The sequence below is a fragment of the Phoenix dactylifera genome, chromosome 1, assembly GCF_051530095.1.
Source record: "Phoenix dactylifera cultivar Ajwa chromosome 1, Ajwa_hap1_PhDact_Kaust_v1.1, whole genome shotgun sequence".
NCBI lineage: Eukaryota > Viridiplantae > Streptophyta > Magnoliopsida > Arecales > Arecaceae > Phoenix > Phoenix dactylifera.
In genome coordinates, this window is record NC_143190.1 from 50952475 (window position 1) to 51096653 (window position 144179).

Here is a 144179-nt window from a genome sequence, read left to right on the forward strand (position 1 = left end):
CTGGATGGTGAAGGCAAAGAAAAGTGGCCACATCTCCGAGCACAAGCCATTAGTAAAAGGAAGGAAAGAAAAGGGAGAGGACGATGTGAGAGGTTGGAGCTTGAAGAGTACCTATCAGTGTAGAGAAAATTCGTTTGGTCTAAAATGACTTCCCTAGCTGGGTTTGTAAGGTCATATTGAACATCTAGGTAACCTCATTTGAAACTTTCAAAAAAAAAAAAAAGTAATACAAGCTATCCTGACTTGGTTACATGAAGCAACTTTATTTAAATGTGAATAAGCTTATTTGAATGCTGAAAGAATAGATAGAAGTTGTATCTTTTGCATGAAGGAACGATTCCTCTTCTTTTGCTCAAATCCATCATTGGATCGCGCAATAGTCGCTTCGAAATTTATACTGGTAGATAAATAAGAAAGTTCAGATTGCTTTGACATCCGTCCATGGTGTGATATATCATCTTTCGCGCGAAAAATATGACCCGAACTGCAAGAAAAAAATTACTTGTACAAACTAATTATACTTCTATAACTTAGATAGTTTTAGCTATATCCTCTTCTAATTATTTTCTCTCTCTTTCTAAAAAAATACTGTAGATATATAACATAATTTTTATTTATTTATTTATCTATTTATTTACTTTTTAAAGAAAGAATAAGGTAAAATCTCAAGCCTTAATTCATTAACCAAGCATATACAAGTTAAGCAAAGAGTACCACGGACTAAATCAAGAGCTCTAACTACTACTAGCAGCAGGCTTGTAAGGAGTGTATTTCCTGTCAGCATGTTCCACTATCCTAAGTTGCGTTGAGGGGCAAGAAGATCAGTGTTAAAATTGAAGGAAGAGCACAAATACAAGTTGTACCATATACATACATACATACATATATATATATATATATATCGACCTCAAGTGGCACTTAACGGTACAGGCAAGTGGCCGGAGTTGTGGGCCCCTGAAGTGGGAAAAGGGCGAGTGGGTTTGGTCGCGTCAGATATCTAACCTGTTTAGAAGTCGAAGTTCTAATGTGATGGCATTACCTCACTTGCATGTAATATATGTATATTAATATGCCCGGAGCTTTCAGCTAGTGGTTCAACGAATGCCTTAGGAGACGTCAAATTGGAGTCACATGGGACATGACAAAAAGCAAATTAAGTAGCCATTTCTCTTGAAATTGCTCTTGAGAAAGATCCAAGTCTGCTCATTTGCATGTGATATACTGAATATTAGTAGATTAAACATCTATAATCTAACTGTAAATTGCATTCACATACTCAAAATTATTTTAATATAAAAATAATTAAATTCTTACAAAGATTATTTATAAGTTTCTTATATGGTAATTTTGATATGAAATTATTCACCTTAGTTAGTTAGCGAAACTAGACGCCCTTGCCTGTCTTGAATTCACAGGCATCCCTACTTGGGGAGAGCTTTCCCTTTGGATTCCAATAGCTTAATTAGAATCTTTTTGTTGAAATCTACTCTCTTAGAAAGTATTCTGAACTATTTTTTGAATACAATAATAGGAGTTAAGCGATTTATATAGTTTAAGAATCCTGATGTAGATAAGCTTTATGGTTTTCTATGATGGATAAAATGTCTGCATATTTGGAACTTTTAGAAGGTAAGACTCTTGTTATATTTGTAATCATGGAAATTTGGAAGATTTCTTTTCCTCTTTGGCTCTAGAATTGTTTGAATCTTTTTTGTTGAAAATTTCCAAGAAAGTAATCTAATTAGATTTTTTTGAATTAAAAAATTTGAGAAACAAGGTTGCAATATATGGGTCAATCTCAAGCCCAAAATTAAGTAGGCCTGGCCCGGTCCGGTGAGGTCCGCCCAAAGGAAACAATTGTGAGCCCATTTCAATATCCATAGCCGATGGGTTCGCCCCGTCCAACTCCCAAAGGCCTTTCCCAACTCCTTCTCAATGAATGGGTTGGCAGGTAGACAGTTAAATCACGCACACCGGCTGTTCGGTAAAATTCCCTAACCGATAGTCATGCTTTGGTAAACCACCATTCCAACCAAACCCTTCCAGTTGTAAGCCTGATTCCCATTTCTCTTATGATGGAAGGTTTAATACAATCTTATCTTGCAATGATGATTAAGCATGTGAATGCACAAGTTATATTAAGCTCTATTGAGACTACTGTCTGGCTTGTTCAAGTGCTCCGAGGTTTCTGCTCAATGACAGTCTCTGATGAACAGATAGCTGGTATTTCTTGAAAGTTGTTTCATATTCTTAAACTGAAATGGAAGATAAATTTTCTATCAGAGATGTATGTTAGTTCCTCTGCAGGGAATGATTTAGCATACCTTAGCCCTATTCAAGCTTGACTTGCTATGTAAATTAAAATGGAGGTAGAAGGATTACATTTTTCTTACTACTATGCATGATGCTTGTCCCCAAGTCCTTAAAGAAAAAGAAAACTACTAGACTGTCAGTGGTGCATTGCTTACTTTTGAAGCATCACATATCTAAAAAAAAAAAGCCAATAGTACGGCAGATTGGATGGCATTTTATGTAGCCAACCATGCTGAGACTATTATGGGATTCTACAGCTGATCGGCCGCTTCAATTTTTGAATATTTTGTTTTCTGATTGCACATATGTATCTATACTAGAATAGTGTAATTTTTTTCTGACTTACAGAAAAAAAAAGAAAAAGAAATCAAATAGGAAAAATGACGCTTCTTGAGAAAATCCAGAAACAAACATTGTGTTGCATATTAGTTGCTTGAACTCGTCTTTGGATGTTTAAGGAGGCCGTTGTTTATCTGCGAAAAGATAGTTTGTGTTGGCCTGTGTTGGTTTAAGAGACTTCTAAAATTTGTTGTGGAATGAGTTTTATTGGTTTCATACCTAGCATAAAGCATGATCCTGAGTGAAACTATTCTTGCGATCAAAGGGGGAAATGGGTGTAAAGGCCCACATGTTGGGTGGGCCGGCCTCTGAGCAAAGGCAGCCTATCACAAGAAAAATAGGGAGAGAAGACTCCCGATCGTCTCTCCCTCCCCTGTTTTGAATCTCTTTCCCCTCCTTTCGAATCCACCGGAAGGAGAGATTTAGGGTGATCAAACCCTACCATATTTGGGTTAATGCCACAAAAGACCTCCTTCCTCTCTTACTAGGGCATCAACCGAGAGCCCTTCCACACACACACAAAAAAAAAAGGGGAAAAGAGGGAAGATTGGAGTTCTAAGCTTGCCGCGGGAAGGATTAGAGCATTCGTTGTCGATCCGGTCGAGAGGATCTCGCCGGAGGCAAGGTGAGTCATCCCTTCTTTTTCTTCAGTCTCCAAGTCCTTGTTTCTCTTGAATCCGGCCGGCGAGCCATTGGATTTGGAGACCAAGGAGCCCCCGGTTGCTTGTTCCTCCTTCCGTTCGGTAGCTCATCGCCGGGGGTGGCGTGTGGCCTACCGCCGCCGATCGGCGCATGGCCGGCACCACATTGGGGCCGTCGACCGCTGGGTCGTCGGCCACATGTGGCTACTGCCACCGCCCACAGGGATGAAATAGAAAGGAGAAAGGGAGAGAGGGAGGAATAGCCACTCGGTTCTCTCCTCTTTCTTTGCCCTTCTCTTCTCTCTCTAGTTTATCTCTCTAGTTGGGGTTCTCTCTCTAAACTTAGATTCGAAGAGATCATTGTTTTGAGGGTCCTGGGTTGTCATATATCTTGGGTAAATTTTTAATATTGACTTGGTGCTGTAGGGGAACAATCTGTTGGACGAGAGGACGTTGAGCAGGATTTTGCGCATTCCGGTTCATAGATCGCCGTAAGAGCGGGTGATTCGTCTGTCTGAGTTTTCAACAAAGGGTAAGAATCCTTGTACGCCAATCCTGCATGATATAAATATTTTTATACTTGTATATATATGATATGCTATGATCCAAATTAATATGCTATGAACCAAATAAATCAAAATAGTTTATATTAAATTATATTTTGATTGTGTTGGCTTGTGATTGATATTATGATGTATGTATGTGCATAACCTACACCTGCATAATTGGATTTATGGATGTGGTGCTATAGACTAACCTTGTTATTATTGGTTGCCCCATCACGGGCTGGAAACGTGACCGGATTAGTCTATAGCTGTAAATAAAAAAGGATTGGTGTGTGTGGATGTGAAATTGATTAAATGAACTTTGACTTTGGGCCGTCTCGTTATTATTGGTTTGCCCGTCACAGGCTCTAAATGTGACAATGTTGGTTTGCCTGTCACAGGCTCTAAGTGTGACACTAATAGTTTGCGCGTCACAGGCTCTAAGTGTGACAATGTTGGTTTGCCCGTCACAGGCTCTAAGTGTGACACTATTGGTTTGCCCGTCATAGGCTCTAAGTGTGACACTGTTGGTTTGCCCCATCACGGGCTGAAAACGTGACCGGAATTTGGCCCAAAGTCGGAAAGATAATTGATTCGGATCAAATTAATATAGAATGGAAAGAAATAAAAAAGCATTGAACACAGTAATGAATATTTATGAGCTATCATATGCTATATCATTCTTATGTGACTGGACTTTTATTGATGTTTGACGTACATACTTATATTGATTATTTGAGACTTTTGATAGCCGGTTTATGATTTCATGAAATGTGCATCGATTTGTCGTGGTTTTCAAATTTATATTACTATTGTGTTGGTATGGATGTGTAGGGGTTCTTACCGGGCTGTAAAGCTCACCCTCCTTTTTCTTTCTTCTTTCAGAGTTGCAGGATGCATACATGGATGGGTTGCGCACAGAGCACGAGTTTCAGAGTGATGACCCAAAAATTGATTTAAAGATTGATTTTGATGATCACAAAATTTTGAAGTATAAATGCTAATGTTTGTGTTGCAAGAAGAAAGATAATTTGTTTTGCAAGGAACATAGCAAGTTGGAAAAATACAAGAAGACCTCAAAAGCTCTCAAGAAGAGTTGGAAGAAAGCCACACTTCATTGGCCCAAGTTCAAGTTTAAAGTATTCAAGTTAGAGGAGCAAATTCTAAAGAAAAATTCAAAAGAATAGTCCTCGAGTCGACTTCTGGAAAATTTGAGTCGACTCCGATACATGCCGAGTCGACTTCCGACGTTTCCGAGACGACTCAAAAGAGTAACAGAAGAAAGACAGAACAATGAATTTTAGACCCTGCAACCGAGCCGACTCCAGAGGACCATGAGTCGACTCCGAAGTCAGGCGAGTCGACTCCTAATTGTGCAAGAGTCGACTCTCAGAGGAAAGCAGATTGAGAGACAGAAGATCAAAGAATAACACTGTGAACGAGTCGACCCCAAGTCAGCCGAGTCGACTCCAAGAAAGTGCGAGTCAACTTCGAGACAGTTTTACTTGAAAGACAGAGGATCAGTTTTCGGGCTCTGAGAGCCGAGTCGACTCCAAGATGATTCGAGTGGACTCGAGAGAGCATAGAAAAATTTAATCTCTGGAATCCTGAGAACAAGTCGTCCTCAACAGTGCCAAGTCATCTCCAGACAACAGCCGAGTCGACTCCAGATCTGGCCCGAGTCGACTCCAGGTCGTGAAAGCATTTTAATTCAAATTTTGAACAGTTGGCGAGTCGTCTCCAGTAAAGCATGAGTCGACTCCAGCAACAGCCGAGTCGACTCCAGATCGAGCGAGTCGACTCCGACCCCAACGTATATATTGTCAGGAGGTACAGACTATGCACAACGGCTCTATTTTTGTCTCTAACGGCTAGATTTTTGTTTCCATGCCATCTAAAGCTATAAAATCAAGAGGAGAGCTAGGGGAGAAGGTATGGAAGTGGGAGAGAATACTTAGGAAAGAGATTTCAAGAGAAATCTCCCAAAAGCACAAAAGGTCCATTTAAAGCAAAAGAGAGAGAAGAAGAGCATCCGAGTGCATCCCAAAGCTTCCTCTCCAACTGTGTGCTGCCTCAGTGATCCTCTACCTCGTGCCAAATCAGAAGAGGGTCAAGTAAATAAGAAGCCGAGTTCCTTCATCTTCAAAACTTGTTTGAGGGCTTCTCTTTACTCTACTTGTTTACATTGCTATATTTGCTTGTTTAAGAAGCTTGTATTTGTTTCAAATTCTTAGTCTAATATCTTGTAACTTGATTCAATCAAGGGATTGAATCAAGGGGTTAAGGTTTGTTGGTGAGCCAAGTATAAAACTAACGTTGTAAGGTTGTGGTTGGTGAGCCTTTGGAAAAACCAACTGGGTTGATTGTGAATCCGGAAAACAATCGTTGTAAGGTTGTGATTGGTGAGCCTTTGGGAAAACCAACTGGGTTAGATTGTGAGCCCGTGAAAACAATCGGTTGGTTCTAGTCGGTGAGCCTGTGAAAACTGACCGAGTTCGTTGTGATCTCGCAAAACAACAAGTTGGGTTGTGAGCTTGTAAAACAACCGGCTGTAATCTGAGGGATTATAGTGAAATTCCCAAGAGGTCTTGGGGAGTGGATGTAGGTGCTGGGATGCGCCGAACCACTATACATCTTTATGTTTGTGATGCCGTATTTCGTGCGTTTCATGCTTTACATACATACTTGATTGTGTAATATCTCTAGCTTTATTTCCTAATTGATTATAAGAGATTGTTTAGAACTTGCTTAGCTTTTACTCTATTCTTACCATTCACATAGATTAAATTGATCATACAACTATAACTTAATCTAGGATCAATTGTGCCCTAAAACCATATCATAATTGCTCTAGCTTAATTTATCACTGCATTCAATTTAAAGTAAAAATTAGGAAACACAATTTTTAGAAAACCCAATTCACCCCCCCTCTTGGGTTGTCACCTTGGGCAACAAGTGGTATCAGAGCAGGTGCTCTAAGATTAATTATTGATCTCACGATCAAGAGCCAAAGATCATGACAACTCAAATAGATAGTTTTCTAGGAAAAGGACAATTAATTGATACACCTTCACTATTTAATGGCATAAACTATACACATTGGAAAGCACGCATGCGCATTTTCATACAATCACTTGATTATAATTTATGGAGCATTATAGTCAATGGAACACACACAAACACTAATCATAATGAGAAAATGGCTCAACAAAATTCAAAAGCCATGAACCTATTATATTGTACATTAGATAGGAATGAGTTTAATTGCATATCTTCTTGCATGACTGCTAAAGATATATGGAATATGCTTGAAATCAAATATGAATGCACTAACAAATCTGAAACATCATGTGTAGAAGAAGAGCAGTATCATATTGCAAATCCATGCTTCATGGCACATGAGGTACATGCTGAAACTGAAAGCAATTTTACATTTGATGAACTTCACGATGCCTTTTCTGATTTGTATTTAGAATATAAGAAACTTATTTCTAAGAACAAGAACTTGAAGAATGAAAATCAAATCCTAATAGATGAAAAACTGAAATTAACTAATAAAACTAAAATCTTAATTAAAGAAAATAAAGAACTAAATCAAAGAAATCAACTTCTCACTGAAAGCCATGATAAACTTAAGAAAAACAATGAATTACTTTCAGAAGATAACAGAAGATTAACTAAAGAAGTTGACAAATTAAAACCTGTTGTTGAAAGATTTACCTTCAGCTCTGAAAAATTGATCCTAATGATAAATAATCAAAGAGCTGAATTTGATAAAGTTGGATTAGGATATCAACCTTGGTACACCCAAAAATCTTTCAAGAATATGTTTGTTAAAACAGGTTCTAATTATTCTAAAACAGATTCTTATAATACTGATAAACAGGAACAAAAACTAAGTAAAATATCTTCTATTGTTCCTAAATCTATACATTATAAATTTGATGAACCTAAAAGGCAAAAACAGAAAACTGAAAGTTTATCTACTACTTATGTTAGATCTATGTTTGTTAAATTCAACAAGAGGATACAGAAATACATTCCTTGTAATCCTAAAATCTGCAAATTTATGGACAAAATAGCTATTAAGAAAATATGGGTTCCAAAAGGAACAATTATAGCTAACCTACAAGGATCCAAAAGAGCTTGGGTTCCTAAGTTGAAAATATGATTATTTTTCAGCAAGTATGTCTAGCTATCCAAGGTTCTAATGAAAGATGTTATCTAAACAATGGGTGCTCTAGACACGTGTTAAAGAATTGAATTTAAAATGTAATTAAGAAGAGTGATTAAAATGAAAGAAATAATGAAATAAGTAATTTTTGCATCCTCTCGTATTGAAATTATTTTATTAGTTGATTAAAACATAACTTGCAAGTATTAATCATTTTTGTGATATAAGTGATATTTTTGGTATGAAAAGAAAATATATCCAAATCAATCCATCTTTCTATGTTATACTTTACTTATTGTTGGATAAGTTGCTAAATGATTAATCAATTTATTAAGAATAACTCTATGAATTCTCTATATGCTTGATTGAGAGTTTTTATCCATGGTATTATTTTTATTGATCATAAACATAAGAATGTGTACTTGGTATATCTTTGAATATATGCATTATAAATACTAAGATCAAAGAATTCTTTTTGGCATATAAAATTAACTTATGCTAGTATGGACCTAATTTCAAAAGACCTTGTCATTGGTTTACTTAGATTATCTTCTGCAAGGTCAAAGTTTGCTATGCATGTTAACTAAGGAAACAAACAAGAATCAATTTCTAAATCTAAAGATGTTGTTTCCATCACTAAATTTTCAAAAGCTTACATTGGATTTGTTCTTGGCAAATAAAATTGAAGTATCTTCTGTATTTGCTAAATCTTATAAAAGTGTTTCAAATGAAAAAGGTTTCCAAACTATGAAGATAGAGTATCATGGCACAGTGTTGAAAACCAAAATTCTGATAAAGTTTATACAGAAAATAATATTGAATACAATTATTTCAGCACCCAGGACACCATAAGTAAAATAGGGTTAATAGAATTCTTGAAGAAATGAAAAAGACAATGGTGTATGATAGTCATCTACTTAAATGATTTTTGTTAAAAGCTATTATCACTGCTTGTCATACATATGGTTTCTATTAGATCTATTTTTGATGAAAACTCCTTTTGATCTTCTGAAAAATAGAAAATGAACTATTGCATATCTTTCATATTTTTCAGTCGTACATATTATGCTTGATATGTTCTTATGAAATAATGCCAAATCTGATAAAGATACTTCTGTCTTTGGATATCATTCATCAAGCAATGCATATAGAATATTCAATGAAAAGATCCTAGTTGTAGAAATATCAATTTATTTTTTATGAGACTAATGATCTTTCATCAAGTCACTAAAATTAGATTATATATGTATATGGTTAATCTCTTTGCTTACATATAACAATCTGAAACTAAAATACTTAAGAATGAACAAGATTATAATTGGTCAAGTTAAACTAAATCATTTTTTTAAAAGGAGATAGAATTTGAAATCTTGCCGATGAAATATAAAAACTTGTTAATAATTAGAACCAAATTGAGTTCTTCAGAAATGCACTTAATGAAGAAAAATTGGTGACTACTAAAAGATTCAATCAAGAAAAGATGAATTAGATCTTAATAAAATTCTTGCATGATTAAAAGTAAAGATCACCATTATCATTTGTTTGCTTTATGAGCTTTATATTCTGTCAAATGAATGTGTAGAATGCACTCCTATGTGGTTATTTCATTAAAAAAAGGAGATCTATGTAAAATAACCACCTTATTTGAAAACACTCATTACAAATATGATAAAGCAATATGTGATTTGGAACAAGCACCAAAAGCATGATATAAAAGCTTGAGTAACTTTTTGATAGAAAGTAATAGTAATAAATCTATGCATCAAATTTGTGATTTGCTCAAAGTATACATTGATGACATCACTTTTGGTTCTACTAATGAAGATTTTTACGAAGATTTTACTAAGCTCATGCAAGGTGAGTTTGAAATATGTATGATGAATGAATTAACATTTTCTCTCGAACTCCAAATTAAGACAAACAAGAAAGAGGATCTTTATTGACCAAAGTTAGTCCACAAAAAAACTCCTATAGAAGATTGGCATGAAGAAGGTATGTCTATGACCCCATCTTGTAGAATTTGAAAAGGATGAGCAAGGTAGATCTATTGTTTTAAAGCTGTATTGAAGCATGATAGAATAATTATTTTATCATACAGTTAGTAGACCAGATTGTATGCTCATTATGTGCCCTTGTACAAGACTTCAATCTAACTCTAATGAATCATATTTTATTGATAACAAATGAATCATAATCTAAATTTTGATAAAAACAACTGTTTAAGATAATCTGATTAAAACTTAGCTAGCATGACTTATTGATAATTATCTTAAGCAAATAGAATCTAAGCTAAATTGATTCTGAAAACAAGAAATTGATTTGACCTTGATGAATCTTCCTATTGCCTCACATGCTTGTCCTTGAACCATCTTGGTTAATGAAAGTATCTCTTTAGTTCAAGTGACATGTGCTTGCTTATATTTAGGCAATCTCTTGAGTAAAGTGACTCAACATTCAATTATTGTCATATCTTATGTTAAGTCATCTAGTTAAAAAAATATATTGTATGAATGTTTTGTATCTTGAAGAAACTAATGACTTTTCTTCAAGAAAAAAAAAGATTTTGTTAATAATGCACGATCCTTAAGCAAGAAAATGAGAGATTTCAACTTGAAAGATACCTCCACATAAGATACAATAAACATTCACATGCAAACAAAAAAGGGAACTTTCTTCAGCCAAAAGTTTACACATAAGAAATCTAGTAGGTATTTGACTTGAAGAATGCAGAATGAATCGGTAGTTTTAGATACCTCTCTCATAAATTAGCTGAGAAAAGTCAATAATTTAAATCTTATTATGGCATGATTATAGTCTTTAATTATTAATTTCTTGATATCATGTCTATATATGTATTGATTGACTTATGCTTTTAGAAAGTGTTTCATGGTTTGCCCAAACTAAAATATATCTTTGCCTATATCATAACCATGAAATACACAAGTTTATGCTTAAAATTTTAATTTAAAATAACTTGTGAGAAGCCATAAATCCTTAAGCATAATGAAAATGTTGTTTGCATGATATACATCTATATGATACATAAGATTATTTCTTTATTCTGCTCTTTCATGTAAATTACTTGAGAATAACAAAAAGAGAGAGAGATAAAGAAAAGAAAATGAACATTATTCAAGAGAAGTAAAATCTAAGTAAAGGCAAATACTCCAATCTTAAGGAAAAGCAAAACAAGCATGATATATTCGGCACATTTGTGAGACTTGTGTGAGCATTCTTTTGGAAGGAATAAAATCCGTAATTAATTATACTTAAACAAGGAGAGTTTGAAGTGAACATTGTAACCTTTCTATATTGCTCATTATAGGGATGGTGCTAATGGGAAGGCTAGTGGTAGTACCCGGCACTATTTGACCCAACTATTCGGTGTAGGATATATTAGAGACGGCACAAGAGGAAGGCTAGTGGTAGTACCTCGTGCCCCTTTCAACTCCATCGGATAGGGAGCAAATAGAGTATAGAGCATAAGAAAGTAAAAACGAAAAACAATATCAAAATATTCGTTAATTGGTTAAGAAAAGAAATTCAAAAAAAAAAGAGTAAATGAATGACAAAGTAAATGAAAGTATATAAGAAGAATCAAGTCAAGTTTTAATCACTTGGAAACACACCTTAAGGATGAAATCAGTGGAACCTTATACTTAAATAGGGGGAGCTTATTTGAAAAGAATTGATTTTGATCCTTGACATGCTTATTCTTAATATTTTAATGCATGACTTAACACATAATATATTTTGCATGTGGCATGATGTTTTGAATTATGGGTTCTCAATATTTTGTAATGCTCCATGCTTGGATAATTTGATTGAATGTTTGAAACACTACATAAAATTATTTTATGGTATTATTGAAAAAAATTTTCAGATTTGTTGTTCACAATCTTCTTTGAAATCTGAAAGTTGAATAAATTTGTAAAAAGGAGAAGAGAAGGATATCTCTATTTAGGCAAAATGAATTGATTTTGTTTTATCTTTCAACTTGCCTAACTTTGGTATATAATGTTCTAATTCGTACCAAAACTCAACATTAAATACAAATATTCTGAATATGCACTTATATATTTGAAATATATGTTTTCAATCGTAATGATTTAAGATGAGCTACAATGTGGAAGATATATATCTCAAATTATAATTTTGAAAGCCTCTATTGAAAATCTTTATAAAATTCAGAATCTGATTTTGTATAAAAGCTTAAACTCAATATGATTTCTAGATCAAAACTACAGTTTAAGAAAAATAGAATAATTCTGATGTCTTGATTGTTTGCCCCGATACGCATCTGAAACATATCATTTCTTATCTTTAAAGTGTACAAATATTGGTCTAAATGATGTGTCTTTCGATGATCTTGATTGCAAACAAATATTTTTAAATATATGATTTTATTTTGATATTGAAAAGATTTATTGTGCTTCATGTATACATTGCTAAAAAACTATGATTAAGAAATTGAGTTCTATAAATATATATACTTCAATGATCATCTATATGTTTTTCTCTCCTACATTCTTAAAGACTTCCATCAAAATATATATATAATTTTAAAAAGAGTGAATGATCTTAAAGCTAGAAATATTTCAACTCACTCAAATAATTCTTAAAAGACAAAACATGTAAATGCTTTTGAAAAAAATTGAGCTTCAAATGAATCATTTTCTGATTAATATTTCTATACATTTTCTCAAAGATTAAGAAAAAGCATAACTTGTTCTTGGAAGATAAAAAAGAGTGATTGCTATAAATTTTGAAAAATTCTAGATCACTCTACATTCTTGATATTATAGAATGATTAAAAAAAAAGGGTGCATCTTTTGAGGGGGAGCTTTAGATATTCAATCTAAATACAAAAGGTTACATCCATTTGATGAATATCTTGAATGTTTTATGGATTGATTTTGATGAACCTCCTTATATTGCATGACTTGCTTTATTATATAATAAGCTTATACCTTGAGATGAGTTCTATAAAGGTTGTCTTATCTCAAACCTTGAGCTTTATGAACATATCCTGAAACTTATAGAAAATTTACTTTCGAGATTGAAAATCTTATTGAACATTATCTTCTAATTCTAAACTCTTAAGTGGAATGCTCAATTAAGGGGGAGAAAGAAAATCTCAGGAAAAGAGATCATATGGAACTTAATCGCATAAATCCATAACTAAAGAAGAGAGAAAGAATACTAAATGAAAAGTGATCCTAATACTCTCTAATATATATCATCTGAAATTAAAATATGAAAATCTTTATGATACACCTTGAGGCTTGTTATTTGGTTAATATATCTTATGCATCAATCATGAACCAAATTGCAATTCAAATAGTTGATCTTAAGATCCTCTAATTTTATAAAAAAAAAGGGGGAGAATAATATTGAATTTCATTGAGTATTTCTTAGAAAATCTATTTTGGAATTCACTAATGAGTTCTTATTGGAATAATGTTGAATTTCATTGAGTATCTCTTAGAAAATCTATTTTGGAATTCACTAATGAGTTCTTATTGGCTTGCTCTTTAGAACTTCAATTTTGTGCCAATTCATTATTATATGTATCAAAATGTTCTTATTTTTAAAGGAATAAAAGAACTTTGAAATCATACTTAATATATTGCTATTATACTCCAAAAAAAAAAATTTGATTAAATTGCTCTCATGTTGCTAAAATACTTAATATATTGGGCAAAATTATTAGATTTCCATTCGTGCTTTCTTTGAATATCATTCTTGATACTCCTTGAATTAATTTTCACCTGCACTTGATTTGAAAACTATCTTTGGAATCACATTCGATGTGCTCTCATCATAATTTGCTCTGAAATCATCTTAATTGGCTCTGATCTATGCTAATTAATCTTATTCTGACATTATTGCCTTGAGTTATATGATTCATATTCTTGCAATAATTTGACATGCATTAACTGAAAATCAGAGTACTATAAGGAAAAGAAATATTTGAGTATCATTATCTTTGTGCTTAATGTTTCATTATCTTGCAACCTTTTTGATGTTGCAAAAAGGGGGAGAAATATCTGAGTATATGCTCATAATGCTTTATGCGTTGATTATGTTAAGTTGATTAAATCTAAAGCATTATCATGAAGTATATTTTAAAGATATATATTTTCTACTTCATGCAACTTAGCTATGCATTACTTCTAGAACACAATATATTTTATATTGCATATACTCCAAGTTTTGTCATCATCAAAAAGGGGGAGACTGATGACCCAAAGATTGATTTAAAGATTGATTTTGATGATTACAAAACCTTGAAGTATAAATACTAATGTTTGTGTTGCAAGAAGAAAGATAATTTGTTTTGCAAGGAACATAGCAAGTTGGAAAACACAAGAAGGCCTCAAAAGCTCTCAAGAAGAGTTGGAAGAAAGCCACACTTTATTGGCCCAAGTTTCAAGTTTAAAGTATTCAAGTTGGAGGAGCAAATTCTAAAGAAAAATTCAAAAGAATAGTCCTCGAGTCGACTCCTGGAAAATTCAAGTCGACTCCGATACATGCCGAGTCGACTCCCGACGTTTCCGAGTCGACTCAAAAGAGTAACAGAAGAAAGACAGAACAATGAATTTTAGACCCTGCAACCGAGCCGACTCCAGAGGACCACGAGTCGACTCCGAAGTCAGGCGAGTCGACTCCTAATTGTGCAAGAGTCGACTCTCAGAGGAAAGCAGATTGAGAGACAGAAGATCAAAGAATAACACTGTGAACGAGTCGACCCCAAGTCAGCCGAGTCGACTCCAAGAAAGTGTGAGTCAACTCCGAGACAGTTCTACTTGAAAGACAGAGGATCAGTTTTCGGGCTCTGAGAGCCGAGTCGACTCCAAGATGATCCGAGTGGACTCGAGAGAACAAAGAAAAATTTGATCTCTGGAATTCTGAGAACAAGTTGTCCTCAACAGTGCCAAGTCATCTCCAGACAACAGCCGAGTCGACTCCAGATCTGGCCCGAGTCGACTCCAAGTCGTGAAAGCACTTTAATTCAAATTTTGAACAGTTGGCGAGTCGTCTCCAGTAAAGCATGAGTCGACTCCGGCAACAGCCGAGTCGACTCCAGATCGAGCGAGTCGACTCCGACCCCAACGGATATATTGTCAGGAGGTACAGACTGTGCACAACGGCTCTATTTTTGTCTCTAACGGCTAGATTTTTGTTTCCACGCCATCTAAAGCTATAAAATCAAGAGGAGAGCTAGGGGAGAAGGTATGGAAGTGGGAGAGATACTTAGAAAAGAGATTTCAAGAGAAATCTCCCAAAAGCACAAAAGGTCCATTCAAAGCAAAAGAGAGAGAAGAAGAGCATCCGAGTGAATCCCAAAGCTTCCTCTCCAACTGTGTACTGCCTCAGTGATCCTCTACCTCGTGCCAAATCAGAAGAGGGTCAAGTAAAGAAGAAGCCAAGTTCCTTCATCTTCAAAACTTGTTTGAGGGCTTCTCTTTACTCTACTTGTTTACATTGCTATATTTGCTTGTTTAAGAAGCTTGTATTTGTTTCAAATTGTTAGTCTAATATCTTGTAACTTGATTCAATCAAGGGATTGAATCAAGGGGTTAAGGTTTGTTGGTGAGCCAAGTATAAAACCAACATTGTAAGGTTGTGGTTGGTGAGTCTTTGGGAACACCAACTGGGTTGATTGTGAACCCGAAAAACAATCATTGTAAGGTTGTGGTTGGTGAGACTTTGGGAAAACCAACTGGGTTGGATTGTGAACCCGTGAAAACAATCGGTTGGTTCTAGTCGGTGAGCCTGTGAAAACCGACCGAGTTCGTTGTGATCTCGCAAAACAACAAGTTGGGTTGTGAGCTTGTAAAACAACCGGCTGTAATCTGAGGGATTATAGTGAAATTCCCAAGAGGTCTTGGGAAGTGGATGTAGGTGCTGGGGTGCGCCGAACCACTATACATCTTTGTGTTTGTGATGCCGTATTTCGTGCGTTTCATGCTTTACATACATACTTGATTGTGTAATATCTCTAGCTTTATTTCCTAATTGATTATAAGAGATTGTTTAGAACTTGCTTAGCTTTTGCTCTATTCTTACCATTCACATAGATTAAATTGATCATACAACTATAACTTAATCTAGGATCAATTGCGCCCTAAAGCCATATCATAATTGCTCTAGCTTAATTTATCACTGCATTCAATTTAAAGTAAAAATTAGGAAACACAATTTTTAGAAAACCCAATTCACCCCCCCCCCTCTTGGGTTGTCACCTTGGGCAACACAGAGTTATTAGATAGCTAGTTAGTTTATCTTTCTTTGATGATGATGAGCATTTGAACCAATTTGATTATCTGGACATGTTGGATTTGTCTATTTGAATTAATTAATTAATTATGGATTTATTAGATTTTTGTTCATCTTAAGCCTTGCATGATCTTTACGTCACTGCTCTAGGGCTCCTGCGGCCGGTCACGTACTGGACCCGGGTGCTGGGTTCGAAGTGTGACAGAGTGGTATCAGAGCTTAAGGTTTAAGTATCGTAGGGATTAGGTTCGAGTGAGTGTGAGTGGGGGAAAAATATCTAATGATTTATTTAAGTACACTCTAGATATATTTCTGTTTGCAATCTTAAGATATTAAAAGTAACTTGTGTAGGTTGATATGGCACGAGGGAGTGGGCATGGGCATAATAGGAGGCCGACTCGCTTTGCCGATGGCTCCGCTACTTGGACGCCCTTCGAACAACAAGAAGGTGGTCCACCGTCGCCGGCTAGGAGTACGCACCAGCAGGAACACCACGTCAACCCAGTTGGTAGTGCTCCAGAGATGGAAACCCCGGAAACTCCAGGGATAGGAACTCGGGTGAGCCTGTAATTCAGCCTAATGAACTACTAAGTGCTTCTTAGATGATGCAAGCAATGAAGCAACAACAAGCTGCTTCCCGATCAGACATGATGAGAATGATGAAGATGCAACAACGCTTCATGGAACAACAACAACACTTTATGCAGCAGTACTTGCAGCAGCAACAACTACAACACCAGCAACAAGTGTCTCCTCAGCATCTATAGGGGGCTGTAATTTGGCAGGAACATCATGTTAGTTTGGCTAAATTCAAAAAGTTTGCACCTTCAACTTTTAAAGGCACTTTTGATCCTTTAGAGGCCAAGACTTGGCTGAACGAAATGGAAAAAGTTTTCAATGCCCTAAGGTACCCAGATGGGGATAGAGTCACTTTTGCTACGTTTATGCTGCTGGGGGAAGCGGATATTTGGTGGAATGTGAAAAGAGGAAAATTGGGACAAAATGCTACATCTTTGACTTGGGAAGAATTTAAGGAGATCTTTCGTGACAGGTATGTTCCCCGAAGCGTGAGATGACAGAAATTTTGATAATTTACCCGGTTAGAGCAGGGGAACATGACGGTCACTGAGTATACTGCAAAGTTTGAGGAACTGGCTAGATATGCTCCAGGACAGGTGGAGAATGTAGGTGAGCGAGCTGAGAAGTTTAAAAGCGGACTTAAAGCCCGAATCAGATGGCATGTATCCACTTTTGAGCTCCATTCTTACAAGGATGTGGTTAATAAAGCTTTAGTGGTTGAAAGGGGCTTGAATGACACTCAAGAAGAGAGGGAAAAGATTATGAAAAAGAGGAACAGACAAGTTGGTTTTCAAAATGAGCAGGACAGAAATACCGAATCAAGGCCTAAGAAACAAACTACTGCGAGTGATAAAACTCAACACAAGGGTGCTATAAGATGCTATAGATGTGGCGGCCCCCATTATTGAAAGGATTGCAACTGGTTCGAAGGGAACTGCTTTTCGTGTGGCCAACAGGGCCACAGGGCGGACATCTGCCCTAATAATAGTGGGCAACAGACTCGACAGACACCTCAGCCTATTTCGAAAGCTCCAGAAAATTGAGTAACTCAAGATGGACAACCACAAGGAGGGCAGCAGAGGCCTAGAACTCAAAGGTGAGTCTATGCTCTTACACAACAGGATGCTAATGCCTCTAACACTGTGGTGACAGGTACGATTAAGGTCTCATCCATCAATGCTAATGTTTTGATTGATCCTAGAGCTACACATTCTTTCGTATCATCGATTTTGTTAGAAGAAATAATACAATGATTTCTATGCCATTAGAGATTGAACTTTGTGTTTCCATCTCTAGTGGAGATGTAATTCTAGTTAGCTCTATCTGCAAAGTTTGTATCTTGAATATTAGAGGCAGGAAGATGAAAATAGATTTACTGGTCCTAGAAAAATGAAGGATTTTGACTTGATCCGTGGGATGGACTGGTTGGTAGCATACCATGCCACCATTGACTGCTTCAAGAAAATAGTAAAATTTCAAATTTCTGACCAGCCAGAGTTTAGTTTTAGTGGTAACAGGATGTTACCTCCGCCAAAAGTAATCTCAGCCATATAGGTTAAGCGACTCCTTCGAAAAGGTGGTGAAGGATTCTTAGTCGTGATAATGGGCACTTAGCTGGAAGAACTCAAGTTAGAAGACATTCCTATTGTGAGGAAATTCCCTGATGTCTTTCCAGAGGATTTGCCAGGATTACCTCCAGATAGAGAGGTTGAATTCTCCATTGATTTGATTCTTGGCACTGGACCAATTTCTAAGGCCCCATACCGGATGGCTCCAGCCGAATTAAAGTGCTAAAGGAACAACTACAAGAGTTGTTGGACAAGGGTTTCGTCGGGCCTAGTGTCTCTCCTTGGGGTGCTCCTGTACTATTTGTGAAAAAGAAAGATGGCAGTTTTCGACTTTGCATAGATTATCGAGAAATAAATGGAGTAACAGTGCGGAACAAATGCCCTTTACCAAGAATTGATGATTTGTTCGATCAGTTGCAAGGGGCACAAGTCTTTTCAAAGCTTGATCTACGCTCCGGATATCATCAGTTGAAAATAAAGGCTGAAGACATACCGAAGACAGCATTCAGAACTAGATACGGACACTATGAGTTTTTGGTTATGCCCTTCGGGCTAACAAATGCACCGGTAGCCTTTATGGATCTGATGAACCGGGTGTTCAAACCCTACCTGGATCAATTTGTGGTAGTATTTATTGATGACATTCTAGTCTATTCAAAAAGCCCACAAGAGTATGAGAAACATTTGAGGATAGTATTGCAAACTCTTAGAGAAAACAAGCTTTATGGTAAGTTGCAGAAAGGTGAGTTCTGGTTAAACAGTATCACCTTTTTCGGGCACGTAATCTCCAAGGATGGCATCTTTGTCGATCTAAAGAAAGTGGAGGCAGTAGTTGATTGGAGTATACATACTAATGTGTCCGAGGTGCGCAGCTTTTTGGGAATGGCGGGATACTATCGGAGATTCATTGAGGGATTCTCTCGTATTGCCATGCCTCTATCTCGCCTAACCCAAAAGCAAGTAAAATTTGAATGGAAGGAGGATTGTGAGCAGAGTTTTCAGGAGTTGAAAAGACGATTGGTGATAGCTCTGATATCGGCCATTCCATCTGGAACAGGAGGCTTCATCATCTATAGTGATGCATCACGCAGGGGCCTTGGTTGTGTTCTTATGCAGAATGAGAAAGTGATAGCCTATGCTTCCAGACAGCTAAAATCATATGAGCTGAATTATCCTACTCATGATTTGGAGTTAGCAGCCGTGATCTTTGCTTTAAAAATATGGAGACACTATTTTGTTGTGGCTGATGCTCTAAGCAAGAATTTTTCAAGTAAATTAGTGGCTCTGATCACTACATAAAGAAATATTTTGTTGGACTTGAAGAAATGTGAAATTGAAGTACGACTGCATGATCCTCAAGTACGACTTGCTAATCTTATGGTGCAACCTACACTGATTGAGAGGATTAAGTCATCTTAAAAAGAGGATTCAGATTACAGAGGGTAAGGGGAACAATAGAGTCTGGTGTTCAAGGCGAATTTCATGTGCATGAGGATGGTTCCTTAAAATTCGGTAGCAAATTGTGTGTCCCTAAAGCTCCAGAATTAAGAAATGAAATTTTAGAGGAGGCTTATAGCTCGGCTTATACGATGCATCCAGGAGGCACTAAGATGTATCAGAATTTAAGGAAACATTTTTGGTGGAGTGGTATGAAAAAGGATATTGCTCAATTTGTAGCTTGATGTCTAGTATGTCAGCAGGTAAAAGCAGAACATCAAAGACCTGCGGGACCATTACAGTCTCTACTTATTCCTTAATGGAAGTGGGAGCATATCACCATAGACTTTGTGACTGGCTTGCCAAAAATCCTACGAGGTAATGATACCGTGTGGGTAATTGTTGACCGGCTAACTAAATCAGCACACTTTTTGCCTTTTAGAGTCGGTTTTTCCTCAAAGAGATTAGCAGGTTTATATATAGAGCAGATTGTGAAGTTGCATGGGGTCCCAGTTACCATTGTGTCAGATAGAGACAGTAGATTTGTATCACAGTTTTGGAAGAGTCTTCATAAGGCTCTTGAAACTAAATTTAACTTCAACACAGCTTTCCACCCCCAAATCGATGGATAGTCAGAAAGAACCATCCAAATTTTGGAAGACATGTTGAGAGCCTGTGTCATGAATCTAGGAGGAGCATGGGATGGCCACTTATCACTAATAGAGTTTGTTTACAATAATAGCTATCAAGCAAGTATACAAATGGCTCCTTTTGAGGCGTTTTATGGCCGAAAATGCCGATCTCCTATTTGTTGGGATGACGTGGGCAAGAGAAATTTGTTAGGTCTAGAGATAGTACAACAGACTATTAATAAGGTGCAAGTAATCAGAGAACAACTTCGTACAACTCAGAGTCGCCAAAAGAGTTATGCTGATAATAGAAGGAGAGGACTGGAATTTCAAATTGGAGACCATGTTTTCTTGAGAGTGTCACCCACAAAGGTGTGATGAGATTTGGGGTTCATGGTAAATTGAGCCTTAGGTATGTTGGTCCATTTGAGATTTTGGACAAAGTTGGGGAGGTGGCATATCGACTAGCTTTACCACCGGCTTTATCCAGTGTACACAATATTTTTTATGTGTCAATGTTGAAGAAATACGTTCCAGATTCGAGTCATGTGGTAGCATATGAGCCATTACATCTTCAAGAGGATTTGACCTATGAGGAGTTTCCGATACGAATTGTGGATAGAAAAGATCAGGTACTATGACATCAAACCATTTCTTTTGTGAAGGTACAATGGAATAATCATACGGAAAGAGAGGCTACTTGCGAGCTCGAAGAAGAGATGAAAGTCAAGTTTCCGCAGCTATTTGAAACCTCAGGTATGTCAATTTCGAGGACGAAATTTTCTTTTAGGAGGGGAGAATGTAAAGGCCCACATGTTGGGTGGGCCGGCCTCTGAGCAAGAGCGGCCCAACACAAGAAAAAGGGGGAGAGAAGACTCCCGATCGTCTCTCCCTTCCCTGTTTTGAATCTCTTTCCCCTCCTTCCGAATCCACCGGAAGGAGAGATTTAGGGTGATCAAATCCTACCATATTTGGTCAATGCCACAAAAGACCTCCTCCTTCTCTTCCTAGGGCATCAACTGAGAGCCCTTCCACACACACAAAAAAAAGGGGAAAAGAGAGGAGATTGGAGTTCTAAGCTTGCCGCGGGAAGGATCGGAGCATTCGCCATCGATCAGGTCGGGAGGATCTCGCCAGAGGCAAGGTGAGTCATCCCTTCTTTTTCTTCGGTCTCCAAGTCCTTGTTCCTCTTGAATTCGGCCGGCGAGCCGTTGGATTTGGAGACCAAGGAGCCCCCTGTTGCTTGTTCCTCCTCCCATTCGGCGGCTCATCACCGGGGGGCACGTGGCCTGCCACCGCCGGGCGGCGCATGGCCGGCACCACGTTGGGGTCGTCGACTGCTGGGGTCGTCGACCACATGTGGCTACTGCCACCGCCCACAGGGATGAAATAGAAATGAGAAAGGGCGAGAGGGAGGAAGAGCCACTCAGTTCTCTCCTCTTTCTTTGCCCTTATATTCTCTCTCTCTCTAGTTGGGGTTCTCTCTCTAAACTTAGATTCGAGTTGATCATTGTTTTGAGGGTCCTGAGTTGTCATATATCTTGGGTAAATTTTTAATATTGATTTGGTGCTGTAGGGGAACAATCTGTTGGATGAGAGGACGTTGAGCAGGATTTTGCACATCCCGGTTCATAGATCACCGTGAGAGCGGGTGATTCGTCTATCTGAGTTTTCAACAAAGGGTAAGAATCCTTATACGCCAATCCTGCATGATATAAAAATTTTTATACTTGTATATGTATGATATGCTGTGATCCAAATTAATATGCTATGATTGAGACAAATCAAAATAGTTTATATTAAATTATATTTTGATTGTGTTGGTTTGTGATTGATATTATGATGTATGCATGTGCATAACCTACACCTGCATAATTGGATTTATGGATGTGGTGCTATAGACTAACCTTGTTATTATTGGTTGCCCTGTCACGGGCTGGAAACGTGACCGGATTAGTCTATAGTTGTAAATAAAAAAGGATTGATGTATGTGGATGTGAAATTGATTAAATGAACTTTGACTTTGGGTCGTCTCGTTATTATTGATTTGCCCATCACAGACTCTAAGTATGACAATGTTGGTTTGCCCATCACAGGCTCTAAGTTTGACACTATTGGTTTGCCCGTCACAGGCTCTAAGTGTGACATTATTGGTTTGCCCCATCACAGGCTGGAAACGTGACCAGAATTTGGCCCAAAGTCGGAAAGATAATTGATCCGGATCAAGTTAATATAGAATGAAGAAAAAAAAAGCATTGAACACAGTAATGAATATTTATGAGCTATCGTATACGATATCATTCTTGTGTGACTGGACTTTTATTGATGTTTGACGTACATACTTATATTGATTATTTGAGTCTTTTGATAGCTAGTTTATGATTTCATAAAATGTGCATCGATTTGTCGTGATTTTCAAATTCATATTACTATTGTGTTGGTATAGATGTGTAGGGGTTCTTACTAGGCTGTAAAGCTCACTCCTCTTCTTCTTTCTCCTTTCAGAGTTGCAGGATGCATTCTTAGATGGTTGGGCGCAGAGCGCGAGTTTCAGAGTTATTAGCTAGCTAGTTAGTTTATCTTTCTTTGATGATGATGAGCATTTAAAGATTTTGTAATTGAACCAATTTGATTATCTGGACATGTTGGATTTGCCTATTTGAATTAATAATTAATTATGGATTTATTAGATTTTGTTCATCTTAAGCCTTGCATGATCTTTAGGGCACTACTCTAGGGCTCGTGCGGCCGGTCGCATACTGGACCCGGGTGCTAGGTTCGGGCGTGACAAAGGGAGGTGAAACTATTGCTAGAACATGCATGTTTGTATAGTGTATGCATCTTTGATCAAAGATGGGTTTCCAAAGTGGTTGGTAAAAGTCTTGGAGCTGAATTATGAACTGAAAGGTCTTCTCTGATAGTTGGCCTAAAAACAGAAGCTACATGTTGAACTGGCATTGAGAAACTATTACCAAAATACATTTAGCTTTAATTAAAGTAGAAAGAGGAGAGATAACAACATCAACATAACAATTGTCCTTGAAGACCTGACAGCTATTGTCCTTCATGAAAGTTATCTTCAGAGGTTCAGATCTTTTTCTCCAAATCATGGGTAGCTTTGCCTTTCAAAAACAATGATGTTGTGAATATCATTTTTTTAAATGAAAAGGTTACACAGTTGTCTCGCATTGTTCAATTGGTTAATAAACATTATTCCTTCTAGTCTGTCTTTATTCAGTGCTGGCATTTCTAACATACCTTTCTTTGTTATTTAATTTCAAGAGTTTTTGACAGCTTGTTCTTTTGCTTTTGGTCTCAGAGAAATGCTACACCTGACTCGTCTATTAAAATTATGAGTGCAATTAATTTGAGGGGAATCCATTACGAAACATTGCCATCATTCATCAGTTCTGAAATGCCAATATGAGGATTCTTCAAATAGTAGGTTGACCTGCAGAATTTCTGCTTTTTTTTCAGAAAAATTGCTAAGACCCTTGAGCAAGGAGATCAACCAGTGTTGTTTGCTTTTTGAACAATTTAAAGATTGCAATACCGCCTACTCATGTCAGTTGATGACATTAATCATATGGGCAATTGTCTTGCATGTCTCTTTTACGAGAAATGGATTTGTTTCCATTTGTTGCCCTGTTGTGGCTCACAAGCATGACCTGAATCAGTGTCGATCAAGAATTGCTGTTGCATGTGGGATCATTCTTGGTCGGAGCATGCTGATTGTTACATTCAGACATGAATTTGAAAACGAAGTAGAGAGGAGTCTGGAGACTTTTTAGGTCTTATAGAATTGAGGAAGTGCTTGCATTTCAGAAGCTATATCTTAGGAAAAAAAAAGGTTACAGGAAATAGGAATATGCATGACATATTGAGCACTACAGGGTACTTTTATTTTCACAGTTGTGCAGGGAAGGTAATACTCACAAACTAATTTTTGGGATTAGTAAACAAATAAATCAAATGACTATATAGAGGCTTGCTTCAGTGAAAAGCCAGTAGAATTGCTAGAACTATAGTCATTGAAATTGGTGTGTTTTATTAAATTTTATGAAGTATATATTTCCTTGGAAGGATAGAAAACAGAGGTGATAGCCTTTAATATGCTATATGTAAATCTCTACTTGTGCGCTTACTATGACGTACGTGGACCTATTCTGACACACATCGAAGCAGGAATAGCCCAATGTACCTAGAGGCCTAAGACTGTTTTGCCTTTGAGGTCTTTTCTATCCTGCAATGGGCCGGTCTAATATGAACTCACCGAAAGATTTTTTTTTCTTTCCATTTTGTCCTGCGGTGGGTCTTCTTTAGGCCGAGGCCTTAAGCGACCGTCTCAGTCGCCTAAAGGTTTGGGCTGGCCCTACATCGAAGGCATAATTATGATGGAACAGAGAAAAGCGGAGGATACGTAGGCCTAAGACATTTTTAATTATCTAAAGGTTCAAAAATGGAATCATTTAAATATTTAATGATTATTTATCGTTAAAGAGAAGAAATAATTGAGAGAGCTTTATAAGTAGTGCCACATCCGAAGGAAAACGCGTAAAACGAGACTTTTTCGCAAGCGCCTGAACGCCCACCAGTAATCAGCTCAGCATCAGTTCCTTGTAGATGCTGTTGTAGGTGGCAACAGCTCTTAGATCCACTCCCCTATCAGAAGGTGCCTCGTATTAGTTAGACAATATTCAGGCTTACTTTAAGAAACACTAGATGACTTTCTCGTTACCATTTGCCAAAACAGAGTTTTTGTTTCATAAGCATTCCAAGGCAAAGATGGTTGAGTCTGCCATGGTGAAAGCCAATGTCTTGCATGGGATAGCAACACAATGATTGTGCCCCCTAAATGTGTCTCCATCAAGGTAAAGTAACATTAAGTAAGAAATCTAACCTATAAAGCAATATAATTTATAATTAAAGCTTCATGCTTCTGATGGCCTTTATGGGTGCTCAACACATCGATAATTGGATCATCAAGGAGATCACCTGCCAATTGCTGTTCTACATGGACAGCAAGGTTCCATGCTTCTAAGACAAGTCTTAGGCAATTCTGGAGCTCTTATTCAACGTAATGAGCAAGCATTTGCTCTCAACACGTAGTAGTTGGAAGTATATTGAATGTACGGCCAGTAACACCAACACCTCCCATGCTTCCACTTAGGCCCTTTAATTAAGTATAAGCATGCTAATTTATGTGTCATTAGACATTAGACGTGCACACATGGACATGAGTATATTATAAGTATTTTGCAACTTTTGATGGTTATTCCCATGAATCCATCCTGAGCTGTGGCCAAGCTGCCATAGATTATAAAGTTGGCTTTCTTGCCGAATCTGAAATCGAGCAGCTAAGCCCTTTTCTCATCGATTAAATGGTTTCTCATGGCCAACATGATCATTCTAGACTAATGAATGTCTTATTTGTGGGTCCTCTTCATCAATTCAGCTGTCCATGAGCCCAAACCTTAATTTCAGGTGAGGCCCAAGTCCAACATGGCTATAATGTGTATTGATCGGCCTCATCGTTGCTGTCTGGTGTTCGGGTCCACCACCTGATGTCCTCCACGTGTAACAACGAGGCGTCACCAGGAACGCGTGGTTCGAGGCTCTGGTTACTCGAACCGACGACAAGAGAATAACTTGCCTTCCCTTGTGATCCTCCTATCGGTCAGCGAAAACTTGGCTAGAAGCAAAAGCTATACCATTTCCATCCAACCACGCTGCAGGCATTCCTGCTGTCTTTCCACTCCACCCTTTTGACACGTCACAAATAGTTGTCTCATTTCTTTGGGCCGGTCACTCTAACCCACCAGGCTCGTATGAGTTCTCTCACGCTTTGAAGGGAAAAAAGACATGTGAACAGAATATTATTCTTTGTGCTAAAGAAGTGATAAAGAGCGGAGATTAAACCCACGCCTAGAAAGTAGATTCTCATATCAAATATTCCTGCTTTCTCTGGATTGCAGGGAATTCATGAGCTGGTTTGGTGCAATTATACATGATTGTCACACCAGAAAGTGTTTTGAGAATATTTTTACTCAATTATGTTTGAACCATCCAAATTTGTTGCTGATTCGAGATCTCATGTCTAATGTTGGAACTTTAGTTCTGTTTGGGTAGGTTAAAGGGTAGTTAGGGTGCATTAGAATGGTATAAGCCCAAATCGAGATGTACGTAAAGTTTGTAAGAGTTGCATTTGTATAATTGGACAAGAACTCATCTCGATTTAGACATAAATACATAATGTTGACAGTAGATTTAGATAACCCATATTCAAATCAGTTATGCTTGTGTCCAGTGACAGTGGAACTAATTCAAGCCCAGCCTAAACATGATCTTTACATAACCTGCTTTATGAGCAAATGAAGAAAATCTAACCGCTTTTGAAAAAAAAAAAGGAATGAAGTCAAGCTATCTTAAGCATTGTTCGACTTAAATTACTTTATTTATTAGAAATAGAGCCTTATAAGCCACAATAATGGCTGCAAATGGTGTTGGTACCGAGATTTCAAATGACAGACTTACCTGACTAGTTTCATTAATATTGTTATCAGTCGGAAAGCAAACCTGTTTCACTATACATCATATCTAGAACAAAGATAACATTGACTGTTAATCTAGCTCATATATACCATCTAACTTGATCTATTTCAGCCACCAAAGTTAGCTACATTAGCAGTTATTGAAATGATAATAATAGATGGGCTATTCTTTTCTTTTTTTCTTTTTTTTTTTTTATACAAGATAGGAGGATTAGATGGGCAATTCAATAAGGTGATTTCACATGGTATATTGAGCATCACTCAGCGATACAAGTTGGACTTAACATTGAAACTCTGAAACTAATTAGTCAACATATAAGCTAAGGGGCCATGTCTGCTCAGTCAAACAAAAATTCTGTGTCACATAATAGATAAGCTTGTTACCATACACTGGGGTTTAGTTATTTTGTGTAACTAATCCCAGTACCCGCTGCTTTCACGATTTTGTGTACTATTTTTCAACATTTTTTGGTTGTTTAATTATTAAATATTTTATTGTTTGATTCTAACGAAGGTATCTATACTCAAATGATTTAATTCATCCATTTTATAAAAAATAAAACCTAAAATATGCGTACTCTATTTAAAAAAACACGCCCCCAAACTACTCACTCTAAGCCGCCAAGGCGGTAGCTCAGTTGGAACGGAGCTCTGCTTCTAACCAAGCGGTTCCAGGTTCGAAACGCGCGGGCGTCGATTAAATGTGGAGACCGAATGCTCCTAGCCTGGACGCGGGGTCTAGAAGTGCTACTGGTCGACTGGTAGCCTTGGTGGTGCCAGGTGTGACGTACTCACACGTGGTGCTCGAGCCAGAGCTCAGTGGGGTAACTGAGCCGGGGCCACGGGTGGGGAGGGTATGAGTAATATATGGCCGGGGTCTGGTGCGTTGGGCCTATACCAAACGATCATTCTGCCCGAATCGAACATAGTCCTGGCGGGGGCGGGGCCCAGTTGGGGCTGCTACGTGGGGGTGGACTTGTCCTTCCCCCCCTACCTCCTTTTTATTAGCAAAAAAAAAAAAGAAAAAAGAAAAAAGAAAAAAGAAAAAAAAAAACTACTCACTCTAATAGTATCAAAGTTTTAACTTATTTCAATCCATTATAAATTAAATTAAATTATCTATTTAATAAAATAATTAAATTTGGGTGAAAATTTTTGATTCATTTAATAAACTGATTAAATTAGAGTTGACATAAATTTTTGACCAATCATGATCCATATCTTGCCTGACGCAAGCTGAATGCCGGATTATACGACCACTGCTTTCCGTTTCCGACCCAATCCGAGGGATTAAACCATCCCTCCCCCGCCTGCTTGTTCCTTAAGCAAGCCAGCGACGAGATAGGACAGCTCTTCTTCGCCCCTCGGCCAGCACGCCAACGAAAACGCGTGTAGACGAAGCTTCCAAAGTCCCCGCCCTCCGTCTCCTTTATATAGTCCCCGCCACCCGTCCCTCTCTCCCCGTCCCTCTCCGTTTCAAACCTGAACCTTCTCCCCTCTCCCTGTCTATTCTCTAATCTCTTTCTTTTAATCAAAGCATCTTTATGTAAGTTTGGCCCATCATCGTCATCAGCTCTTCTTCTTTGGAAATGGCAGCGAAGTGCTGGAGGTTCAAGAGGCTGAACAAGGACTACCGCTGGCCGTGGAAGCTCCGCTTGTCCACCTCCTGGCGGTGGAAGCGCGTCACCATTCGCTTCTCATTCTTCGACGATGTCGTCTTCCACGTCCTCTACTTCCTGGAGGCCATCGTTCTCGTCGCCGCCTTTGGCTGCTTCTTCCTCTGCTGCGGCTGCCACTTTTAATCCTTCCATTATCTCTCTTTGTACAACCATATCTCAACATTCATTTCTTAATATGTATATGAAAAAAAAGAAAAAGATTTTGCCTTCTCTTCCTTTTAAAAAGGAAAAGCGATGGCTTCATGTGATTGGATTCAGGCTTTTAGATTTGGGTCTGTTTGTGTGCTGTGGTGGGACTTGTATTGTATGGATTGATGGATAGAGACAGGGTTACCCGACGCCGACCCGGCGCGATGTTGGATCGGAACTGGGGTGACGGGCGCCGCCATGGCCGGACGGCTACGCCCTTAGCGTCTACGCCCGCACCCGTTCGAAGGCCGCGCGCCCATCTCCCGATTCGGCGCCCGGGTCGCCTTCTCCCCGTCCGACGCCTCCCGGTCCAGCGACGTCGTCTTGACCATGGTCGGCCACCCCTCCGACGTCCGCTCCGCTATCCTCGACCCCGCCTCTAGCGTCCTTTCCACCCTCCCCGCCGGGCGGCGTCCTTGTCGACACCATCAGCAGCGACCCGGCGCTGGCCCGGGAGATCGCGTTGGCCGCTCGATCTAAAGGTTGCTGGGCCGCCGACGCGCCGTCTCCGGTGGGGACGTCGGAGCCCGGGCGGGGAGGTGGGCCTGAATTGGCGTCACTTTCTGGGCTTAATCTCGGGTGATAAGGCCCTAGTGGACCGGACTCCCTTCCATCGGATGATTTGGGAGCTGTTTGCGATCGTTTTATAGGATCGCACGGGGAGGCGGGCAGGGCAGCAAGATAGGCAACGAGATCGCCGTGGAAGGGAGCCTTCGTGGACTCAGCGAAGCGTTGGTGCTCGCCGAGGAGGCGGCGGGCTGGCGAAGAGAAATTTCTTGGAGGCGGTGAGGGGGCGGGGCGGCGGAGTCTTTACACCTGGGGAGTACATGGTGAAGGATTTGGGGATGAGGTTGGGAGGAGGTCGAGGGGAGAAAGATGGGAAGAAGGTGGTGCTGCCGGGGGCGGCGCGGTGCCGGCAGTTGTATCTGCGGACTTGATACTGCCATTGGAGGATAAAGTTTGCACTGGAAAGTTGAATGGAGTATTTGTGATCATGTTCGTGTTTCTTAATCTTATTGTGGTAAGTAACACGAGATCTAATTGAATATCTTGATGCTTCTATCTTGCTCGTTGATTGGTGTGATCAAGTGTTTTGGTGATTTGGGTAGTGCACTTAATATTGCTTTCCCCCGTCAAAAGAGAAAAGGTAATGTATTCTGACCCCCTTGTTTTTTTTTCTTTTTCTGAGAACCATGTTCTCTTCCTGTAGTGTACGTGTTCATTTCCTCAATGGTGGATGGGCTTTCCCTTCCCTTTCTCGAAATAAGAATGTAATGTTGTGATTATGTCTGTGTGCTGCTTATTGTTGTGTGGTTAGAACTTTTCACATGAGAGGAATATCTTAAATGTTTCATTCTTTGCTGTAGATATTTTGGAAGAAAAGTTTAGTGTTTTAGTTTAGAAATCTCCCATTGCTAGAATTTTGCTGTTGGAGCTTAAAGGTGTTTGCTTTTAATCCTTTAGTGGGTATTTTGTGGTACTGAATGAGCTAGAAGTCTCACCTTTTCTGCCACTTTGAATTGTAAGACTGTATGAATTATACAGTATAATGTGGTCGGGGACGATGGTATTCTGGCCTTTGAATGGTGCTGTTTGATTCCCAGAAGTAGAGACTGCTAGATATGTGCTCTTAATTCTCACTTCCTGTGTCCCATCTATCATGAACGGCGTGAATCATTTATTTGATTCCTCTGATCTCTGCTAGCACTTGTCTTCTAAATTATTCACTTTGTCAGGTATGAAATAAATTTAGAGTACAAGATTGGGTCCATTTCTTTGAATATCATGTTAACATAGAGAAATTCCAGGAAGGAGGACAGTTTTGGGAACTCGATCAGTCTTTTTTTTTCTGGTACATCGGCAACTCACACACACCATATGTGAGTGAAGCTCATAAAGTCAGAAAGAAGCAAAAAATACAAGAAAGACGGTACAGAGTCGTGCCCCTTTCAGATGACATTACCAGAGTGGTGGGCCACAAAAAAAGCCACCCAATCTGCAGCACCGTTGGCTTCCTTATACACAGCAGAGGCCCGGAAGACAGTGCATTCACCTAAAAGACGATGAATGTCGTAGAGCAGCCGTATCCCTCCGACAGGCCATCTAGAATTTTGAATCCCCTCGATCACTGTGGTGGCATCCCCATCAAGAATAATGTAGCCCACACCCAGCACTCGTCTCGCATAGGAGATGCCCTCCGAAGCAACTCTAACCACGGCCCCGGCAACAACCTAGTCAAAGATGTGGTGGCCCCCTGTCGCCACTAATTTAGCCTGTGGATCTCTGATGACAAATCTGGCGCCGCAACATCCACCCATCGTGACACTGTCGTTGAAAATCATCTTGAGAAAACCAGAAGATGAGAGCAATCCTAGACGCTACATAAGCAGAGTGAGAGCCTCAGAGTACATAGAGAAATGATGTTTAACTTAATTTTTTTTACTTCTATATAATCAGCAACATCACCATTAGGACAATAAAGAATATTATACAAGGTGCTTATTTTGGTAATATCAAGCTCAATTGGCTTTACCGCCTTTTCGAAGATTAGAAAAAATTACATGACATCTCTTCAACTTTGGGCTATTTATATTTAGACTCCAAAAATTTAAAAAAATTTAATTAAGCTTTGAAATTTCATTTTCCTTGCAATGTGGCTCGACCGTCTATTTGGGTCTTGACACAATGACAATGTTAATGAAGTGATAAAGAAGAAAAATACTCTTGATTCAAAGAGATCGGATCATGGCTTTCATGCAATCCTCTGCCAGCCATCTACTTGTATATATCTCAAAGCACTATATCCTTTATTACTCATTTACCTGCACAGATCTCAAAGTGCTACGTCCTCTATCATCCATCCACTTGCACAGATCTTAAGGCGCTCTACCTTTTATCATCTATCCACTTACATACATCTCAATGCACTCTATCCTATATCATTCATCTATCTACACAGATCTTAAAGCACTCCATCCTCTATCATTCGTCCAACTGCATGGACCTCATCTATCATCCATCTGCCTACACAGATCTCAAAACGCTCTATCTACTATCATTCATCCATATGCATGGATTTCAAAGCACTCTATCTTCTATCATTCTTTCATTTTCTCCACAGATCTCAAAGTGGTTCATTCTTTGTCATCCATCTATCAGCACGGTTCTCAAACAATTATATCCTCTATCATCCATCCATCCCTATAGATCTCAAAGCACTCCATCCTCTGTCATCTATTCTCTTGCACAGATCTCAAAACACTTGATCCTCTATCATCCATCTATCTACACAAATTTTAAAGTACTTCATCCATCTATTTGCACAAATCTCAAAATGCTCTATCTTCTATCATCTATCTACCTGCATGGATCTCAAAGTGCTTCATTCTTTATCATCCATCTTTTTGCAAAGATCTTAAAATGCTCCATTCTTTACTATCCATCCGCTTGCATAGATCTCAAAGCACTCTATCCTCTATCATTCATATGCTTGCATAAATCTCAAAGTGCTCAATCCTTTATCATTCATCTGGTTCTACAGATCTCAAAGCACTCTATTTTTTATCATTCATCCGTATGCACCAATCGTAAAACACATCATTCGCTATCATTCATCTAGCTGCATAAATCTCAAAGCACCTCATCTTTCGTTATTTAGCCACTTGCATAGATCTCAAAGCACTCCATCTTTTATCATTTATTACTTGCACAGATCTCAAAGCACATTGTCCTTGCGACTCTCCTGCCCATTTTCTTTGATTCATGCCAAAAGAAGAGCCCCTTGCCAAGTTAGTGGAAAATGCAGTTCTTAATTTATAAAAGTTTAGTTATTAGGTAATTTTCATGGGATAACATTTTGTAGCGGGGATAGATAACTGGGTCATATTGCAACAAATTTAAAGTTTTGGTAGCTAATTGATACCCTTTTTAATTTTTGAAGTCTAAGTGTAAATGGTTCAACCATGAAGAGATGCCTCTGTAATTTTTATTGAAGATTATGATCCAAAAAAGCCCTTGGCATATGGTTAATTTTGGATCTCCAGAAGCAATTTATATGTGTTCAAGAAAATAGAGAAGTAAACAACAATGAACAAAATGTGCATACTGGTCAGATTTTATCCAGCTTCAATGATGAGTACGCAGATAAGGTTTATAAGTTCCAGTAGTCGCTGCTTGTATTTTATTAGAAGCAGAATCGCAAATCCAAGCACCGATTGGCCCAAACGCAATTTTTTTTTACTGCAGAAATCAAGCTGACGATGAACTGTAAATAGCGGAAACGGTGCAAAGGCCCACCATAGGAGAACAAGAAATGTTAAAAAGCAGAGTTAAGGTGAAAAGGCACCGAGGAGAGAAAGAAAAGGGATAAGAGTGAATAATAAAAAGAAGGGGAAGAGACTCATGAGTAGAAGATGGCTAGTGCCCAACCCCTCAATTTGGACAAGTCTCTATATATATACACATACGAATAAATAAATAAAACTGTGAAGCACAGAGAGAAGACTCCTGAAAGGGGAAGAGATTTAGCTGGCCTCGCCGACAACAAGGATGCTGACCGGGAGACCTCGAGAGGCCTTGGTTGAGCGGTTTTCTCTACCTTTTGCATCATCGGCCGATTTCGTCGGCCATAGAGAGGAGAAGGCTTTCTTGGCCACCAGCTCCTTCCAACGAACACCCTCGTTGTCAAGTCTATCTCCAGCAAGGCGGGGCTTGAAGCCTCGACTTCTCCAGAAAGCCCAACCACTGCCGGCTATGCAGCTAGGGTCCCAAACCCACTTTGTCAATCTCCGAGTGCATGGCCTCTTGTCAATCTTCTTTAGAAGCATCTGTGTTCAACAAAGCTATTTGATCATCATCTCAAACTTTGGAATAATCTCGCAACATTGGCGCCGCATGTTGAGAGACGTTGATCTATTCTTTTAGAAAAAAGCTGACTCACATCAGGATACAAAGCTCATATAATTGCACACTAAAGATACAAATATCATTCAAATCACTTATGAGATTGTTCAGCTTGTTGAATAGTTTAACAAGTCTACTTACGGGCCTACAAAATCTTATGTAAAAAATTTTTATTCCTCTTTTGTGCTTTTCTTTTTTGCAAATTCTTTATAAATAATTTCTGTAAACTTTCTTTTTCTAATAAAGACCGGATGGCTTTACCTTCCTCTTAATCAAAAAAAAAAAAAAAAAAAAAAAAAAAAAAAAAAAAAAAGAGCTGATTTCGTGACTTAAATACGGAATGACTTCCCCCGACCAGCAACCATGTTAAGAATGGCAAAAAATTCTATATAACTTCTTCTGCATCAACCAGCCGCCGTCGTCGTCTTCTACATAAGTTACAGGACATTGCAGGTCCTAACGCATCCAACAAGGAATGGGCACGGTGCAACCTGTCACCTTCTTACCAACATAAAAGCATGCATATATTAAATAAAACATAAAACTCCACATATATTCTAACATCACATAAAAGGGTTACCAGCAGAAAACATCCTCATCATTTTCCCAAAAAAAAAAGAGGAAAAAAATAAAAAAGATAAACATCATCATCAAGTTTCGCATGGAAGTCAGAAAAACAAATGCAAGGCTGAGGATAGCATGATGTGCAAGACATGACTAATTTCAGGCAGTCTCAGTAATTAGGAAACTAACTTTTAGGCTGTAGCTTCTCGCATGCTGTCCTACATCTCTCTGGGCCATGAGAGCGTCCTGTGCATGCAAGTGATGCTCTGCCATCTATGCTTTCCCCATGCAGACCACTCCTCAACAATGATCTTCCATAGCATTCCCCTGCCCATGCACCGCCGAGCAGCTCCGAGCGAGATTTAATTTTCTGCATCAAGATTACCATGCCCATAAACTAAGCCAGTGCCATGTCGAGCCGCTGCAGGTGAAACAAGGCTTTCCACATGAAGAGTAGTATATCCAGCAGCAGCAGAATCATGCATTATCATGCGAAAGCTTTCGCTCCCGGGATCGTAATAATCAAACCTACCACGTCCATCTGTCAACAAAATGTTCCCATCACGGATGGTCAGGGGTTTCACGACACGAACATAATCCCATGAACGGTTCTCCATTGCCTGCAAATTGATGCTGTATTGCTTTATCCACCTCCGCTGACTATAGTCCATGAGAATCCATATGTCCATTTGGGAAGTTAAAGTGTTCTTATCAGAGACACATAAATATCCTGCTAACTCCCCAACAACTGATACCGTTCTCCCAACCCTTGATGATTCAGTAATCGAGTGGCTGCCCTCTGGATGCATTATCACATCAAAAGTTTCATGTCTTATATCAAATGAAACAGCAACTTCTGGGCCATCATGCCTATCACACTTTGCTGTCCAATGTATGGCTTCATTTACTACAACAGGTGGCCTAACAGTGTCTTGTAAGGGGGCATTGCTGATTCTTCTCCATGACTCTGAGCCTAGAGTAAGGACCTCACTTGCCACAGTTCGATCCAGACAATGAACAAACCGAACCACTTTATATTCACCTGTGGAGATATCAAAACCTAACCCACCACTGACTGGTAATTTGTGAACGTTACAGCCTATGGTGCCTTCAGGAAGCATCATAACCTCCCCGGTGCCAGGGTTTACCATAACAGCACTCCTGAGCCCCAGAACACAGATCAAACCATTGCAGGAATTTGTCATGACATAGCATGGAAGCCGTTTTGGACCTATACAATATAACTTCTCAGAAAGCGGCCTACCTTCCTCGAACTGATTCAAGGAGAACTCGATGTTGCATCGCCAGTTCAGAATAAGGACACTCGGCCTATTCTTGTTAGGTCCATTTTTAAACTGCTGGAGAGCAAAACTAGACTCGCAGGTTAAAGAATTCCAAAGCTTGGAAGCAGATCTGAATCTCGCAACAGATTTTGTAGGAAGTCTTGAAAGTATTTCAGCCATAACATTTGGTGGTATCTTCTTGACTTTCTTGTTTGCTAACTCTTGCTGCCCACAGTCTCTCCGAATCCTAATTTTGTTGTTCTCTGGGAAATGCATCGCTGTCCTCCGTTCTCCCCTCGATTCTGAACTCCAAGGCATTTTTTGAGAACCTGCAATGGAGATCATGAAACAAATTACAGTTACCGATAGCAAATTTAAATAGACAATAGAATGAATTGGCCCTCGCCTATTTTTTTCTTCTAAACATTATAGAATATGAATTTCCTGCTGCACATGCCCAGATATGAAATACATATTATGGTATAAAGTTAAAAGGCATTCCAGGTAATTATACTGTCATAAATGGCTGCTAGATTCTTTTTTATCCTTTTGATTCATCGTGAAGCATGTAAGCATTCTTACCAAGAGAATCAGATCAACACCGTTATATAGATATCCACAAGTACTATGAAGTCCTGGCTTTGACAATGCAATCGAAAGAGAGAATAAATCAGTGTACAATATACTGCCGTCTTTAAGGTCAACCACCTATCCGATATGTTATCATGTTGATAATATAAAAGGCAAAAGTAAATGCTCCATTCCTGCTAAGTCCAGAAACAAGCAATGACTTCCGCTGACAGTTCCTATCCAGACCCGCTCACTTATGCGCCTCTCTCTCTGATCAAAGATCAGAAGTTGGATAGTGCAAACGTTGTGTGCATTGCAGTTATCTTCGAAACAAAGGTTTTGTTCTAGAAGAAGAACATTTAATCAAAGCATTAGAAGTCTCATATAAATAAGATCTGAGATGTTGCTCCTTAATCAAGACTGTGTTTGAAGACCATAAGGGGCAGAACCCCAACCACAGCAACATATGGGTCATATGACTCCAAATCCGATGCTTAATTATGCTACAGGTATGCCTGAAAAAAGAAAAAAAAAAGACTCTACATGGAAGTTCTTAAGAAACCTATGTTTCAGAAATAATATTCAAGCCAGCAAATTGTGCATTTCTAAGCATCCATGTGGGTAATTATACCACCAAGGAGGTCTCCCTCCCTTTCTCTCAGAAAAAAAAATTATATATATGGAATGTAATATGCATGAAACCTCATGCTTTGAATTTAGTGGTGTTCTTCTTCCTCAAAAATCTGAGGTAAACTCTCCGGTCCGAAAGCAATGTTGGAAACCGTTCAATTTCAAATCAAAACTATTGGGATTGTTAGAAACCTTTCAACTTCAAATCTATTGGAACTTGGTGGGCTTTAATTAATGGGTGTTAAAGGGTCACCCATTCCCTAGCTTTAACTAATGGGTGTTTTGGAAAACGAAGGGTCATATGTTTTGGAAAACGAAGGGTCATCCACTTGTTTGTATTTAATTTTATGAAATGTTGTGTGACTCTTCATATGGTCCTTGTACCCTATATAAAGGGGGTTTGTATCTTTGTTTTCAGCAAGAGAAATATTTTGAAAAAAGAATACTAGTTCCCATTCTCTTCTCCACTTCGAAATAGTGTGATTTTGTTGAGTGCTTCCTTCTTCTTTTATTATCAATTGGTATCAGAGCCATGATGAATTCCTTCCAACCGCAAGTTCCTAAGTTATCAAAGGATAACTATGGTTCATGGTGTATCCAAATGAAAGCTTTGTTTGGATCTCAAGACTTTGGGAAACCATTAACAATGGTTTTGTGGAACCCACTAATGAGCAAGAGGCTGCATATACAGCAGATGATATGAAGGCTATTAGGGAGCAGAGGAAGAAGGATAAAAAAGCTTTGTTTATACTCTATCAAGGGTTGGACGAAGCTACCTTCGAAAAGGTTGCCGAAGCAACAACAAGCAAAGAAGCATGGGAGATTCTAGTTTCCATCTTCAAAGGAGATGATCGAGTGAAGCGGATTCGCCTCCAAGCATTACGAGGCGAGTTTGAAGCTCTTCACATGAAGGATGGCGAATCGGTGTCCGATTATTTTTCACGATTGCTAATAATTGTGAATGGCTTGAAGAGAAATGGTGAGAAGCTTGATGACATTCGTGTCGTCGAAAAGGTACTCCGATCCCTTTCCTCTAACTTTGAGCATGTAGTTGTAGCTATCGAAGAGTCTAAGAACTTGGAGATACTTACAATTGAAGAATTATTGAGTTCACTACAAGTTCATGAGCAAAGGATGCAGAAGAAATCCAATCCAGCTGTATTGGAACAAGCATTAGAGTCAAAACTGACTCTAAATGATCCAAGAAAATCTACCTCCAACCGTGGTCAAGGCAGAGGCCGAGGGCGTGGTACTCCTCCACAATCAAGCCAAAATGAGCAGGGCAACCAAAGTTTTAGAGGTCGAGGACGAGGACGAGGCCGTAACCGTGGTAGAGGAAGATCCTATGGATATGGAGCCAATAGGAATGTCCAATGTTATAATTGCAATAATTTTGGACACTACGCCTCCGATTGTCGGTTCAAAGTTGATGAACAAGCCAATGTTGCAGAGGCATCACATGATGTAGGTAATGAATCTATCCTACTTCTTGCACATGATGATACACATACTTCATATGAAAATTGGTATCTTGATTCTGGGGCAAGTAATCATATGTGTGGCAAGAAAGAATTGTTTGTAGAACTCACTAAAGATGTCCACGGAAAGGTGAACTTGGGAGATTCCTCCAAACTATCAGTTGAAGGCAAAGGAAAAATAAAAATCTATCAGAAGGATGGTAAGAATGGGTATATTTCTGATGTGTATTATATACCTAATATGAAAAGCAATATTCTTAGCATTGGACAGCTTGTAGAAAAGGGATATAATATACAAATGAGAGACAACTCTCTCATTTTGAAAGATACAAGTGGAAGAATCATCGCAAATATTCCGATGACCCAGAATCGTATGTTCCCACTTCATCTCAACACAAAGTCGGAGAAATGCTTCTATGGACTCAAAGAAAGTGAGTCATGGAAGTGGCATCATCGTCTTGGGCATCTTCATTTTAGCGGTTTAAAACTGCTATCTTCATCAAGCATGGTGCATGGGTTACCAATGATCGAGCCGCCAAGTAACACTTGTGATGTATGTATACTTGGCAAACAAGCACGGCTTCCTTTTCCCAGCGGCAAATCATGGGAGCAACGGCACCACTTCAATTGATCCACACTGATATATGTGGACCTATTGAACCTGAGTCGCTAGGAGGTAATAGATACTTTATTACTTTTATTGACGACTTCAGCAGAAAATTATGGGTTTATTTTCTTAAAGAAAAGTCAGCTGCTTTTGATGTATTCAAAAACTATAAAGCCCATGTAGAAAAAGAAAGTGGTTACAAAATTGTAACTCTCCGTTCTGATCGAGGTGGAGAATACACCTCAAAAGTATTTAATGAGTATTGCAGGAAAGAAGGCATAAAGCATCAATATACAGTGGCATACACCCCGCAGCAAAATGGGATCGCTGAAAGAAAGAATCGCACGATTCTTAATATGACAATAACTATGCTCAAGGAGAGAGGATTGCCAAAGCAATTCTGGGTGGAAGCTGTGGCGTGCTCAACATATGTGCTGAACCGATGTCCTACCAAAAGTGTGAAGCACATGACACCTCAAGAGGCGTGGAGCGGCTACAAACCAACTGTTGCACACCTAAGAATTTTTGGGTGTATTGCATATTCTCAAGGTTCCAAGCCCAACAGAAAAAAGCTGGATGATCGTGGTGAGAAATGCATCTTTCTTGGCTATAGTGAAGAATCGAAAGCATACAAGCTCTATAATCCACTAACAAAGAAATTAGTGGTTAGTAGAGATGTTATCTTTGATGAAGATAAAGCATGGAGCTGGAATGATGAAGAGAAAGCCAAAGAGCAGCAAGTGTTTGAAGAACTTGAAGAAACTCCAACACAAGTTCCACCAAGTATACCACCATCTCCTCAACATGACACACCCTCTCCTAGAAGAAACTCACCATCTTCAACAGAAAGCAGTAGCAACTTCCATACACCAGAGTCCCATCAAAATGAGAAGTCTCGCGGAGATTTATAATCAAAGAGAAGAAGATGAAGAGGCCAACCTCTTTTGTTTATATGCTGATCATGAACCTCTCACTTTCCAAGAAGCTGTAGAAGAAGAATGTTGGCGATCAGCAATGGAGGAGGAGATTCATGCTATTCAGAAGAATGACACTTGGGAGTTGACAACACTTCCAATAAATCAAAAAGCTATTGGTGTCAAGTGGGTATACAAGATCAAACGTACTGCTGAGGGAGAAGTTTCTCGTTACAAGGCGAGACTAGTAGCTAAAGGCTACAAGCAGAAGTACGGCATCGACTACGAAGAGGTTTTTGCACCAGTTGCAAGACTTGACACGGTGAGATTATTGATTGCACTTGCTGCTCATCATAATTTAAAAATATATCAACTTGATGTCAAATCAGCTTTTCTATATGGTATTCTTGAAGAAGAAGTATATGTTCACCAGCCAGAAGGCTTTATAATTGAAGGAGAAGAAAGCAAGGTATACCGCCTGAAAAAGGCATTATATGGTTTAAAGCAGGCACCAAGAGCTTGGAATGCTCGTATTGATAGCTATCTTCATCTGAATGGCTTCACCAAATGTCCATATGAGCATGCTGTCTACATGAAGAAAAATCATCAAGGTGAATTTTTGATTATTTGCCTATATGTTGATGATCTGTTATACACAGGAACTAGCAGTGAAATGCTTATGGAATTCAAACTATCAATGTTCAAAGAGTTCGAGATGACAGACAACGGACTTATGTCCTATTTCCTTGGGATTGAAGTAAAGCAACAGCAAGATGGGATATTTATATCTCAAACAAAGTACATGAAGGAAATTTTAGAGAAATTCAAGATGAGTAATTGCAATTCTGTAAACACTCCAGTACCTACAGGTATGAAACTATCAAGAGAAGGAAATGGAGATTTTGTGGACTCAACTCTTTTCAAAAGTCTGGTTGGAAGCCTGAGGTACTTAACAATCACAAGGCCTGATATTATGTATGGCGTCGGACTTGTGAGTCGATACATGGAGACACCAAAGGAGTCACATTGGCTAGCTGCGAAAAGAATACTAAGGTATATCAAAGGCTCACTTAATCTTGGTCTTTTTTATACTTATGGTGAAAATGCAAAATTAGTAGGATATTCAGATAGTGATTGGGGAGGGGACCAAGATGAGAGAAAAAGCACTACTGGCTATGTGTTCTATCTTGGTACAACTGCATTTTCTTGGACCTCCAAGAAACAAAAAATTGTGGCTCTATCTTCTTGTGAGGCAGAGTATATAGCAGCTTCATCTACTGTTTGTGAAGCAATATGGGTACGAAATATTTTGAAGGAGCTGGATCATTTACAAGAGGAGCCAACTGTGATATTTGTGGACAACAAGTCAGCTATCCAGCTTGCAAAAAACCCAGTCCATCATGGAAGGAGCAAACACATTGATACTCGGTTTCATTTTCTACGAGATCATGTGAAACAGAAGACTATAGAGCTCCAGCATTGCAATACTACTGAACAAGTAGCAGATATATTTACTAAGCCACTATCAGAAGAAACATTCATGAAGCTAAGAGACTTGCTGGGCATGAAGCAGTTTTGATTTGAGGGGGCGATTGTTGGAAACCGTTCAATTTCAAATCAAAACTATTGGGATTGTTGGAAACCTTTCAACTTCAAATCTATTGGAACTTGGTGGGCTTTAATTAATGGGTGTTAAAGGGTCACCCATTCCCTAGCTTTAACTAATGGGTGTTTTGGAAAACGAAGGGTCATATGTTTTGGAAAACGAAGGGTCATCCACTTGTTTGTATTTAATTTTATGAAATGTTGTGTGACTCTTCATATGGTCCTTGTACCCTATATAAAGGGGGTTTGTATCTTTGTTTTCAGCAAGAGAAATTTTTTTGAAAAAAGAATACTAGTTCCCATTCTCTTCTCCACTTCGAAATAGTGTGATTTTGTTGAGTGCTTCCTTCTTCTTTTATTATCAAGCAACTAATGGTAAACTGCATTTATTTGACATTTACTACTGGATATTATTGTATCCAATATACTCAAAACAAGACGCACAATATTAATTCCATTGGAAACTCAAAGAGGTCTGCGCCTCTGTTACATGGTTCAGCGTTCTTCGCACCCTCTACATTAATCTTCAGCAAAAACTTACTAACATTGCTAATTGTTTCATTTATAGAAAAAATTATTTATGGAAACTCTTGTCACAAAATATTTGCTTGTAGGAACAAAAATAAGACAAAGAGGTGTATGCAGACTCGGAACAAGATCGCACAAACAAAAAAAGTTATTTATCTAATATTAATAAAATATATAGTCGAGGCTGGAAGGCACACACCCACAACGAGTTTGGAGTGATTTTAAGAGAGAGGAGCTCGGCTGTTTTAGAGATTGAAAGAAAACTCCGTTGAAATGATAAGACCAAGTGCATGAGAGCGTATATACTTGGAATTTTACCAAATCTAATAAAATAATCAAATGTTCGAATCAGTGTTTATGTGAAGAAAGAAATATAATAAAGATTTTTTTTGGTGGAAAAATTGCCCCTTTTTAAGGTCTTGCTATAGGAATTAGTTACTGTGGGCCGTGTTATTATAGAAAGTAGTCAATGCCGGATATATAGAGAAGCCAATAGATGGAAAAATTTTAACAAATAAATAGAAAACTACATAGGAAAAAAAAAAAGGCAAAATAACAAACACCTTGGAGACCGGACTGAGCCTGAGTTGGAATCAGCGAAACGAGGGAGAAGGGTGGAAATGGACACGTGTGGGGGTCGGTATGGAGGGAAGGACGAGGGAGGAGATGCTAGGTGGGCTGAGGAAGCATGGACGAAGCCACGGCGATGCCTGGACCGTTAATACAGTGTGGTATTTGTGGTATTGCACTCCTCTTTGTTCCCGCCCACACACACACACCCACACCCACCCACCAGAGAGAGTTGTGTGGACAAAGAGGTGGTTTTATCAAATAAATACGAGAGCATCTAAAATTTTAAATGAAGCTGTATAAAACCTATTGCTAGAGTCTCAACTCGAAAAATTTGATTGTTGGATTGATCTAATTGATTTGGTTTTATATCTTAAAAAAAATTCTAAAAGAAATATACCATCAACAAAGTCTAGTTTATTAGTAATAGTATAATTGATGGTATCAGTTAGCTGGCTAGGCTTAGGAACTAGTTATATTAGAGCTAACATGAGTCCAATTCGAAAAATTGGAAGGATTGTCGGCAGGATAGCCCGAGTTCAATTCTAAGAAATTACGGATCCATCTTGACTTAATCTGATGACTTGAAAAATTGGTAAAATAGCAATTCAAACTTGACCAACCAGAGAATCGAACAATTAATCTAATGAACAATCCAATTTGATGAATTCTAAATCAAATTATGGCCATAGAATAGCTCGAGGGAAGGGTATTGGTCGTTTAACAAAAAAAAAAAAAAAAGGATTTTTGCTGAGGGGTACTCTCGGTAGCTACAAGAGGATGGATCTTGCAAAGTGGGGTTTTCAAAGAAAGAAGTGCCTAAGGCATCAAATGGAGCAAGAAAGTTGTATAAGGGATTTGGACCCTTTTGAAACTGCGGGAATGTTGTCAAGATCTAAGGTTTAGGCTTAGAAAGAAGAGATGATGTATGCGGAAGATTTAGGATTTGTTGTTGAGAGGTGAGGCTACCTAAAAACATGACCTAAAAATTCGAGCAAGAAGGAAATTACATATTCAACTATTACACACACACACACAGAGAGAGAGAGAGTACATACCTGGTGGGTCACGTTCTGGTGGCCAATGGCTACCGATGGTTGCTACAAACAAAAGAAGAGGGATCAATACGCTAGCCACTAGGATTTGCAAGTTGGGAGACAGTAGACTATAGCCTCCTTACATCTTCTATATATATTAGTGTTGAGTATATGCGATGCACATGGCCAGCCAAAAAAGAAGAAAAAGAAAGAAATGCATATACCTTATTGGAAAAAAAAGGGAGGGGGATAGAGTGAGAAGACAAAAATAAAAGACTCTAAACCATCTCTGTTTTATACATAAAGTGGAGATGGCCAATCCTCCAATCATGACCATCCATATTAGCATGATGATAGCGATTAGATAAGCACTATGCTATATATAGGCAGAATGTGAGGAGGCCCATCCAATTATAATTATCCCACCTATGAGGAATGGCTATGATTGCAAAACTAGCCCTCTTTAGTTCATACACAAACCAAAGGAGGATTCGGACTCAAAGTGAAAAGGGAGTCAAATAGGCTTGCTATGGAGTTACCTTTGTGCATACCAAGCGTGTACCTCGAATAAGTGGCAAATTGAATTTTACGTTGCATTCATAGTGAGTAGTAGGTTCATTTAGGTCTTTATTACCCATTTTGCCCTAGTAGTATAGCAAATACCTAGTCTACATAGACACCAGGGTTCCTGCACAGGGTAGTCAAAAGAAACAACTTATCAATCAATATAAAAGAAAAAGTTAAAATAAAAAGCAAAAGTTAGAAAATACAAATAACTCAATAGATATTTTAATATTTTACATCAACACGTTTTAAATGAATAAGAGAAAGCATGTGAGATAGGGGAACTTATTTTAAGAAATTACTAAAATTGATCATTATAATGAATACTTTTTGATAAGATTTGATTAAAACTCTAATGGCAAACTTGGAAGAAAATTGATATACTAGAAGGCATAATTCACTCTATTTGATGTTGTATTGATGATAAAATGTTTTATCAGGATAGCTTATACTACTCAAAGAAGTATTGCTTAACAACATTAAGCAATCAACAAGGTAGAATATAAATTCCCACACTAATGTTGATTGCGTAGGATGCTTCAAAATTTAAACATGTTCATGGAACCAAAGTATGTTGGAAATTATATCCTAAATATCAATCGTCAGCATGTTGATGATTGAATTTTATAAATGAATTGACAAATTAATAAAGTGTTATTTGGCATTATTCATTATTTTACATCTTCAAATGAACTCTTATATATGATAAAGTCTGTAGGATTCTTTTATGATAAAAGAGGATTTATCTGTGAGTTCTTAAACCAGTTCACGATTAAATGATATGCTGTTAATAGGACAACAGCATTATCGAGTTTAGGTCGTTGTGTGACATATACGTTGGTTGTTCTCTTAACTAAGGAGTGTGGAGACACTAATATGTCACACAGGTGAAGTGTAGGAGTATATTTTACTGAACGTGATCAATTCCGAAATGTTCTGCTATCAAGAGATATTCTAAGTGGATATGGGTATATGTGTCCCTTAGACCTGAGATCACTACGGTGATTAGCAAGCAACTCACTGTACTTTGGTACCGGACTAACTGAATTTCTAATTCAGAGATGGAAGGTCACTGGGTGCAGTTATGTACTTGCGAAGTCGGTGTGTGAGTCAAGATGAAATTGACCCCTCCTAGTGACAGAAGATAATGCCCTTATGTTCCATTTAACAAAATGTTGGCCAGGGTAATCCTTGTGAGGAGTCACAAGATTTGTAAAAATTGAATCACAGAGTGGATGTACTATTACAGAGTTGACAGAACTCTGATGTCATCCTGGCATTAGGAGTCATAGGGATAAATTATATGGTAACCATATTTCAGAATTTCAGAATATTGCTTCGCAATAATTCGGCCTATCCGGACGCCGGGTACCATTGCTAGATGGTCACATCGATTAGTATAGAAAATCGTTCCTGTGGTACCATCTTAGGTTCGAACCTATGGGGTCACATGCATAGAAGTTTTCTAGGTTGATCATAAAGGCTGATGGACGATTAAGAATCATCCAGGGGTAATTTGGTCAATTTGATTGACAAATTATCCTAAGTAAAATATTGCTATAAAATAATTATTGAATTATTGGAGGATTAATAAGCAATTAGATTGTTAATTTACTCAATTTGATTGAGTAATAGAGCTTGGGTTGAGCCAAATTGAATTAGATTCAATTTGAGCTACATTAGAGTTTGACCTAATTAGATTGGGTTTAAACCAAGAAGATTGGGCTTGACCTAATTAATGGAACTTGATCCGATTGGATTGGGAATGATCCAAGGTCCTCATCTGATGAAGATTCTGAATTCAAATATTTGAAATTTGAATTCGAGATCAATTCCTGAAAATTAGAAACCCGGGTTTGGAAATCAGATGACACATGTCACCCTCACATCAATGGCGCCATAGATGGGATTTTTTCCTTTTAGTTGATGGCGCATGATGACATATGGCAAGGATCCATGGTGTGGCACCATGAAGAGAATTTATCTTGATTTGATTAGGATTTTAATTCCTTCATTTGATGGCATCGAGTGACATGTGGCAAGATCCTAGCAGGGGACGCAAAATTAGGGGGCATGCGGCTGTTTTCTTTTAGAAGAAATGAATCCCTATTCCTTAGGGATTCAAATGCAGCATTCAATGGCCACACCTCCTCTTTTATTCCACCGCACATGGTCCCTATTTGATGGGGATTTCAATTGCCATTTGATAGCAATTAATTGGTGCAAAGAAGGAAGGAAGGTGTGGGTTTTTGGCAAAAAGAGGCCCTCCATGCCATCTCCTTCATGTGTGTGCAAATTTCTGGATAGCCTAAGTTCTGAAAAAAGGAGAGAACATGTCAAGATCACAAGTTCTCTTTGATCTCCTTCATCTCCTCCTCCGTCACCTTCAAAGAAACGATCAAGGATTGACTGTTTCAAGATTTCAGCACATCCTCGCGGGCTAGCAATCCTGGGGACGTCGATCATCCAAGAGTTTCACGTGGATCACCCGTAGAGGCCAGATGGTTGTGTGGCTACGAAGCTTGAGCATTATATTCATTTGTCTTTGTGATTAATAAAGGTATAAATCTAGAGATATAGTTTTGTGCTAAGTTTTTTTTTTTTTATCGTGTTCAATCCCTCGAGGGTTCATACCTCTTTTGTGGCTACTCACGGAGTGATCTCCAGATCTCATTCAATGAGCATTCGGAGATAGATTGGATCCAAAAATTAGTCGAGTTTAGAACTTTACTAATGCTCTTATTTTCAGATCTAATGATAATCATGCATAGTTGGTTTTATGCATAATCGTTTAAACGGTCTTGGTATTTATTTATGATCTATTCTGCATGCTAGAATTAAAATGTTTAATTCTATCTTTCTGCTATGATTTAAATATTAAGAACTACGTATGGCTTGATCTCCCTTTCGAAGGGGTACGTAGGCAACTCGATCAGGTGCAGCCACGGTTTTTAAGAAATATTTTTAATTTTCAGCATGCAGCCCGTTGTAAATAAGCCATCAAAGTATGCATAGCAATTAGGAATAAAAGTATCAATGAGATGGAATGCTCTGATTCTGCTCTTTCAAGCAAGAAATGTATATGTCTAACAGTTGAAATGTGAAACATTCATTACTAGGTATCAAGAACTGCATGATTCACAACTTTGGATCCTTATCTTATAAATCAATGTCTTGTTATATAACTTTCATAACCTGATAAAAGGATTTTATCCGAAAAAGTATGTATTTTTTCTGAGTCAAAACTTGTGCTTTATCAATGGGGCCACATAGTACAAGTGGGTAGTAATATAAGATAAAATAAGAAGAGCGCGTATTCTATCTAAACAGAGACAACTGGCTACTACTTGTACTATGATTTTTAAATAACAAGAGATCGTGTAAAAATCAAAGTTTTGTCAATAATTTGGATCATCCTCATTTTGTTGATGAGGTGGAACATAACCTCCAAATACATGCCTAAAGCGCATGCCCGCAGGGCCGGCTCAATTCTTAGGCGACTTAGGTGGTCGCCTAAGGCCCATCATAGGAAAGGCTTCAAAGACAAAATGGAAAGAAAAAAAGGCTCCTCTATAAGTTCGTCTTAGGCGGGCCCATTACAGAGAATGCCTCAAAGACAAACGGCCTTAGGCCCTGTTTGGGGGAGCTGTTGGCAGTAGAGCTTTTGGAAGTAGAGCTATTGGAGGTAGAGCTTTTATAAAAAGCTATTTGCTGTTTGGTAACTACATTTATAAAGTGCTATGGCACTTTAATATGTGTTTGGTAAACAAACTGAGAAAATACTTTTGTATGACAAAATGACCATAAAGAACATTACATAGTATTATACAACATAGCATAATAAAATATAATATGTATTCATACATAAATATATGATATAGTATAATATTATCGTAATGTAATATAATATTATTATAATATAGTACTATAACATTGTATACTATAGGATAATAATTTAATATAATATTAAATTATTTAACATAACATATCAATGTATTATGATATAATGTAATATAATATTATATTTATAGTATAACACAATAATAAAGATATAAAATATTATAATTATGAGCATAAATTAATTTTCCATAATATAACATAATATTAAATTATTTAACATAATATATTAATATATTATGATATAATGTAATATAATATTATATTTACAGTATAATACAATAATAAAAGTATAAAATATTATAATTATTAGCGTAAATTAATTTTTCATAATATAATATAATATTAAATTATTTAACATAACATATTAATGTATTATGATATAATATAATATTATATTTATAGTATAATATAATAATAAAGATATAAAATATTTTAATATTAGCATAAATTAATTTTTACTCTTCTGATGACCATTTATCTCTCTAACAAATTTTCTAGCTAGGTGATAAAATTGGTTAAACAATTACTAATATATATTTTTTATTTAATTATTTATTTTATCTCTTTTAATTTTTTTATTTCTTTTTCTTTTTTTCTTTTATTTTTCTTTTCTTCTTTTTCTTTTTCTTTCCTTCTCTTCTTTCTTCTTCCTCCTTCCCGAAGCTTCTCCCCTCTCCCTTCTTCCCCCCTTGCTTCACTTCTCCCGCACGGTCATGGAAAGGGCGATCAAGCTCCTGGCGGCGCGACGACAAGAGGATGGACGGCAAAGCCAGAGGGAGAAGCTTCGAGGGAGAGGGAGAGGTGGTCGGGGGAGGGAGAAGAGGCAGAGGGCGTCAGGGGTGGTGGCGGGAGGAGAGGGAGCAGCAGAGGAGGATGGAGAAGAGGAAGAGGGTGACGGAGGCGGCGACAGGGGAGAGGGAGCGGCAGAGGAGGAGGGCGTCGGGGGCAACAGTAGGAGAGAAGGAACGACAAAGGAGGAGGGAGAAAAGACGCAGGGCATCGAGGGCGGCGGCGAGGGAGAGGGGGCGGCGGCGGGGGAGACGGAGCGACAAAGGAGGAGGGAGAAGAGGGGGAGGGCGTCGTGGGCGGCGGCGGGGGAGAGGGAGAGGAGGGGGATGGGTGGGAGAGGAAAAGGAGGGAGATGGGCGGAAGAGGAAGAGGCAGCAGATGGCCACTTTGGGAAAAAAATAGTTTTTAAATAAGGGTATTTTTGGTAAAAAAACAGCTTCCCGACAAAGCTGAAAACAGTATTGTTGGAAAGATCCAAAATGGAGCTTTTTCCAAAAAGCTATTTTCAGCTTTCTGAAAAAACTGAAACAACTTTTCGAAATTTTTACCAAACATTATTTTTCGTCCAAAAATATTTTTGGAGGGCCAAAAAATACTTTTCAGCGCTCCAAAAGCTCCCCAAATAGGATCTTATGCTTTCAAATACATTAGGCCACCCCTGCATGTTAGAATACCAAAACTGCAAATCCAGCGTCTACACCTGTATCCAGCCACGGACTTGTTATCTCCCAAAAAAGAAAAAAGAAAAAAAAAAGAAAAAGAGTATTACCAAACACTAATAATTTTTAAGCTCGCGAATGGTAATGACACCGTAGCCTTCGGTGGCATGACCGATAAGGCAGTCTCACAGGGACCCACACAAGGGCCTTTTTTCATCAAGCAGCTGTTGTTTGGGTTTAAAACCGTAGATCCACCGTAGATCCGCCGACCGTTTAGGCCATCTCTCCCCCGCTCCACCACTTGTTCACTCGGATTCCCTCCTCCTCGTCCTCCTCCTCTTGCCGCTGCCCAATCACCCACCTTCCTCCCTCTCTCCGCTTCTCTCCAACTAGAATCCAAACACACCGCCATCCTGAGATACCCTAATCGGAGCACCACGGCTCGGCGTTGCAACGAGATTCGGAAAATTTCCATTTTTAGCTTCGAATCGAACCCTTTTCGCCGTCAGAGTTCAAGAATAGTTAAAAGGGAGTCTTTTTTTTCAATCTCTATATGCCCCTATTCTTTTCTCTGGGTTGGAAGAGAAGCAAATGCTGTGGGGCGGAGCCAAGGGCGGGCTGGGTGACGGGAGATGTCTGCCGCAGACAATCGTGGCCGCCGGCGCCGTTCTTGCTGTCGTTGATGGGGGCATTGCAATCGTGGCCTTCTTGCAGGTTGATCCCTTTATGGTTGATTCTTGTTTCTTGAAATCGTTTTCTTGATTTATTTGTGATGCAGAACAAGAACGCATAGAATTCTTTTCTTCTTATTCTTCCTTTTTTTTACTGATTTTCTTGTTCTGTGGGGAACAGCAGTCATCATGAAATGAATGCCATTATAGTGATTATCTTGTTAAGTTTCTGAAGCACAGAACAATTAAATTAGTAATCACCAAGGAAAATAGTTCTTCTGCTCTAGTTTATTTTTGAACTCCTAAGTTGCAGTCTATCAACCTGTTATGTGTGATCGAAGAAAGGAAAAAAAGAAAAAGAAAAGAAAAGGAAAAGAGAAGGAGAAAAGAGCGTCAAGTAATCTATACACGAGAAAGAGGTAGCGGAGAAGCTTTTTTTTCACAAGCATGTTCAATAATAAAGACTCATATTAGGAGACGTAACCTTTTTGCAGTTTGTAACAACCCCAGTATTTGCCATCAGAGCTATCACTTGAGTTCAACTTCCCTATTGATTTTCACAATCGTGTCTGTTATAGCATTCAACGACCTTATGGATAAGATCATCAATGGTTTCCTGTTATGGTACAATCTAGGTTTGTCTGTTGCCTCTTCTATTTCAGTTGATATTCCACAGATGTTTAAATAGGAAAGTGTTTGGATCGTGGCTATATGATGTAAGAAGACTCTGGGTATACTCCTTGCAATACCCACCCATGCCATCACAGTTTCATGGATTTCCATAGGATTTCTTTCAGTTCTTCCTATTTTTCTTCCATAACTAGTATAGCAGTTTAAGCAGGCATTTGGATTCCTTGCTCTAATTCATATCTAAAAAGTTGTTTACAGTAATTTGCAGTTTTCATTTGATTTTTTTTTTGTTTTTTGTAGCATTCCTATAGGTTTGCATATTTAACTCTTAGGAGGAACAGTGTTAGAAGGTAGGCTTCATAAACCCAATTCCTTCTCTACTTCACAATGGCTATTGAAATCATGTGGCATCTGTATTATATGCAAGTTCCTTCTAGGGGTTTAGGTGGGGGGAGGCAGTTTTTCTATTGGTATGTTGATTGTAGTCTCATGAGGGTGAAGTTGATCTTCATAGGCTAGTGAAGTTTCATCTTGTTACAACCATATTTACAATCTACAAAATTAAAGATGCTTGTGATTATGATGGATATGGTTTTGACAAGAACCAGTGCTTGGGAGGTTTGTAGAGCTGAAATAAGATAAAGTCAGTGTTGCCGGTTTATATTATCAATTGGATGCTTACACAGTATTATACCATTTGAGCTTGTCCTTGGTTATGTGTTTTATGTGATCCCAGTATGTTCAATGATCAGCCTCTTTTGTTTTAAATGAATTTTAGTGCATTAAAAATAAGTTGCTGAAACCTGAGGCAGTTGTTTAAGTGATGTGAAATATGTAATATGTAGGTCTAATGCATCTTTTCTTACTTTTATAAAATTCTGATGCGAAGACTCAATGCAAAATGTGTAAAGTATTGAGTGTGAAGGCTCAATAAAAATTATCTACCATGTCTGTCTCACTACATTTGAAAAATGATTTTTGGTGTCAGATTACATTGATGTGCTTGCTTATTGTGACTAGGTTATACTAATGTAGTTACTTTTAATGATAGTTATTGAGAATTCACTTACAGAATCAAGAACTTGGCTGGACTCGCCAAAAGGTAAGACATTGTCCTGAGGCGTGTCTTATAGAGCTTTGTTGTTTCAATTCTGTGTTTTTTGATATTTAAATGGAGCAATCATCATAGTTTGCTGTATTAGTAGAATCTTGTTGGCTTCACGGGGGCACAAGATTGAATCTTTTCGGCTTACAAATTAGTATATATTCTCATTCAGGCATTTCATCGAACATATCACAGGCATAAATAAACAAGCACAGAGAGACAAGGATTTACGTGGTTCGGCAACATGTGCCTACATCCACGGGGACGAGGAGCAATCCACTATATCAACCGTCTCAATTGGGTACAAACGAGGCTACACAAGTGCCCAAAATATGGGCTGCCGAATGATCACAAGAAAAGGCAACAAAATACCGAATATAAGGCAAAATACACCGATCGGACCAACCTTTCTGTAACCACAATGTAGATCAAGAGAGTAGTATATGAACCAAGCTTTCTACGACTTCAATGGCAGATCAAGAGAATATCTTACCTTTTTCTTCCACTGTGAACAACAAGAGTAGGGACACACAGAATCGAGAAGCCAAACAGAGGAATCTCGGCACAAGGAAAGGGAGTCTCCAGCGAGCGGAAAGCGGATGCCTGTTGTGGCCGGGACACCGAGAACACAAGGAAGAACAAGAGAGAACCAAAGCGGCGATCGGGGATTCCTCTCTCTCAAAACCTTTGAAAAGAGTTTAGCTGCCTTATATATGAGAAATAGTCTTGCAAAAAGGTCCCTTTCAAAATAGAGATTTGGAGCAAAGTCCAAAATAATCAACAATCCTCCTCCTTGCGACAAATCATGTACCTAGTATCAGATATGGATTGATAAAAGAAAAACCTCTTCCTCACCACAAGCCTCGAAGGGCATTAACAAGTGCTCACACCAATCAAGTTCAGGAAAGTCCTGAACTTAACTGCTGTGATTGGTTTAGTGAGCATATCAGCCGGATTATGAGCATTGTAAATTTTCTGAAGCCGGACATCACCATTCTCCACCAAGTCTCTGATGAAGTGATACCTGACATTCACATGCTTAGTGCATTCGTGATACATATGATCTCTGGCAAGATGCAAAGCACTTTGATTGTCGCAATGAATATCCAAACAGTTCTGCTCGAGATCCAAATCTTGTACCAACCCTCTTAGCCAAATAGCTTCCTTTGTTGCCTCTATCAACGCCATATACTCTGTTTCTGTAGTAGACAAAGCAACTGTAGGCTGCAAAGTAGCCTTCCAACTGACTGCACAACCAGAGAGAGTAAATACATATCCGGTTAATGACCTTCTTCTGTCCAAGTCACTAGCATAATCTGAATCAAAAAATTCTGTAACAGTGCAACTACTCTGTGTGAAGAATACCAATCCCAAATTTGAAGTACCTTTCGGATATCTGAGTATCCATTTCACAGCTAACCAATGAGCCTTTCTAGGCTTATCCATGTATCTGCTCACTACGCTTACTGCCTGCGAAATATCAGGTCGAGTGCAGACCATCACATACATGATGCTGCCTACTGCACTTGCATATAGCACTCTGGACATATATCTTTCCTCATCTTCAGTCTGAGGATAGAGTCTGGCAGATAATTTGAAATGACTGGCAAAGGAAGTAGTGACTGGCTTAACTATAGACATACCAAATCTATCCAAGAGTTTCTTAATATATCCATGCTGAGTAAGAAAAAGTCTACCCAACTGCCTGTCACGAATGATCTCCATCCCAAGTATCTTCTTTGCCGGTCCAAGATCCTTCATCTTAAATGCAGTACTGAGCTCAGCTTTCAGATTTTGGATGACTGATATATCTTTGGCTGCTATCATCATATCATCCACATACAGCAATAAATAACAAAAGGATCCATCTGAAAACCGTTGGTGATATACGCAACTGTCATATGAAGATCTGTTGAATCCATGGTCGACCATAAACCTATCAAATTTATGGTACCACTGTCTTGGAGACTGCTTGAGACCATATAACATGATCTCTTGAGCAAACATACATGATCTTCTTTGTCTGGAACCTCAAAATCAGGTGGCTGTTGCATATAAATCTGCTCCTTTAAATCATCGTGATGAAAAGCGGTTTTAACATCTAGCTGTTCCAGCTCTAAATCCTGAGAAACAACTAAAGCAAGCAACACACGGATAGAAGAGTGTTTGACTACAGGAGAAAATACCTCCTTGTAGTCAATTCCCTCCCGTTGACTGTAGCCCTTAGCCACCAACCTGGCCTTATATCTATAATCCTGAGGACTGGCTCCCTCTTTCTTCTTGAAGATCCATTTGCAGCCAATTGCCTTCTTGCCCTCTGGTAATCTGATTAATTTTCAAGTCTGTTCTTCTCTAAAGACTGTAGTTCTTCAACCATAGCCATGGTCCACTGTTCAGCCTGTGAACTACTAATAGCCTCTTGATATGTGGTCGGTGTTAGATTTATGCCCTAGAAGCCAATCTGACTGACACATTATTAATTCTGGAACATAGTTTTGTACTTGACTTTATTATTATTGATTAATAAATTGGCATCTTTTTCAGTATGTGTCTATGAATCGTCCAAGAAATTAATAAGATGATGATGCATATTCTCAAGAGTTGAGAATTTGAGCCATGTATCATTGGTGATTAATTTCTAAATGCTCCTGATCAATGGATCATCACGAGGACGGTGATCGATCCGATAAGATCAGTGCACAGATCGCTTTCCTTATGGATGGACGAGTCTCAAGTCCACAGTGTAGGGACACTGAAGTGATAGTGCAGGTGCTTATTAGAGAACAAGGGTACTGAGCGTGACCAAGATAAAAAGTTACTTGGATGTCTATCTACTCGTCAGTGACTTGATGTTGCAGTAGTGTGACTAGTCCTTTGACCTGCGGTGCTTTGGCTATTCACAGTGAGGTTGTTGTAGTTTGACTGCACGTATACATGGTCTCTAGCCATATGGGTCCTTGTGGTATAAATTGGCTGCAGTAGGTTCACTATACGAGTAGGATATGCACCTACAAGAAAATCTATCGACCTTGGTAGATAAGGAGTGATCCTATGTGATTTATAAGACTGAGTTCGTAAGACCTCGGCCGGAGCAGTATGTACAGTGGTGAAAGAGTTTTCCACTCTCGAACTTAAGTCGAATAAATCTAGACATATGACAGACGATGGGGTTTGACGAGTTATCAATGACCTCCATTCTGTAGGGATCCATGATAGAAAGACTGTATCATACGATAACTGCACCTAGAGGTTCATTATTCTATTCTGCTGGGTTGCCACTATATGCTGTTAGGTGTCACTGGTGGATGGTGAGACTCACAGGGACTATCTTGATGATCGATGATCTCTGGTGAGATGAGTTGGAATTGTTCCAACCCATTGAAAGAAGTTTTTAATGATATTGTGATAGAGGTCGCAATATATCTCACTACCAGACAGAATAGAACCTATAGGAGTATAGGGTCACACATATTAGAGGTATTGACCGATCCGATGGTTGAATTGTGATTTGGAATCATAAATAATTTATAATTAGCAATTTAATTGATAATTGATGTAACCCACTAAGAGTTCGTGAGTAGAAGAAGGAATAATTGCAATTGGATTGCAATCTAAATTGAATCAGTTGGATTTAATCAATTGGACTTGATTATATTAAATATGAGTCCTACTTGGAGTAGGATTTTTAGAATCCTAATTAGATTAGAACTCCAAAATAAATTAAAGTCCTACTTAGAGTAGGATTCCCAGAATCCTAATTAGATTAGGACTCCAAAATAAATTAAAGTCCTACTTGGAGTAGGATTTCTAAAGTCCTAATTAGATTATGACTGAAATTAAATAAGTCCTAATTGGATTATGATTTCTTAAGTTCTAATTAATTTTAATCTAATAGATTAAGATGACTCCTAATTGGATTAGGATTGAAGAGTTCAATTGAGTCATGGTTCAATTGAATCCTAATTAATTTGGAGGACCCACCTTGCAATTGGCCCCCCCACTTAATTTGATGAAGTGGGGGCGTGAGATTAGAGAGAATAAGAGGGAGGGGCGTACGCCCCTCCTTGGGTTTTATGTGAGGAAAAGAAGTAGGGGCGTAGGGGCGTACGCCCTTCCTCTCTCCTTATGGATAAGTTTGGAGCTCCTATTTTTTAGGAGCTCCATACGCCAATTAAAAGGAGGATAAGGAGGCAGCCGTAAATTATATTATATCTCTCTCTTGGAGCCGTGATAGGCCTTCTCCTCCTCTCTTTGAGCCGCAAGCAACCAAAGGGAAAATAAGGGTGGCGTGGGCTCTCATCCTCTCATCCTTCTTCCACCAAAATAAAAGGCAGCAAGTGTGTGCTTCCTTTGATCCTTCTTTCTCCTCTTCTTTTTCCTCCTCTCAAGGCAATCAAGAGTTGATTCAAAGGAGAGGAATTCAGCCATCAAAAGAGATTTCTGCAAGGGAGCTAGCACCCCAGGGAGATTCAAAGGCTTTGATCGGTCCTCTGCCTCATGTGGATACCCGTAGAGGCCGGACGTGTGTGCGGCTTCAAGCGAACCTTCAACAAATCCACGATCATCAGATTTGCAGCGATCATCTACCAGCACAAGGTGAAGATCTGATCTTCCTAATCATGTAAAAAGATTTTAATCCTAATCTATCTACGAATGACGGTTTTAAAATACATTCATGCGATGAACGGGATCTCGCACATGCCTTTCCGCTGCGTTCTGATATTTCTGCGGCATGCGAGGGATCCCAACAACCTGGCCTTATATCTAAAATCCTGAGGATTGGCTCCCTCTTTCTTCTTGAAGATCCATTTGCAGCCAATTGCCTTCTTGCCCTCTGGTAATCTGATTAATTTCCAAATCTGATTATTCTCTACTGTAGTTCTTCAACCATAGCCATGGTCCACTGTTCAGCCTATGAACTACTAATAGCCTCCTGATATGTGGTCGGCTCATTACCAATAGTGTCTGCAATGCTCAGAGCATAATAAACTAACCCAGCACAAGCTGAATCCTCAAAGCCATACCTTTGAGGTGTTCTGATATGACGTCTGGGTCTACGAGTGGCAATACTATCAATCTGATCCTGACTTTGCATGGTAATCTCCTGAGTCTGTATCTCTGCATCTGTCTGCTGTTGCTGCTCATTCAGAATATAAGTATCTTTATTTGCCTGCTGCTATTGTGATCTAACAGTTTGATCGATATTCATAACAGTCATGCATCTGATCTTGACCCTGATCTCTCTGAGAAGAACTAGGCTGTAGCTGCCTTTAAGGAGTGGCTATCTTATGAAATATCACATCCCTACTGACTAGAAATCCTTGGGATCCAGGCTCTGTGCACCATAGTCTGTAGCCCTTCACCCGATATGCGTATCCAAGAAATATGCACTTCTTAGCCCTGGGGTCCAACTTTCCATCTCTTACATGTGCATAAGCTGGACACCCGAAGACTCTGAGTACTGAATAGTCTGCAGGTCTTCCTGTCCACATCTCTTTCGGAGTTTTCATGCCCAATGCTGATGCTGGAGATCGGTTTATAATGTAGCAGGCTGTGTGTGGGGCCTATGCCCAAAAATCTCTACTTAATCCAGAACTGGATAGCATAGATCTGACTCTCTCTATTAGTGTGCGGTTCATGCGTTCTGCCACACCATTTTGTTGAGGTGTACCCACTGTGGTTCTATGTTTGACAATGCCCTCTAATTTGCAAAAGTCATCAAACTTAGTAGAACAAAATTCTAATCCATTGTCAGTTCGGAAGGTTTTTACCTTCCTATCATTATGCCTCTCGACCATAGCCTTCCATTTCTTGAATGTATCAAACACATCACTTTTATTTCTGATAGTGTATATCCAGACTTTGCGGGAGTAGTCATCAATAAAAATGAGTAAATATCTAGATCCACCCTTGGATGTAATTGGGGCAGGCTCCCATAGATTAGAATGAATATAATCTAATATACCAGCTATCTTGTGCACGCCTGTAAAGAAGCTGACCCTGTGTTGTTTTCCAAACACACAATGCTCACAGAATCCAAGTGCACCAATCTTCTGACCACTTAGCAAACCACGTCTGCTCAGCTCCTGTAAACCTTTGTCTGAGATGTGACACAATCTCTGGTGCCACAAGTGTGTTAACTGCTCAATAGAAGATGAAGCCTGTCCAACTACTGTACTACCATCTAAATAGTAAAGGATGCCACATAGTTTCCCTTTCAATAAAGTTAATACTTCTTTATTGATAGTTATTTATCCTCTACTCCATCTGCCCTCGAAACCTGCACTATCGAAAGTATGTACTGAGAGAAGGTTTCTCTTTAGTTGAGGAACATATCTGACATCGTTCAAAATCACCACAGTGTTTGCATTAGATTTAATTTGAACTGTACCAACATCTTTCACTTTGCAAATGCCATCATCTCCAAGAAGAACGGTGCCCCCCTCACATGGTCTAAAAGAAGAAGACCATTCCCTATGGGGTGTCATGTGGAAAGATGCTCCAGAGTCCACAATCCAAGTATCAGCATGACTAACACTGCAAGCAGCTGTAAATACTGCATCATTTTCATTACTGTTGTGACCTCCTGATGAAACTGCAACTGTTGCCAAATCTGTGACGGTTCCTTTATCCTTTTATTCCCTCTCTTTCTTAGACTGTAGGAGTCTATATTCTGATTTTCAGTGGCCTGGCTTCTTGCAATAGTGACAAATACCTGGTCTTTTAGGCTTAGACTTTGATCTGGTTTTGGACTTGCTTCTACCTTGTCCACCTTTCTTCTATTCATCTCTACCTCTAATTATAAGTCCTTGAGCTGGAGTTTGAACCTGATGCTGTAGCTGTACTTTCAATCTAAGCTCATTGGATAACAAAGTAGCTTCTACTTCTTCAAGACTTATTGTCTCTTTTCTATAGAGCATGGTAGTAATAATATGCTCAAAGGACTTAGGCAGGGAATAGATCAGGATCAAAACCTTGTCTTCTTCATCTACTTCAACACCAATATTTGCTAAATCAAGCAGGAGCTTATTATACTTATCCAAGTGATCTTTGAGTGAAGTCCCTTCTGCTATACAAAAGGTGTGCAACTTTCCCCTCAAATACAGTCTATTAGTAAGGAATTTTGCCATATATAGACTTTCCAATTTTTCGAATACTCCTTTAACTGTATCAAGATCCACGACATTGCGTAGGACTTTATCACTCAAGCCCGAAAATAGAGTCCCTAGTGCTCTCTCATTAATCTCTTCTTTGACAGCGTCATTATCTCCTGGGATTGCATCCATACCCTTGAGGACTTTTGCTACACCTTCTTTGACCCACAAATATTTCATCCTTACCTTCTATAGTGAGAAAAATCGACCGATAGACATGCTTAACTTTAAGTAGTGCTAGGATTACTTTCCTTCTTACAGTAGTCTTGCTAGTAGATAGCTGTTGTAGGAGTAGCACTAGGATAAGTCGGGGTAAGGACTTCGTAAACCTTACGACTCTTCCTTCATAGTATAACATCACTTTTTTTAGACTGTGCCATTCTTTCAACTGTTAGAATAACTTGAAGGAAGAACTCTGAACTTCAAAGCCTAGGGGGCCTAGTAGAGCGAGTGAGTTCCATGCCTACCAAAGAGGCTCTCCCAAGAAAGGCAGAAAGCGTCCGATCTCTTTCTTTCCAACAGAATTTCAAGATAAAGCTAAATAAGGCTCGTTTTTTTAAATCCCCTGTGCCATCAAATACAACCACTTCATGCCTTATGGTAGTGGAATGAGAAACAGATGCCGAATCGTTAGCCATAGAGGAACTTTGTTGCCCGTCAGTAGCCATAGCTCTGATACCAGTTGTTAGCTTCACGGGGGCACAAGATTGAATCTTTTCGGCTTACAAATTAGTATATATTCTCATTCAGGCTTTCATCGAACATATCACAGGCATAAATAAACAAGCACAGAGAGACAAGAATTTACATGGTTCGGCAACATGTGCCTACATCCACGGGGAGGAGGAGCAATCCACTATATCAACTGTCCCAATAGGGTACAAATGAGGCTACACAAGTGCCCAAAATATGGGCTGCCAAATGATCACAAGAAAAGGCAACAAAATAGAATATAAGGCAAAATACACCGATCGGACCAACCTTTCTGCAGCCACAATGGTAGATCAAGAGAGTAGTATATGAACCAACCTTTCTATGGCTTCAATGGCAGATCAAGAGAATATCTTACCTTTTCCTTCCACTGTGAATAGCAAGAGCAGGGACACACGGAACCGAGAAACCAAACAGAGGAATCTTGGCACAAGGAAAGGGAGTCTCCAGCGAGCGGAAAGCAAGCGCCTGTTGTGGCCGGGACACCGAGAACACAAGGAAGAACGAGAGAGAACCAGGGCGGCGATCGGGGATCCCTCTCTCTCTCTCAAAACCCTTGAAAAGAGTTTAGCTGCCTTATATATGAGAAATAGTCTTGCAAAAAGGTCCCTTTCAAAAAAGGGATTTGGAGCAAAGTCCAAAATAATCAACAAATTTGATATATAAAAATAGGTGATGTTGACATGCTTAATCATTTTCACTACCTGTCTAAATAATCATTCCTTCTTCTAATGGGTTGAACTAAATAGGTACATTTTAAATTTTTTGATTGTTAAGTGGTCTGCACAAATGTAAAGCAGTAACTTAGGCAGTTCATGGTATTTAAGCACTACTTTCTTTAGTATCAGCTTATATGTTTGAGGCTTTGAGCAGTTCCTAAATCTCTAATCTCAATAATTCATCTTTTCTCCTTATAATTTCAATAAAATTTAAAGGGTATAAATCACAAGAGAGGATATTTGGCTATTTTAATCAGTGCTTAATGTTTTTCTAGTGTAACAGTTATAGTTCTGAACTCTGGAAATCCTAAACATTAAAGTTAGTCCTTTTGGTGTTTTTTTTGGTTAATGTTGTGCTATCTTTACTCACTTTGTGTGGGATCATGATTGAGAGATATTTGTCAAATCCATGACCAGATGATGCTTCATTTTAGTATTTTCATAATAGTAAGATCTGAAATTGCAAGCAATCATGGACACTTAATATGATGTGACAATAAAATATTGACCAATCAAACTTTTGATGCTTTCCTGGATGTACATACCATGTTTCAGCAACAAACTACTTGATAACAAAAAAGCATATTGAAGGATGTGTCCAAGGTGTGCTAAACCGGTATTGGAGGGGTTACTAACTGCTGACCGGTTCGGCACGGTACATACCGCATTGTGCCGTTCCAGGGTGTACCGACATAGAGAGAGCCAGGGGGGAGGGAGGAGAGAGGAAAAGAGAGAGAGGGAGGAAGAGGGGGAGGAAGGGAGGGAGAGGGAGAAGGTAGAGAAGCAGCAGGATGGGGAGGGGGGAAGAGAGTGAGAGAGGAGGGGAAGAGAGAGAAGCCAAGGCCTCCGGATTCACCTGAGAATTCACGAGGGCTTCACGACGACGAGGAGGCATCCGACGATGAGGGCCGAGGTTTTGCTTCATGATTGGCATTTGGATTGGGAGAGCATCCATATCCTGCAAGAGAAAGGGGCTGAGGCATCATGACAGGGACGAGGATTGAGCGAGAGTGAGAGAGAGAGGGGGGAGCTTACCTTTAGTGTTGCGAGGCGGGAGAACGAGGGAGTGGTGCAAGAGAGCCCTTGAAGGCTCTCGAAGCTCTCGAGGAGACGAGTTCTTTTTTATTATACTTTTTATAACCCGAACTATTGAAATAGCCCGAACCGTCCTAGGTCAGCATTAATCCGGCTTGGTATGGACCAAATCACCTAGTTCGCATCGGTTTGGCAGTCCTTGAGATGACATTATGAAAGCAAAAATATGTACCTATAAAAACCAATTAGCTGATATACTATAAGTCTCATTTACTACAATCAAGAACATTTACTCTTGTTGATATTTCTTCCTTTTTAAGAATTTTTGTATGATGGCAGTATTGGCTTTTGTACATTCGCCATTTTATGTTGAATATGCCATTGTTTTCTTTATGCGTTCTGCTGCACTAGTGAATTCATTCACTTAAGCTTTAATGGAAACTGCTTGATTCTGTTGCAGATTTTCCACCTCATGATTGGGTCGTCCAACTTAGGTGAGATCATGGTCTGCCGTACCGGTCGATACGGGTCGGTACCGGCCGGTACATACCGGTACCGGCCGGTACATACCGGTACCGGATCCTACTGGTGCGATACAGCTACATATTTTGGTACCGAACCGTACCGGCCGGTGCCGGCGCGTACCGATCCGGTACCGGCCGGTGCCGGCGCGTACCGATCCGGTACCGGCCCGTGCCGGCGCGTACCGATCCGGTAACGGCCCGTGCCGACCGATACCGACGCGTACCGGCCCGTGCCGACCTGGTACCGACCCATACTGACCAGTCCGTACCGGCTCCAAATTTTTTTTGGCTTTAGCTCCATCGGTACCGTACCGGTTCGGCTCGGTTTGGTTCGGTACCGTACCGGTACCGATGCCCACCGGTACGTCGGTACAATCGGTACCGCGTACCTTGGGTGAGACACTATTACGATGTATAGAATGCTATTTTTCTGATGTCCCAGAATCTTAGTTCTATATGTATTATCTGCATGCTAAATTATGATGCCATTCTTTAAACAATATACTCCAAATTTGATTGTTCAGAAGTTCTTAACATGGTCACACATTTTATTTTTTATATGAACTCATCCCTAGTATGTGTCGCCGACGTGGCAACAGCTCAGTTCTTTTTTTTTTTTCACTTCATGTCTGTAGCCTTGTGTGCAATAGCAAGTTTTTACAATATCTGATGACTTTTAGCATGTCAACTGAATTTGTTTTTGGTCTAATTGTTGTTAAATTGTAGCCGTTGTATTCTTGGTCAATCTAACAGATGATGATGCATCTTGTTGTTTAAGAGTTTCGGATATTCTTTCTGCATGAAGCTATATAAGACAGTATCATAAGTTGCTGAAACCTTGAATATACTCATTTCATAGCTTTCAAAAAACCAATCTCCTCATAAAGCTGTACGTAGACAGCCTATACATTTCTCGTAGCTGCATTCTAGAAGCTAGTAAAATATGATGTGTTGCATCTTGACAATTGTCAGCAGATTGTATCGCCCACCAAGAGTGTGTGGGAGGTGTAGACACTAATGTTTGGAAAACAAATCATTTTAAACAGTATAAGGTTTGTACTGTAATTTATGAGGATTATTAGAATTGCTTCTGCGACGTATATAAATATGTTAATTCTCTTAATATTATGTATTTTAAGGTTTAATAATATCTTTGATATTTTTCTCCATTGAAATTTCTACTGCTCTTGTAAACTTATTTTTTTTTAAAAAATCACTGTAGTAGTTAATTAACAATCTCATAATAAATACTACTATGATATTGACAGCTGAAAGTTGTGAATCTCCATAGTTATATATAGTTTGTTTTCCCTTTCTGCAGTTCACATGAACATTTTGCTTTTCTTGACTTAACATATGCCTTTTGCTATTACACTTAATCAACTCTGGAGCACCGAACGTCTTTGGTGAATAATCCTTACTTCCATGATATATGCCAAGTAGTTCTAGTACAAAGTTTAAATAATATAACAATCAACTTCTAAGATTATAACTATAAAGTAAGTTTTTAATATTGATGGCTGATGAAACTATGATTCATTGAGAGAGTTTCAATAGGCTGCAGCATGATCTTAGGCCCACCAAAAGGTGCATGTCAGTCAGCATGTGCATTTGGATGTGCCTCAAGTTGCAATTATTTATAAATGAAAACTTTAGGATTGGTACTAACTACTAACTTAAGGATCTAGTCCAGGTAGTTGAGCAGTATTTTTTTTTTGTTGGCTAATAGTTGGGTTACAAGCAATGCAGGCTAGCGATTCTTAGCAAATGAAATTGATGCCTTTGTTTTTTCTTTTCTTTTCTTTTTGTGATAATGCTCTCTCAACCTTATGTATACATCATGGTTCCTAATTAACTATGTTGGAATTATTTATCATCCCTATTTGGAAACATGAACATTTGTTGGGAGTTTAAGAAGGCATTAAATCTGTTCCATCATGCCACCGGGAAATGGGACATGTTTCATTGATGGGAAAGGAGGCAGGGAAGAATGAATAGGGGAAGGGCTAAGAGTGTAAAGGTTTAAAGAAGAAGAAGCAACTTAATGATTTTTCATTTGACGGAATCTGATTCTACTTTGGACTTAGTAATTTCTTAATTACTTACCATGGGAACATATTAATAATCTGATGTCAACAACAACTGAACCAAAACATTAGAAACTAATGAGCTGGCTCAGGCTTCTCTTGTCTTGCAAATAAATAATGATCTGACCATCATGACTATTATATATAGATCTATATGCATAAGCATTAGTTTATATACAGTGCTATTGCATTGACCAGCCTGTGGACTGCCCATCTGACATGTCTCTTTGTGGATCCTTTTCAACTATCCTTGCAACTTGTAATGACCTCATTATGCTTTTAAATTGATAGTGAATACAACCTTTATTTTCTTTAGAACTGAAGATTGTTTTGCATGAAGTACACCTTTGCTATCTTGCCATTGTTTGCTTTGTGCCAGAATTTTTTGAAAGTCCATTCAATAGTACCAGCTGATAACTTCCAGGCTACTTGGAATTCTTTAATCTAGTTATAGTGTGTCAGTGATACTTACCTTTATAACACCATATGTTCTAATAGCATCTTCTAATTCTGTAACAGGTTACTTGGCATATTTCATATTTACTCTTGTTGCTACTTGTGGGGGTTGGCTCTACTGGTCCGATGGTTGTGGATTTATCTTGATGGGTATACCATCTTAGCGCTTTAGTGATTGCTGTTTGGGCATACTCTGCAAACTTGCTTTACCATCTTCCGACTTATGCATTTGAGAAGATATCAAAAGTCTAATTAGTAATTTCAACACTTTGTAGCTTGTCCTGAAATTTTGTTTCTAGCTGCATTTCTTCTGCTTTTGTCATTTTGGTAAGTTCTTACCTCGATCCTTTTTGTAGTAATTTAGTTGATGTTATTATATATATTTAGTTGCATGAATGGATTGAAGTGCAAGTAAGGTGTTGGTACATTGTGCCCCTTGGTACCATACTGTACTGCAGGCTGGTAATATATCTCAGTTTTTCTGTGCCAGCACCAGCAGATGTGCCATGTTGATATGGTATCAATATCGTACCAAGTTACCAACTAAGCTACCAGTATAAGTGCTGGTACCAAGACCTTAAAACTTAGTTGTAAGTCCACATGTTTTACTTTTTCTGATCCATTTTCTTGAATTTTCTGTCAATAACATTAGTTTCCATTGTACTGTATTTGTGCATTACATTTTATTATCTTTGTAATAACATAGTCCTACTGAAGACTCAACGTTGTAGCCTAGGATAATGATAGAGACTTCTTGTCTCAGGAAGCTCATGTGTATCCATGCATATAAATTATCAAACCATAATAAATGAGGAAAATAAAACTATCTAATATGTAGTCTACGTTCTTATTTCAATTATGTAAATATGAGGGTGGGAGAGAACTTCTAATGTGCGCAGGGTTGTTTTGGTGGTTTGTGACAAGGGGTGCATATGCTCACTATCATCCACACTTCTGCCTATGGTATTTTAGATGAGTAACAAAGGAAAAAGATAAATGAGAACATAAAATAAGGAAGAGGGGGAAGAAAAGAAAGAAAAATAATGTCGGGAAGGAAAGATACAGTTTTAAGAGGGATGAGGAGGACCACCACATTTATTCACATTAGAAAGAGCGGGCATCCATCGAAGCATCATCTTGAAAAGAAACAGTGTTTTAAAATGGACAGGAGTGATCGGTTCTTATCTCCCCATTGATGTCTATTATAAGATAGGATGCTAACATAGACAAGGAGTAACTAGAACATCTGCTACCACTAAATCAGAGCTGAAAGCAATATAAAGAATGGAAGGATAAGAAAGAAAATAATGGAAAAGACCTACTATTCATAGAATCCACTTCCAATATTTATCGAGACACCTCCACAACTTGTGAAAAAAATCACTTCCCTTACATACTTATGCAGAAAATTAACGCTTATTTTTTTTTGAGAAATTTGATATGGACCATTCATGAAATACGTAGCACTATTCAAGAGAACTTAATCAACGATTTATGAGCCTGATTTCCATTTTCATTATTTGTAGACTCATTTGTATCATTGATGGAAGTTGTCTCCATTATTTATGAATCTAGAATCCATCAGACCTAGTGGATCTAACAATATCCTTTCATCTACAATGAATATCTACTTCCATTAGTCTTATTTGGAAATCCTCTCTTTAAATTTCCTGCCATCCATTTCTCTGTCTCCATAGAAAAGAGTGATCGCTTGCTGCCAATTTCAGTTTTCATATCCATTTACTTTTAGGGATAAAGGGCATATGAAAACAAAGAAAGGAGAATCAGATTGAGTTATAAAAGTAGGAAAGAGGGAAAAAGGTAGGGAAAGAAGGGAAGAGTGTCAGGAAGTTTTGTTACTTGCCTTTGGATACCATCCTACTATTAAAGCCAAAAATGAAGAGTAAGAATAGTTGGATTTTTCAGGCCCCACCCAAATCTTACAAACCTAATAATCAAGATCTAAGAGAAGCTAATTCCTTGATCTGGATAGACTTAGAATTTCAAATATGAAAACTTAATGTGACTAGGTTCCTTTAAATCCTACCTAATCCTTAGAAATTGGAGATAAGGGCATGACCACATGACTGCTTGTATTCCTCTAGGTCCACAAGAACATTACAGCCCAGAGATGAAAGCCTCTGAGTGCTTGTATTCTCTCAAACTCAACTGATCTCTCAGAAAAGTAGAGATAAAGACCATGCACTGATGGGATTCCTGCTAACAACCTAAACATTAGAAGCTAAGGAGAAAAATATCAAAGTTTAGATAGATTCCTTGTGGTAGGAGACATTCTTGTAGACCTAACAGTATGATTTCAGGCTTTCTTCTCCAACAAAACCTTAAAACAAAGATTAGATGTATAAGGTTCCAACTTCCAATCTAAATCTGATAGATAAAAGCTTAAGACTAAAGGATGATAATGTTTGCACGTCATCACAATCTGACTAATTAAGATCTGTGAAGGCATATGAAAGGTTCGTCCTAAGTCCATCTTGATTTTTAGCCTTGAAAGACCATTAATTGCTCCAGGAAAGAAAATTTTCACTAAAAGAAAGCAGACGGCCAGTCCTGAAAATTTTGATTTGATCCCTTGATCGTTCCTTGTAATCTTAATCAGCATTAATTTCTGGAACCCTCTTGATCATCCCTAATTAGTATCGTTAATGCAATCATCTCTAGAACCTTTATTGACATTGGTGAAGTCACAAAATCCTAATCTCTTGAAAATTAGCTCCTCATCTTGCTCCTTTAGCTTGTCTTCTACTGAATATATGCACTAGAACTCCTTTTAACAAGTAATAAATGACTGGCGAACCCTAATTCACATGTCCATGTATCGAGTTTCCCATTTGGTTTGCATGTTCAGAAACTTTTAGTTAACCTTGTGCTAGTTGGTTTGAGATTCATAAATCCTTTATAAAAGCTGGAAACAAATTCTAACAGGTGAGAAATGAAACAAAAGAACTCTTTTGACATAAGCTTTGAGTCCCAAATCCATTTTACACCTTGTTAGCAGTCATGTAATTGATCGATGGAAATAACATATTACATGGAGACTTGATTATAGATGCCACCCTACCAATGTTTTACCTTGACCCATTGTTGCCTGGATTGCAAATTTATCTATATACCCTTTTGTTATTGAAAGACAAATGGAAAGACTTGTCTCGCATATTCAAGAATTGAGTCCATGTTTAAATTGTAATCTTTCATCATTTCAACTTAACCTCCATCCTCTCTTTCTTCTTTTCCACTATATTGCTAAATTTGTGTCCTGATAAATAGTTGAGTAATATGAGGATTATAACTCTTGGAATCTCATGCCCTTTTGATTGATGAGAGATTCAATAGTATTAGAATAATGATATGACAGGGTAAATGTAACTAGATAATCTTAATAATTTATGGAAAAGGATGCATGCCCATCCTTTCATTGTATCCAAACTATAGGAGTTGCAAGGTACCCATTATTACCAACATGGCAGTGATCACCTAACCCTTTTAACAAATGTGAATTTTGTTGGCGCTAGATGCAGTTCATATCAATTTGAACATTATCTACTATCAAACCATATCATATTGCCAACTCGCACATTATCAGTGACAGAAATTATCTGCAATAACATAGGCAATGGTGTTGCCTGACTTAGCAGCAGCTAAGCTTCTTGTTTTGTTCACAGATTGTGAAGCAGCAGAAATCAAGCTTCCCCGCTGTATGCCTGTATTTATTTCATGAACGAGGCATTAATTTTTTTCTTACCATCAACAGAATTGCTGCCCAAGACTTTGTAAACTTATGAAGAATGCTCTCCGCTATATGCTTCTTAGAGATATGCTTTTGCAGGGTTGACCTGTGCCATCAGGCAAATGATGAAGATGAAGAAGATGATGAAAGTAGTTATAATGAAGCTTTGTTGGAAAAGTCAGAGACTAAGTCAAGTTCATTACACACAGATGGTCATAGGAGATGTTGCTCTTTCCGGACTATGCATATTGGAAACCAACAAAAGTTTGTGATCTTGGTAATCATAAAATACTTAGAGTAACCATATTTCTTACGGTTTTGAGATTAATTTTCATATATTCACTATATCAAATTTAGGTTGAGTGTAATTTTATAAACAACTTATATTATGGCAACAATACTGAAGCTTCTTTAGCTTTCTGTCATATATACAAGTCCAAATAAATTTTGACTTCTGTTTTTGTAGGTGATTGTGCTGACTTTTGTTTTTATGATTGCATATGCTCTCCTAATTTGGATTGGTGGAGCCAAAAATACTACTGATTCTTCACTTGTGGCCAGGGTATGTACTTGGCTTTTTTCCAGTTGGTTACGATGTAAAATTTTTTGATTACTGGGCACTTTGTACTTGCTCTCATTTTGACACATCTTTGCTTATTTCCCTGTTAATTAAGTTGCATGAGTGGCATGTATTCCTCTGTAGTGACAAATGGTTTGAACTAAGTAGAACATCTGGCAGCTTATCTCTAAGCAAAAATTGTAAATTAGTTGTCCTAAACATCCATCTGAAGAAAGCTTTCTTTAGTAAGGCTAATGGTCATGCTTACTTTATTCATTTACTTTCAACTGAACATCTTCTAATGAAATAATAGTGAATACCTTGTTGATGCTTCCATCTAGTTGAATGCAATCTCTCTTACCATTTTTGAACTTGTGGAAATCAGCACTTAAAAGTGGGTTGGCTGGTAAAAGAGTACTTCCTTAGAACAAAGAGAAAGATATCTTCACCATGTTGAGTAAGGGGGATGAAGTTAGTTTATTAGAAGAAATCATTTTTGACAGATGTTAAGTGCAAACTTTTCATAAAATAAGAGTCTGAAATAGTGATGCATTTTTGAGAAGCAGAACTCATAGCTCCTTTTTTCCCCTTTTCTAATAGTCTGTTAAATACAGACTGCTAGGATAGGGACCAAGTACTGTTCTTAGTCCCTCTGCACTATAAAATTTTGACTCCTAAAAGTTATTAAAATTTTCAAGTCTTATGTTATTTATTCTCTCCTATGCTAAAGCATCACCTCTACATATACCTTTGTATCTCAAGATTTCATGTTACCATCCCCCTCTATGCATGGTGCTTATCTTTAAACATTCAAAGAACTTCTTCAACTAATTTTGAGTTATTTATCATTAATACAAGTAACCTGGTGATACCTCATCCTATCTAATACCTTTCTATGCACATTTACCTGTGATCTACAATTTGATCTCTGAGTTATGTTGAGGGCTCAGATTCATGTATGTTGATTTTTCTCTCAAAATAAGCAACTTATTTACCCATAAATTGAAGTCCTTCAACTTTGCTTTAATAGTGGGACATCATGGAAAACAATATGTAATATGATTCTGTCAACTAGAGCTGCTCAATTAGCAAAAAAAAAAACAAATTTCTTTCGCTCTGGCTTTATAATTGATAATATGTCAGCATGCACAATGGACAATTCTTTTCACTGTAATTGAATTATATATTAACATTTCACTGATTTCTAGCTCAATTGTAAAATGGAATCTACTTGGCTATTATTTACTGGTCTCGCACCAATAAGAATTTCAAATATAAGAATAAAATATAGAATTACATAAATCTCTCTGTGAGATGTATTAGATTCACCTAAAAGACTCCTGTCTCATTTATCTTTAAGTGTTCATCCTAGCTAGCTTATGATAGGAAAGCTTGGCCTAGGTGATTAAATCATAAATTTTATAAGCAAGTGAGAAGTGAATTATAATATTTGTTTGATCCTCATTGTGTTTCGTATTGAAGGATAATGATCACTAGCAACTAATTCCTTTCTGGCTAGCATTTTGTCCATTCCAAGATTAACTAACAGAGGACTTTAAACTATCCTATTGAAAACAGAACTATCGCAAAGCATGACATGTATGATGCACAAGTATATTAATATGAAGCTATACCTTTTAATCTAGCTAGATTTTGATTAAAAGTCCATTACCACTAAAAGCATCTTACACAAGTGATTAGCCAATCGAATCTTCTCCACTTTAATCTGGCATGAATAAATGTGCTCCTGCAATCTGAAATGTATTATATATAGATGACGTGTGATAAGAATCTAATGAAGATTAATGGTGGCTGGTTATAATGATTTGTTTCCTTTGCTTTGCTATGGAATGTTCTTCTGTCTTTACCATATACCAAATTTTCCACACAAAAGTGTACATCTAAAGGTAACAAATCTAGACAACTTGTTAATTGGTAGACGCAAGGAATGCCGTACCGGCCCGTACCGGCCGGTACGGGCCGGTACAAACCGGTCCGGTGCTTGACCGGTACCGGAGACAGATGAAAACCGGTATATCCGGTTTTCATCTGCGAACCGGCCGGTACGGACCCTGTACCGGCCGGTACGGGCCTCGTACCGGTGCGAACCGGCCGGTTCGCACCGGTACGGGTTTTTTTTTTTTTTTAAGAAACCACAGCGCTTCGCGCTGTGGTTTCAAAAACCACGCGCGGCGCGTGGTTTTAAGGGAGAAGTGGCCCACGGGCCACTTCTTTCCAAAAAAAAAGTTTTTTTTTTTTTTTGGGAACCACAGCGAGGCGCTGTGGTTCCTAAAACCACCGCGTGGCGCGTGGTTTCAAAAACCACGCGCCGTGCGTGGTTTTAAGAAGGAAGTGGCCAACGGGCCACTTCTTTCAAAAAAAAAAAAAATTTGCTGTGGCCGACAGGCCACAGCTTCTTTTTCTTTTTTAATGGGAAAGGAAGTGGCCTCCGGCCACTCCTTCCCATTAAAAAACAAGGAAGTGGCCTCCGGCCACTTCTTTCCCATCAAATCAACGAAAGAAGTGGCTTCTGTTAATCTGGGATTAATAGCACGATCTTAAGCCTCTCGTTCGGTTATAAAAACCGAACGAGGCTCACTTCTTTTCCAAACAATTTGAGGTTGAGAGGTTCTATTTAAGGTGCGGAGACGGAAAGATTTGAGAGATAGCGAGGAGGAGGTCCTGCCCAAAAAATCCAGCGGAGACTATTTAAGGTGCGGAGACGGAAAGATTTGAGAGATAGCGAGGAGGAGGTCCTGCCCAAAAAATCCAGCGGAGACTATTTAAGGTGCGGTTTTTTTATTCTATATTATTTCATTAATTTTGTTAATAATTTACTTAAAAAAAATAGTTTATAAATTACTTAAATAATAAGATAATGCAAAAATTTACTTTATTAGCTTAATTTTTTGATAAGTTGTCCTTTTATGATAGAAATGGAGCCATCAAGAAAAACGAACCCTGCAAAGCGTGATATTGGCTGGTCTTATGGGCGAAGACTTGGAAGTGAGGGGCAACGACACCAGTTTCAATGCAAGTTTTGCGACAAGGTTTTCAAGGGAGGAGGGGTAACCAGGTTGAAGCAACACTTAGCCGGAAATTCTGGTGAGGTTGCTACGTGCCGAAATTGTCCTAACGAGATTCGTGTGCTGATGAGGCAGAATCTTGCTGAGGCCAAAAAAGCGAAGGAGATGGCTTCCAAGAAGAGGGCGGAGGTCGATCGCCAAGCGGCAGAGCCACCTTCCTATCACTCTAGGGAGCCAGAGGAGGTCGAGGATCTAGATGAGGAGGAGGCAGATATTCAGGCGGCCATGCATGCAAGCCTGGATGATCAGTGGCAGCAGGAGGAGGTGGCCAGGCATAGGGCTCGATTTGGGCCCTCTGCATACGAGTCGGGCGGCGGTTCTCGAAGCACTAGACAAGATCCAGAGTTCTTGAGGACAACTTCAGTAAGGGAGGGCGTCAGCAAAGAACGTGGCCGGATTGCATCTATGCTGGGTAGTTTTGGTAGCCGAAAGAAGTCATCTAGAGGAGTTCCAGAAGGAGCGACAATTCATGATGTAGATCCGCATGCTCTCCCCAGTAGAGATTCAAAGCAGCAGAGGGTAGACATAATGTGGATGAAGGATAAGAAGAAAACTATGTGGCGAGCTATTGGATCCTGGTTTCACTTCAGCCACATCCCAGCGAATGTGGCAGACAATACATACTACAGGTTTGCTATTGCCGCCATACAAGCTGCCGGTCCCGGTGTAGCTCCTCCAGGCCCGAAGGATATATACGGTGAGCTTCTTGACAACAATAAGGAGGAGCTGGAGAATTGGATTGACTCCTACAAGAGCAAGTGGCCCATATATGGACTAACCATTATGTGCGATGGTTGGACCGGTCCGACCAGGCGGAGCATCATCAACTTCCTGACATACTGTGATGCTAAGACCTTCTTCCACAAGTCGATTGATGCTTCGGCTTATGTGCACAACACCTCGTACATGCTGAAACTTATGGAGGATGTGATTGATCTGGTAGGAGAGGAGAATGTCGTGCAGGTCGTCACTGATAATGGGCCGCAATATAAGGCTGCCGGGCAGGTCTTGATGGAGCGGCGGCCACAAATTTTCTGGACCCCATGTGCTGCACATTGTATCGATCTTATGTTGATGGACATTGGAAAGATCCGTAGGGTGCAACAAACGGTGGAGACAGCCCAACGCATTACGAGGTATATTTATAACCATAACTGGGTTCTTTCATTGATGAGAAAGTATGCAGGGGGAGAGATTCTGAGACCAGGAGTCACACGGTTTGCTACCAACTTCATCGCACTTGATAGCATACTCGAGAAGAGAGGAGCCCTACGTCAGATGTTTGCCAGTCCCGAGTGGTATGATAGTAGATATTCTTATGCCGGCACTGAAGAGAGCAAGATAGAAGACTTGGTGACGAGACAGCCATTCTGGCAGCGGGCTACTACAATAGTCAAGGCTATCAAACCATTATATGAAGTGCTGCGGGCCGTAGATAGCGAGATCTAACCCCAGATGGGGTTTTTGTATCACATGATGGTTAAGGCAAAGGATCAGATTATGGAGGCAGATCCAGCACATGGCCGGTCATACATCAACATCATTGAGCAACGGTGGGGAGCGCAAATGGGTACGGAATTACATCTAGCAGGTAAACTAAGATATAATTATAGTGACAATTATAGTGATGGATATAATTATATAATTATGCTAAGATAGTCTCGTATATGTGCAGCATACTACCTAAACCCCCGGTTCCAGTACAGCATAGATGGAATTGGTATGGATGAAACACTTCTGGATGCTTTGCGTAATGTGATTTACAAGATGGAGGCAGATCCAGAAAAAGCGGCCCTATGTCTTGAAGAGGTAATTATGATTTAGTAATTACTAGCATGTGTAAGTATATCAGCATCTTCAATTATTAACATGGTTTTCTTATGCTTATTTTTCACAGAGCAAATTATTTAGAGAGGGCAGCTACAGTTTTGGCCAACGAGCGGCTGTCGTCAGCAAACACAATATGAATCCAGGTACGTGACACATCAGGAAAATATTCACCTGGTGTTACTTAGTTACTATTATGGAACTATCATATATGTAATTTTCATAAATATTTTTGCAGTTGAATGGTGGGTGCATTTTGGCAGATCCGCGAGAAATCTAAAGCGGATAGCTATCCGGATCCTCTCCCAAACAGTCTCCTCTAGTGGATGTGAGCGCAATTGGTCCACCTTCGCCCTTATCCACAGCAAACAAAGAAACCGTTTGACGCAAAAACGCCTCAACGACCTTGTTTATGTGCATTACAATTTGCGGTTGAGGCTAAAGTGCATCCAGGAGGAAGTGGAGCTCAAGTATACAGATCCGATTTACGGGTCCTTCACCGCTGATGACGATGATCCACTACTCGGCTGGCTTGTAGGCCAGCAGCAGGAGCCCGAGCTTGACGAGCCAGGATCGCCTCCACGACCAGCTACCTTCATAGCCACCGAAGCTGGGGTCGATCCAGAGCAATGGGCTGAGCGCAATATTCCACGCACTCCCAGAGCTGATCAGCCGCAGGCACAGGGGAGCCAGACAGAGAGGGCCAGGAAAGGAAAACAAAGAATCCCAATGGAGAGTGTCGAGGAAGAGACTTGGACTAGCAGCGATGAAGGTTCTGGTGGTGATGGATCTTCTAGCCATGGAGGGAGCGGAGGACAGTATGGTACTCATGAGACACAGCCGGAGGGTGGTCTTTATTTCACCGGTGAGTTCCAATTTATGGGTGCTACACAGGATACGGACCACGGTCGACCACCTGATAGAGATCGTGAGGATATTATTGGATATAGAAGACGGGCTCCTCGAGGTCGTTCAGGAAGACAGGATACGACTGCAGATCCGACAACATACGGATACGGATTCTATTATCCACAGCTTCAGCCTGACGAATACGGATATGGTGCATTGGATTTTGCTTCCGCCATATTTGGATGGGCCCCTACACAATCAGAGGACACCTCTCAGAGCCAGAGCGTGAGCGAGAGATCCGACAGTTCTTATAACCTGGCGCGCGTTCCTTCTGATTGGGTTGATTTGCCTCCTCCTGATTATACTTATGATCCAGATATCTACGAGAGCCATCGGCACTCGTCCCGATTTTAAATATCCTAGAGTACTTTAAATGTATGTAAATGATTGTATCTTAATTTGAAGATATTTTATGTGTATGATTTTATCATTTGGAACGGGAGGAAAACATAACATGCAATCATGCATCATATATGTTTCAAATTTCAACCCTAAATTTAAATATGAAAATATCAAAAATCATGAAAAAAGTAATAAAAAAACATCAATTTTCACTTAATTTAAGATCCAACAGAGACAACATTAAAAAAAAAAAAAGTCTGGCTCGCGGAGCCCGGCCGGTACCGTACCGGTCCGGACCGGTACCGTACCGGTCCGGCCGGCCACCGGTACGCCGGACCTTGGGTAGACGTGTATATTACATATTAGAAAGTAATGCAGACATGTTAGTAATGTCCAGTATATTTTAGATATAATTATCTTCTGTAACTTCAAATAGTTATATATTCATGAGCAACAGAAAGCTGTAGATTCACTTCTTGAAAGGTCTTTCCCAAGCTTCAGATTTTGAGTGATCTGTAGCTTGCAAACCTAACGCAGACTAGAAATAGTATGCCCTAGATAGTTGTCTTTTCTTGAAATCTGTTAATATTTTCGTACAACTCTGAGCCAGGAAAAAATATCATTAATTCCTTATAAAATTGCAATTATTTTATTGCAGATATATTTGGGCATCTTTTCTGTCACTATCCTTCTACCAGGTTGTGCTTTGGCATGCTACGGTAAGCAGTTTTATAGTCAACGTTGTTACTATATGATTTTTCTTTTTTGGTTAGAGGTTGCACCTATGGATTTGACCAGTATTCACTTATTAATACTTCAAAAGAATCATATTACATAAACTTTATACTATCTTTTTGGTCATATTCATCTAGATATTTGTTCATAAACAATTAAATAACATCTTGTGTGAAAATTGCTTCTCCACTCTAGCATTATAATATTAAATTACAGCCATGCAAGATAGAAATATTTTACAAAGCTACATTTATAGTTATGGAAACAGGGAAGTATGTCGGAATGAGTACCAATAAATAAATGATTACAATGCTCAATGCAAGAATAAGGAACTCACGTACAGCACATATAGATATTCTATAGTTTGCTTGGATGTGTTGATCATTAAGAAAGAAAGGATAAATCCATGGACATCTTGCTAATATGTATATGTTTGGTACATATGTACAACACATTGCTATACTTTCTCTAACATATTTCATTAAATTTTGAGAAACAGTACAAAGCACGGACATGAAAATGCAAACCAACTACAAGCTCGCATAAGTTTCCAACATAATTCGGGGTGGGGGAACAAAGTTCACTTGAAAACAAGGACAAAGTTAATGTTCATTAAAAAAAGAAGTCAAAGTTGTCCTTGATTTCACTAAACAAAGATATAACAACATTATTACATATTACAAATTAGAATATATATCGAAAAGTTTTGTTTTTTACATTTTATATTCAAGAGAAGCTTGGGTATTTTACCATGTTCATTCAGCACCAGCAAGAAAAAAAAGCAATTTTTTAAGTGGAAAGAACTTAAAAACGAATATCAAGACTGAGGTGACTGAAGATTTATTGCCATACAGAGTTACAATTACATCATAAAAAAACTTGAATTATATTAATGTGGAATTCTGAATTCCGTGAGACCCTTCTCACAAACTTACGCAAAAAGTATTTCACTCTTAATACATTAATATTAGCTGAATATATCGACACGGATTTACTGTGAAGAAATGAAAAAAAAATATTACTTGACTAATGGAAATGTGAAGGTTTCTTAAGTTAGCCTTTAATCATTCATTAATAAATTGTAAAATCTGTGAATAATTCAAGAATAACTGAATATTTTTTATTAATACATTTAGTGAAAATAATTTGTGAATTTTTTAATAATTCCGAGAATTTTGATACCTTGGGTAAAGCAGTATGTTTCCTATTTAGGTAGACAACAAATGTTCCAGCTTATAAGTTATGTGGCCATTCTTTTGAGCCAATGCATAATCACATAATTCTTCCCCTTGTGAAAAAATCATCTCTCAAATGGATGGCATTTTACCTGTAGGCCAGCTCTGAAATTAACTTCCTAATTTATGAAAATTATATCTAATAGGCATGTGTGGTTATATACTGCCAGCTCAACATATTATTGTAAAAAAATTGAATAAGGCTTGTGTTTTGTTGACTCACATCCAACCCTTTGAGGTGTGACTCAAGATAACTGTCCCACTTCCTAAAATTTTCTTATATAAGATGAGACTAACTTCCGAATGGACTTGAGTAGTGTACCTGCCTGAGAAAAATTGATAGGCTTCTTCTTTTTCCCCTTGACTAGAATCCAATGTTCTGTTATGAATTAAATTTCAAATGGATAAGTTTATGTGATCAGGCTAAATTGAGGAGCCTGTTTTGTTAAAAATGGGGCAAGCAAGGATAGACAAATACAATGATGGGAACAATATCAAAGTATTGTATGCTCTTTGCTAGAAACAAACAAAGGTTTGCTTTGAAGCCTATGGTTCTCTTTTGATTCTGAGAAAGTTGAGGGGATAAAATAAAGGGCCATTACCCATTTGTAGCCCTGGTTGTCTGGGGTCTTGGGAGGGGCGAACTAGCGAGTGGCCTAATTTTTGTTTTTTTTTTCACCTTCATAAAGTGGCTGCCCCAAGACTCAAAGGTTGACCATTTTAATTGTTAGACCAAGCATTTTAGCATTGCACCAAAGTCGAGGGAAATAAATGAAAATGAGAAATGATAGTTAACTATGTAAAGATTGGGCATATGTAGCCTCCAGTTTCCTTTTTCTTCATTTTCCTAGTGACCAAGTGTAAACTGATTGTTATGTTGTTTTCACCCAGCAGGAATGAACTATATATCTATGTTCACAGTTTCTTGACTAACTGATCTATTGGGCGTGGAGGGTTATGCCATAGCTTTCTGTGTCAGATTAGGATAGATCAAATGAATATCTTTTCTTTGCTAATAAGCCACTTGTCGCTCATGATGCTAACAAATTTCGTTCCTTCGGCATTTATGTAATAACTTGATGGTTGCAAAGTCAGACCATAACATAGCTGACAATGTATGAAGAAGCACATTTGTTTTGCAGATTTCCATCAGTCAATTAATTTTTGCTGGTCAAGCAAGTTCACAAAATCATTGGACTGGCTATGACCAGCACAAGGTGCAAGGATCTGCCATGTTTCAGTATCTTTCTTGACTGCACATGCATTATCTGTTGTCTACAGAAGAACAAACTAATACAAGACATTAGATCAAGTGAGGAGTAATTGCTGTCTTGATTAGAAACTGACAATGAAGACATCACCTACCAAGGATGATACCCTAACGAACCCCTATTAATGTTAGACCCAGCTGACTCCATATCAAAACTTAAATCCGTTAAGTTATCGTTTCACATTTTTTACTTCTGTCTTGATTCATGCTTTGATCAAGTTTTTCTTTGTTTTTTACCAGTATATTTAATATGTGAATGATTGAACATCCAATCTTCAGGAATCAAATTACAGGACCTAGTTTGTGCCTTATGATTCTTTTCTCTTTATTATGATAATTCTCTAAACAAAAAACAGGTGCTTGATATCATTTTTTGGTGTTTTCAGCTTCTAAGACCTCAATATGTCTTTTTTTTTGATTCTTGGTCATATTAAGGACTACCGCTGTTCTCCAAAATGAGCAAAATAAGATCTGAGATGGCCTCAACTGAACTGTGGAAGGTGCCTATTCTCTAGTTATTTTTAGTTTGTCTTTCACATTTGCTTTAAAGACACTATGCTGAATGTCAGGATCAATGCATTGGTAATTATATAAGCATCTTCAGTCAATAGTGAGTAGGAATATCTTATTAACTTTTTCTTTATATTGTCGGTCTTGCATGGAAACAAGCTTAGGTATTGGATACTGACATGTAATGGAAATTCAAATTTGGCAAGAGCTAAGAAAATTAGGGTTACTCTTAACAAAGATTAGTTTAAAAGATCATCATATAAACTGTTAACGAACATTACTACCCAAAAACACTATTAATGATTATAAAGAAAAGTGATAATCTTATAGGTTATTTTCTAATTAGTAATATAGTTTGTGTTTTGCATGTTTACTAGCAATACTATCTTCATTATGCATGTCAGTAATAGATTATGTCTAGTAAATTTTATGTTGTGAATTCCTTAGGCTTGATTCCTGACATGTTTCAAGTAGTCAACATGTGTCTACTCGTCTTTTTTAATGGGCTTAGAAATGACATATTGAGTTGGCTTTCAAAATGGTTCTATGCATGCTTCAATTGCATGAGTTCTTATATCATTGACTTGCAGGAGCTAATTTTATTGCATATTTTGGTATTATGTGCAGGTTGCAAGTTTGGCAGCCCTCACTCTCGTGTGTTTCACATTATATGCTGTACTAGCCCTTGCTACTAATATTCCTGTATGTTCTTATGGTTTCCTACATTATTTAGATCCTAGGCAACATTAGGGGTCAACTGCCAATTGCTGATTTTTGAGCCTCTGTATTGCTTTCAGCTGCAGGTGCTGTCTTATCGGCATTCAGCAAATTTGGACAGCACAAGCAGTTCAGTTCTAATATTTCTTTATTACTTTATAGGTAATGCTTTCTCTTGCACTTTATTTTGTTTTATAAGCATAATTTAAACAATTATTGTTAGTTAGCAAACAAAGCCATCATAAAATCCTACATACTTAATGCTGATATGAAAATGTTCAATAATAGATTCTCTTATTTGGCATTGAAAATGTCTCAAGGTCCCTAATTGCACATTTGTATTTGAGATACCTCAAGCACAATGCAGTGTAAATCCTTTTTCTCAATAAAAGGAAACAGTATCAAGACTTTAAGCACCATCAAGATAATTTTGAGATATATACGCGATTTTAAATGTCATGGATTCTTGTTCCAATACCTGAACCCAGATTTATCAGCTTTAACTTTCTGAGAGGTTAGTATCAGTTATCCAATCCCAACTTTGAAGGCATTTTGGATCTTTATAACTTTAAATTTTTGATCATTAAGGGTTTAAATCCATACTGGTCATGGTAACATATATGGACAATTAAAAAAGGTTGAAAACAGATGAATTAAGGGTAAATAGCAGTAAGTTGAGGATAAAATAATTCAGGTGTTTTAAAACTGTATGCAGAAATAACAGTTTTTGCAGTTGTACCAGTACATACAATTGAACCGACTTATGCTGCTCACAGCATCCTGTACCAGCTCGAACTGGCCAAAAGTATTGTTAAGATGCCAGCTTAGGGCATGTTTGGCTATTCTTATAGGATTGGGCAGAAAATTCTGTAGGATTCATGGATTGAGCCGTCTATTTAAGCATGGCCTTGTATTAACCAAGCTCCACCTAGCACATATCCTGTGGGAAGAAAAAAATGACCTCCATAGGTCTTTTTTTCTTCCTGTAGCTTAGAGGCTAGAATCTGGGCTGGGTTTGGATAGGCTATTAGAAAATGCAAGCTAGATGGGCTAACAGGGCCAATTTTTAAAAGATTTTCAGCCCAATTATGTAGGAATATCCAAACAGGCCCTTAGTTGGTTAGTTGTCCTTGATGACTGTTGAAGGAATTCTTAGCATATGCCTTAGCTGATACATGTATAAATTAGTATCTGTTGGTATTCAAATGGTATCTAACTTTATTTTGCTCATGTTTTCGGGTGTCATTGCATGCACCATGTGAATTTAGGTCATGATGCAACTTTGGCAGGTTGTTTTGGGTCAGTGGACAACCAGACCCAACTCACAAGCACCTTCCGACCATGAGAATGTTCAAGGCAACTTGACAATCAACCAAACTACCAATCCCGAACCTGAACTACATAAGGAAAGTCTTAATATATACACAAATTGGGCCATGATGGGTTAGGTTGCATCTTAGGAGAACTTTGATAACAGGTTTACATTGTGATTTGTGTTCCTCTGGGTTGTATTTCATTAGAGGGTATGTCATAAGTATAGGTTATATTGTTCTTAATACCATGCATGAGGCTGCTTATATGTATGCAATCCCCTAACCGCACCACATATCCTGTATGTAGTTAATGTATGTGGTTGGGTCATATATGGACTGAAAGACAGTTTGCTTAGCACTTTGAAGATGTGTAGCAGGATTAACATTGTCCCATTGCATATCTGGTCTACTTATCATTATGTTACCGCAAATTTGAGACTTTTAGCATTGGGCAACCATATTTGGCCAATCTTATGCAAGCCTATGCAAACAAGACAGATTTCAAGCTAATAGTTTGGTTGGATGCATATTTCAAACAGACTGGATACATGTAATCTCAATATATTAATTATGCTATCATAATTACTACTAAGAATTGAATATTGACAGCAAATACAAATTGCTAGATTTTGTTCTTGTTAATACTGCTGTTATTTATAAAAGTATTGATGCTATTCTTGTACTTAATATATTATATTTATTTTTAAATATTTAAAATTCTAACCACATTTGTGCCCACATATGCAACCCACATAACACATATGCCTATGCAGTCCCTTGACCACCCACATACCGCAACTGCCTTTTAAAACATTGATAGGCTAGCTTTAAGTTGGGTAATTGTGGAAAAATATTGGCTTGGATCAACCTACATATAAAGCTGTAATCATGCATGATTTGACCCAAGATTAGGTTGAAAAAAAGTTGTTGACCCGAACCTACCCATGCATCTTTGATGACCCAACCAAATCCTGGGAATTTATGACATGCTTCACTTGCATGATCGAGCCTGACCCATCTCTCCTTGATCCAACTAGCCTACTTGATCCATGTTGATGTGATACCATAGTGAATTACCTATAACAAAAACAACACCACAAAATCCACATCTCCGTTTTAATTGATTCTTCATCAAGCATGGGTATAAATACACTAAGCAAGGAAGATGAATGTTTGCACCAAGATCAAACTACTCCAAAGATGAAAATGAAGGGAAGATGGAGATGGAACAGGGTGAAGGAACGTCACAGTGGATATGGTGGTAAAAGAAAAGGCAGATGTCATGTTTGTGTTGCGAAGTTGTAGAAGAAAGAGGGAGGTGGTTGTCAAAAGAAAGAGAGGGGAGTGCATGTGATGGTTTTCATGATGGTAGAAGGAAGAAAGGGGAGTCCATGTGGGTTTCATGGGGTAGAGAAAAGGAGGGGAGATTTGGCATGGGATTGTGGATCCAGAGGATTCCGCCTTTCTCAGGTTTTAGAAAAATTTAACGGCATTTGGAAATCTCATCATATTTGCCACTTTTTCAAGGATAATTATAATAGAAGAGTACAAGTCCTTGTAATGGCTGAGTTTAAATGATATGATTTGGTTCATTAAGTTATTGGAGGTACCAATAACCTGATGTGTACCATGAGCTTATGGTAGAGATGGATCTCTGGTGGAACCTTGTTAATCCATAAAATTTATATTAGTTGTCTCTTTTGGCTTCATCAATTCATTGTCAAATATATTGAGCTTGCAACTTCACTAAATCTATCAGTATGCCTAAAAAATTTTAGTTTAGGTACAAAAGCATGCTGTGGTGAGATCCATCATGCTTTAAAAAAGAAAAATTCTAGCAAATTAGCTCCATCTAAAATCTTCTTTTCTACCATCAATCATTGTTATATAACATTAAAGCTGAACATATGGTTTTTCTACTTCATCTCATAAATACAATTAAACTTGCTGAAAATTTGTCACTACCTTGCAGTTTATGGAGCATGCTTGTGTTACATTTGGATAGTATTCCTGAAAGAATTACTGAATTATAGTTATATAAAAATCTACTAAATCTCAACCTTTTTTTCACAATAATGCTGTCAAACCTCACCTTATATTGATAACTTTCTGACAGGTTCATCAGTGCCATCAGGCTTCATATTGTGGGTCATGAGAGAACTGCCTCCTCATCTGGCAGCTCATAGACCAGAAGAATCGAGGGAGGTGACATTTATCAGGGAAAGTCTGATAGATACCCGTAATCTTCAGTGGAGGACTGCTGTCACATCATCACAGAGTAAGGTATGCCCAAAATATCCTGTGCAAATATCCTCTTGCTCTATACAGTCAATTGGCTACCTTATATCAGGTGGAAAGTTCTTAGCGAAGCTCGAGCAATGTGAAAATACGGTGGCTGATATTTTCCCTTGAGGACCATCAAGTTGATTTCCCTTGACATTTTAGCTGTTTATGAAATTCAACATTTGCAGCCCTGAGGTCTAATAAGAAGAATCAGGTTCATCATTTCATATATTATTTGATGGCAAGATATTAGTGCCTTAAATAATTTCTTGTTCAGGAAACAAATAAATTAAGAGGATTAATATTTTCACGTATGTTGAGCAAACTACTTGCATCTGAACAGATGTTTTATATGTGGCTCTCTGAACTCATTTTCTTTAGGTATAGCTTTTCTAGTTTTAAGACTGAACATTAATCAAGACTGTATATTTACATTTTTCGGTTGCTACTCTAAATATCCCCCAAAATGACTCTCATGTTGCCTTATCTTAGTTCCATGCCATCGTATTTCATTTATACATCTTTAAATACTGAGGTTTCCTTGATTCGAAAAAGGTGTATTAGCAACAGTTTAGTTGAGTCAATCATTATAAGTTTAGATGCTATACGTAATTTGATTCCTAGTGTAAACAGATCTTTTGAATTTAATATGACAAATGCAGGCTCTCAAAGCAAGCCCCATATAGCAACCTTGTCAGCTCATAATTCCTAGCTGATTTATGAGGGAACAGAGCATTGCAACTGAAGCTGTGACTAGCTGAACCAACAGCACAAGGGTGGTGATTGAGGCATCGCACCATGGTTCACTGCTTCTATGGGGATTAATTGCAATCATATGGAAAAGGACAGATAAGCATTCCACTTCTTATAAATAGGCATGCAAATAATGAGACAGTCGAGCTGTAATATGTTGGCAGCTTCTGTGGGCAAGTTCTTGGTCATAATGCTTGTAAATAACCAAGATTTTTTTTTTTTTTTGTTTGGGGGGGGGGGGGGGGGGGCGTCATTTTTACCATGAGTTAACACTGTACTTGATCATACTCTTATCTCCAATTCTGCATGTAATCTGTTGTGCTAATTACAGTATCTTACTCTGTTGAATATGTGTTCAGTTCACTGTCTTCGGATTGCTTGGTCTAGGCCTATGACGTGAGGACAATGGTAATCCCCAAGCCAGTCTACTGAAAAATTGTTTGTTTCAGCTTGTTAAGAACTATAATATCTTTAAACTTCTGGTAAGAGATGGTGGTGGGAGATTTTTAAGAGGATATGGGAAGAAGAAAGTCAGTCGCATTCTGATGGAAAAGTTTGCTATAGAAAATGGAACTCTTCAGCTTTGTCTGCTGGGGAATACAAAATGCTGTGGGGGAAGAATTGAAGGTAAGGGGATTCCTGCACGCCTCGAGCCAAATCTCCTTGGGGAAGGCTGTGAACGAACGAGCAACGTGTGAACCCTTTTATCTGCCTATTTCTAGAATAATTTTCTCATGGCTTTTGCCTGAACTGGGCTAAAGTTATGACCGTCGCCACCTTACCCAGCAGCTGATTGTGAAGCATTTTATTTTATCATAGCAGGTTAATCTTGCAACGCAGAATGTGCATTTGCTACCATTTTGCATTTGTACATCAAAAAATAATCCCTTTTTTTATTAAGCATTACGGTCACCATCCTAGCATCTCTTTCTGGGAATATATCATATAGAAATATATTATAGCCCAGTATCTCATCCAAAAAAGTTAGCTAAAAGATGTTATTTAGATTTTTTTTGCCATGTATAAATATCAAAGATCTATCATGTACATAGCGCATATGCTCGCATAGGTCCCCATATGCTTCTTCAATTTATGCCATCATATCTTCACGAGGCTAAGGGTCTAAATCTATTCAAGCCTAATTATAAGTATCACAAGTCTAATATAAACACCAGGATTAACTCCTAGTCAATCCAAATAGGTATATACTGCAATGTCTTCAAATTCATATAATTTTATTTGTAACATTTAAGGGTCTCATTCAAAAAGATAATGCCAAATGGTGTTATTTAGTCCATTTTGGTTTTATTGTATTAATCTAGAACCTCATCCAGAAAAGCTATGGAAGGTGTTATTTAGACTCCTTAATCCTGTATAAATATTCAAGATCTACCATTGCATAAATGATATGAGATTATACTAAGATCTACCGTGCCGGTACCGGGCACCGATCGGTTTCCCTACGGCACGAGTCGGTACCGGCCGTGTCAGGCCCATACCGAGAGAGGAAACCTGCCGGAGCTAGAGAAGGAGAAGGGAAAGAGAGAGCGAGCGGGGGGAGGGAGGGAGGGAGAAAGAGCGGCAGTGGACACCGGCGGAGGCTGTGTGTGTGGGGGGGTGCGGTGGAGGCCGAGGCCGCGGCTACGCTCCCTGTTTCGAAATGTTGCTCTTTCTCCCTCCGTCCTCTGCTCGCTCTTTCTTGCTCTTCTTCTTCTCAGGCTCCGACAACGAACCGGTTTCAAAACCGAAACCGTATCAGTGAGCCACTGGTACAGCTCGAAATGGGCAGAACTATCTGGTTCAGAATAGTTCTGCATTCTTTGGATTAAACACACATCTGCATGTATATCATATGTTGTCTCGTCCTCCTTGCAAGAATCATGTAGGGGACAATGAAATTTGTTGTGGTTGAAATTTGGCCTCAGGGCGACCATGCTGGAAGAAGCCGAGAAGACGTCGGCCAGAATGGAGAAAGGGAAGAAAGGGAGCCACTTCCTGCGCACTGGTGTACATGCACAAAGCCTTGGCCAGGGATTCCGGCGAGAGTCTTCTGATGGCTAAATTAGTAGAGTTTTTGGAGAGGTTTATGAGTGTTTTGAATTGCTTTGTATTGCTTCTAATGGCTTACCGAAGATCTTTTCCTATCTTTTTTTATAGGATAAGGGTTTCGGCCGTTATCTTAAGTCTTGGGCCAAGCTGTGATCAGTGAAATTGATTTATATTCAGTGCCCGACTCCTCTCTGGGGTGGTTATGCACTCTTTGCAGTCTGCTTCTTTGGCATTGCAACTCAATTTCCCTATTTCTTTACTCATAAATTTGCTCTCCTAATCACCAATCTTGATTAACAAGTATTGCTAGCAGCAAATAATAGTGTAAGCTACTCCTTGAACAGCAAGTATTTTGAATGCATACTGAATGTGGCACAAAGCTGCGGACAATCTTTGTCATCCATACGAATTTCATGACACATGGATTGTAAGCAACTTGGTACACCTTTAAGAGACCTCTAGTTAAATTTTTCCGAACATATTTGTCACGCCCCGGCCCGAGATCGCGAACCGGGGGTCCACGCCAACTACCGCACACCCGTAGAAAACTTTCCCCACGAGCATGCAAGGCATCTTAACCAAACATCTCAATTATAAATCTAAACTAATTTAACTGGATAAATGCAATCTTATTTTATTGACTAACTCGAGTCATAAAGTTTCACAGTTCTAAATATGCAGCGGAACAATAAAGATAAAACATCAATTTAAATAAATCCTAATCTAAGATAACTTATGCTTTAAATAAATCCTAATCTAAGATAAAACATCAATTTAAATAAATCCTAATCTTCTAGTCGTTCTTCCATTTTGAAACCCCGATAGGTTAGTTCTCGAAATATGTAAAACAACAAGAAATTGTATAATAAGTTAGACAACCTAGTGAGTAATAAACACCTTAACTAGTCAATTCATATAATAACATAAAATATAAATACAAATTACGATGAATCAATATAATAGCATAATCAATTCCTTTTCAAACACAAATTCATTGAAATCCGTATCTTTCAAATATCCATATACATAATCATAAATCTGATTCGAAACAAATCACATTCATCTCAACAGCCTTTAACTACGACCATACTTATACCCTGTAGCTAGGCCAGAAACAGAACCCCACTTATATCCTACGGAGTGGGCCAGAATACTACAATTATACCCTGTGGTGGGGCCAGAATTGCCAATGCATAACCCTCAATTGGCAGAGTCCAAAACATAGTCAGGCTGAGAGTTCCAAATTTGATGCACATCAAAATTCTTTTGTAACATAATAGATATATCATAATCCGATTTAAATATGCTTGTACGATGCAAAAACAATAAATATATCCGAAAAATATTATTCCAATTCACCTATCTATTTTTCATTCAAATCGTCATCTCGTAAAATTCATAAATCACGTATAAATTCATTAACAATTTATTCGAGCAAAAATAATATTATATAAATGAAGAGTCTAAAGAAGGCAGTTCATTACTTACTTCGAAGGCGACCCACAACAAATCTAATTAATCCCACAAATCCCTTGCAAAACCTAATATCCAAAAATCATACTTTTCTTTTAAAATTCATCACAATATATATATATATATATATATATATATATATATATATATATATATATATATATATATAACTTAAATCTTAACATTCTCTCAGAGCCGATCCTGCAGAAGTGTCCAACACCCCGGGTTCGGATTCGGATTCGGGTTCATACTCGTAAACCACCCTCTTCCCTTTATTTTATTATTATTATTTACTTTTCTTTTCTTTTCTTTTCTTTTTCTTTTCTTCTTCTCCAGAAGCTTCTTCCGGCAAATGTGACAATTACAAAGCAAATATTCCTCCCACACTGGAAGTTCACGAGTTCGACTTCATCTCCTCCCCCCCCCCCCCCCCTCTTTCTTCTTCTTTCTTCTCCCATGAAGGGAGGTCGGCGAGCTCGGGAGAGGCCAAGTCGAGGCTGGCGGCGCCCGCGACGGCCAGCCCTCTTCTTCTTCCTGCGGAGGAGGCATGCGGATGGGAGAAGAAGAAGAATCTGCAATGGTCGGCCCAGTCCCAGGTTCTCACAATATTTGTATTAAGGACTGCACGCACTTGCAGTCTCCGGCATGATTTGACACTAATAAATCTGACCAAAAAGTAATTGACAGACTCCTTACGGACTTGTAAATAGATTGCTTTGAATAAATTTATTTAAGAAGTTTGCAGCTATTAGGCAATCTTTAGAGGAAATTGACTCAAGATCAGCATCGATAAGTAATAGGTAATCTTCTCGGTGACTTACGGATATTTTTCCTAAACCAATTTTTATATAACAACTGCAGTTTAACTAATTCAGGAATTCATACACACTATGGAATCTATTTAGGGAGCTGTAGATATTTTCTATCAGATTATTTATTTGGTAGCTGAAGTCTAGTTGAGTAGCTAGAAGCTTGAGTTCAACTCGATTCAAAATACTCGGACTCGAAACTCGACTCAAAATCATATCAAGCCTTAATATCCAATCTCAAACTTTACATCAAAAATATCTAACTTCGAACTCGACTTAATAAAAAAAAATATTACTCGAGATTGACTAGACTTGAGCTCAAGTTCAAGCCTCAGTCATAATAAAAAAATATAGTTAAAATTTAAATAAAATTTAAAAATATATAAATATTATATTTTAAAATATTAAAATAATAATATATATATTAAAATATATTGAGGTCGGTTCGGCTTTCGGCAGGGTTCGAGGTCAGCTTGGCCTTCGGCAGGGCCTGAGGTCGGTGCGACTCTTAGCGGGGCCGAGGTCTAGCCTGCTTGGCAAGAATTGGGTGGTTTCATTGGAGTAGGACGATCCAGTTTTGCCTTCCATCAAAATTCATAGTTTTTTGCTGTAAATTACTATTTCTAAAATCTCAACCTTTCCATGTTACTCCGAGGAAAGGCTTTCTAATTTTTCCTTTTTCAAATATGAAGATGAGTAGAGGCATAATTGACCCCAAAAGTGTAGCCGCATCTCTCTTCATAATTGCCCCACATTGAACAGACGCATGATTTATGTACTAACAAAACCCTCCATAGAACAATTTGTGTATCAAAATTTTGGTAAAAAATGTTCCGCATTGATTGACCAGCAAGCTAAAGAACATTGCTCCGTAAGCGAATTAAAACAACAAAAGAAGTATTCATTACAAAATTTAGAAGATCAGTAAAATGTCTACAAAGCGTTCACGACCTTTTAAAAATCTGGTCATGCAAATAAATACTAACGAACGATGACAATGTCAACTAATACTTGGAAATTATTCAGTAACTAAAATTTCTCAAGTAGAAGCAGAAGAAACAGCAACCACAACAGCGGCACCTGGCCGGCATCGGTCATTCTTGTGGTTCGTTTGGAACCAAGTCAAAGCTCTACCTTGCTGAGTGATATTTTGGAGCGAGATTTTTGAATCACGCTGGTACAATTCCAATAAACTCGCGTCTCTTTTGACGACATAAATCTGAATATTTTCTGACACTCACGGGTGTATGTTTGGCCCACAGGCCAGCTTGAATGATGGATGCAATGTCTTCGCTAGAACTATGGCAGCTTCGTGATCCCAAATTTCGTTTGGTAAGAAGATTTTTGGACCCCTTGACATACCTGTTGCCGCTTGTAACACCCAACCCCAAAAAAACTAAGCCTGAATCACTTGATCGGCCTAGATAGCAAATTAGCCCGAAACCAACCCAAAAAAAAAAAGGACCAACAAAATAATGATCCTTTAGTTAATCCTCCTCCATACCCTCCTTAGCCAGCGCCAACATCGACATCGCCATCCTCCCCTCTCTTTTTTTCCCTCTCTTTCTTCTTAAGAGAGGCCTTAAGCTCCGTTCGCTCTCTCTCTCTCTCTCTCTCTCTCTCCCCCTCATGATGTTTAGTGGACCCAATAGTGGTCTCTCTCATTTTCTCTCTCCCTTTCATCTGCACATTGTCAACTCAGTGGAAACGAGGTCCTGTACCGCCGTGCCGTGTGTCGACTCGTGGCCCGATCTTACAGCATCATGTAAACTCGAGTATGATTTCGTCATGTGATTTGCCTAGCTAGATTGTCCCAATTAGACCACCCCAAAACTTCAGAGGGCTTTTGCTGGGCTAGTACTGTTCTTCTTCCATCTCTACCTTATATTATTAATTATGAGTCTTAGTTTCATATAGAAATTTCAAATTTCAAGATTTCAAATTTTATTAATTATAACTAAATTTTGATAAAAATATAATTTTTTAAATATTAGGCTTGACAAGGTTTTTAAAATCAGTAGATTGTCCGTTGGTTGTTCGTGCAGGAGAAGTAATGATCCATCTTTTTTTAATATTTTATTTAAATAGTTTTATTTTTGAAATTAGATAAATTAGTCATCGATTTGTGTAATTTTTGGGCTTGTGAAATTGTATTTTTGAATAGAAAGTAAACTTGTAATTTTGAGATTTTTCAAAATTTTATTATTTATTGATTTAATATGAAATATGCATATTCTGACTGGATTATGGCAGATATGTTACTTTATATAAAGAGCTTTAATATGTATCAGATTTGAATTCTTAGCTTGACTATATTTTGAACTCTACCAATTGAGGGTTATATCGGCACTCTGATTATTACTAAGCTCATTGTTCTATTTCTGACCTCTTTATAGGATATAAATATGGTATTCTGACCTACACTGCAGGATATAAATACAGTATTCTGGGCCTTCTCAGGGTATGAGTGTGGTTATGTATCTGTTTCTATCCTAGGTATAAGATATAAGCGTGGTTATAGTTACAGAATACTGTGTCAAATATGATTTGTTTCAAATTGAATTTATATATATGTGTGTGTGTGTGAATATTTAAAAGATATTGGATACATTGGATTTGTGTTTTGGAAAAGAACTAATTATGTTTATGCACTGATTTGGGATAAAATACATATTTAGCTATCATATCTTATCTTATTATATGAATTATCTAGTTAAATATTTATTACTAACTAGGGTATCAAGCTCATTATCTCTTCTTTTCTTTACAGATTCGGATACTTTGTTTCGAACGCGAGTACTGTTTTGGGAGTGAGACTAGAAATGGGATTCGAAAATATCTACATAGTTTAAATTTAGTGTTATTATAATCTTTTCATAGTTTATTATCTAAGATTTAATTGATGTAAGACTCTTAAATTTTATTTGTGAGTTGGATTTATTAACTAATTGAATTATGGCTTTTAGTTATTTAAATTATCTTCGCTACAATGCATCTGATATCATGTTGAAATGTTTTGCATGCTCGTGGGAGTATGTGGCGATCGTCACAATCCCGACTTACGATTTCAGATTGGGAGCATGGCACTGTTAGAATCCGAATCGAGAAGCTGAGATGAGGTCCGTAACTAAGCTCCTAGCTTGAAAGTTAGGCTAGAGAGTTGGTGGAAGCAGTTGGTGACAACGGAACCAATTCTCTTAGCTTGAAAGTTAGGCTAGAGTATGCCTGGTACCGCCTAGCCGACTTGAAAATAGAAATGGAAATTCTCTTACTGGAATTTATCCGACGAAGAATTCTTTGATGTTTAAATCAGTCAAATTCTAGAAAAATGGAGAAAAACTTGAGAGCGGCAAATAGAACATACCTAAAGATTTCCTAGTCGCACCTTTATATAGAATAGGATGTTAATGAGATTGGCCGGACATACAGTAACTACTTCTTAGTAACAGTCTCACGTTACACACATAGATGATAACCGTTGGATGGTGCACTAATGGCCGAATTAGTTGCAGCAACCGCTCCTGAATTAATAAAATTATAGTTATGTCATTAACGCACATTAACCGCCTTAAAATTGGAAACACGTTGCCGTTCTTCGTTGTTCGGCTGGATAAACCCGGCACTCGAAGCAAAAGTTGAGAAAAAATTTACTTCAGCGTTTACCGAGGTCGGAATGACTTCGATGATCTATACCTATATCAACATCAGGTAAAAGTACACCATATCAAAATCATTCAAATACATCATATCAAAACCATTCAAACGCAAGCGGCAGTGGGAGGGGAGCCCATGCCGTGTCCTCGAGGAAAGAGTACGAGCACATGCTCGCCTCTTTGTGCGCCCGAAGAGGAGGAGCAGATGCCCCGATACAGACCTATGGGCCCACCCGTAGAGTCGTTGTACCAAAACGACGTGCCCCCGTCGCCACCAGCTCACCACTTCTGTACGGCTTGTAAAACTCCCAGATGGCTCTTTTTGTCCACATCCACTCCATGATGATGAGTGTGACCCTAATCCACTCGCTCTCCGATACCAAACCCCCCCCCCACTTCTCCCCTCCCCTCTCATCACATCTCATCTCATCTCACCTCACCTCACCTCGGTGTTCATATATTAAACCACACAAGCAGGTGAGCTCCTCTCCTTCACATCTTGAGAGTGGAGGAAGGAGGCTATTACCACATGGAGACCGACTCATCTCCAAAGCGCCCGGCATACTTCTCAGGCTGCATGGCCTCTCCGACGTGGTTCCCGGTGTATCGAAATCCCTCTCGTTTCCACCTCCTCGGTCACGAAGCCGCCGATAGGAGCCGGAACTGGCGAAAGCTCCTCAAGAGATTGTTGAAGGAAGGGAGGAGCATATGCGGCTCCAAACCCCTTACATTTGGTTATGATGCAGTCAGTTACTCTAAGAACTTCGATGATGGTTGCTGGAATGAGAGAGCTGGTCAGTGTTTCAAGGATGCCGGTGGGTGGCGACCGCGAACTTGTTAGAACCTTTAATAAATGCTTGTGTTCTTCTTTGAAGGTTTGTATGGTCTTTGGATGATGTTGGTGTTGCCTTTTATCCATAAGAACCTAGTTTCTCGTGTGCTTGTATATATTAGTTCGTAGTGTTGGTGCTCTTAGTGTCACGAATCTTGCCCTCCTCCTCCTCCTCCTCTCTCTCTGTTTTTTCCGCTCCTTTTTTCGCTTTTTTATTTTTATTTTTTTTTGTTGTGGAATATGGATTTGGTTTTAGGAACTGGGGAGGCAAAGTAGTTGTCAGGGAAAGGGAAGGTAGATGGTTTGGCCACCAAACGAAGAGGGGAGGGTAGATGCGTTCTAGTTCTCTGACAGTGCACGATGGGGCAGGCATTATCTTGTTGCTTGCATGTATGGCGATGGCTTTAAAAACCAGCTGATTTAGGAAGCATGTTATGCATAGTTTTGAATAGAAAAACAAGAGCAAATGTAAACCATCTGTAAACAAACAAGAAAACAATGCTAGGACTGACTCAAATAAAAATCTGTTAAGAATTTAGGAGATTTGTCCAAAGGACCATGATTGGATCGATTGTCGGTGAAGCAACTCAATGACAAAACAGTGCAGCGACTAAAGCAATCCAAAGAGGATTCAATCAATCTGAGGAGCCAATGTACTACGACATGCTACATACTTTTTGAATTGCAATTTCATGATCACTTAACAAGTTTGAGTAGTTAATACGGAATACAATTGCATTGCCCATTATCTAACACCGTGTAGTACGGCAAAACATCAGTTAAAAGAGCATTTCAGTTTATCTAATTCATAAAAAATGTACAGAACCGTATCTATTATCAAGCATTAAAATTGTGATATACAAGAGCCTGTCAAGTTTTCTGATTTATTAGTGAAGCATCTGAAAAGAGACATTTAATAACATTAAACCAAAGTTGTTAAACATTTTACCCTAAAGTTCTGTCTGATCCGGTGGCTCAAGCGCCCACGTGAGGATCAATCTGTCGTACTTTATGCTGCTTTTTAAGAAACTGATGTACTGAAGATAATAGGCTGAAACTGGAGTGACTGATGTCGTTAAGCTCGGGCCAAATACGTTGATGTTGGAACCCCAAATTATGAAGCTTTATTTTTAAACAATGCCGAAAACAACTTGAAAAGAGATGGTGAATTGGTGACCGTTTACTTTTATAATCCAGGTGTATCATGGCAAGGCCTTGAAATAGTAGGGGTGGCAGAGACTGTCAAGAGCATGAATCAGCTTCCTTCTTGGTCCAACTGCATCGGCTCCCATGTCTTTGAGCTTGCTCATTGTGAGATTGACCAACTGATAGACGCCTAGCTTTTCCCTCTCAAAAATTCGTATGAATCGATCAAGATCCTGAGACAGCAGCCAGTTTCTCAGCCCGCCAAATCCTTTGAGCTCCCTCTCAAGGTTCAATGCTCGCATTCGCTGATTCACAACATTTAATGCACCAACTGGCAGCCTAGGGGCACCTCCAATTGTTCTCGAGCGTCTAATTATTCTTGTTTTATTGGGGACTGCAACATTTCCATCACCAGGAACACGAACAAACGACAGCTGCTGCAACAATGGCTTTCCAGAAATGTGATCAGAACCATTAACGAGTGTTGGATTTTCAAGTGGAGCAACAAGGTTGTGAACAGATTTTCGAGGTTTCATTCTGACACAAGCACTCTGTATTCTCTTCTCACAAGGGGTTACAGCAGCTTCCCTGGGCTGATCATCAACTGAAACTTTGTTCTCATAACGGATGACAGCATGTTCCTTGAGCCCATCTTTGCACTGCTTCTGACGCCTTTTCTTTTGAATATTTGAGCTTCTCCTAACATTTCTCCTTGACTTTGTTTGGGTGCAGTTATTCTCAGGAATTTCAGGTTGAGGCTGTTCAGGTGATGGAGGAGGAACCAGAATGGTGATTCTTTGTTTTTTAACTATCACCCACTCATCATCTTCTTCCAGTGGACCATGGTCAATCATGGAGTAAGATGTGTCAACCGAGGCAGCAGCAAAGATGGAATCATTCTTTTCAGCTAACATGGCTTTGCCTTTTCCGCGTGAAACCTACCAGGCAAGTTGGAATCCTGAAAAATTGAAGTGGCAAGACCACCAAGAACATTTTAGTAATGGAACACTTCAAATAATTTTATTGGAGTAACCAAAAATTAAAGTGTGCATTATGAAATGGCAGACCGTTGCATGAGATTTCTCTCTTTTTTCATTATTGTGGATATCTTAAATGCAAGATGTTATAACTACAAGTAACAAATTATGGCTCGAATTGGGAAAATAGGAGTATATTTCAGTTTATAATAGCCAACCAAAAAGACATAAATCGCTAATTATGAGATAAAAAGGAATTTTAGAAGGTTATGCATGTCATTGAATATGAGCTTGCTATATGTGCATCAAATCTTTTAAAATTTGTACTGAGAGAATGATCATGCTAAATGTTTCAAGAATTGAATAGTATCCATAAAAACAAGTGGGAAGTAACAATGCATCTAGCAACAAAAACCAGTCAGATCAAACAATTCGATTGGCATGTCCAAGATCAAGAACTTTCCCTTGCAACTGATGCATGTTGAAATAAAAGTCACTCATAGCACATAGAAAATTTAACATAGTTTATATTAGAATAATAGTTAGCATCAGTTAAAATGGGAATGAATGTCATGAAAGCATGCATCAAATTGCATTTTGATCTAAATTGGATAATCTTCTTTCACCATCCAGCAGTACTTCTGCAGCTGCTCACAATACATTAGCAAGAACTCTATGTTCTGTCAAAATATTCCAACTAGGATTGTAGAACGAATCTAGTAGCTGCCTCCAATTGTTTGCTTATCTGAAAATATAGATGCTAACAGAACCTTTCTCACAGCTCTTTTGAAGCATAATATTTCAGTCATCGGTAACATGATGCCACAGGACTGTACTATTATAGCAGACTCTTTAGAACTCCATCCTCCTTTTGACTCCACCATAAAAATAATTACTAAGCTGCAATGCAGCTCTCCACAACTGCTCAAGGCATATCACAAGACTTGATATTTTCTCTATTTTGTTCCCTCATGGCCACATGCATGAACGTGCCTGGCCACTAGTTATTAATATATGAGGACATCTTTAAAGGCCCTGTCTTTTCTTGGAAAACTTATGACACTTCTTCAAATGGTTAGTGCTAAGTAGCAAATCTTGTTCTAATTCTTAAATAGGAGTACCTTTTACATTCCTTCCATAAAAATGGGGAAGCTACCTTCCTCATATCTTACAATTACAATTATATTTCGGCGAACATTTTCACATGTCCATTGATGTGATGGTGATCGGAATCTATGGTTGAAACTTGGAAGCATGGGGGAGTTTGGAGACTCCAACACAAAGAAATTCTTCTCCACATGTTTAAGCTTTAGTGCTTTACGCACAACATGCATACTCTTCTAGTGCTTTGTTCACACCCTTGTTGTCATGAGTTTTGCATGTAACAGCTATTTGTTAGAAACACTACCTGTGTAAGTCTTAGGCTCTACGAGTGGCACAGGTAGGCACCCTTGCATTTGGTATGATAAAGACAAGTGTCAAGCATGTGACCAGGACACCTCTCATGTTTCCCTAATTAATTAACCAGCATACTTAGAGGCCCCTGCTCTATATATCTCGCTCTCATAATTTGAAGTTCATAAGACTTATTTAAATTAGTTTTCAAGTGAACATTACATGGTTTTAAAACACAAATTCTTCATTAGGTCTTGTTAAGTGAACAAAGCTAATTTACTCAAATGAAATATTCCTCAATATATAGTATCAGGAGAAGGCAAAAATCACATAAGGGCCATATCCCCATCAATACTAATATTCATCTTAACAATCAGAATTAGCATGGCAACCTAGGATAATGGGCTTTCTTTCCTTCTTCCTACCAATTCTACAGCTGCAAACAAGCCCAATCGTACCATGCATCTCCATTACATGTTTGTGCAACTCTGCTTGGCAGGCCTAGACATCAGAGCTTGTCTGAGAGGTGAGAACACTTCTGTATAATGTTCAACGGGGATGGGACTTTTAAAGGTACTAATATCCATGTGCAATGCACTATCATAGTTTCTCTTCCCTTCAATTACTGACCAGAAGAATTCCCAAGTATTGTCTATTGAATAACAAAGATATTATGTATCGCAATCAAGAAAATGTGCATCTAATCTTATTTTATCCATTTAACTGCATTTGATGCTAGTAATCTATAGCCAATCTCTTCAGAAAACTAGCACAGACTTTTTGTAGATCCAGATCTACATAGAAGTCGATTTGAGCAAGCTCGATCAAAAACATGGAATCATTCTAGACTCTAGAGCCAGGCCCAAAAAGTAGCCTGATGGCACAAAGTGGAGTACAAGGAGCTTCAAGAGGTTGTTTAGTAAACATCCTAGGAAATACACAAGGACTGGCCCAACTTATTTGAATAGTTTAGATTATCAACTTAATCTAATTTATCATGATTACCCAATGCCATTATCATCAAGATAGCCTCTATTTGATCCTGAAAAGGGGCTCGGTTATCAACAGCTGGCTTCAACATGATATCATATCCAATGCTGAGTTGCATAGTTCATTATCGAACTCAACACTACTGGACAGACTAAAATGACCACATGAAGATATTCCCACCAAATGCTTTTTGTTATGTTTTTATGTCCTTAACTAGTTGTCTTCTCAGCTAATTGATTCCCATTTCACATTTTGGGCATCTTTGAAACTGCTTTTAACAATTTTAGGAGGTTATCCCTCTCTCCTGAACATACAGCCAAGACCTCCACCATTAGAAGTCCCTCAGAATCAAGATAACAGCACTAAAATCACTTCTCCATTCATAAATATGACATTCTTTCTAAAGAAAGTTGAGGATGCCCTTGCCAACACCAGGAACATAGACAGGTAGGGGAAGGCAGGGACCATGGTCTCCCCACGCCTACCAGAACTCCTTCACATATAATCTTATCACAACACTTTCATATTTCTCCCTTAACAAGCAGGGCCCCTCCTAAACATTTCCTTCTTAAGTGTGGTCCCTGCTTAAACATCTATCTGGGCAACTTAGATCCACATGAATCCCCTCCATGTACATAAGATCAAACTTTTCAATGAGTGATAATAAACATAGTCACAAGTTAAGTATTTGTAAATAATTTGTTGAAGGGAACTCAATATTAGGGAGTAATCATGTGTTTTCAAAAAATTTGAGAAAAACAAGGAAAATTAAAATTAACAAAAATAAACATAATAGAAAAATTGTCAAGACTACGGATATTTGCAATCATTTTCACCATGGCCAACTATGCTTACATTAAAACATCCAATTGAGAATCATCCCATAGAGTAAGTGAAAAAGATAATAAATCATCAATATGCTTACATTAAAACATCCAATTGAGAATCATCCCATAGAGTAAGTGAAAAAGAAAATAAATCATCAAATATAGTTCCAAATAAAAATCATCTACAACAAATGCAAGATAACTTGCATAAACAATAGCAAGAACCTTAGTCACCAAAACCAGGAGCAGATGTGGGTGTGGGCTGCTGGTCCACAAGGCAGGTATTCTGAAAACACTTAGCACCTGTTTGGCAAATCCTGCTGGGATTAGGACCTGTGGCCTCCCTGCACTCTCCCTTCCCCTCTCATGCTCTCTCCCTTCCTTCCCCTTCTCCAGCCTATGCGGTCAGATTGTGCCAGATCCAGCAGGATTTACCAAACAGACCCTTAAGGAAGTGATCAGGAACAGGTTGCAGGTTTGAGTTTCCATGTATTTAACAAATCTGGGACATTACACAAGGCAGAGGTTTCCAACTATTAATGGAACAAAACTCATAACATCACTGTTAAGTAATGATATGTTAAAAGATGGAGCATAACTTTATAACACATAGACTCCACAGATTGATGACAAACCATAGAAGCAAAACAATAGATTATAAACAGTCACGAAGAAGAAATTGAACATGAGACGTTAAAACTTGAGTTTTTTGTGAACACCACAAAGCCACTACCATCAATACTCATATAAGATGGATCCCTCCTTTATGGCATGTTAAATGGGAGATGACAAAATAGTGATTCACCAAAGCCTAAACAAAATAATGGAAAAACAGGATTACCCTAGGTTGAATGATCGCAAAAACTCCAGGAATTGTTCCTTATATAATGTGAGGTAGGTACATTGGAAAAAATATAAAATGACATGAAGATAACATGATTCTTCTTCTCAGTAATTATTTACGAAAAATGAAATATATTATGTGCACAATGCTAACTATTAGACCATAAGGGAAGATTAGTACTAACGAAGTGCTCCTTTTTATTCTTACATCAAATAGGGTTTTGACCAGCTAATTAAGGGATGAATTTTAGAATAGAAGATTTAGGGCTTATAAAAAGAATGAGGACTATAAAACAAAAGAGAACGATTGCCAATGATGATCCAATCTAAGAAGGGATTCGCAATTTGGCTTACCGGCTCTTCAGATTCGCCTCGGAAAACGAGGCCGGCGACGACGCGGCAGAATTTTCGACGGAGGTCGCAACTCGGGAGATCGATAAGCGGCGGCGTTCTCGGCGGTGGCGACGAGCGGAGGGCTCGTCGGCGGGGAGAGGCTTCCAGGTACAAGGCCACGCCCGACGGGCTTAATACCGTAATCAACGCTCCCGCGGAGAGGCCGCAGATGCGCGGCAGCCAGCGGAGAGACGGAGGAGAAATTGGGAAGAAGTCGGCGAAGGGTTTCTTCCTCAATTTGGGCCTTTGGACAAAGGAAGCCGTTGAGCTCACTTTTTAAAAAGCCTAGAATACTCGCGAATAAAACACAAATATCCCCTTAAAACCCCGAGCTATTCGTATATTTTTTAGAAATTCGGCTGACATAGCGAGGAACCATTTTTCTTTTTAAGTTGGGATTTTAATTGTTTATAAAGAAACGGTAGAACCGACCACCAAGCCAGCCCCACCAACCAGAAACCATGACCGGCCTGATTGCCCGTGTGAACAAAACAACGTGATCCCCGATAGGGCTGTTAATGAGCCGAGCTGCTCGGGCTTGACTTGGGCTCGGCTTGATAAAAGCTCGGCTCGGGCTCGGCTCGTTAGTCAAACAAGCCCGAGCCCGAGCCCAATATGAGGCTCGTTTACACCCGAGCCTAAGCCCGAGCTCGAGGCCGAGCAGCTCACGGCTCAAACGAGCTCTAGTCTCCCACTGAAAAATCTTATTTCAGCACCATAATTCATAAAAATCTGACCACATAGAGAAAAATAGCTTGTTATCGAGCCCGAGCCCGAGCTCGAGCCCGATTACGAGCCCGAGCTCGGACTCGTTGTGGAGCTCGTAATTGAAACGAGCTTTACGAGCTCAAGCCCGAGCCTTTGTTTTGCCAAGCAAGCCCGAGCTCGAGCCCAATGTAGAGCTCGTTACCGAGCCCGGGCCCGAGCTTCTGTGAAACGAGCCGAGCCGAGCTCTCCCAGGCTCGGGCTCGGCTCGGCTCGTTAACAGCTCTAGTCCCCGACCCTGTGATATATAACGGGATCAGAGCCATTTTTATTTCCAAATAAGTTGGGATTTAATTATTTATAAGATGGGGCAGGGTTGTATCTTTCGGACGGGAAAATGATTCACATTCCTTCACATGAATTCATTATTAGACCATTGTAGATGATTTAGAGTGCTTTGAGATTTATGCAAAATATTATTTTATCGGTAAAAAATTAATTACTCTTTTGTGGAAAAGACAATCGGAATCTTTGCAAGCCAAGAGACCAGAAGCCACGGCCGCCTTAATTACACATATGAACATAACAATGAGCTAGACAACCAGTGATATATGATGGGCTTCGATCTTCTGCAGTGCTTTTTCTATATTCGTAGTTATATTCCTCTAACGTGTCAAGTTACAGATTAGAGGTCTCTTAGCAAGGGCTCATATAATGGCATTGTAAGTGACCTAACAAACTCATGCGACAATCTATCATTCGGTTACCTCCTCGGCCTTCTCCAAGTCAGGCTCCTCTTGGCCAACACCATCTACTCCTCCGCCAACTTCTTGGCTTCTCCTTCCACTCTCCATCTTCCTCGCAGATAAACATTGCCCATGCGATCCTTCATCTCCAGCTATCTTGTGCCTAAGTCCTCTAGTTTAATTAAATGCTTAGGCTCAAACTATTAATATTTATATCCTATGTCACGATTGCATATGATGAAAGACTAATAGATTTTTTTTTTGTTTGTTCTTTTCAATACAATACAAGAAAGGCTAATGGCTGATATCAAATGATTGAAGGATTCAGATGGTAAGCTTGATGAATGTTGTCCACCTAGTCGAAAACTTCAAAATCATTCCGTTTAAACTCTTTAAACTTTTCGGGAGGCTCATGAGAGCCTGACAAATCTTATACAGAGTAAAATAAAAAGAAGGGAAGTAGAAACAAAACCATCAGACTTCCCGAGGTCTGGCCCGACACCGCCCTCCGCATCCTCATGTCCCAGCGAACTGTGACATCTCCCTCGGAAGTTGCCATCATTAGCAACGACTTGAAATCATTCTCGTGCACTCAGCATCACTTCTATCACGAATCATCCGAGTATTCCATTCGACATCTTAATTGTTCTATGGGGTCCAGCCTCGTGTGCGCCTCCTCTTTGTTTATTTGATCACGCCTCTCCTTTCGTACGGTGAGTGGGAGAGAGATGTGATGGGCATAAGATTCGATCTATTCTTAGCTTAAGATCTTATTCCTGGCGCACGACATGATCGTTGGATAAGGATAAAGCAGCTTACAATCTGATTTATAATCTTCTGTTGCACAGTGGATTGTTCTTGTTGCCCTGTCGTTTTTCCATGTAGAGGGTTTTCCACCTAAAAGTTGTTTCTCTTTTGCCGCTTTTATCCTTTTTTATGGTTTGACAATCACATAGATACACTCATTAAAGCATCATCCTGGTACAATAGTTTGTAAAAGTTTCAAGTCAACGATGCGCTAGTATTATGTCTGAACCTTTATTTTATTCGAAGGATTGTTTCGCCGTGTTTCTGCGATATCCAGTGGAGGCAGGTGTTTCGTGGCATAACAAATTGTATTAGAGAGCTGGTTTGGGATCCAAGTTCATGTGTGATCATGGAGGGAATCACCAGCATGACGAATGTATGGGAGAAGTGATTGGTTCCAAAGGCCAAGACAGAAGATCTGCTTTACTGCAAGGATTTGTATGCCTCTATTGAGAGAGACGTTGCCAAACCAAAAGAGTTGTCAGATTTGGAGCGCAAGAAATTGGATTGAAAGTTGCCGAGCATATTCAGCAACAATTAAAGGATTTTTTGCATGGATACCCTTCTAAATATCGAATTTTACGTGAATACTCTTCAAAATTGATATTTGCATATATACCCTCGTAAAACTCTGTTATTGTACAAATACCCTTAATATAACGATTGTTCTAACGGTATTTTATATTAATTAAGAATAAAGTAAAAATTAAAAATGATATTATTATTCTTACTCCCCCCCCCCCCCTCGTGCCTAGCTTCAGCGCCCTCCCCCCCCCCCCGGCTTCCCCTGCCCCCCACGTATCGGGATCCCAATTGCGGGCGTTCGCCCTATTCTTGTGCCAGAAGAAGAGGAAGACAGGAGCTCCACACAGCTGTGCTCTGCTTAAGAATCTCTTGGGCCCAGAGAAGAGAGAGAGAGAGAGAGAGGACTGCTGGTTTGAGTTGGAAAGAAGGTGGCTTGTCTAAGAAACAGAAATGATGCTAAGTAGGTAGCTTTAACAGCACTGAGTTGGTGGTAATGGAAACAGAAAAAGAGAAACAAAATCAGGATAAAGGCTGCACAAAGCCACCTAAAATCCAACAAAAGCTCAGAGAGATGAGTTTGCTTTGTGATAACAAGCAAGAGAGCCTCTTCTTTTTTTGTGTGTGTGGGTGGCGGTACCATTGGTCGTTTTTAAGTGAATTTATGGCGGGTTTTCAAGGCAGACAGGAAGGAGATATGGGTTTCTTAGGAGCTTGGTAGCTTGCTCCCATGGCCTTATCATTCTCTAGAAGGGATGGGAAATGCCAACCAATGAGGAGGAAAAGCCCTTGGGGGAGTAGGGTTCAAGTGTGGGAGGATAGCAACAAGCATAGGTTCACAGAATCCAAAGGAACCGATTCTCTCTCGATCTATTACACCGTTGATACCTATGGTGTCTCGGTAGCTGACTTTTTTTTTTTTTTTCCTTCTGTTTTTTGATTTTTGTTTCTTTCAACTTTTGAAGGCAGAAAGTGAGGGAACACTCAACTAAATATGGGTCATGTGCCAGATTTCTGCAATGGAATTGGATTTTGGAAGTCGGACTCAGTTAGTAGGTCATGGGTCACGGAGGTCAATTGCAAGTCTTTCAAGTCATGGGTCGCCCAGCACCTCATAATTATGATATGACTAATTAGATTTGCCTAAATTCTTATCCAAAAATATGGTAAAGTTTCTATTTACTTGTATACCTTTATAAAAATTTCTATTTGCACGCCTATCCATTAAGAATATTTTAGACATTTTAATTTAAAACTGTTAATTTTTTAACGATGTTAGATGGCATGGGTACATATGCAAAAATAAGAATAAAAAAAGGTAGAATAGCAAAATAAATATTTTATGAAGGTATATATGCAAATATCAATTTTGAAAGAATATTCATGCAAAATTCTATATTTAGAAGGGTATCATCCATGCAAAAAACCCATAATCAAATGATTATGTTTCATCATGCATCGGCACAGTTCAGCACATGCTTTATGGAAGCAGCAAGACTGGGCTGCATGAGAGGAAGACAACTGGAAACGAGGATTTCTTGACTAAAAAGCTGATGAACCTCAAATTCCTTGAAGCCAGCTCGATTATAGAATGCTTGAATGAATTGCAGAGAATTATGAATCAACTTGCCTCCATGAAGGTGGTTCTAGATGATGAATTGCAGGCTTTGGTATTGTCTCTGGGTAACTCTTCTCCAAATGAGATCATGAGGAAGTCACAGAGAGCTCTCTGAATGATGAGATGAGCGTTGATTCCTCAAGTCATACACAAGCATTGATTATAACAAATAAGGGAAGAGCTAAAGATTAAAAACCTCAAATTCATGAGAAGTCTGATGAAAGGTCCAGATTCAAGAGGAAATCACCTGATCTTTTGTGGTGAGGACGTAGGAATTAAAAAACCACTCACTCAAGAGGCTGTTTTGATGTGCGTGGTGAAGAGCATAACACAGAGAAAAGGGAGAGAAAAGTGAAAAGCGAAAAAAACCAAAAGAAAAGAGAGTACGGAGAAGGAAAACATCCTCTTTGGTGACCTATTCTCGGCCCTACATTTCGTCTTCGGCACGCGAAATTGTTTGTGATTTAGCACATGCTCTCGCATCCTCATGCTTCGTAATAAGCCTTCATCTGTGTTTCCTCTTCTGATCCTACTATTTGGGGTGTGGGTGACACTGTACAAGTCGTGTATAGGAGTGGTGATTCTCGAGCAAGATATAATGGTATGATGAGCCCGATAAGAGACCACCACTTACACATTATTCTAGCGATCTGACAAAACAAACCACATCAAACAAATGCATTAACAACAGGACAGACTCCCATGAAATGCAAATTACAAACTATTTTTTTTCCCCTTAGTTGTCAAGTGGAAATTCAAAGACGACTATCCTAAAAGACTGCATAGCTTTGTCAGCCAGGCAAAGCAAAGAATTAGAACAACACCATGCACAAAAGAGTCAAATAAAAACTCCCCACTGACAGCATCAGTTGCAAGTCTGGCATGAACCAACTGCAAGAACACCACAACAAAGAAATGCCCGATTCAAGCACATCTTAAAACTCCAAAGCAACATAATGATCAGGCATAATAGAAAGCATACAAAAAATCTTCTATAGTTATTTTCAAAAAAAAGTTGACTGAAAATCAGAAGGGTTCAAAAGAAGATTAAAATCTAAGTGTGAAAGCGTCAACTAGAAAATATCCTCTCAGGAATATGTATTGTCACCCAAGAGCAATATGGTAATAATCCTACATCGCTGCACAATGCAACAGACAACAGAAAAAACATAAAAGCACTTGAATGAACCAAGCATTTTACACTATCAGACACTGAAGCACAAACAGATTGAAGATAACCAACCTAACTAAAAATTTAGAACTAAAGGAGAACAAAAATTTTCTAGACTACCATTCCTCAGGCAGTTTTGGAAAAATATGATACATCACAAACTCAAAATACCACAACTTACTGCACTTCCATGCAAGTAAAAAAGATAAAATCACCTTCCATAATCTCTGCATGGACATCAACTAGAGCATGTAACCTTGTAATCTCTCAATGATCAAGACATATAAAAGAATAAGATATACTGCAATAGCCAATCTGCAAAAATAGTAAACGATTGGCCATATCCACCATACCCTTCTAGCAACCATGAACATACACATAGAAACTCCAGATTCATCTTGAACTAAAATAGTTGGAAGCAGCACTGCTAAAAGACTGAAGAGATTAGCCATTAGATAAGAGAAGACCACCAAAATTCAGTTAGTTCAGAAACATCAAATAGGAAACTGCTTCCCAAGAACATCGCTTGTAACTATGCGGAGAGAAAAGGGCATTTCTATATTGCTGAACAACAAAATGAGAGGAGATACAAGGTGACAGCAAAGAAGACACACAAAATAAATAAATAACTGCAGGAAATTACCTAAGAATGAAGGATCAAACAACCACCTCAGTCACCACAATGATTATCTGAAAGAGACTCAATACTTATCCAACTGAAATCCTGGCAAGACAGTTCATTCGTTTAGAAAAAAGAAGAATCTAGAGTCCACTCTCTGCAAGAATTTTTTTCCTGAGACAAAAACCATTCAATCAAAGTAAGTCAGAAAATTATGACAAAATCATTGATGATTAATTCTATCAATCTTATATATGGTACCCTAGAAAAAAAAGATCAAACACCATGTTAACCAAGTCTAATTAAAGTACATTATAGTTTCATCATTCTCAATCCATGTTTGAAATATGTACATTGAAACTAAAATTGCCAATGTGGTACCAAACTGAAAAAAAAAACAAATGGTTGATTCTTATGAGACAAGAGCATCAATTCTGTGGACATGTGTCAGGTGCATCTTAGAAAGCCAAATAAGAAATGATTAAACAAGTTTAGTAGGTTATTTTTTAAAACAAAACACAACTATATTGATTTTTGCAAGACCATAATTATAAACCATCTCAATTCCCAGCCTTCTTTTTGATCTTCTTCTGTAGTGATGATCAAAAAAAGATCCATATAAGAAAATATAAAATATCATTTGTATCCCCAAAGGAGACGAACAAGGGAACACTCTCAGGCTTTTTGGGAAAAATATGATAGGCCACAAACTCAACATGCCATGACTTGCACTTCCAGGGAAGCAGAAGTAATAGCATACCTTCCATAATCTCTACATGGATGTCAACTAGAGCATGCAACCTTGTAAACTACCACCAGTCATGCCATACAATAGAATAAAATATACTACAATACCTAAAATACAAAAAAAGAAAGTAAAAAATTGATGATCATCCACCATTACTGTCTAGGAACAAAGATTGTACATGCAGAAACCTCAGATTCATCTTGAAATAAAATAGTAGGTAGAGGCACTGCCAAAAGATTAAATAGATCCACTGTTAGAGAAGAGAAGACAATCAAGCTTCAATTAGTGAAGAAAGATCAAATAAGAAACTGCTTCCCAAGAACACCAAGTGCAACTATGCAGAGAAAAAAGGGCATTTCTACATTGCTAAACAGCATAAAACATAGATTCAATGTAAAGAGACTCAGTTAGTCAAAGGAATGTCTGCAAGAGATTACCTAAGAAGGAAAGATCGAACATCATTTGAGATGGCTGTAATGAGATTAGTTTAAATTTTAAAGCTTTACTTCTATCTAACCATCTTAGAAATCCTAACAAATAAATTCAAATGTAAGCAACCTGACATCTTCCCCAGATAGAACCAGATGATTATTACACTATTCACCTTAGAGATCCCTTTAAGAAAGTCAAAATGATATGTAATAGCAAATGGAACAAAAAAAAAGGAGATTCTTAAAAGACAAGAAAATAAATCATATCCATATCTCAGGTACATCTCAGTTGCAATACTACTTCAAACAAAGGTAACACATCTAGAATTTTACAAGTTAAAACATGCAATTTTGGTTCTCTCTAGTCATCTTGAGTTACCAACAAGAAAATATTGGATGTGATTTGTAGTCAAATGAAATGAACTAAATGATTAACTTCAGTATCTTGTTCCTCCTATAGCAACGAATAATTGCCGTCTACTTGAATCAAGAACTGACTGGCTGAGGTTCTTGCATTATGGTATCTTCAAATTCACCGGAAACCTGACTTTACCGTATCCGTGAATATACACATAGAACAAATACGAAAAAAATCAACATGACGTGAGAAATTTTACAACACCATGTAGAAACTACTCAGAGTAAAATGTGTAATTTTCAAAGAAGCAGAATAGACTAGCAAGGGAATACCCATGAAAGCACAAACTTGATAATTCAACAAGAAGAGTAAGATCATAAATCTGCATATGCTTGCACTAACACTGACAAGAGCTCACCGCAAGAACGAACCTATGGATTGCAAAACTACATTTTCATCAACAAACTAAGTTGCAATTCAGAGAGAGAGGGAGAGGGAGACAGAGAGAGGTTGATATGAACTTATCTGTCAAAATAGTTTAGCAGACAATGACAACCCACATACTTTACATGAAATAGAAAAATTGCATCTCAAGTTTCATGGGTCAGAAAGACTGAAGATACGGGAAGCCAGCCGGACAAATAGAGCTATATGGGAGAAATAGAGCTATTGGAGGATGGATATTCTTCAAATGTGTCATTCCTCAGACTTCGAAGGATGCAGAGAGAGGAGGAGGAGGGAGGTGAACAAAATTAGGAGATCTTCAAAACTATTTTCCATCTGAAAGAACATAAGACATCACAGACAACTGCCTGCACAACAATCTCTGGAGGCCATAATGATACATGCAGAAACCCTAGATCCATCTTGAACTGAAATAGGCAAAAGAAGCCCTGATAAATAATTGCTCCAATAAATTAGTCACAAGAGAGAAGCAAATGAAAATTCAAGCAGTGATGAAGGCATAAAATTGGAAACCCCCTCTCAAGAACATCAGTTACCTGCAGAGCAAAAAAACAATTCTGAATAACCAATAACAAATCAAGATGACAGAAAAAATGACTTAGATCATCCAAAAAAATCTGAAACAGGACGTATAAACAAATAGGGGAAAAAACTCTTCCAACCAAAAAATCACATGGCACATATTTTCAATACCAAAAATTCCTGCAATAAGTTCTAGCACTATGTAGCAGGAAAAAAAAACATTCTTTTGAGGAGAACCAGATGATAATGTCTACAAAGATACCAATCGGAGGAGATAAAATTTGATGTGTCAATTCAGACAAAAGAAGCAAAATTTCTCACAAGAGTGTATCACAATTTTTCTTCATTAAACAACTTAGAAATCCTTAGGAGGAAGTCCAACATAACAAGTGGCATATAACCAACTGCAACAAAAAGAGAGAGAATCCCTGCAAGATCACAGCATTAGTTCTCATCCATCCCATAAATCATTAAAAAAGAAAAATTAAGAAAACCATGCCATATGCAGACAAATCATATAGATGATTCTTGCAGCTTATAACATATTGCAAACCTGACATAACAGCCTCGATTGCCAAAGCAAAAGATCAGCACCACCAACCTCTATGATATTTATTCCATAAACACATTTGTGGAAACTCCATGGTCATCAAGAATTGAAATAAGAGAAAAAAGTGATCAGCCATTAAACTGGAGGAGACGATCAAAATCCAAGAAGTGCAAAAACAACAATAAAAAAGAACAAACAAAAGTTTCTTTCTCCAGAACAACAGGTGTAACTTCATAGACTAAACATGTATTCTAATTTTGATCACTGAACACAGCATAATAGTAAAGTTATATCATTGTAGTGGAAGGACTTTGATCATTGACAGAATATCTGTGACGGAATGGATCATCAAATACTGGAAAGTCCAGTAACCATATTATTCAGTGAAACTGCATGAATTTTCAATTTATCAAACATCTTTGCATGACTCTAACACCTGTGGCATGCCACAGAGTTCAATCAAGAACATGATAGCTGAAGTTTCTCTCCATTTTGGGGAGTACTTGAAGAGAAGATCAAAAGTGCATAACCATGGTTTTTGTTCCTCTAAGCCATCTTAAAAATCCCAACAATATTTCTCATCAGAAAGCTAATTCTCCAAATGCTTCTGAAGAGGCTCTATAAAAGGCTAATGTATTAGGTGACTCTTATGAGAATATAGCTTACCTTCTTTTTCTTATTTAATAACCCCCAGCAGTCCCCACAAGGAAGCATCATGCTGCCATAAAAAAACTACTCAAATGAAACTTCCCAACTCTGCGAAGTTGACATTTTGACTTTCCTCTTAATCAACTCAAGAAACATTAGAAGAAAATATATCATCACGTATATGAGATCTATTTAATGAAGTAATCTGTAGGGGAAAAAAAATCTGGTGACGCTTACAAGGTCGTTAAATCCATTTCATTCACCTATCTCAGAAATCTCTATTCTTGAAAAACCCAAAAAAAAAAAAAAACACTCTACTGAATGTAGAAAAGAGTAGGTAATAGAACAAGATGAGTCGACTTTAAAAAACACAAAATAGGAAAAATAGGACATATGGAGAAAAAGTGCAAAATTTTTTATGCAAAAAAAAAAAAACTGAGAAAACAAAACAATAAAATCAAAAGAAAAAAATTCAAAGTTGAATAAATAAAGGTGGAGAAATATGAAAAATATAAGAGAATAAAAATATAAGAGAACATAAATATAACTATGAAAAGTAAGTAACTGAAAAAATGAAAATATAATTCTCTCAAGAAAACAAAAACAGAATATAAGAAAAAAAGATAAATAAAATGAACAGAAATATGGGAAATAGCTGAAAAAATAAAAAATAGAACAGAAAAAACATAAAAAAGTGAACTCAAAAATAAAAACTGAAACACCAAACTTGCAAAACCATATAGCAATACAAGATCATAAACAGACAAGAAAATAGTTTAAAAAAATACTAAAACAAGAAAGTACAAAACTAAATTTGTGAAACTGCTCATAACAACAGAAAATAAATAGGACTGATAAAAATGAATTTGCAAAATCAAATAAAAATTTAAAAAATACAAAATGAAATATATAGAAAAAATAATGGCGCAAACAAAAAATAGAAATTAGAAAACTGAATTTGCATAAAAAACTTAAGATGGGAAAAAAAATACAAATAAAATTTAAAATAAAACAAAGGTGAAATTTGCTAAAATAAACTATATTGAAATTACAAAAAAATGAAAGCAAATTTATAAAACCAGATGAAAAATCAACTAGGACAATAAAATACAATAACAAGGGGAACTAAATTTTAAAGGAAAAAAAATAAATAGATCAAATATAAGAAAATAAATTTAAAAATGAAAAAACAAAAGTGCATTACGAAAAGATAACATAAAGTTGAATAAGTAATATATGATGAAAAATAGCTTAAAAAAGCATAAAATTGAACTTAAAGACAGAAGTGCTCAGAAGTCCACCATCTTCTTCAGCCCTAGCACGTCTCCTGGGGTTTGACGGGGGATCCGAAAAATTCTAGGGGTGCCAAAGTAGGACAGGACCTGGAGCTACTTGGGTGTCCCAATCTCAGGTAGGAGACTGCGGGTATCTGAGTGCGCCGGGCTGGTGCAACGGATTCATTTTAGGCTGGAGGGATGGTTGGCAGCAACTCTATCTATGATGGGTAGGTTGACACTGATCAAATCCGTACTTGGCTCCATGCCCATCTATCTTATGGAAAATACTGTGGTGCCGAGGACAATGCTACTAAAGATTGAGCGGCTACTGCGGAGCTTTCTATGGGGCTTGCATGGAGGCAGTCGAGGGATGCACTTGGTGGCGTGGGAGAGCATCTACCTCTCATTCAATGAGGGTAGCTTTGGGGTTTTGTCTCTCCTGGAGAGACGGAAAGTGCTCATTGCCCGGCATGCAGTCCAATTCCTTTTAGAGCCGCAAGGGATCTAGGGCCGGATCATGGTAGCCCGCTATGGGCGGGTGGACCCCGAGGCACTGGTCCGAGGGTGAAGATGTTCTTTTCTATGGTGAGAGATTGCGAGGTACCTGCCTACTGCATTGGTCCACACCAGATGGCTAAAGGGCGATGTGCGCAGTATTGATGTGGTTGAGGACCCATGGGTTGATGTCCTTCTCCTGCGGCATTGGCCGATTATGGTTAGTGTCGAGGTTGCGGAGGGCCTGCGTGTATGTGATCTTCTTGTCCCCGGGAGGGCTGCATAGGACGAAACTAGGCTGGTCCAGCTTTTCGAGGGGCATCTGATGGAGAGGGTCCGATCCCTTCCGTTACCTAGGTGTGCAGGTCTAGATGTGCGGGTTTAGAGCACCTCTACCAGGACCAGTGTCAGGGTGGGCCAGACTATGCCTAGGTCTAGCGCCTGGGACTCCACCCGAGGGTTATACTGTTCCTCTGGAAGGTGGTCTGGGACCGTGTTCCGACGAGAGCAGTACTTAATTGACGAGGACTGAGGTTCCCTCGGTATGTGGAAATTTTAGTGTGGACAAGACGGTGGACCATGCCTTGTTTCATTGCAGATGGGCCAAGGCGACCTGGCGAGTGGCAGGAATCTTGCTGGAGGTTTGAGGCCGGAGGGACCAGTTTTTATAAGCCATGTGCCGATGTTCAGAGTCCCCACTGCTCCGTCAGGAGGCGACTCGAGTGATTTGCACGTCCTACTAGATTTGGCTGGCTAGGAACGCTTGAATCTTTGGCGAACGCAGTATGTCGCCGAGACTTGTGGTGGAGAGTGTCCATGTGCATGCGGCGGAAATCAATCGCATCATACCTGTCGAAGGGCCCTTGACAACTCGGGACATATGGAGTTTTCATTCTGCTTTAGCAGCATCTCGCATGGTATTTTTCACCTAGGAGCCCCCACTTCCGAGTTTTCTCAAGGTCAACTTCGATGGGTCTGTCTTGAACAGAGGTACGAGAGGTAGTGCGGGTTTTATTATTCGGAACCTGTCTACCAGAGTCGTGGCTGCAGGGGCAGTCAACTCTTTGACATATCGGTTCTGGGTGCAGAACTGAGGACTACTTGGGCGGGCCTTCGTCATGCTCGGTATGTTTTACGGGCCAGTTCCATCATCCTGGAGGGAGACTCGGCCACGGTCATCAGTTGGATCCCAGGGGATCCAAGGGGCAACAGTTGCATCCACCCTTTTGCCCCGAGATATCTAGGCAATGGTGAGGGATGGAGGGGCTTTCTAGGCCAAGCATATCTTTCGTGAAGCTAATGGGGCCGCAGAATGGGTGGCTGCTTATGTAGTCAGTCACTCGGGTAGTACCTCTGTGGGCTGAAGATGGAGAGCTGCCCCTGGCACTCCAAGGTATTTTGTTTTTTTATTTTATTGGGTGCATCCGTACTCGTCTGGTACGATCCACCCGCCTTAGCAAAAAATTTAAAAAAAAAAGATAGAAGAGCTCAACGCCAAACAAAAGGACAAAAGAATATATTGAAATATAAGAATACAAAAGAGATAACAATGATGAACTAAAATAAACTCACAAAGTTAACATGTGAAAATAGATAATAAAAATGAAAGCAAGTAAACAAAAATAACTATATATAAAAGCTTGTAAAACATATAAATAATAAACTGAAATAAAATGAGAAGCTGAATTTCTAAAAATGGATAATATTAATAAAGACAAAATATACAAAACTGGATTTGTGAAAGCAAATGTAAGGATGGAAAATAAAGATAAAAAAAGAATAAGATTATGCAAAGAAGAAAATGTAAAAATAAATTTTCCAAAAATAAAATAAATTGAATTCCAAACATATATAAAATTATTAAGAAGACTATAAAATGGACAAGAAAATTGGAATAAAAATAAAAATGAACATATTAAAAAGAAATAAATGAAAAGGCAGGAAATACAGAACAGAATTTTAGAAAGTGGGCATTAAAAAATTAGAAATTAAAAAAACATAAAATGACAATAGAAAGAAAATGCAAAACCGAATTCAAAAAGCTCTAGAACACAAAATATTGTACAATATTTAAAACAATAAAAAATATGAACAGAAAGCAGACAACAACAGAAGAAGGCACAAAATAAAATTCAAAATACAAAATGTAGAATGGAAATGGAAAATTAGATAAAACAGAAAACAGAATTAACAAGACAAAACAAAGATGCATGTCTCCATCCCCATTACTCCTCTAAGTTTTATTGTTCCTTGTCCTAATACACTCCTTTGGTAAAAGAGGATTGAGTGGAATTAATCCAGTAAAAGATTTATAACAAATATTGTGAAGCATTGCCTTTTTCTCTTTTCTAGGGGGTCTCATGGGAGGTTGGGGTGGTGGTGACAGCATCAATAGAAATTGGATTTTGATAAGAGAGAAGTAGAGAGTGGTAATTACACACTTAACTTATTTCTGCCCCGTAGAGAGGAGAGGCACAAGGGCTAAACTAAAGGGATATTAATAAAAGGTGTATCTATGACAAGTGAAATTTGTCGTTCTACCCAACAAGTTTAAATTACAATACCTTTTTTTATAGGAATTATTAAAAAGTCTATCAATGAGAACTCTTGAATTCCTCCTGCTGTCTTCTGTTTTCTTTCGGTACAAATTATAGAGCCTCTGAAGATGATAGATGATTATATCTGTATTAGAACTAGAACTGGGGAAGGAAGAACTAAGGGCCTGGGGGGAAATCATCCTCCAAAAACCCCAACTTAGCACATCATCTCCCACAATGCCCATAGCCAGATGAATGATTTGGTATTAGAACATATAGAAGATAAAATAAAAAATATGAAGGCCATAAGAAAGTTGTGAGGCCTATTAGATATCATAATAAGCACTGTCCTCAGAGTGAGAAAGACAAAGAAAGTTGTGAAAGTGTATTTAGAGAGATCAGCAACCCATCAAATTATCCTTACATAAGCAGTATGCATTGCATGAGCTAATGAAGATCTCATTAAATTATAAGGTCACAGCCTCAATGAAATCATTTGTTCTTAATCAGTTGTGCATCACATGCACTAAGTTCAAGTTCACAAAAACTTACTTTTCTGAAATAGTCTTCCTATAAAATTTCCTTACTAAAAGCTAAGGATTTTGTAACCAAATAAAAGAAAAAAGCTAATGAATTTGTAAAATATTTAACAGGTGGAAACTTTAAAGCCTCCATTTTTTGCACAACAACACAGGTTATGATTTATAAATATAACCATCAACCTTGTCCCCACAGTTCGGTTCAGATAGTAAGGTAAAATTCATATCTTTATATATATATAATATACACCTTAAGCTTTTATAGTTTCTTCAATAACTTCAAGTATATTTCTTCTTTTAGATATTTCAAGTATAGTGCATTCAACTTCCTACAAAGCAGTAGATGATAGACAGCATTTTACAATAATCTAAAGCAAACTGACACCCATGGTTACCAAAAACATCATGAATAAAATTTTGGTTTGAATAAATGGAGAGGAAATTAAAGCCACATAATATCCTTCTCTTTTAGTAAATAACGTAAAAAAGGTAAAAAAGAGCAAGGCAGCAGAAGACCTACACTAACAAATCTTCAAAAATTCTTAATATTGGACAGTTGTGACAGGGGTCCCACACCACATAACGCCAAAACCTAAACTAGAATTCAAGAACTATCTGAAATATTCACAACCAAGAATATAGGGAAAACTATCATATACTGCCAAATCCAAATTACAAGTCAAAAACATTTCAAGTTCAAAGAAGCAAGAGAATCGGACTGGAGAGACTCCTATACCAGCAAATCTTCAAAGTTCTCTGCTGAAATCCTACTTTGCCATCTGCAATGAGAAACACATAGCAAACACAAACATTGACACAGAATGAAATCTCTAACAAGATTTAGTCACATAGATCATATGAACACTACTTGGAGGAAAATGAGCAAGAAATATCGAAGTAATAAACCCAATAAAAGACTGCCACTCATTCACAAGTGTAATGATTCAACAACAGAAATCATATCCAACATCTGCATTAAACAAAATTGACTGCAAGGGTCAGATTACAGAAGCTTGCTCTAATCACCAATTTCTCATCCAAACTCAACAGTATAAATGACCACACAGATATACCCTCTAGAAAATAAAGCAAATGACAGAAGTCATATCAAATAGCTGTATTCACAGGGAAAGACCAATTGATTTCGAACCACAAATCTTGATTTTATTCACTGGCAGAAAATATTAAACAGAACTTTCCTGCAAGATTGCAAAGAAGCAACAGCAGAAGAACACAATGAAAAAGTCAAAGTGGTTAAATTGAAAAAATACCCGCCAAGAACGATAGAACAACATAAGAGATAGATAGCTCAAATCAAAACTTAAAAGCAAACAGAAACCAACCAAAAAACAAATTCTCCATCATCAATAACTAGGCAGAAAAGGCTATCAAAATCCAAGAATTTTAAAAACTCACGTAGAACAATATCCAGATCTAGACGATCACACAATTAAACCCGAGAGATAGCAGTTCAGGCACAAAATAACGGGAAAAACACCGTTTAACATCAAGAGCAGACGAGAAATCAAGAATATCCCTGGAATGCAACGAAAATTTCAAAATGGTTAGAGCACCGTCAAATTAAAAGAAAATCCCGTGCCAGGAACGATAGAACAACACAAGAGATAGATAGCCCAATTTAAAACTTAAAAGCAAACAGAAACCAACCAAAAAACAAATTCCCCATCATCAATAACTAGGGCAGAAAAGGCTATCAAAATCCGAGAATTTTAAAAAATCACGTATAACGATATCCAGATCTAGAAGATCACATTATAAAACCCCGGAAGGTTGCAGTTAGGGCACAAAATAAAAGGGAAATCACAATTTAACAGCAAAACCTAACGGAGACCTAACGAGAAATCAAGAACATCACCAGAATACAAAGAAAAACAAAGAAAATAGGAATGGGGAAGTTATCATAAAGCGCCCAAGTCAAATTTGAAATCAAGAACCAACTCTAGAATTCAAAGAACTATCACAGCATAAACACCAACATCCTGAACTGGAGAACTCAGAGAACAACCAAGAAATAGGAACAAATTACCATACGACGCTAAAACCAAAGTAAAAATCAAGAACCTTCTCAAGATTTCCAAGCAGAGGCAAGAAAATAGGGAATTGGGACGGATCGTTCACCTTGTCTCCAATGAGAGTAGCTTCTGGACCTCCTCGTCGTCGTTCTCGCCCTCGGCTGAGCTGATCTAGGGATGCAAAGAAGAAGGCCAACGCCACACCACGCTGCCCACCTCGACATCCTTTAGCCAAAGGGAAGTGTAGATTCTTTATCTCCATAGGCGCGATCGGCGGATTCCGATCGGTTGCTCGGTCGACCGCCGGATTCCAAAGGTTCGGTCGGTCGTCGGAAGAGAAGCGAAGAGAAACGGGACTCGAAAGGGCCAACGCAACGGTCTGAAGTGGCGCGGTGCGGAGGTCTATATATATATATATATATATATATATATATATATATATATATATATATATATATATATATATATATATATATATATATATATATATATATATATATATATATATATATATATATATATATATATATATATATATATATATATATATATAGTAGTTTTAAGTCAGCAATGAAATGCCTCTTATTTGATTTTAAAATTTTTAAAGAAGAATAACGAAAAAATTATATTTTTATAAAAATATGATTTTTATATTTTATAGAAAAATCTTTTCAATGAGAAATATGAAAAAGTTATTTTTCCATGAGACGGAAATTACTTCATTTTTATTTTTTTCCAAAAAAACCCTTCAGCATTAAAGAAGCATTAAAGAGGCATTAAAGACCTAATTTTTATTAAGAGTATAATAGGAATTATACATAACTTTTTCAGAAAAGTGGATGGTCAACCAAACATAAGCATTTTGAGAATTTGTCACTTTCTCATGGTCAACCAAACATGCCAAAAGTACTTTTCTAGACATTTTCTTTCTAGGAATTTGCTTTCTATGAACCATATTCTTAAGAGGAAAAATGCTTTCTGCGAACCAAACGAGCCCTTGGAAAGAATCTCAAAATAAAGTAGGTGCTCGTCGCCGAATTAATTTAAAATGGAGTATGACGAGGATTTATTATTACCAAGTCCCTTAAGGATTTTTCCATTATTTTAAAGTTCTCAGCTCTCCGACTTGTTGATGAAGCGGAGTATAATGTGGATCAATTCTCTCCATCTTTTTTTTTTTGTAAGTTCTTGAGTTTCCAATTTTATCTAGTCAAACAAACCTTTGTAGCAAATGATGATAAGAATTTCTTTATATACAAAGTCCAATTCAAGATGGTCCTAAAAATCTAGAATGCTTTGGCAATTTATGGTACCAATGAGAGGAGTAGGAGGTAAGAGGAACAAAGTAGGTAATAAGTACCTACTTCATCAAATATAGGGCCGGTCCAATATTTAAGCGACTATGGATAGTCGCCTAAGGCTTCGGCCTAAAGAAAGGCCCACCACAGTCCACTACGGACATCCTTTCCTCCGTCCACCTTACCAAACACAAATCCAAGCATCTAGAACCATCATTCATCCCTAAAATATCTCTAAAATTTCAAATTTTCTATTACAATAAGAAAAGGTGGCCAATGCCATTTTAAGTGTTAGAGAGGATATTATAATAATTTCAACGAACACAAGTATATATATAAAGGGGGAGCGGTAATCGGTCTTTGCCATGTGAAAAGCGAAGCAAACCCTAACCCTAGATCTCAAATGGCGCCGTTCGCGAAGACTCCTCCCGGCGATCCGAAGGCTGGGGAGAAGATCTTCAAGACCAAGTGTGCCCAGTGCCACACCGTCGAGAAGGGGCTGGCCACAAGCAAGGTGAACCTCTCCCCCTTTTTCGATCTCTGTATATTTTTCTTGATCTTTTTAATGTGCGATTGCTTTAGATTTACGTAACTATGTGTTGTTTTCCACTAATTTTTGTGGGAGTTTTTTGTTTGGATTTGTTTGATCTGAACCTTCTATGATCAGTGTTCTGTGGTTTCAAAATCCGAGGCTCGAACTGCTTGAATCTTGGCAAAAAAATTAGACCTTTAAAATTTTGCTTTTTTTTTTTGTTTTTTTTTTCTCAGGTGTTTGTTGTTTCTTATTTTATTTCCAATGCTTTGGCCGTCTTTATGTGCATTCAATGCAACAACTTGATCCGTCCTTTAGCTAGTAATAGTTTAGCGTTAACTGTGCATAAATTTTTGTGACAATTTTTTCGTTTTGCTCTGCATGCAGGACCTAATTTGCATGGACTTTTTGGGAGGCAATCAGGTACTACACCTGGCTATTTGTACTTTGCTGCAAACAAGAACATGGCTGTGACATGGGAGAAGTCAACTTTGTATGATTACTTGCTTAATCCAAAAAAGGTATGGAATCCAAACTCAATATCATTGATTACATAATACATCGAACTCAGTTATTTTTTTTATTGGGCTATTACTTATAAGATATGCAACGTGTTGTGATCACACATCTCCATGATACTAACACAAGCATTCAATTCTTTTTAATCAATCGGGTCAGATTGTTTTTTCATATACATGTTAGGAAGGGTTGTGTAATCTAGATTTTCCACCTGAACTAAGACAGTAATATCATAGACGAATTGGCACTAATTTTAGTAGGATCTTCTTGGTTGCTAGAATCATTATTTTGTGGGAAAGATCTGTGGACTCTACATATTGGATATTAAGGAGTCAAGTATGTATCAATATATTTCTTTGCTGTCAGAAAATCCACTGGAATAGTGAAATATACAAGGCATGAATTATGTGAGGAACAAATTGTATTCCTAAGAGGCATAGATAGCCCTTATTCAGTATTCCTATTGATTTATAATTTGGTAAATCAACTGATTTTAGGACATACTACTTTTTGAGGTACTTTTTCTCCTTTTCTTCTTTAGAAAGAAATCTGTTGAATCAGTGAAATGATAGGTTCTGTTGAATTCTGCATAAAGTTGGATTCAGCAGTGGGTGGGGAATGGCTTGTGTTTTAGTGATTGTTCACACATTTAGGTGCTTAAATGGTTAAATATTCTAGTGGATATCTGTCTCTTTAAAGTTGTTAAAATTTTTTCATTATTTTTTTTTTTAAAAAAATTCTTAATGAGTTTGCTTTAGGCCTCCAAATGCATTGAGTGGTTCCTGATTAAAAATACAATATTTCTATACCCAAAATATATACACATGGTTTATCTAAAAAACATGTAAAAATCACATCATTCCAAACATGATAGTGATTGCAACAATCAAGACTATTAGAATAGATTTGATAAATGAACTTGTAGTCATTCTTTTTTTTTTCCTCATATTATAAAGGGGTGCAATTGTTATCAAAGAGTGTATAGGCAAAATAGAAAAAGAAAAGAGGACTCCACCTTGAGAGACGTTGCCAAACTGAGGTAATTATGCATCGATGGAGATGAAATGAAGGGCTTTAAAGTTTCCAAACTCAATATTGAACTGTAGTTTTTCTGTTCCATAGGGGTATGTTGTAGGGCTGCGGACCTCTATAGTCTCCCTAAAATTTAGTATGTTAAAATTATAGTATTAAACTATGTTGCTAAAAGCCTGGAAAAAGTATGACATATCTGATGGTATAATAAATTAACGAATCTGTAAAGGTCATAAAACGACTTCGGGCAAGGAAACAATTAAAAGGTCAAGTAAAGGAGGCATAGTTGGCCAATATTTAGTTCTCTCAAAAGCAAGTTATATATAACAACTTTAAAAATCATAGAACAATACTTGTCCACACAGATGTATATCCTTGGTTGTATATTTGGAATATAGGTATCGCAAATCGCCATCTATACTTTCAGTATTTAACCACTTCATAAAAGTGAATTAAATTTCCATAAGGTGCTTGCAACCTTGCACAAAAGTCTCAAGGTCACCTTCATCCCCATTGAACCCATGAATACCAATTTCTTTGAGGAAATACAAGCTCAATTTGCTGTGGCCTCCGGTCTTCTCCCTATCCAAGCATGCCCTGGTTGTAATTAACCAAGTGAACAAGTGCCACGATGGAGGCAGACCACAATGTCCCTTTCCTTAGGAACGCCTCAGACAACATAACTTTCTAAGTAAACAAAAGTTAATTAGATTGGCGACAGTAACATATTACCTAAATGTTAAATCAAGATATGTCATACCGGTCCAAATCAGGCGGTACGAGGCACTATACCGTACCAGTTCGATATTGATATCCGGTATGGATGATATACTAAGCCAAAAAAATTATATATCGTACTGATACTGTGCTAGTGTGACATCAGTATGGAATCCGATACCAAGATGGTGAACCTTGTGCCAAATGTATAACAAACACCTCATATGAATCAGAAGAGCTCCAAGATTAGGATATCTCCGGAGTGAGGATATTATCACTTTGAGGATGTGGCCTTTGTTCAGTTGCGCTGCAAACTACACATGCTTCATATTACAAGAAGAAAGTGTAGGCATTGTTTCAGATTTTGCACTCTAGGTGGGACCTGTAGCACATGAGAAATCACTGTTGGAAACCGATCTTCACGCCATAACATTGACATATGAAGACAAGTGGCATGACCAACTATGTTGAGATGGTAAATCCGACCAAGTTAAAACAAGCTTTGGCATTGGCATTACGATTCCTCCTCACTATTAGGTCTAGCTATGAGAAACTTCCACTTTTTACCAAGCAAATATTTTACAAGTATTTCCATGTTAGATATCTAGCATCCAACACCATCATGATCCTTAAAACAAATATGACTGCCTTCCTCACCAGAATCTTAATCATAGAATTAATAGGTTGATTATGTTTCGAATTTTTCTAAAATTAATGTCGCTAATCATGTTTGAAACCCAAAAAGCTTCCTTCAGCTTTCAGATCGTCATGTTTCTTTTTTGATTAAAATGAAGAAAAATTTATTTTATTTTTTTTAAAAAAAAGGGGCCCTTTTTGGTATTGCTTTTGTTTTCTGTTTTTATTTTAAAAAATCCAAGAACAAAATTTGTTAGGATGCATCATTATTTATTTTCAATAATCAAATCCTAAACTACAGCAAGCTGAGCAAGTGTATTCTAGTACAGACATCTCAAGAGATACATCATTTCCTCTTGAAGTATAAATAAAGCTGCCAAACTAGTTTGTCAGGATACCAACTTAAACTGAAAAATACTGAAGAACTGTGTTGACAAACTAGCATATGATCACATATCTGAACTGGAAATGAGAGATGCACAGATGACCTCCCAAAAAGTCAAAAGCCTAGCAGGGCATCATTTGTTCATTTGCTATACCAACCAATAATCACAGAAATTGCATAGGCATCCAATATCTACACATCCGTCGTCCTACAAACTCAATCCTAACCGTATTTTTCACTAGCGCCAGAGTCAAATAATAATTAATTAAGGCCATCCTTCCAACTATGGTCAATTTGTGCCTCATATACCAGCATATATATCCTAGAACTTAGATCTCAAATGATCTATTAATTTCCTGCTCATATTTAAAAGAAGGCTACCATAATTAACTTTACAGATTACCAACTTAAACTGTAAATTCCAAGGAACCGTCAGAGCATAATAACTTATTTCTTTGCTAGCATTAGTTTACAGACAGGTCTGAACACACATTTCACATAAACTAAACAGTTAATGTAAGTTAAGGAAAGTTGAACAAGAGAGGAAGTCTTCTATAATGCATATCTATTCTAGTATAGAAAGCAGCTTCCGGTTTGAACTCCAAGAAATTTAAGACAAATTTTGGTATTATAAGGAAAAATCTTTTGCTGTTCAGAACAAGGACCTTCCAGATGAACACTAACTGCATTTCATTAGAGAAGCGTGCATTCTTCAAAGCCTTATCCACAAGATAAATCTAAAAAGAAGATGAACCCTGAGATGACAAGAAACAGAGAAGAACCTCCATCAAGTACAATGGTAGTGGTAAAGAAAAAAATTAACAGCCAGAGCTTTTGTTGCGCTAAAATGCGAAAGAAACTAGTGGCCTCATTTATAACAATGATTTCTAATGACCTCGGCACAACCTAAGAAAATAGAAAGACTTCCATGAAAGAAGCGAGCAATACAATATATATGGTACTAGAACTATTATGATGTATGATAGGTAATATACTAATATCACCAGCTACAAAGACATTTAATGTTTGGGTTTTTCTAAAGTGCTCCAAGCAAATCCGAACAGTTCATATTCCGAGACACTCACTCAAAAATTGATGGCTCGGACAATTTACCATTTCAACCAGCAATAAGAGTGAAATTTAAAGGTACTTTCATAGTTCTCTAAAACTTCGTTTCCAATTTAAAAGACTCCACCACTCCTTTTCTTTTTCCTTCCTTATCATGCTGCAACCATTATGGTTGTCAGTAATCTCCCAACACAACAGTGTAAAACACTCTCTCTCTCAACACAATGTCAGCTGCAAGAGAACTGGCTGCTTCCTGGCCATTATTGGAGTCTAGGACCTCTAAAGTGGAAGATGCCATTACTCTGACAATTGTCCAAGGAGGTCAAGAGGAAAAATAATAGAAAGAGAAACCAGGTGCCAACTAATTTCCTATAAGTTCCCATAATATCCTGTATCTACCAATGGTTCAGATCAATAATTCAAACAATTAAAATAAAATATCAACGAACTGTAACAAAATCCTCAGTAATTATGGATATTCCTGGTAAACTAATGGGCACAAATTGCCGCTTCTCATTCGGCAAAATCAACAAATCAGTGAGTCTGTAGCATAATATTTGTTCCACTTGCCTATATGAAGAATAAAAATGACAGTTCGCCATGTGCAATGTTAGACTCATGTTAGACTCCAAATTAAAGAATACATCAATAACAAGGTGCAGAAAAGTAGAAAAATAAGCAGTTGAAGTACACATACTGCAAGGCAATTGGTACAAAACAAGTGCACCAAGATCCACAAATACGACTTCCAAATATACTAGCAACAAAAATCCAGGCCGCATGATATAAGCATCACTCTGGGATTTTCTAATAGACCTGCCAATTATAACCTGGATTCGGTGTTATATTCAATTCTGACACCAGGAAAAGCACTTCGCAGAAGAAACAATTCCTTCCATGCAGATTGATTGTATGACTCCTCTCTGTAACTAATAATCATCCTGTTCAGAACACGCGAGTACGACAACAGAAACCATGCCAAGTCGAGCCAGTTGTTCCAAACCTCGTAGTGAGTGAACAGCGTAGCAGTTGACAGCTGATTCCTTACACACTCTGGAGGAATCTGTTTGTCCCAATAATCCGCCTCAGCGAGTTTTGCACATCCATTGGGCTTGTCTTGCTGATATAGGCACAGTACAGATATATTTGTGAGTTTTGCAAATCAGAATAAAGTACATGATGGAAATTTGCTAATTTAATCTCAAGCAACACATAAATTCAGACAGGATTGTGATGCTTACTCTAACGATGAGCTCCCGAAGATTCGGCGAGCTATTAAGCAGGCAAGTTAAAATCAAAAGAAAATATTTGTCATCAAAGTGCATGCTTAGATCTAGCTTCTTCAAGTTCATCAAGAAATGTCCAGATGGTAAACTCTTAGGTAACGACACATTCTCTCTGTCCAATCGCTATAAAAAAAACAAACAAACAAAAAAATAAATTAAATTGGATTATGATAACAAGTTTGAAGACCATAATGATCAAAGGGATGAAGCAACTGACCATATTATACGGCAGAGGAAATTTCAGAGTAAGGCTTTCAATATGGCTCAATTGCATCAAGAATCTAATAAGTCTGCTGACCTCACTTTCTTCATCCTCATCATTGGGGTACCAACGATCGTGACTGCAACCGTCCTCATCGTTGTTCCTCCAGCTCCCGTCATAAAAGAGGTATGCGAAATTGACGGTGACCGAGGCCAGACGGGGTGCATTTTCTAGAACAATATTCAGGGGCTTGACGGTACTAATGGCCAACTTGTTGAGAACAGGAGCAGAGATCACCAGGTTGGTCAACTTGGAGCAGTAAACCACTGTCAGGTCCTCCAAGGCATGGAGACGAGAGACCAGTCTTCTAAAATCTTCATCAGTGATGAAGACAACCAGCAAGGAGAGAGAGGTAAGGCATTGGAGGCCTGGATATGTGCAGGGAATTGTTAGCCTGCAGCGATTTAGTATCAAGTGTTTGATCGTTCTGCAGCTGAGGACGCCGGAAGGGAGCCCATAAAAGGGCTTTGAAAATTGGGCGATGGATAGTTCTTCGACGCCGGAGTCGCAGAGAGAGTGGAGGACTTGGGACACCGCATCGGCGTCGTGGTCCACGATATCGAACTCGAAGTGGACGGCGACAAGGGGACAGCGGCGGGCGGCGAGGATGGCGAAGACGGTGTCGAGCCAGCGGCTGGGTTCGAACTCGCCATCGGAGGACTGATCGGAGTCCTCCGCGGGGAGGAGGGAGTAGCGGGTGAGATAGAGGGAGGGGAGGGAGGAGAACAGATAACGCCACCTCCTGGCGAGGATGGCGGTGGCGGCCGCTTCTCTGTGCGGAATCTGGGAGAGGATGGATAGAAGGACGTCGTCCGGCAGCTCGCTTAATCTATCCGGTTGTCGTAGGTTCCTCTCCATCGTCGTAACTCTCGCTTGCCCTCACGCCCTAAACCGTAATATAAGACGGCCCTACTATGTACAGTCCGCAATAACACGAAGCGAACGTTACGTTCACACCACAAAGTTATCTGACAAATTTCTAACAAAGTGAGTTCTCCGGCAATTGCCGGCACAAATCCATAGAAACGATAGCCCAAAACGAGAAGAGGTTGGAGAACTCGTACCTCAATATGACGAAGCTACCCGACGACTCTTCCTAGCAAAAACAGAAGGATGAACCTTGAGAACAAAGCTTGAAATCGAGAGAACTTTAGCCCTACTCCTTGGTGGGTCTTAAAGGGGGAGGATAGGAAGTCTTATAAAGACAAAAATTTGAACTTTTTGGTGTTTGGATTAGCTTGAAACAGAGCTACTTCAATCGCGATCGCAGTCACAATCGGAGAGAAAAGAGACTCCCAGCCGGAGTCCTCTCCCAATTTGTCATGTGCGGCAACGTGAAGGGCTGGGAGGCCTCTTTGGGCCAACCCACAAGCCAAAAACTAGTGCAGACCGGTCAATAGACCTCACATTCTTTTCTCCTTAAAAAATTTATCCTCAAAATTAACACACTTGAAGTTTTAAAAAACTGTAGATAGTTGGCTTTATCTCTCCTTCGAGCTCTCAAGTAGTCTCTATTTTCAAATGATTTCTCCACTAAACCTTCACATAGAAAATAGTGTGTCGCCTCAAATTTTGCTCCTTGCAACCAATAATATGTATAAAAACCTCTTTGTAAGTCAAATCTTCTTCAACTTGCAATGGCTCATACTCCACCACATGACTCGGATCCAGAATGTACTTTCTCAATAAAGAAACATGGAAGATGTTGTGTACACTGGAGAGCTCAGGTGGCAAGGCTAATTTGTAAAAAACTTCTCCTACTCTATCGAAAATCTCAAAGGGCCCGATGTAGCGAGGACTCAGCTTACCACGCCTTCCAAATCTCATAACATCTTTTGAGGGTGAATCCTTTAAAAAAACAAAGTCACCCACTTAGATTTCATTTCTCTTCTTTTCTTATTTGCCCAAATCTTTGTCTATCTTGATTCTTGAGTTACCTTAAGTCTTTCCCTGATCAATAAAATTTTCTCTCTGGCATTTTGGACTAACTCATGACCCAATAGCTTCTTTTCACCACCATCATCCCAGTGCAGTGGAGACCTACACTTCCTTCCATAAAAAGCTTCATAAAGTGCCAAGAATAGTGGTCCACTTACTTTGACAATCATAGAGGCTTTCACCGAACTAAAGTGGTTCGATCCAAAACCAAACAACAAAACGACTATGGTGGTGCTGGGATGACGATTATTATTATAGACAAATTCCACTAAAGCTATATGATTATCCCAGCAACCTCCATGATCAACCGTACATGCCCTCAACATATCCTCCAAAGTCTGAATCGTTCTTTCTGACTGGCCATCAGTCCAAGTGTGAAAAGCTGTGCTGAGCTTCAATTCAATTCCCATTGCATCTTAAAAACTCCTCTAGAATTTAGGTAGAAATGTGGGTCCCGATCAGATGCTATGCTTACTGGCATGTCGTGCAGGCGCACGATTTCATCAATATATGTTCGTGCCAGTTTATCAAGTGGAGTGCAAACCCTAAAGGGTAAAAGTGGGCTGATTTTGTGATGCGATCAACAATCACCCACACTGCCTTTTTTTAGTTGTCCTTAGAAGCCCAATGACAAAATCCATAGTGATATATTTCCATTTCCATTTCGGTATCTCTAATGGCTCCAACAACCCAGCAGGTCTTTGATGTTGAGCTTTCACCCGCCGACATACCAAGCACCGGGCTACAAATCTAGCTAATTTTCTTTTCATGTCATTCCATCAAAAGTGCTCCCTTAGATCTCTTTACATCTTTAGGCTATCAGGATAAAAAGAAACGAGACCGATGTGCTTCCTCCACACTTTTTTTCTTTATGATAGGATCTCTTAGTACACACAATCTGTTTCCAAATTGCAAAATACCATCCTAGTGAATTCTAAATTTGGGTCGCAACTCCTTTTCTACATCTTCTTTGAGTTGACACAAATAGACATTGCTCTGTTGTGCAGTCTTTATTCTCTCTATCAAAGCTTATTACAACCTTAAACTAGCCAGCATATTCTTAGCACCTTTTATAGTCACCTCAATTTGCATCTTATCGAGATCCTTTAGAATTTGATATTAGCTAGTAAGTAAAGCTATTATGCCCATCGCTGGCTTCCTACTGAGAGTATCAGCCACCATATTAGCTTTTACAAAATGGCATTTAATGTTTAGATCATAATCTTTCAGCAGTTCAAGCCATCTTCTTTGTCTCATGTTTAGCTCATTTTGAATAAATAGGTACTTTAAGCTTTTGTAGTTAGTGAAAACTTTACAATGCTCCCCATATAGGTAGCGTCGCCAAATATTTAAAACGAAGACTACCGCTGCCAACTCTAAATCATGTATTGGATAGTTCTGCTCATAAGACTTTAGCTGTCTAGAGGTATAGGCCGCTACTTTATCATTTTGTATTAGTACACAACCCAACCATTTCTTGGAGGCATCATTATAGATGGTGAAACCCTTAGGACTGGATGGTAAAGTGAGAATTGGTGCAAATACCAACCTTTGTTTTAATACTTAAAAGCTTTGGTCACAATCTTCATTCCATTCAAACTTTACTTATTTCTAGGTTAAGCAGGTAAAAGGAGCAGCTATCCAATAAAATCCTTCCACAAACCTCCTACAGTACCTAGCCAAACCCAAGAACTTCTGATTTCAATCACATTAATAGAACGAGGCCAGTTCACCACTACTTCTATTATCTTTGGGTCTACTAAAATTCCTTTCTTAGAAATCACATGCCCGAAAAATGCTATCCAACCAAAATTCATATTTGCTCAGCTTGGCATAGAGCTTCTCCTCTCACAGAGTTTGTCGCACCACTCTCAAGTGATTTTCATGTTCTTCCTTACTCTTAGAATAGACTATAAAAATAATGACAAATTGATCCAAGAACTGCTTGAAGATCCTATTCATCAGTTCTATAAAGGCAGCTAGTGCATTAGTTAGTCCAAAAGGCACAGCAATGAATTCATAATAACCATACCTGGTTTGGATTGCAATCTTAGGCACATCCTCACTTTTTATTTTGAACTTATGATAACCAGACCGCAAATCTATCTTTGAGAAGACTTGAGCACCTTGCAGTTAATCAAACAGATCATCAATTCGGAGCAAGAGCTATTTATTCTTCACAGTCACCTTATTCAGTTTCCTATAACCAATACACAGCCTCAAACTTCCATCTTTCTTCTTCACAAATAACACAGGAGAGCTTCCCATGGAGACACTAGGGCAGATAAATTTCTTCTCTAAGAGTTTCCATAGATAGACTTTTAATTCTCGCAATTCTGCAGGGCCATCCTATAAAGAGACGTGGAGATTGGTCCAGCTCCCGGCATGATATCAATTTCAAAATCAGTCTCCCAATCTAGGGGTTGTCCGAGTAATTCATCGAAAAAATATTTGAATATTTTCTAACAATGGAAATATCATTTAACCTCGCTTCCTTTTAAATGTCTACCACATAGGCTAGATAGGCCTAGCACCCTTTCTTAGCACCTTCCTTGAACATATAGCAAAATGATGTGTAGAGAGGGCTTACACTGCATGAACTTCACAATGGGCGCATAGCCCTGATAGAAAAATTCTAGCTCACCCGATATCTGGAATACTACCCTTTTTCTAAAGCAATCAATATGGGCATGATATTCAGATAACCAATTCATCCCAAAAATAACATAAAAAACATGCATATCTAGCTGCACTAAGTCTTTTACTAATTTTCAGTATCAACAACTATTATCTTCTTAAGATGAGTAACAACATACAATGGCTCATCTAATTTTTTAGGCATATGATTCCAAGATGCAGAGGACTTGGTGTATACAAAAGAATGCGTAGAGCCAGAATCAAACAATAGAGAAGCATCTATTAAGTTGATAGAATTATACTTGCCACTACTTCTTCGCTGGCACTGGCATCTTACTGAGTCAATGCAAAAACACGAGCACTAGATTTAGTAGTCCAAAGTCATTCTTCTTTTTGTTCGAGCAGTCCTGTGCTAAATGTCTTGATTGACTGCATGCAAAGCAAGCTTCCAAATTCTTGAGACAATGCCTAGCATGAAACTTGCCGCAGTAGGCACAGGCCTCAAATTTTTTCTTGTTGTTTGCATTGTCCTCAAGGTTCTTTGATTGGTTGTTCTGCTTTCCTGTCGTTTTGGTCCTCTTCTTGTCGCCCCTTCCCTTCGATTATCTCTTCAATTCTGATACAACCTTTAGAGCTCTTTCCAACACATCTTTATAACTAGTGAAGAGGTAAGACGCCAAACGAGACCAGATCGTATACCCCAAAGCCTGTTCAAATCTGTTAGCCTTACTCCTTTCGGACTCTAAGATCCTTCTGCCCCAAGGCCAAAAACTCATTCTTCTTTGCTAATTTCACCGACTTGAAAAAGTATTGATAATAAAATATTTTTCTTAAACTCTTCCCACGTCAACTGGTCATCCTCATTTCCATTAGCAGCTTTTATAGCAATCCACCAAAAACTCAACAATTTCCCTAAGCATCGGTATGGCCATTCTAACTTTTACATCCTCGGAATACTGCAGTGCATCGAACATCTTCTCCATCTCCTAAATCCAAGTCTTTGCGGTCAAAAGATCAGCTTCCCCCCTCAAACATCAGTAGGTTGAGCTTTTTTAATCTCTCGTAATAGGACTCTCGAGGTGGTGCAGGTCTAGGAGTGGCCTGCATCTGCTGCTACTGCTGAAGGAGCTGAGCCACCACCTGGCATACTCTAGCAATGTATGCCCGAGTGGCTGATGCGTATGGAGCTTGCTCAACCGGCAGGTTGGCATCTTCTGTCATGGTCCATCTAGCTCCTCTCCTCTTGGCAGCAAAATTTGCCAAGACTTCCTCCTCTCTGTTGCTGATTGTCACCTATGAAAATACTTAACATTAATCAATTTTCATAGTTGAGCAACAGTAAAATAAGAAAATCTATCTTTTCTTATTCAACTACACAAAATCTAAATAAATGAGACCTAACTACCTATTGCTAAACTTGAAGTTTCACCTATGATTAAACCTATTGCTTTGATACCATAAAATGTCATGCCTCAAATTCGAGACATAACACAACCATGCTATTGAGGGGTACAATCCACGATAACACGAATCCAACATTATATTTAGCTTTAAAATCTATCTCAAACAAAATATAATAAATAAAAATTTAATTTTATTATTCATTAAATGTAACCAATACTAGTTCAAAGCGTCTAAATCCAAACATAAATACCAAACCCATAATTCTTAATATTCAAAAAATATTAACTCTAAATTCATAGTCAACTTAAAATACTAAAAATTTGTATAAAATTGCCAAGCTTGCTAGCGCAAACTTCAAGCCTAGATCATCATTTGTTTCTATCGACCTTATTCGTCTGAAGAGAGAAAAATAAAAATAGAGGTATATAAGCGACACAACTCAATAAGTAAATCTTACTTTACCTTACCAGATCAAGCATAAATTTTTTCATATCAATGCATCATTTAAAAAAAATAATAGATATTTCAAAATAAGCATTTTATAGTACAGTATATCAAGTCATAAAACAAAAAAATGCATGAACAAATCATCCATCTTTCATAAAAATAGTTCCATTTATATTGCAAATAAATTCGTAAATCATGCTTCACATATTTTAATTCTATCATGAATCAAAATATTGCTCACAGATATTTGTGTCATGGTCACTATAACCTGTGACAGGGCTATCTTCGTAATCGACAAGATATTATAGTTCGTATTCGTTACCTACTTTAACTGAGCTTCACTGTTTTCGTTGGATGCTAACTTCAGGATGTCAAATGACCTCCATGTCTGAGGGTAGCCATAGCAATCTGAGAGCCTTTATCTCAGCTACATCTCAGAAAATGCAATACTACTGCTTCAAACAAAGGTAATCATATAGATTCATACAAGTTAAAACATGCAATTTTGGTGTTCTCTAGCCATCTTGAGTTACCTACAAGAAAATATTGAATGCCATTTCTAGTCAAATGAAATGAACCAGATGACTTCTACAAGATTAATAACTTCGATATCTTCATTCCTCCTATAGCAACATCTTATCTGCATGAAACCTATTAAAATTTAGATGAATCATGATAATGAAAAAGCAACCGATTTAAGGTAAACCGAACCCAGTAGGGAAAAAAAATGTCATGGAAAAACTCCAAAAACAGCCTAACATTCAAAAGAAAGCATTGTCCTGAAAGGAAACTTTTGCTGCCTTTTCAAATTAGCAAATGAGCAAACATCAGGGATATCTGGAAACACAAAAGAGGAAAAACAACTAAGGCCTCAGATAACCTGAAATGTAGAACAAATCATGGATTAGGAAAGGAAATGATTAATATCACCCGTCAGATCAGAAGCCATATCTAGTAAAAAATTACATAAGTTCATTTACCAAAGACAAATATGAAACATGCCCGCAATCAAAAAGTTTCAAGAACCACAAACTGTAAGACTGAACCATCAAGAACTATTACAGAAAATAAAAAAGACATCTCCTGTTTAAATCCCACCACCATACCACCGACAACTGCGATCTACTTAAATCAAGAACTACTTGGCACTTGGCCGAGGTTCTTGCATTATGATATCATAAAAATTCGCCAGAAACCCAGCCTTACCATATCTGTGAATATACAAGTATAACAATTAAGAAAAAAACAACATGACATGAAAAAAATTTACAACGTAGAAACATGGAGAAACTACTTGGAGTAAAATGTGTAATTTTTAAAGAAACAAATTAGACCAGAAAGGGAACACCCATGAAAGCACAAAAACTTACTAACTCAACAAGAAGAGTAGATAGGAAATATGCACATGTTTGCACTAGCACTGACAAGAGCTCATTGCAAGGACGAACTCAGATTGCAAAACTACATTTTCATCAACAACCTTCATTGCAACCCCCAGAGAGAGAGAGAGAGAGAGAGAAGTTGAAATGTACTAATCAGCCAAAATTGTTTAGCAGATGATTACAGCCCACATGCTTTAAACATTAAAAAAAAATTGCGCCTCATGGGTCATGGAATAGACTGAAGATATGGACGCCAGCTGGAAAATGAGAGCTATGGAGAAAAATAGCTATTGGAAAATGGATATTCTTCACACATACCATCGGGCGGGGCATATCGTCTTAACATACCCAAAATAATAAAGTGCAAGAGAAGTGAAGAGATACCATCACACTCCGTTACTTCTGCATGGAGATGAACTAAATTAAGAGATCTTCAAAACTATTTACCATCTGAATGAACATAGGGCATCGCAGACTTCATGCTGCAACACCCAAACCACCTGCAAAACAGAAGAATGAGCATTCCCAACAATCTCCGGAAACCATAAAGATACATGCACAAGCTCTAGATCCATCATGAACTAAAATAGGAAAAAGAAGCCCTGCTAAATGATGGATCCAACAAATCACCAACTAGAGTGAAGGAAATGAAAATTCAAGCAGTGATTAAGGCATAAAATTGGAAACCCCCACTCAAGAACATCAGTTGCATGCAGAGTAAAAAACATCTCTGGATAACTGATTATGAATCAAGACGATAGCAAAAATGACTTAAATCATCCAAAAAAAGGTCTGCAACATACCATTTAAATAAATAGTGGGAAACTCTTCCAACCAAAAATCCAGCATCGTATGGCACATATTTTCAATACCAAAAATTCCCGCAATAAGTGGTTGCACAAGCGGGGAAAGAACCATTCTTGTGAGGAGAACAAGATGATAATTAGTCTCTGCACGCTACAAAGATACCTATAACAGGATATCAAATTTGATGTGCCAATTCAAACAAAAGAAGCAGAAATCTCTTACAAGATTGATCTGCCATTTTTCTTCTCTGTTAGTCATCTTAGAAATCAACCAACTCTCCTCCCCCCCCCCCCCCCCCAACACACACACACACAGAATCCCTACAAGATGATAGCATCAGTTCTCCTCATCTTTCTCATAAGTCATTAAAGAAAAAGAAAAAAAAAGACAACCATGCGATAGTAGCCAATTCGTATAGATGATTCTTGGAGTTTATAATTTATATAACATCCCTGGTTGCTGAAACAAAAGATCAGCACCACCAACCTCTATAATATTTATACCATAAATGCATTTGTGAAACTTCATGGCCATCAAAGAAATAAGGGAAAGAAGAAGTTCTTTACATTAATATAGCAGATCAGCCATTAAACTAGAGGAGTCAATCAAAATCCAAGAAGTGCAGAAACAGCAATAAAAAAAGAAGAAACAAAAGTCTCTCGCAAAAACCACAGTTGTATGTATTCTATTTTTGATCACTGAACACCAGATAATAGTAAAATTATATTATTGTAGTGAGAAGGACTATCATTGACAGAATATCAGTGATGGACTGGATCATCAAATATTGGAAAGTCCAGCAGCCATAACATTTAGTGAAATTGCATCAATTTTCAATTATCAAACATCCTTGCATGATTCTAACACCTGTGACATAAAACAGTCAATCAAGAACATGATAAAGCCAGAGTTTCTCTCCATTTTGGGGAGCACTAGAAGAGAAGATTGAAAGCACGTGACCACAGTTTTGGTCCCTCTAAGCCATCTTGCTCCGACGATGATTTTTATCTTAAAGCTAATTCTCCATATCCTTCTGAAGAGGTCCTGTAGAAACAGTTAATATTTGGTGGCTCTTATGAGAATATAGCTACCTTCTTTTCTTATTTACAACAGCAGTCCCCACAGGAAAGCATCAAGTTGCCATTAAAAACTACTGAAGTGAAATTCACTAACTTTTCAAAGTTAAAATTTTGACTTCCTCTTATTCATCTCAAGAAATATTGGAATAAAATATATCATGTACATGTGATCTATTTAATTAAGCACTCCGTAGGAAAAAAAACGATCCTCATGATGCTTCCAAGGTCTTAGATCCATTTTGTTCACCTATCTCAGAAATCTCTATTCTCAAAAAACAACAACAGCAAAAAAAAAACACTACTGAATGTAGAAACAAATAGAAAATAGAACAACAGGAATAAAATTTAAAAAAAACATAAATTATGAAATAGGACATATAGAAAAGCTGAATAAATAGAGATGGTGAAAAAAATAAAAGATTAAAAGACAGAATATAAGAGAATATTATGTGTGTGTGTGTGTGTGTGTGTGTGTGTGTGTGTGTGTGTGTGTGACTTTGAAAAGGAAGTAACTGAAAAATGAATATGCAATTCTCTCAAGACAAACAAAACTGAATATATCAAACAGATGATAAAGAAATAAACAAAAATAAATAAAAGAGAGATAAAAAGTGAAACACCAAACCTGCAAAATATATATAAACACAGATTATAAAGACAATAAGAAAATAGTTAACAAAAATATATTTGATAAACTGAAAAGAGAAATTACAAAACTAAATTTGTGAAAATGCATAACAGAAAAGAAACAGAAATTATAAAAATGAATTTGCAAAATCAAATAAAAATTAAAAAATACAAAACCAAATATATAGAAACAAGTAATAGAACAAACAAAATATAAAAGAAACGAGAATAGAAATTAACAAACAGAGTTTGTGTAAATGAACATAAGATGGGGAAAAATATAAATAAATAGAATAAGAATTGAATTTTCTAAAATAATATAAGAAAATATGAAAGCAAATTTATAAAACCCAGTGAAAAATCAACTAAAACAATAAAATACAGTAAATTGGGGAACGAAATTTTAAAGGAAAAAATGAGATACATAAAAATAACAGAAAACAAACTTAAAACTGGAAAAACAAAAGTGTTAACATAAAGTTGAATAAGTAAATATAAAACTAAAAATAGCTCAAAATGCATAAAATGGACTTGCAGATAAGGGTGAAAGTGGATCGGATAATATCCGTCAGAATCAATTTTCGTATCCGAATCTATCCGGATATAGATAAAAATTTGAGCATCCGACTAATATCCATACTTGTATCCATATCCGTCAAAGAAAAATGAATATGAATAGACAATAATCGATCTGTATCCGAATATCCGACTCCATTTGTAACTCTATTTAATTTTATATAGCACTCATGAACTTTTAGAAAAAATAAATGACCATATTAACATGCTATTAACATGATTTATATTCATTTAGTAATGTCTTTGATTCTGTGGTCATAAAATTTAATTATCTTATTTATAGCTATATTTATATCCATACTTTTGGTATCCGATTTGATCTATATCCGTTTAAAATAAATATAAATTTTTTTTTTTGCATTCTACCAACATCAATATCTGTATTTGTATTCATCAAATAAAACAAATATGGATATGGATATGCTAGTGTCCGATCCATATCCGATCCAATTTCAACCCTACTTGCAGAAAGACAGAAGAACTCAACAATATACAAAAAAAATATTCAAACATAACAATACAAAAACCGAGAACAATGATGAACTAAAATAAGCTGAAAAAGTTATCAATTGAAAACAGATAACAAAAATGAAAAAAATGTAAGCACAAACAACTAGATACAAGAGCTTGTAAAATATAAAAAAATAAATTGAAATAGTATGAGAAGTTGAATATGTAAAAATAAACAACATGAATAATAAAAAATAAAGGAAAATATATGCAAACAGGATTTGTGAAAGCAAACATGAAGATGAAAAATAAAGAAAAAAAAAGAACAAGATCGTGCAAACAGGAAAATGTAAAACAAATCTTCAAAAATAAAATAAACTAAATTCCAAACACATAAAAAAAACCAAAAATATTAACCAGACTATAAACAAATAGAAAAAATGGAATAAAATAAAAATGAACATATTGAAAAATAAATAAATGAAGAAGCAAAAAATAAAAAAACAGAATTTAGAAAGAGAGAACAAAAAGGAAATTTTTAGAAATTAATAAAAGATAAAATGATAGTAGAAAGAACATACAATACATATTTAATAAAAAAACACTAGAACATAAAACAGTATGTGCAAATTTAAAGGCGACAAAAAATATGAATAGAAACCGGACAACAAAGTCACAAAATTAAATTAGAAAAAACAAATTGTAGAATGAATATTGAAAGAATGATTAAATAGAAAACATAAGTAACAAGACAAAATAGAGACAAGTCTCAATCCCACTTCTCTTCTAGGTTCTACCATTCCTTGTCCTAAATACACTCCTTTGGTAAAAGAGGACTGAGTTGAATTAATACAGTAAAAGATTTTTAACAAAGATTGTGGAACCTTGCCATTTTTCCTATACTAGGAGGTTTGGTAGAGAGGTTGAGGGCGACGGGGACAACATCAAACAAAAATTGGATTTTAATAAGAGAGAAGTAGAGAGTGGAAATTATGCTCTTAACTTATTTCTGCACCACAGAAAGGAGAGCAAAAGCTAAACCGAAAAGGTATTTTTAAAAGGTGTATCTATGATGTGTGCAAAATCATTGTTCTATCCAGAAAGTTTGCATTACAATAACAGAGCCAACGAAGATGATAGAAGCTTATATCTGTATTAGAACTAGAACTGGGGAAGAAAGAGCTAAGAGCTTAGGGGGAAATCACCCTCTGAAAATCCCAACATAGCGCAACATCTTCCACAATGTCCATAGGTGGACGAATGATTTGGAGTTAGATATATAGAAGATAAAACAAAAACATGAAGGAACAAAGAAAATGGTGATCATCATCTCAAAGATCGAGAGAGAAAGAGAGAGAGGGAAGAAAGGGGGGGGGGGGGGGAGAGAGAGAGAGAGAGATTGGGAAGGTCGTGGAGGAGATGCTTATTAGATATTGTAATGAGCGCATTCATTGGAGTAAGAAAAACAGAGGAAGTTGTCAAAGTAAATTTAGAGAGACCAACAGCCCATCAAATTATCCTTACATAAGTTATATGCATTGCATGAGCTGACAAAGATCTCTTGAGATTAAAAGATCACAGCCTCAATCAAATCATTTGTTCTTAATCAGTCCTATGCATCACCTGCACAGCATTCAAGTTCACAAAAGTTAACTTTTTCTGAATTTGTTTTCCTATAAAAAAATTTCCTTACTTTAAATGGATTTTTTTTGTAAAATATTCAACAGATGGAATCTTAAAACCTCCATTTTTGCACAATAATACAGTTTATGATTTATAACAATAATTATGGACCTTGTCCCAATTATTTGGTTCAGATAATAATTTATAATTATATCTTTAAACATATCGAAACATACACCTTATGCTTTTATAGTTTCTTCAATAACTTCAAGTATCTTTCTTCTTTTATATATTTCAAGTATAGTGTATTCAACTTTCCCATGAAACAGTAGATGATAGACAGCATTTTACAATAGTCTAAAGTAGACTAACACCCACGGTTACCAAACATATCATGACAAAATTTTATCACCAGTTTAAATATACTAAAAGACAAAATTATTTACTAAATCAAACTATAAGATCTTGGAAACACCATTAACCACATGTTTCAAAGACATGGAGAGAAAATTAAAGCCACACTACATCCTTCTGTTTTAGTAAACAAGGTAAAAAAAAGGGGGAAAAGAGCAAGGCACCAGAAGATTCATACACTAGCAAATATTCAATTTTCTTAATATTAGACAGTTGTAACAGGGATATCACCATAAAACACCAAACCCCAAACTAGAAATCAAGAACTATCTGATAAATTCACCAAGAAGAAATAGGAATGGCGAAAATTACTATATAATGCCAAAGCCAAATTGCAAGTCAAGAACATCTCATGGTTTCAAAGAAGCAAGAGAATCAGATTGGAAAGATTCATATACCAGCAAATCATCAAAGTTCTCTGCTAAAATCCTACTTTGCCACCTGCAGTGAGAAACAGATCGCAAACACAAGCATTGACACAGAATAAGAATAACAAGATTTAGTTATGCATAGATTGTATGAGCTACTTGGAGGAAACTGAGCAAGAAATATCGAAGTAATAAGCCCAATAAGATACTACCGCTCATCCACAAGTGTAGTGATTCAATAGCAGAAATCATAGCCAACATCTGAATTAAATAAAATTGTGATACGTGCATGCCATGCACGTATTCACAATAGAGCAACCACACTCCCGAGAGGGCAACGTGCTAACGCGTGGACAGGTATCCCATGATGCCACGCCTCTATCTAGGATTCTCTTAGAGTTTGTTTCCCTGTTTACCTAGTCTTAAGTGGGTTAGTTTTTTGGGTGACTCATCCTGTAGGAGGAATGGGAAGATGGGGTGTAACGTGCAACGTGGGCAGTTGCATGCCCATGCATGTATTCACATGCAACGTGGGCTGCTTCCTTGTATTTAAAGTCCAAGTGTCTGTAACATTTTTTTATGCAAATACAAACCTAGAAAATGATCCCTTGGGATCACCAATTGGAGATCTTGTCTCTCTCGAACGAAACAGCTTCTTTTTTTTCTCTTTTCTTATTTTTCTTCCATCAACGCCATCACGGGTCGCAAAACCCGTAACAGTTCGAAGTCTCTTGTGATTGAGGACGTTGCACGTACCCAATTGACTACAAGGGTCAGATGACAGAAGCTTGCTCTAATCGCCAATATATTATCCAAAATCAAGATAGTGTAAATGGCTGCATAGATATATCCTCCAAAAAATAAGGCGAACAACAGATATCATATCATTTAGCTACATTCACAGGGAAAAAGACCAATTGATTGTGAATCCAAATCTTGACTTTAATCACTAACAGGAAATATTATACAGAACTTTCCTGCAATCTAAGTAACAACAAAAAAACAGCAGAACAACGCAACAAAAAATTCAAACGGGTTACAGCACGATCAAATAAAAATTTCTTTCCAAGAAGGGTGGAACAACATAAGAAATAGATAACCCAAGTCAAACTTAAGAATCAACAGAAACCCAATCTAAAAGTTCTCCATCATCAATCACTGGGGCAGAAAAGGCCATCAATATCCAAGAATTTTTAAAACATCACGTAGAACAATATCCAGATCTAGACGGTCACAAAATTAAACCCTGAGAGATCGCAGTTAGGGCAAACAGTGAGATCACCGTTTAACATCAAAACCTGACGAGAAATCAAGAACATCACCAGAATACAAAGAAAACAACAAATAGGAACGCGGAAGCTACCGTACAAGGCCCAAATCAAGAACTATCTCCAGAATCCAAAGAGCTACCGTCCGCATAAACACCAAATCCCCGAACTAGAAGAACTCAACGAACGATCAAGAAACAGGAAATACAAACAGATTGCCACACGATGCTAAAACCAATTTAAAAATCAAGAATTGTCTCAAGATCTCGAAACAGATGCACGAAAATCGGGAAGTGAGGACGGATCAATCACCTTGTCTCCAAGGAGGGCAGCTTCTGGACCTCCTCGTCGTCGTTCTCGCCGGATTCCAAAGGTTAGGTCGATCGGTCCTGGGAAGAGAAGCGGAGAGCAACGGGACTCAAGGAAGAGGCCGAAGCAACGGTAACGACTGAAGGCGCGTGGTGCGGAGGTCTATTTTAAGAGTTCTAATTTCAAGTCGGCACGCGTGCGGTGATTAGGGATTATACGTCATCGTCCGAGCATTAAATGATTAAGAGATACGAATTAATTCTCTCCAAGTCCCTGCTTGACGATTATATCATTTATAAGTTCTCGAGCTTCTAATTTTTTGAGATCGACAACCTGCATGGCAAATAAAGGAAGGAGTTTCTTCGTATACACAGTCCATTCAAGAAGGTCCAAGGAACCCTGATTGCGTTGATACTTTTATCATAGTGATGGAAGGAGTAGGAGTTAAGGGGAACAAATAGGTAATAGATGCTAGGATGTACTTCATCAAGTACACAAGTTTTCTGTACCCAAAAAATATGCATAAGGTTTATTTTAAAAAAGTGAAATGATCATTTGAACCATGGTAGTGATTGCGGCAATCAAGAGGACACTTGATAAATGTAGTTCTAGTCTCTCTTTTTATACATAGGGGTGCAATTACTGTATGAGGGTGTATAGACAAAATTAGAAAAAGAAAAAAGGACTCTAATTTGATAGGGATTTCAAAACCGAGGCAATTATATATTGGTGGGGATAAAAATTAAAGAAATTTTGTATAAGGTGGTCATTCCAAAATCAAAAATAATATGGGTGGAGACTGTTAGATTTTTATTAAATAATGATTAAAAGTTTTCATACTTAAAACATATATATTATGTATATAGGTTAAGAAGGGAGTGTGGTGTGGATGGTTGGTGTGTCCGTTTGAGGTGCTTGAGGTAGGTGGTTTGAATCTCTTTTCCCTCCTTTTTAAAATTCTCATATGGAGGATTTATTTACGTGAAGGAGAGGCAGCTTGGTTATGTTGCTCGGTTCTGTGCCTGTGCTCGTCCGACCCGACGGTCTTTGCGCCCGAGCCTGTGCTCGCTTGGCCCTGCTCGTCCAAGGTTCCTTGTGCCTGTGCGACCAGAGGTTCTTTGCGCATGTGCCCTGCTCGTCCGAGTTTCCTTGCGCCCGTGCCTGTGCTCGTCGGCCCTGCTCGTCCGAGGTTCCTTGCGCCTCACATGCTCTGCTCGTCCAAGGTTCCTTGTGCCTGTGCGACCAGAGGTTCTTTGCGCATGTGCCCTGCTCGTCCGAGTTTTCTTGCGCCCGTGCCTGTGCTCGTCGGCCCTGCTCGTCCGAGGTTCCTTGCACCTGTGCGACCCAGAGCTGAGGTCGTCCAAGAGACTGAGGCCTTGCTCGTCCGAGGTTCCTTGTGCCTGTGCTCGTCCGAGGTGCCGAGGCTGAGGTCGGACCACAGGTGCAATGAGCCCAGAGGAGCCGAGGTCGGACAACAGGTGCGATGAGCCAAGAGGCGCATGAGTCGTGCTTCGCACCCTTAGCATGAGGAGCCACGTCGCTTCCTCGTTAGCACCTCTTCGCAACCGACCTCGCATCCACTGATCCTACTCCCAGTGTTTTTTCAAACTTTATTACTAGTTTTGACCGTTGACCGATTTTTGGTCGCGTCTGTTCCGAAGAAGTCTATAAATAGACCTCTTCGGATTAGACAGTATAGAGAATTGAAAACAGAGAACTTCTATTCTTTCTATTTGCTATTTTTCTTTCAATCGGGCTTTCTGCATACTGGTTCTGGGTTCGAAGGCTTCTTTGATCAGTGCAAATCATTGAGGCAGAAGGAACAGTGTGAGAGGCTGTTATATCTCAGGAGTAGAACGCCATCTAAGCCTAGTGCACTGTAAGGCGGCGAAATCTACTTCAAGAAAAGTGACCAACATACCACGCCTCAGCTTCTCGGGTTCCATTTTTCCACTTTCTCTATTTATTTTCTCTAAGCCTATTTCTGCCTATTATTTATTGAAGTAGAGTATTATAGATTTAAAATTTTCTGGGACAGTTTATTCCCAACATTCTTGAAGTAGATTTCTCCTACATAGAATAGGCTAGTACTTAGAGTTACCCCAATGGCCAATGCAAGTGACTCGGTTCCTCCTGAAAAATTTAATGGAAATAACTTTAAGCGTTGGAGACAGAAGATGGAAATCTTCTTAACCACACTTGGGTTATTTTCCATAATCTTTGACTCTCCTCCAAATGAGGAAGAGAATGAACCAGCTAGAACTTGTAATTTGGAGGAATTTAAGAAGAAAGACTACCTGTGTAGGGAAAGGATTCTGTCCTATCTTACTGATCCCCTTTTTGATGTCTACTGCACTTTTAAAACCTCCAAGGAGATTTGGGATGATCTTAATAAGAAATATGGTATCCAAGATGCCGGAATGGACAAGTATGCTGCTAGTCAATTCCTGTCTTATAAGATGGTTGACACCAAGCCCGTAGTTGATCAAGCCCATGAGTTAACAGTGATTTATCATGAATTAGGCTTAAGGGGAATGGGTATAACTGAGAGCCTTCAAGTTGCTTGTACCATTGACAAGCTCCCACCTTCTTGGAAAGACTTTGGGTTATCCCTGAAACATAAAACCGAGGATATGACAATGAAAACTCTATTGTCTGCCATTAGGATCCAAGAACAACACCTTGAAAAAGATAATGAGCAACTCATGAATCCTGAGCTTCTAACCAAGGTGAACTTTGTAGAAGGCCAGAATAAGACCCATAAGTTCAAGAACTCCAAATTTGAAAAGGGTGGACCTAGAAACAAAAGAAAACTTATGAAGCCAAAACACCATATCAATAAGAATGATCGGAAGCCGATTTGCTACAATTGTGGAAAACTCGGTCATATGGCTCGAGTATGCCGGATGAAGAGGAAGAAGTATCAGAACTATGAACATACGCCTTCTCAACCTGCAAATCCACAAACCAACATGGTGCTATCCAGTATTGGTCCTACTAGTACTGATGATCGGTATGTAACTTTAAGTCCAGAATTAAATTTGGCAATTTGCTCTACCGATTGGTTAGTGGATACAGGTGCGAATGTTCATATGTGTACTGATCATACCCTTTTTACTACTTATCAGGTCCGGAGTGGCCTAACAGTAACTATGGGAAACTCCACCTCGGCACGAGTGCTTGGAACTGGAAAAGTACTTCTAAGGCTTACGTCTGGGAATGTGCTTACACTATTTAATGTGTACCATGTGCCCGATGGAAGGAGGAATCTGATCAGTGGATCTCTTCTAAATAGGAGTGGTTATTCTTTGTTATTTCAATCTAAGAAAGTGATTATAACAAAGAATGGAATATTTGTAGGCAAAGGCTATGAGTGTGATGGCTTGTATATAATAAATAATGTATCTTTGGATTTTTCTTCTGATAACAATAATAAAATTGTGCTTTCAATATGTTCTTCATCTCTTTGGCATGCTAGATTAGGACATGTGAATAATAATACTATTAAAAGAATGATTAGCTCTGGTTTATTACCTAATGTTTCATTAAATGAAAAGAAAAGGTGCCAAATTTGTGTTCAATCTAAACAACCTAGAAAACCATTTACAATAGTAAATAGAAATTCAACTTTATTAGAATTAATACATTCAGATGTATGTGATCTAAATGAAACTTTGACTAAAGGGGGTAGAAGGTATTTCATTACCTTCATAGATGATTATTCTAGGTATTGTCAAGTTTATTTAATGAAATCTAAAGATGAAGCATTTGAGATGTTCAAGACTTACAAATCTTTAGTAGAAAATCAACTTGACAAGAGAATAAAGATTCTCAAGTCAGATAGAGAAGGAGAATACACCTCTAATGACTTGAATGAATTCTGTAGAGTTAATGGAATTCTACATGAAGTTACACCTCCCTATTCACCTCAGTCTAATGGAGTGGCTGAAAGGAAAAATAGGACTCTGCAAGATATGGTAAGATCTTTGCTTGCCAACTCAGGTTTACCTGAGGTTTGGTGGGGGGAAGCAATGCTTACTGCATGTTTCCTGCTTAATAGGGTTCTATTTAAAGGTTCTAATAAATCTCCTTATGAACTTTGGAAAGGAAGAAAACCTAACCTAAATTTTGTAAGAGTTTGGGGTTGTTTGGCTAAGGTTAATATTCCTTTAATCAAGAAAAGAAAATTAGGACCTAATACTTTTGATGCTGTGTTTCTTGGTTATTCTCTTAATAGCGTTACTTATAGGTTTTTAGTCATTAGTGCTGATATTAATGGCATAGATAAGAATACTATAATTGAATCTAAAGATGCTTCTTTCTTTGAAGACATTTTTCCATTTAAGGATAAAATAGAAAAGCATTTAATAGATAGATCTAATGATGCATCTTGTAGTTCGCCATCTAATTCTCTAATTATTCCTAATAATGAAAATGAAAATAAACTTAATGATATTAATGAACTTGGTAAAGGAAAAAGAATTAGGAAAAAGAAAGATTTTGGATCTGATTTCTATATCTTTATGGTTGAAGATGATCCTAAAACTTATAAAGATGCTATGAACTCATTAGATTCTATGTTTTGGAAGGAAGCTATTAATAGTGAAATGAATTCACTTATGACTAATAAAACATGGTTTTTAACTGACTTACCACCTGGTAGTAAGGCTATAGGTTGTAAATGGATATTTAAGAAGAAATTAAGACCTGATGGTTCTATTGAAAAATACAAAGCAAGATTAGTTGCTAAGGGTTTTTCTCAGAAAGAGGGTATTGACTACTTTGATACATATTCTCCTGTAACTAGGATAACCACAATTCGTACTTTAATTGCACTGGCTTCAATCCATAATTTGATAATTCATCAAATGGATGTCAAGACTGCCTTCCTTCATGGTGATTTAGAGGAAGAGATCTATATGGATCAGCCAGAGGGATATGTGGCTCAAGGACAGGAAAGAAAAGTTTGTAGGTTAGTCAAATCCCTCTATGGTTTAAAACAAGCTCCTAAGCAATGGCATAGGAAATTTG

General features: G+C 38.0%; 10 protein-coding genes and 2 long non-coding RNA genes across 30 annotated transcripts; 7 read left to right on the forward strand and 5 right to left on the reverse strand.

The window, feature by feature from the left end:
* Nucleotides 1–28407: 28407 nt before the first annotated feature.
* LOC148715375 (uncharacterized) lies at nt 28408–28981 on the forward strand. Its single transcript, XM_088705574.2, has one exon. It carries the CDS (start codon nt 28649–28651, stop codon nt 28859–28861), a length of 213 nt encoding a protein of 70 aa, XP_088561700.1. The 5' UTR covers nt 28408–28648; the 3' UTR covers nt 28862–28981.
* Nucleotides 28973–30213, forward strand: LOC103709866 (putative 3-hydroxyisobutyrate dehydrogenase-like 1, mitochondrial). The gene is given in 7 exon segments (XM_008795390.6): nt 28973–28982; nt 29067–29133; nt 29135–29183; nt 29186–29326; nt 29328–29430; nt 29433–29671; nt 29674–30213. Coding segments are annotated over 7 exon segments (801 nt in total). The 3' UTR covers nt 29866–30213.
* Nucleotides 30214–34192: 3979 nt separating this feature from the next.
* Nucleotides 34193–35880, reverse strand: LOC103709924 (F-box/kelch-repeat protein At3g06240-like). Its single transcript, XM_008795459.4, has one exon. The coding sequence runs from the start codon at nt 35854–35856 to the stop codon at nt 34756–34758; it is 1101 nt and encodes a 366-aa protein (XP_008793681.2). The 5' UTR covers nt 35857–35880; the 3' UTR covers nt 34193–34755.
* A 13889-nt stretch (nt 35881–49769) lies between these two features.
* On the forward strand, nt 49770–84256 carry LOC103709867 (tobamovirus multiplication protein 1-like). 9 transcript variants are annotated; one of them, XM_008795391.6, is made up of 13 exons: nt 49770–50241; nt 51880–51930; nt 62013–62046; nt 64683–64769; nt 64895–64946; nt 68467–68644; nt 68834–68929; nt 75749–75809; nt 78766–78830; nt 79468–79542; nt 79638–79719; nt 82987–83153; nt 83816–84256. In XM_008795391.6, the coding sequence occupies exons 1-13, from the start codon at nt 50119–50121 to the stop codon at nt 83837–83839; spliced, it is 1095 nt and encodes a 364-aa protein (XP_008793613.4). In that variant the 5' UTR covers nt 49770–50118; the 3' UTR covers nt 83840–84256. The 9 variants fall into 9 exon arrangements, 3 of the variants coding, with proteins under 3 accessions (XP_008793613.4, XP_089781334.1, XP_089781337.1); XM_089925208.1 differs by lacking the exon at nt 83816–84256 and adding an exon at nt 83221–83365; XM_089925211.1 differs by lacking the exon at nt 51880–51930.
* Nucleotides 71344–73461, forward strand: LOC149768730 (uncharacterized). The gene is made up of 2 exons (XM_088705579.2): nt 71344–71714; nt 71861–73461. Exon 2 carries the CDS (start codon nt 71863–71865, stop codon nt 73459–73461), a length of 1599 nt encoding a protein of 532 aa, XP_088561705.2. The 5' UTR covers nt 71344–71714; nt 71861–71862.
* LOC149768731 (uncharacterized) lies at nt 73466–75328 on the forward strand. Its single transcript, XM_088705577.2, has 4 exons — nt 73466–73603; nt 73688–73821; nt 73910–73985; nt 74078–75328. The coding sequence occupies exons 1-4, from the start codon at nt 73468–73470 to the stop codon at nt 75100–75102; spliced, it is 1371 nt and encodes a 456-aa protein (XP_088561703.2). The 5' UTR covers nt 73466–73467; the 3' UTR covers nt 75103–75328.
* Nucleotides 84257–89512: 5256 nt separating the features above from the next.
* Nucleotides 89513–92871, forward strand: LOC149768732 (uncharacterized). The gene is made up of 4 exons (XM_089926376.1): nt 89513–89569; nt 89751–89828; nt 90667–90733; nt 92373–92871. Exons 1-4 carry the CDS (start codon nt 89513–89515, stop codon nt 92729–92731), a joined length of 561 nt encoding a protein of 186 aa, XP_089782502.1. The 3' UTR covers nt 92732–92871.
* A 647-nt stretch (nt 92872–93518) lies between these two features.
* Nucleotides 93519–99742, reverse strand: LOC103709869 (Sterile alpha motif (SAM) domain-containing protein). Of its 2 annotated transcripts, XM_088705595.2 has the most exons (3): nt 99255–99742; nt 98283–98559; nt 93519–94826 (listed from the first exon to the last, which is right to left on the reverse strand). In XM_088705595.2, the coding sequence occupies exon 3, from the start codon at nt 94780–94782 to the stop codon at nt 93925–93927; it is 858 nt and encodes a 285-aa protein (XP_088561721.2). In that variant the 5' UTR covers nt 94783–94826; nt 98283–98559; nt 99255–99742; the 3' UTR covers nt 93519–93924. The 2 variants fall into 2 exon arrangements, with proteins under 2 accessions (XP_088561721.2, XP_008793616.3); XM_008795394.6 differs by lacking the exon at nt 98283–98559 and having other exon boundaries at nt 99255–99740.
* A 5110-nt stretch (nt 99743–104852) lies between these two features.
* On the reverse strand, nt 104853–116476 carry LOC103709870 (uncharacterized). 9 transcript variants are annotated; one of them, XR_015969347.1, is made up of 5 exons: nt 116191–116476; nt 114788–114830; nt 108559–108643; nt 105506–107890; nt 104853–105297 (listed from the first exon to the last, which is right to left on the reverse strand). XR_015969347.1 is itself a non-coding variant. In XM_088705600.1 (4 exons), the coding sequence occupies exons 1-4, from the start codon at nt 116306–116308 to the stop codon at nt 107771–107773; spliced, it is 366 nt and encodes a 121-aa protein (XP_088561726.1). In that variant the 5' UTR covers nt 116309–116476; the 3' UTR covers nt 104853–107770. The 9 variants fall into 9 exon arrangements, 1 of the variants encoding a protein (XP_088561726.1); XM_088705600.1 differs by having other exon boundaries at nt 104853–107890; XR_015969355.1 differs by lacking the exons at nt 108559–108643; nt 114788–114830.
* A 1102-nt stretch (nt 116477–117578) lies between these two features.
* On the forward strand, nt 117579–118497 carry LOC120110476 (uncharacterized). Its single transcript, XR_015969361.2, has 2 exons — nt 117579–117896; nt 118302–118497. It is a non-coding gene; the product is annotated as an uncharacterized LOC120110476 (long non-coding RNA).
* A 4316-nt stretch (nt 118498–122813) lies between these two features.
* Nucleotides 122814–125662, reverse strand: LOC103709871 (F-box/FBD/LRR-repeat protein At1g13570-like). 2 transcript variants are annotated; one of them, XM_008795396.6, is made up of 4 exons: nt 124884–125662; nt 123775–124787; nt 123513–123680; nt 122814–123391 (listed from the first exon to the last, which is right to left on the reverse strand). In XM_008795396.6, the coding sequence occupies exons 2-4, from the start codon at nt 124675–124677 to the stop codon at nt 123095–123097; spliced, it is 1368 nt and encodes a 455-aa protein (XP_008793618.3). In that variant the 5' UTR covers nt 124678–124787; nt 124884–125662; the 3' UTR covers nt 122814–123094. The 2 variants fall into 2 exon arrangements, with proteins under 2 accessions (XP_008793618.3, XP_089781344.1); XM_089925218.1 differs by having other exon boundaries at nt 123775–125662.
* Nucleotides 125663–130661: 4999 nt separating this feature from the next.
* LOC148715376 (uncharacterized) lies at nt 130662–139286 on the reverse strand. Its single transcript, XR_015969363.2, has 3 exons — nt 139152–139286; nt 131616–132127; nt 130662–131456 (listed from the first exon to the last, which is right to left on the reverse strand). It is a non-coding gene; the product is annotated as an uncharacterized LOC148715376 (long non-coding RNA).
* Between the last annotated feature and the right edge of the window lie 4893 nt (nt 139287–144179).

What these genes read in the sequence shown, in the direction of transcription:
- LOC148715375 (XM_088705574.2), top strand. Translation starts at nt 28,649, where the DNA reads ATGGCAGCGAAGTGCTGGAGGTTCAAGAGGCTGAACAAGGACTACCGC.
- LOC103709924 (XM_008795459.4), bottom strand. Translation starts at nt 35,856, where the DNA reads ATGGCTGAAATACTTTCAAGACTTCCTACAAAATCTGTTGCGAGATTC.
- LOC103709867 (XM_008795391.6), top strand. Translation starts at nt 50,119, where the DNA reads ATGCTGTGGGGCGGAGCCAAGGGCGGGCTGGGTGACGGGAGATGTCTG. An exon ending in CAATCGTGGCCTTCTTGCAG is followed by an intron (nt 50,242 to 51,879) that starts GTTGATCCCTTT and finishes TTTTAATGATAG; the next exon opens with TTATTGAGAATTCACTTACA. An exon ending in TTGTGCTTTGGCATGCTACG is followed by an intron (nt 75,810 to 78,765) that starts GTAAGCAGTTTT and finishes GGTCATATTAAG; the next exon opens with GACTACCGCTGTTCTCCAAA.
- LOC149768730 (XM_088705579.2), top strand. Translation starts at nt 71,863, where the DNA reads ATGGAGCCATCAAGAAAAACGAACCCTGCAAAGCGTGATATTGGCTGG.
- LOC149768731 (XM_088705577.2), top strand. Translation starts at nt 73,468, where the DNA reads ATGGGGTTTTTGTATCACATGATGGTTAAGGCAAAGGATCAGATTATG. An exon ending in TACGGAATTACATCTAGCAG is followed by an intron (nt 73,604 to 73,687) that starts GTAAACTAAGAT and finishes GTATATGTGCAG; the next exon opens with CATACTACCTAAACCCCCGG. An exon ending in CGGCCCTATGTCTTGAAGAG is followed by an intron (nt 73,822 to 73,909) that starts GTAATTATGATT and finishes TATTTTTCACAG; the next exon opens with AGCAAATTATTTAGAGAGGG.
- LOC149768732 (XM_089926376.1), top strand. Translation starts at nt 89,513, where the DNA reads ATGGATGCAATGTCTTCGCTAGAACTATGGCAGCTTCGTGATCCCAAA. An exon ending in GTGATCCCAAATTTCGTTTG is followed by an intron (nt 89,570 to 89,750) that starts GTAAGAAGATTT and finishes TACCCTCCTTAG; the next exon opens with CCAGCGCCAACATCGACATC. An exon ending in TAAGAGAGGCCTTAAGCTCC is followed by an intron (nt 89,829 to 90,666) that starts GTTCGCTCTCTC and finishes CCTACACTGCAG; the next exon opens with GATATAAATACAGTATTCTG.
- LOC103709869 (XM_088705595.2), bottom strand. Translation starts at nt 94,782, where the DNA reads ATGTTAGCTGAAAAGAATGATTCCATCTTTGCTGCTGCCTCGGTTGAC.
- LOC103709870 (XM_088705600.1), bottom strand. Translation starts at nt 116,308, where the DNA reads ATGTCGAGGTGGGCAGCGTGGTGTGGCGTTGGCCTTCTTCTTTGCATC. An exon ending in CTACTCTCATTGGAGACAAG is followed by an intron (nt 114,831 to 116,190) that starts GTGAACGATCCG and finishes TTCTCATTGCAG; the next exon opens with ATGGCAAAGTAGGATTTCAG. An exon ending in AATCGAGGCTGTTATGTCAG is followed by an intron (nt 107,891 to 108,558) that starts GTTTGCAATATG and finishes TGCCTATTTCAG; the next exon opens with TTCAAGATGGATCTAGGGTT.
- LOC103709871 (XM_008795396.6), bottom strand. Translation starts at nt 124,677, where the DNA reads ATGGAGAGGAACCTACGACAACCGGATAGATTAAGCGAGCTGCCGGAC. An exon ending in TTCCTCTGCCGTATAATATG is followed by an intron (nt 123,681 to 123,774) that starts GTCAGTTGCTTC and finishes TTTTTTTTATAG; the next exon opens with CGATTGGACAGAGAGAATGT. An exon ending in TTCGGGAGCTCATCGTTAGA is followed by an intron (nt 123,392 to 123,512) that starts GTAAGCATCACA and finishes TGCCTATATCAG; the next exon opens with CAAGACAAGCCCAATGGATG.